Source organism: Chiloscyllium punctatum, chromosome 46, assembly GCF_047496795.1.
Source record: "Chiloscyllium punctatum isolate Juve2018m chromosome 46, sChiPun1.3, whole genome shotgun sequence".
In the NCBI taxonomy this organism is placed as follows: Eukaryota; Metazoa; Chordata; class Chondrichthyes; order Orectolobiformes; family Hemiscylliidae; genus Chiloscyllium; species Chiloscyllium punctatum.
The window spans coordinates 45000757-45119151 of record NC_092784.1 but is presented as its reverse complement, the minus strand read 5'-3'; the positions used below and the strand labels follow the sequence as shown (position 1 = coordinate 45119151).

Here is a 118395-nt window from a genome sequence, read left to right as displayed (position 1 = left end):
AAGGAGGCGAGAGAGGGAATAGCTGGGGCCCTGACAGGTATCTTTGTGGCATCTTTAAACACAGGTGAGGTGCCAGAGGACTGGAAGGTTGCTCATGTTATCCCCCTGTACAAGAAGGGTGGTAGGGTATTCCTGGTAACTATAGACCAGTGAGCCTGATGTCAGTGGTGGGAAAGTTGCCGGTCAAGGTACTGAAGGATAGGATCTATTTATATTTGGAAAAGAATGGGCTTATCAGTGATGGGCAACATGGTTTTGTGTGGGGGAGATCGTACCTTACCAACTTAATAGAGTTCTTCGAGGAAGTGACCAAGTTGATAGATGAAGGAAGGGCTGTAGATGTCATATACATGGACTTTAGTAAGGTGTTTGATAAGGTTCCCCATGGTAAACTAATGGAGAAAGTGAAGTCACATGGTGTGCAGGGTGTTCTAGCTAGGTGGATAAAGAACTGGTTGAGTAACAGGAGACAGAGAGTAGTAATTGAAGGGAGTTTCTCGAAATGAAGAAAGGTGACCAGTGGTGTTCCACAGGGATCAGTGCTGGGGCCAATGTTGTTTGTAATATACATAAATGATCTGGAAGAGGGCACTGTTGGTATGATCAGCAAGTTTGTAGATGACACAAAGATTGGTGGGGTAGCAGAAAGCATAAGAGACTGTCAGAGAATACAGGAGAGTTGGGCGGAGAAGTGGCAGGTGGAATTCAATCTGGGCAAATGTGAGGTGATGCATTTTGGAAGGTCAAATTCTATTGTCAACTATATTGTAAATGGAAGAGCCTTGGGAAAAGTTGATGGGCAGAGAGATCTGGGAGTGCAGGTCCATTGTACCCTGAAGGTTGCTGCACAGGTGGATAGAGTGGTCAAGAAGGCATATGGTATGCTTGCCTCCATCGGACGGGGTATTGAGTATATGGGCTGGCAGGCCATGTTAAAATCGCCCAAGACATTGGTTCAGCCGCATTTAGAATACTGTGTATGGTTCTGGTCGCCACATTACCAAAAAGAACGCAGACGCTTTGGAGAAGGTGCAGAGAAGGTTTACGAGGATGTTGCCTGATATGGAAGGTGCTAGCTATGAAGAGAGGTTGAGTACGTTTTCATTAGAAAAAAGGAGATTGAGGGGGGACCTGACTGAGGTCTACAAAATCTTGAAGGGTATAGACAGGGTGGATAGAGATAAGCTTCATCCCAGGGCGAGGGATTCAATAACGAGAGGTCACGTGTTCATGGTGAGAGGTGAAAGTTTAAAGGGAATACACGCAGCAAGTACTTCACACAGAGGGTGGTAGGTGCCTAGAACGCGTTGCCAGCAGAGGTGGTAGAGGCAGGCATGGTAGATTCATTTAAGGTGCATCTGGACAGATGCATGAGTAGGTGGGGAGCAGAGGGAATTGGGCGATAGGTTTAGACAGTGGATTTGGATCGGCTCAGGCTTGGAGGGCCGAAGGGCCTGTTCCCGGGCTGTACATTTTCTTTTCTCTTTGTTATTTAATGGGATTATGTCTCTTATCGTGTGTTTCGAATTGTTTCAGCATATGTTACGTGCAAGCGATTTGATCTGTTTTATCGCAACTTTATGCAATAACCTTCTGTTTGATTCTGTGGGGAAAAGATCTGCTACCCTTTCCCCCACAGCATGGCCACATTAAAAAAAAACACACAGAAGCAGGTCTGCGGAACCGCAGAGATCAAGGCTGCCAACATACAGAGAACACACCCACAATGCCTCAGTCTTGGCCAAACAGGCTAACAGAGAAGCGAGACATGGCCAAGCTACTCCCAGACCAGAGAATACACTTCCCAACAGCCTTCACAGTGAGCTCCCCGCCCAGCTTAGCACCGTGGTCCCAGTAGCCTTCAGGCAGGTTCCTTTCCCACTGAAACCGATAGCGCGTAAACAAAGAGGCAGACCGAGAGATCCTGGAAAACTTCGCTCCCAGGAGGAATATAATGGACACACCTGAAAGCCAAGAGAAGGAATATTTACACATATTCACGCGGACGGGAAATCCAGTGAAGAATCCTCTGGAAGACACTCTCACACACTCACGGAGACACTTGGAATCTCCTGTATCATTTGGATACAGAACTGGCTCAAAGGTAGAAGACAGAGGGTGGTGGTGGAGGGTTGTTTTTCAGACTGGAGGCCTGTGACCAGTGGAGCGCCATAAGGATCGGTGCTGGGCCCTCTACTTTTTGTCATCTATGGAGATGATTTGGATGTGAGCATAAGAGGTACAGTTAGTAAGTTTGCAGATGACGCCAAAATTGGAGGTGTAGTGGACAGAGAAGAGGGTTACCTCAGATTATAACAGGATCTGGACCAGATGGGCCAATGAGCTGAGGAGTGGCAGATGGAGTTTAATTTAGATAAATGCGAGATGCTGCATTTTGGGAAAGCAAATCTTAGCAGTACTTAATGGTAAGGTCCTGGGGAGTGTTGCTGAACAAAGAGACCTTTGAGTACAGGGTCATGACTCCTTGAAAGTGGAGTTTCAGGTAGATAGTTGCAGGTAGTAGTTGGTGGAAAGTGAAGAAGGCGTTGGGAGGTCATGTTGCGCCTGTACAGGACATTGGTTAGGCCATTGTTGGGATATTGTATGCAATTCTGGTTTCCTTCCTATCGGAAAGATGTTGTGAAACTTGAAAGGGTTCAGAAAACATTTACAAGAACGTTGCCAGCGTTGGCGGTTTTGAGCTATAGAGAGAGGCTGAACAGGCTGGGGCTGTTTTCTCTGGAGCGTCGGGGGCTGAGGGGTGACCTTATAGAGGTTTATATAATCATGAGGGGCATGGACAAAGTCTTTTCCCTGGGGTCGGGGAGTCCAGAACTAGAGGGCATAGGTTTAGGATGAGAGGGGAATGGTATAAAAGATACCTATGGGACAACTTTTTCACACAGAGAGTGGTGCGTGTATGGAAGGAGCTGCCAGAGGAAGTGGTGGAGGCTGGTACAATTGCAGCATTTAAAAGGCATCTGGATGGGTATATGAATAAGAAGGGTTTGGAGGGATATGGTGTTTGCAGGTGTGAGGAGATTGGTTTGGGATATCTGGTTGGCATGGGCGAGTTGGACCAAAGGGTCAGTTTCCATGCTGTATATCTCTATGACTCTAATTACAAAGGAATTGTTACTGCCAGACACTTGATTAACTTCCATTCAGTTGGTTCTTGTTTTAATCCCTTTCCAATTGTCACCATTGTAATGTCACTGCTTTACAATGGTCACTGTTGTGTTGTCCCCCTATAAAACATGTCTGCACCTTCAGTTCTGGGAAGGCCATTCTGGCCATCTGTGCAGAGAGTCAGTTCTGTGTCAGCCGGGTCAATTTCTCTTCCACAATATCATCACCTCAGCTTAAAATTACTACCTGATCTGATTTGTTCAGGACAAATGGAAAAATAAGAAACAGTGGCCATGCTATAATAAAGAACATTTCAGGCCAAAGTCCTCTTCATTTATTTCTTTTATTTACAAAGAACCCTGGCAGTATGATGAAACCATAATGTGAAAAGAGTTACGACCGAGTGCAAAATGCAGCAGTTAAAACAAAATACACCTGTCACCGGGAAGCGATGGCTAAAACGCTCCTTCGTACACAGTTAATCCCTCGCTCATCACTCGACTCTGGGGGTGGGGGGGTGTCATGTGCACAAGACAAAAATACGGCCAGCCTTTTGGCAGCAAAGTCTTCCTGAAAAGTAAACATTTGAAACAACACCAAGGAAATGAGGCTACAGCTCCCCAAAAGGAATGTTCGCTTCTCAGGACTGGCGACGGCAGGAGGGAGGGGGCTGGGGAATGGGATGGGGCGCGTGTTGGGCTGGTCCAGTCCACTCAGGGTGGCACGCCCACGATTGGCTCAGTGGACAACCATCCTCCATTGGATGACACTCGCCCGATGTCGATTGGTAGAATGAGTGTCGCCCCCCCCTTTCCCTCATGATCAGCAGTGCGCCAAACGCCTTGAATGGCCAATCCGCGTTCCTCCTCTCGACTTCAGAAGCAGTTACTCTTTTTTATTCTCCACGGGATAGCTAATTTCTAAACTGCAGGAAGTAAAACGCTGTGAAACATTCCCTGTTCCTGCCTGGTTGTGGGCGACGAAGTTTAACTGACCCATTCCGTGAGGCAAAGTTCAAAGTGGTGAACATTTCTAAACATTTAGAAACTTCAGAATATAAATATCAATCAGTAACAGAACAGTGTTTGGGTTTGTCTTCATAAATAGCATTGTCGTTTCTAAAAATATTCATAATTTTTCCCTACAGCTCTGCCGCAAACTCCCTGAGCAATCCCACCATGAAATCAGCACACAGCTCTTCCCCCTCTTAACCTCTTGCCATGGTTTTAACTCCAGAACTCAGTCTCGCACAGCGCCACTTTTCAATCACTGAAGCTCCCTCCAAACTGAACACACAGCAGGAATAGACCATTCAGCCCCTCGAGTCTAACCCGCTGCTCAATAAGATCGTGGCTAATCGGATTGGAACCGCGAATCCTGACTTCATAAGAATCTTTTCTCCAGAGGAACCTTGATTATCGAAACGGCACGGGTGGGGAGGATTTTGTTCGGATAATCGAACGCTCGGATAATACAGTTTACCCAATCATCGGGACCTTGAGATCTTGGTTGGATAATCTGAAATTCAGATAATCGAACGTTCGGATAATCGAGGGTCCTCTGTCTGTCTGATCCCATTGCCAGGCACTAGGATAAATCCTGGCATTGCCAGTGACCTGCTGAGGATGGAGAATCGGATTGACCAATGGAGCCAAATTATTAAAATAAGGAGAACGCGCCTCCCTTGGTGCCTGGACCAATCTGAATGTGCTGTGGTTGGGTTAACATTCCCAGTCGTTCTGGCACTGAAACAGCCACAATAATGATGGACTAGGACAAGGAGTGGTCTTTTGCCACTTGGGTCTCTCTCTGTCTCTGAACAATGCAGAGAGGCGGCACGGTGGCACAGTGGTTAGCACTGCTGCCTCACAGCGCCAGAGACCCGGGTTCATTTCCCGACTCAGGCGACTGACTGTGTGGAGTTTGCACGTTCTCCCCGTGTCTGCGTGGGTTTCCTCCGGGTGCTCCGGTTTCCTCCCACAGTCCAAAGATGTGCAGGTCAGGTGAATTGGCCATGCTAAATTGCCCGTAGTGTTAGGTAAGGGGTAGATGTAGGGGTATGGGTGGGTTGCGCTTCGGCGGGTCGGTGTGGACTTGTTGGGCCGAAGGGCCTGTTTCCACACTGTAAGTAATCTAATCTAATCTAAGAAGGTTCCAAGGCCTAATGGTAGCCCCGTCTGCTCACTCTGGCTCATTGCAGCTCCTGAAAGGAATTGCGGTCACCACACTCCAGAGTGACGGAGAATGTCTACTGGAGTGGGCCATTCTTTATCCAAGGGTTGGGTTATGGACTTCGACTGGATTGGTCCATAATTATGGGTGAAATGACCTGCTATCGCCCTCTGCAGGATTGATGACCAAGTGACCCTCCCGCACTCAATGCCTACCACAGGCCCTTGGAAAGATCTAAAGGCTGGAGTTCAACCTCTTTGGCCAAATACACACTCACGTTCCACAGCTAACAACTCCGGGCATGGGACTTGAACCCAGATCTTTGGGCCTGCAGTAGGGTGCTCCCACTGCACCTCAACAATCTCCAGTTGATCTCCACGTCCATGTCATACATCGACCAACAAACTCCCCTCAGCAGTCCCAGCTCTGTCTCAAACTCCACTCTGCACGTACCCCACCTTATTTCACACATTAGTGATCTTTTCCCCATAACACCCACTGAAACGACCTACCCTCAACAGTTTCTACTATCGACTCCACACCCCAACACCTCCATATCACTCCTACTGCAAAATCACATGTTCAAGATTCCCAGAGCCTCACTCGACCAACACCCGCCATGGATTGTCTCAAGCCTCTTCGTCAGTATGTAGAGAGTTCCCAGACTGAGTGACAGTGTGGGACTCTTCCTGTATTACTGTATAACGGTGCTGTACTCCCTCAGTACTGACCATCTGACAGTGCGGCACTTCCTCAGTAGTGACCATCGAACAATGCCGCACACCCTCAGCACTGACCCTCTGACAGTGCACACCCCCTCAGCACTGACCCTCTGACAGTGCACACCCCCTCAGCACTGACCCTCTGACAGTGTGGCACTCCCTCAGCAATGACCCTCTGACAGTGCATCACTCCCTCAGCACTGACCCTCTGACAGTGGACCACTCCCTCAGTACTGACAATCCAACAGTGCAGCATTCCCTCAGCACTGACCCTCTGACAGTGCCGCACTCCCTCAGCACTGACCCCCTGACAGTGCCGCACTCCCTCAGCACTGACCCCCTGACAGTGGACCACTCCCTCAGCACTGACCCTCTGACAGTGCCGCACTCCCTCAGCACTGACCCTCTGACAGTGCCGCACTCCCTCAGCACTGACCCTCTGACAGTGCCGCTTTCCCTCAGTACTGACCCTCTGACAGTGCTGCACTCCCTCAGCACTGACCCTCTGACAGTGCCACACTCCCTCAGCACTGACCCTCTGACAGTGCCGCACTCCCTCAGCACTGACCCTCTGACAGTGCCGCACTCCCTCAGCACTGACCCTCTGACAGTGCCGCACTCCCTCAGCACTGACCCTCTGACAGTGCCGCACTCTCTCAGCACTGACCCTCTGACAGTGCTGCACTCCCTCAGCACTGACCCTCTGACAGTGCGGCACTCCCTCAGCACTGACCCTCTGACAATCTTCGATGACTTGTACTGTAACAACACAGAGATTGTTGAACACAATCTCGCTGTAGATTCCTGAGCTGTTCAAGCATTACTCCATTCTGGAGGCTGGCCCGTGAAGTTCAGAGGAATGAGGGGATTCTCATCGAAACCTAGAACATTCTGACAGGACCAGACAGGGTAGATGCAGGAAGGATGTTCCCCACGAGCAAGGAGTCCAGTACCTGGAGGCTCTAAGGATAGCAGTGGGCCATTGTGGACTGAGATGAGGAGAAATGTCTTCACACAGAGTGGGGAGCTTGTGGATCTCACAACCACAGCAAGCAATGGAGACCAAAGCATGGAATGTTTCTGAGAAGTTAGATACAGTTCATTGGGCTAAAGGGATCAGAGGGGATGCGAGGAGAAAGTGGGAAGAGGGGATGAGCCATGATCATATAGAGTGGTGTAGCAGGCTGGAAGGGCTGAGTGGCCTCCTCCTCCCCCTGGTTTTCCATGTTTCTATGTGGGAATACTGAGGGATGCCAATCGCTCGTGTTGAATTCCCGTAATGGCTGAGGTTACCATGAAGAGTCTGCTTTCAGAACCTTCCCTGTGAGCTGATGGCCCTCAGGGTGAACACACCCCACCAGCTGTCTCTTTCTGACTGAGAGGAGCCGACGGGCACTCTGGGGAGATGCACGATTGGAACAGTAAGATTATTACACACTCGCACACTCAGACTCGCGCACACACACACACACACACACACACACACACTCAGACTCGCACACTCAGACACACACACACACTCAGACTCACGCACACTCACTTTATTGTAACAGGGCCATGAGTGGTAAAGCCAGGATAGATGGGTATCCTGGCCAAGGGATGGTGCTGTCTCCATTCCCTCCCCACCCCACCCCATGCCACGTGGTTCAAGTGTCACTTTGCTAACCTCCAGCTTGGGTTGTCAACCTGCCAATGCATTACTGAAGGTACCTGTGCCCGGGTTTGAACAGGCGATACAGAAGGGCCAAGCCCTGTGCTAACCACCTTGTCACACCATCCAATGGTGCCAATGACTGTAGACGGTGAACTCTAAGTTGGTGCCCATCCACCCCCCCCCCCCCCCCCCCACTCACATGTCAAATGATCAGAATGCACATTGTACAGAGCTAGTCCGAAAGCCAAACAAAAAGAAGAGCTTTATGGAAAACATATACACCTGAAGGCACTTCCTCAGCTAATATCGAAAAGCTCACGACGCAAATGAAAGGGTTTGATTGGGTTTGAAAACCTCAGGCTATACCCTGCCTGGCCCTGGCACCAGACTCAGCTGGTACAGGATTTGCCAAGCTTCCAGCAAGCTGGGTTGGCACTGATTCCGTGATTCCCCAGCTGACTTCAGGCTCAATTCCAAAGGTGCACTGCAACGAAATCGGAAAACTGAAGAGACTTGGCTTGAGTCGAAACCAGGGTATGCTTTTTCCTCTCAGTGTGGGGCCCCGTCTGATTTCATAGCCTGCACCCACAATCGTGCCCAGGATCAGACAGAGCTCTGCTTTTGGCAAAACTTCCTTCACCCAGCGATGCTCCTGAAATCCATGGTGTGACGGATCAGTGGGACAATTATCGTTGGGGCAATTGGAGTGCGAACGAGATTGAAAATACCCCCACCAGGCACATTTCGCACGCGACCTTTAACACAGCAGCCCAGGGGGCAAAAGCCCTTTCACTACCTGGGAGATCCATTTGATCCCAGGTACTCGAGGGGAGAAGATGGTGTATAATCCACCACAGCATCGTTATTGTGCAGTGATGCCCAAATCCTCAGAGTTGTACAAGCCCATTGCGAAAGATGCTCATGGAAGCAAATGCACCCAAGTGGGTGAGAACATTTTGGAATTTAGGAATTTCAACCCCCCCCCCCCCATCCCAAGCTCTATTGCACTCTCTTCCATTGAAAGTTCGTACCGCGTTGAAACAGAGAGGCTGTGGGAAAACTGGGGCAGCAGGAGTGGGACAAGTCAGACGCTGTCAGTTCTAGGCAGAGTCAGTCAGTGCAATGTCTCTCTCACTGTCTCTCGATTGCACCAAAATAAGCAGCTCTCCTGCTAGCTCAGTGTGCGACCACGTGTTCTCCCCTTCACATTCCTGTTTCGTTTGTGCTTTTCAAACCCTGGAAGAGAAGGGAGTGAGTTACCTCAAGCTGCTGAGCCATTTTTGAATCCATTTGCCTGAAAGCAGAAGGGAAATAGTGATACAGTCATAATGTCACAGAGTGAGGCATCCCTGGCTAACGGTCCAGGGTCAGAGGTTCAAGTCCCCTTGCGATTTATAAACAATTAAAAACATCGAGAATTGAAAACTACTTTCAGTAATGGTGACCAGGTCAACTTCCTTCCGTTCACCCACAGGATGTGGTGTCACTGGCTAGGCCCTGCATTTATTACCCGTCCCTAGTAGCCCCTTGAGAAGGTGGTCGCGGTGAGCTTCGTTCTTGAACCGCTGCAGTCCATTTTGTGGAGTTAGACCTATATCAATGTGGGTGACTCTTTAATAGCCCAGCCAGACTTTTTAACCTCATGCTGGGTGAGGACAGAGTGGAAACTTCACACATTCAGTATCTCCAACAGTGCAGCACTCAATCAACACTGCACTGAGAGTGTCCCTTCAAGCCGTATCCACGGGGACAAGATTATGGCCAGGAGTACGGCCCGGTCAGTATGCAGAGACGTGCTGTCTGGTGGACAGCGTATCAGCCGATGTGGGTCCCTCCTCCCTGACCTGTCGGGTCTGATATCAAACATATACCTACCTGGGTGGAAAAGGTTGAAAACTCAGAGTATTTAGATGCTTTCTTCATTTGGCAAACTCTGATGAAGGCCTTGCTGTATTCATCCCTCACCTGCAAGACAGCAGGAACATGGAGTTTGTACTGGAGATAGAGAGAGCAGAGATAGAGAGAGCAGAGAGAGAGAGAGAGAGAGAGAGAGAGAGAGAGAGAGAGAGAGAGAGAGAGAGCAGTGGAGAGAGCAAGTACAATGGAGGGAGTGAGCACTCTATCCAGGGCCATCCTCCAACAGCCCAGTGACTATCCCAGGATGGTCCAGGGCATGTCTGGGACAGGAAGAGACAGTGTGTGTCTCCTCTATATCCTCTTCACAGAATTCGGCGGGGACTCCGGCAGGTTATTGAAAAGGGGCGGGCACTATTTTGTGTTCGGTCATTTGGATGTGAAGGGTTAATTCCACACTGGGAGAAGATAACAGTCCGAGTGGGGGTAACGTGTCCCTCCAGTGGGTTCGGCCTCATACCTGCTTGTTGAAGAGACAGTGCAGGATGAAGATGAATGCTCCTTGCAGGCTGTTGATGACGGTGAAGATGTAGGCCATGACAATGGTGTTCTCCTGGAAATGCAGCATTCCGAATATCCAGGTACATCCCAGGAGGCAGAGCTGAGCGATGGCCGTGAATGTGAAGGCCCTGAGGAGAAACAGGGGAATATGGAATGAGTCGGTCACGGATATTCTCTCTCACCCACATGTTGGGAACACGTTCGGAACACTCCTGCTGGGAATCAATGTCCTGGAACTCTGTCTCAAATAAATGTTGATGTCGCCGTCTGGGCACCTTCTCTGCAGCCGTAACATTGTATTCCTCTCTCTGTTCTATTACCCGAATACACTTTATTTGGTACGATCTGCCTGTTACTGCACGCAAAACAAAACTTTTCATTGTCCCTCGGTACATGTGGCAACAATAAATCAAATCAAATCAAAAATGTAATGATGGGACGTGTGTGTTGCTGAGAAATCCCACATTGATTGACCATCCCTAACTGCCCTACGAGGAGAGGGAGCCACCCTCTAGAAAACCCAATCACTCGGTCGGCCGGTTCAGAGGGTCGTTACAAATGATCCACTCGAGGCTGAGACTGGAGTCACTTGTAGGCCAGACCGTGTACAGACAGCAGGTATTCTTCCCAAATGGATAACGATGAACAAACCTGCCTTTTATTTCAAACCGACAGTTACGTTCCTCATAAACCTCCTTTTCTTCTTCAAAAAAATATGTCGGCTTTACTTCCTGAGCTGAGTTTAAAATCCTGAGGCAATGGCAGGATTTGAACTCATGCCACTGCTCATTACAACAGCCTATCGCTGAATAGTCAGTGCTCTTCCATAACTGCTCGTGTTGCAGGCGTAGGAGCACGGCTGACAAACAGAGTCCAGCACTTCAAGACAGAGACCCATCGCTACCTCTAACGGTAAGCGTCGGTGGGGAAGGCAGGTATGTCATTGTTCCTTCACTGTCTGTGGGTCATAAACCTGCAGCTCCCTCTCGAACAGCACTGTGCATCCATTGACAATTAAAGGACAGCAGCAGTCATCGAGTCATAGAGAGGTACAGCACGGAAACAAACCCCTTCGGACTCGTCCATGCCAACCAGAAATCCTAACCTAATTTAGTCGCATTTGCCAGTACTTGGCCCATATCCCTTTAAACCCTTCAGTTTTCTGTATCTTTCAAATAGATCCCCCCTCATCCTTCTAAACTCTATCAAGTAGAGACCCAGCATCCTCAAGCATTCCGCATGTTTAAGCTATTCATTCTTGGGTCCATTCTCGTGAACCTCCTCTGAACACACTCCAGGGCGAGGACAGCCTTCCTGAGATATGGGGCCCAAAACTGCGCGCAATACTCCAAATGTGGTCTGACCAGAGCCTTATACAGCCTTAGAGATACATCCCTGCTTTTATATTCAAGTCCTCTCAAAATAAATGCCATCGTTGTATTGGCCTTCCTCACTACTGACTCAACCTGCAACTTTACCTTGAGAGAATCCTGGACGAGAACTCCCAAGTCTCTTTGCACTTCAGACTTCTGAATTATCTGAAAATAGCCCATGCCTCTATTCTTCCTACATGATCTCACACTTTCCTACAATGCCCTCCATCTGCCAGTTCTTTGCCCATTCTGCTGACCTGCCCAAATCCTTCTGCAGCCTTCCCCCCCCCCCCCCCCTCAGTACTACCTGTCCCTCTACCCAGCTTTGTATCATGTGCAAACTGCAAAATGTTGGCCATAACACAACTAATATCATTGACACATTCATAACGATGGACCGAGTCACATTGTTAATGTTTAACCTGCTATTATTTGTTGAAATGTGAACCTCTCTCTGACCAGATACAGACAGTGGGTGACCCATTCTCTGAGGCCTAGTAGTTAGGCCTTACAGGCAAAAGCCAAAGACTCATTTCTTACCTTTATTATCAATTTTATTCTCAGCAGGAAGTGATGCTGCACCTCTGCAAATCATGGGTTAGGCCATATTTGGAGATTTGTGTTCAGTTCTGAGCACCTTATTTAAGGAAGAATTTTGAAGCCCTGGTGAGAATCCACAGAAGATTTCCCAGAAGGATAGCAGGAATGAGGGATTTTAGATACAAGGAAAGATGAGAGAAATTGGGCTTATTCTCCTTGGAGTGAAGAAGAGGAGGAGATGACCGTATTGAGGTGTTCGATGTTATGAACAATCGCGACAGGGTAAAGAAGGATATCCTGTTTCCAGGAGTTGGTGTGTCAGTGACTAGGGCCCACAATTTCAGGACTGTCTGCAAGGGAGCTAGGAGTGAGCTGAGGAGAAACCTCTTTACTCAGAGAGTTGTTAGGATTTGGGATGCACCTGCCTGGGGAGAGTGGAGGAAGGGGATTCCACAGGAGCTCTCCACAGAGAGTGGGATCGATATTTGAAAGGGATTAATTTAGAGGGTTACGGAGATAGGGCTGGAGAATGGGACTAGCCAGTATCGACATGATGTGTCGAATGGTCTCTTTCTATCCTGCAAAACTCTCTGATTCTCGTTTGGCTTATTAAGGAAAACCTTTGAAATGATTACAGTGTTTCAAGGAAAAGATATGATTGTCCTGGAGGTGGTGCAGAGGTGATCCACCGGGACATTCCCTGGGATGGAGCATTTCAGCGACGGAGAGAGGCTGGATAAGCTGGGGTTGTTGCCTTTGGAGCAGAGAAGGTTGAGGGAGACCTGATCGGGGTGTGTAAGATTATGGAGGGGAATGGACGGGGGTCAGGAAGCAGCTGTTCCCCTGAGGAGAAGGGTCAGTAATAAGGATGTTGTTAAACTGGAAAGAGTGCAGGAAGAGATTTCCAAAGATGTTACCAAGACTGGAGGGTTTGAGTTATAAAGGTTGGAGAGGCTGGGATTCTTTTCCTTGGAGTATTGGAAGCTGAGGGGTGACTTTATAGAAATTCATAAAATCACGAGGGGCATGGATAGGGTAAATTGACAAGATCTTTTCCCCAGGATTGGGGAGTCCAAAACAAGAGAGCATAGGTTTAAGTTGGGAGGGGAAAGATTTAAAAAGGACCTTTTTCACACAGAGGGTGGTGTGTGTATGGAATGAGCTTCCAGGAGGCTGGTAATATTACATTTAAAAGGCATCTGGATGGGTACATGAAAGGAAGGGTTCAGAGGGATATGTACTAAATGTTGGCAAATGGGACTGGTTCAGTTTTGGAAACCTGGTCACTATGGACTGTTTGAACAAAGGGCCTGTTTCCATCCTGTATAACTCTATGACTGGAGGTATAGAAGGGATTTGAGAAGAATGTTTTCCACCCAGATGGGGGTGGGTGTGAAGCTGGAATGCACTCTCTGGGAGGTGGGAACATTAAAAAAATTCTTGGATGAGCACTTGAAGTGTCGTAGCAGACAAGGCTATGGGCCTAGGGTGGGGACGACGGACTTGGTGAAGGTAGTAGTGTAGTTTTTGGCAGCACAGACTTGATGGGTCGAAGGGCCTCTGTACCATATGATTCGATAATAACAGCAAGATCCATAATGGTCAGTATGTGTGACAGATTCATGGACTGATCATTTCAAGAGATTTAAACTGGAAATGTAGCCCGCTGTGCTCCAGGTGAAGACAATGAATATGAAGACAAAAGCCTGGATCCATTTTCCATTCATTAAACAAGGAAACCAGCGCCAATCTCCTCACCTGACTTTCTTCAACTCGCTCATATCGGGATTAAGGCTGGAAAACTTATTGACGAGCCGCATTACAGTAAGGATAAAGAATCCTGCGTTAACCTGCGTGGAAAAGGGAGAACACTTTGATCAAGATAAACACGTTGGATACAGGAGCAGGTCAGAGGCCGGGAACCCTGTATCGAGTAACTCACCTCCTGAAACAAACTTCTCCTCAATAAGAAATAGGAACAGGAGGAGACCATGCGGCCCCTCGAGCCTGCTCCACCATTCAATAGGATCATGGCTGATCTGACATTCCTCACATCCACTTTCCTGCCCTTTCCCCTTCATCCTTGATCCCCCTGACTGATTGAGAAATGGAAAGCTCCCCACTTGCCTGGATGGGTGCAGCTCCAACAACACTTGCGATGATGCTGCTACTTTACATTGTCCTTGTGTTTTTGTTCACCGGGGCCATAACTGCAGATTTACCGCGACGCCTGGCTCCGATGGGTGTTAGGGCCAATTTGATTATAGCTAACAGATACTGCCTCAGGAACAAGGCTTTCAAGTTTAAAAAAAACACTTGTACAATGAAAGTGGAGTGGCCAGTTCTCCACTCCAGCTCAACTTTTCTCTGGTTTGTTTTGGTTTTAGCAAACAGTCAGTTTTGAGGCTGCTGGACCAAGAAACAGCTCCATGGAAGAAGATGTTCCACGCTGAATCGCTCTGCCATCTCACTCTCCCCTGTTTTACCTGTTTTTACCGAGCGGTGTTTATGGTGATTGTTTCAGGAATTTGTAACAGAATCATTCCAATGGGATAATCTATTGGGTTTGTGGATAGGTTCAGTTATTCTATAATCTTTTCTCTTTTGTATGTATTTTATTCGGTAATCCTCTAAATAAATTCTGTTTTGTTTAAAACTAGGTGGTTTGAGCAGCTTCATCCCTCCTGGGGTATCCGCATCAGACCCTGCTCAGAGCAATTCGCAAAGTTGAGATCTGGTTTACTATCTTGCAATACTTTGAGGGGGTCTGGCCTGGTCCATAACACACTCAAGGAGCTCAATACCATCCAGGACAAAGCCGTCTGTTTGATTGAAAACACATCACAAATGCTCACTCGCTCCACCACGAACCATCTGTAGCAGCAGAGTGCACTATCTACAAGGTGCACTGCAGAAATTTACCAAAGATCCTCAGACAGCACCTTCCAAACCCACAACCACTTCCATCCAAAAGGACAAGGGCAGCAGATACATGGGAACACCACCCCCTGCAAGTTCCCCTCCAAGCCACTCCCCATCCCAATTTGGAAATATATCGTTGTTGCATCAGTGTCTCTGGGTCAAAATTCTGGAATTCCCTCCTACAGGGTATTGTGGGTCTTCAGGGTGGGCATTGCTTGAAGAGACATGACAATTCTCACATTCCAGTCACTGTACCTGCACTCTCGGCAAGTTCACTCCTGATAAGGCTCACTCCTGTTGAAGGTTTTAAGCTCGAAACGTCCACTCTCCTGCTCCTCGGATGCTGCCTGACTGGCTGTGCTTTTCCAGCACCACACTCTTTGACTTTGACTCTCCAGCATCTGCAGTGCTCACTTCCTCCTGCACTCTCAGCTCCCTTTCTCTCCCAGCACTCCACCCCTATTGCATAAATGCTGCCCCCTTCACACTTCCCTTCAGCTCTGATGAAGATTCATCGAGACTCAAAACATTAGCTTGCTCTCTCTCTCTCTCTCTCTCTCTCTCTCTCTCTCCCATTGGCTGCTGCCTGACCTGCTGTGACCTCCAGCATTTTTTGTTGTTAGTTTGTCTCAACTTGGGTGGAAGTGAAAGCATCAGATCGGGGCATTGATCATAGACTTGGAGGAGGAACCTTACTCTGAGGATACTCTCTGCTGTCCTTATTGGGTGAGGAGAGCATCTTAGTGTGGCTCTGTGAACTATCTTTCTCCCTTGGGATCCATTTGAAATTTGTTTAAGGTGTCGGATGTTTGCTAACACAGTCGGGTCTGCTCCCTGGATAATTTGGAGCTCATCATGTTGACCATTGCAGCTCCCACGGTGCCACAAGGAAGGGATTTTGGTAGTGAGGTGGGGAACAGTGAGGGAACAACTGATATAGACCACCGGTCAGATGGTGAATATCTTGGAGGGAGATGTGAGGTGTTGGCTTGCCCTTCGAGGTGATAGAGGCGGCAGGGTTTGGGATAGAGGTGTCAAGAAGAACCATGAATCCAGACGGAAACTTTTAACGGAAGACTTACCAGAATAATGACACAGACCGGAGCGATGAAAGCCCACAAAAAGCCTGTCTCCAGGCTCAACCAGCAACTGGAAGAGAAAATTGTGAAGTGTTTCATTACTGACATTCCCACTCTCTGCTACCAAGCACGCAGGGCCCCCAGTCTGTAGATGTTAGCCCATTCCCCAGTTACTCTACTCAAATGGCCGTCCCTCCTCATATTCTCCCATGGGGTGCATCGTTGACTGCCCAGCTCGATTCTGCCCTCAACGTGGGGACCCATCATTTTGCCTGATAATTTGTCTCGGGCCCCTCTGGGTTGGAAATGCAGGAGTGATTTGGAGTCAGTCTCCCCTCTCCCTGTCCATTCACCATTCATTAGGATAACGCGTATTGTGAACTTTTTACGTAAGGAAAGGCTCAAGGGGCCGAATGGCCTGTTCCAGTTCACATGTTCCTCATCAGTGGTGAGGTAAAGGTGGAAATCAGTAAAGGCTAATCCCATCTCCAGAGTAAACTCAACTGTAAGAGTTCCGACAGTGAGAATTCAAAGTGTTGTTCAGTCAGTGTAAAGTCCATACTTACTATTTGTCTGTCCCGTATCCTTCAGAGTACACAGCGGCTGAGATGGTGACCACCAGCAGGGGAAAGCCGTAGCCAAACAGGCACATGTACCTCAGGCGCATGCTGTTTGCATTGAACACCTTCACCACCATGAGGTAGAGCTGGATACCTTCCAGGAGCATCCAAGAGAAACAGGCCAGGAACAGGTAATGCAGGAGTCCAGCGATGACAGCACAACTGGTCTGAAAGGGACACAGAGGGCTCACTCACTTTGTGAATACATTGGGAGCAAGGGGGGTGGTGTGGTTTGTGTTGGAGGGTTCAAGGGACAAAGTAAACTGAAGCCAACTAGAATGGAGGTCAGTCCAGATAAATGCCAGGTCCAACAATTAGGGATACGACTTACATTATTAATGGTCAAGCCTCAGGTAGTGTTGGAGAGCAGGGGGGTGCCTAGGGGTGCAGGTACATAACTCTTTGAAGTTTGTGTCACATGTAGACAGGCTGGTTAAAAAAGCATTTGGCACATTTGCCTTCCTTGGTCAGTCCTTTGACTATTGGGGGAAAGTGAGGATTGCAGATGCTGGAGAGTCAGAGTCGAAGAGTGTGGTGCTGGAAAAGCACAGCAGATCAGGCAGCATCCGAGGAGCAGGAGAATCGATGTTTCGGGCATAAGCTCTTAATCAGGATGACAGGAGTTGAGACGTTATGTTGAGATTGTACAGGATGTTAGTGAGGCCTCTGCTGCAGTACTGTGTCCAGTTCTGTTCTCTCTGTTGTAGGAAGGGTTGGCGAGGGTTCCGAAGAGATTTACCAGGATGTTGCTGGGTATGGAAGGTTTCAGTTAGAAAGAAAGGCTGGATAGGCTGGGACCTTTTTTTCAGTGAAGTGTAGGAGGGTGAGAGGTGTGACCTGATTGAAGTTTATAAAATAATGAGGGAGTAGAGCTAGGGTTAATGGGAATTGTATTTTCCCTAAGATGGGGGAGTTCGAGCAGAGGGACCACATGTTTAAGGTGAGAGAAGAGAGATTTTTAAAAAAGCATGAGAGGGAAATGTTTTACACAGAGGCTGGTTGGCGTGTGTGGAATGAACTTTCTGAGGAAGGGTTGTATCGAAGGGTTTGTTTCTGTGCTGGATAACTGTATGATTCTGTAGGAAGAGAACCTAGCGAGTGTGTCAAGAAGTTCCTCATGTGTACGGACGCTGGGTGCAGAAATGTCTTGAGGTAAAAACAATGACTGCAGATGCTGGAAACCAGATTCTGGATTAGTGGTGCTGGAAGAGCACAGCAGTTCAGGCAGCATCCAAGGAGCAGTAAAATCGACGTTTCGGGCAAAAGCCCTTCATCAGGAATAAAGGCAGTGAGCCTGAAGCGTGGAGAGATAAGCTAGAGGAGGGTGGGGGTGGGGAGAAAGTAGCATAGAGTACAATGGGTGAGTGGGGGAGGGGATGAAGGTGATAGGTCAAGGAGGAGAGGGTGGAGTGGATAGGTGGAAAAGGAGATAGGCAGGTAGGATAAGTCCGGACAGGTCATGGGGACAGTTACTGAGCTGGAATGTCTTGGTCAGGGTTTCTGCTCCTATTCCCTGGATAAAGAATAATCCAAATAGGGCTCCTGATCACACCAGCCTGCACTGGATATATGAGGGCCTGGTTAAAGCCAAACGGATTAGATTGGGTAGCAGAATGCAAGAAAAGTTAGTGATGAGATCAGGGACCAAGTTCAGAAATGGGATTAGGAGTGGACCAGACCTCTCCTTCAACTACCTGATTATTCAATATGGCCACTATTTCTATCTTCACACACACTTTCCCACACTGCCCCGAATCCCTGCATTACTTTCATATCCATAAATACATTGTGCTATCGCTTGAACATATCCAGAAGTCGAGCGTTTCTTTGAGGTTCAGGATTCCAAGGGTTTGTAACCCTGAAGGAAGAAATTTCTCCTCCTCTGAACTCAAAATGGGGGACCCTTTACTCTGAGAGAGTGACTCTTTAATCGAGCTTCCTCAGCCAAGGGAGATACTTTCCTTCACATCTATCCCATCAGGTCCATTAAGAGTTTTATGTGTTTCAATGAGATTAATTCTTGTTCTGCTGCACTCCTGGCAATACAGCTGTAGTCTTCTCAATCTTTGTGACAGGAACAAGTCTAGGAAATGTCTGTTGAACTCATTCCAGGGCAACCATTCCCTTCCCAGGTAAGTTAGCATTGCTGCCTCACATCACCAGGAACCTGGTTCAATTCCAACCTCAGGTGAGTGTCTGTGTAGAGTTTGCACATTCTCCCTGTATCTGTGTGGGTTTCCTTTGGGTGCTGTGGTTTCCTTCCACAGTCCAAAGCTGTCCAGGGTAGGTGGGTTAGCCATGTTATATGTGAGGTTATTGAGTAGGGGAGTGGGATGCTCTTCTGAAGGTTGGCTGAATGGCCTGCTTCCACACTGTAGGGTTTCTATGATTCTGTAGCCCTATGTAATTGTAATATCATCTACTTTTATCATTCTTATGAAATATATTTTGGACTCACGGAGAATCAATGTTAGAAACGTAACACATAGGAGCAGGAGTAGGCCATTCAACCCTTCAAACCTGTGCTGCCATTCGATATGACCATGGCTGATCATCCAACTCATTCCACTGTTCCCACTTTTTCCACTTTGATCCCTTTAACCTTAAGACCCATATCTAACCCCTTCTTGAAAACATTCAATGTTTTGGCCTCAATTGCTTTTTGTGACAGTGAATACCCCAGACTCCCCACTCTCTGGGTGAAGACATTTCTCCTCATCTCAGTCCGAAATGTCCGACCCCATTTCCTTAAACTGTGACCCCTGGTTCTGGATTCCTCAGGTGTTAGGAACATCCTTCCTGTGTTTACCCTGTCTGGTCCAGTTTGAATGTTGTAGGTTTCTATGACATTCCCCCTCATTCCTCTAAACCCCAGAGAATATAATCCTAACTGAACCAATCTCTCCTCATACTTCAGTCCTGCCATCCCAGGAATCAGTCTGGTAAACTTTTGTTACCCTTCCTCCGTAACCAGAACATCCTTCCTCAGATACAGGGACCAAACCTGCCCACAATGCACCAGGTGTGGTCTCACCAAGACCCTGTACAATTGCAGCAAGACATCCCTGCTCCTGTACTCGAATTCTCTCACTGGGATGACCAAAATACCATTTCCCTCCTTCACCTCCTGCTGCCCCTGCAATGCTCCCTTTCAGTGACTGGTGTACAAGGACACCCAGCTCTCACTGCCCCTCCCCCTTTCCCAATCTATTGCTATTCAGGTCATTCAGTTCTCCACTTCACCTGATGAAAGAGGAGCGCTCCAAAAGCTTGTTATTTTAAATAAACCTGTTGGACTAGAATTGTGTGAATTCTGACTTTGTTTGCCCCAGTGCAACACCAGCACCTCCACACCACAGATAACAATCTACCTTCCTGTTTATGTGGATAATCTCACGTTTATTCACATTATACTCGAACTGCCATATATTTGCCCAGTCCTCAATTTGTCCACATCACATTGAAGCACCTGTGCACAGCTCATCTCAGATCACCCACCTACCCAGCTTTGGGTCATCTGCAGACTCGGAGATATTACATTTAGTTACTAATCTCAATCATGAATGAATAAGTCATTGATAAGCTGGTTTGGAGAGGTTGGGCTGAATGGCCTGTTTCTTACTGTCCTTCAGACAACGAGAGATGAGCATTCACGTTCTCTGACCTTGTTTTCAGTCCGAGATATCCCAACGAGGAACAGTAACTCTGCCAGGAACAGGCTCACACAGAGGTGGGTGTGAATCGTGGTCCTCACGCTCTTGATGGAACGACACAAGATGAACGTGAGGATCGAAATGAAGAGGCACACGAGTGATAAGATGATGCCGACTGTGGTGATCACGTGTAGATTGAAATTGTGAATCTCCTGAAGAAGGGAAAACCGAAAAGGACAGATTATGAAATGGATCGACATGTCAACCTGAAGATGGCTATTTTCCCTGGAGCATCATCAGAGGCTGAGTGGTGACCTTATAAAATCTATGAAGGGCATGGATAGGATGAATAGACAAGGTCTTTTGAAGGGAATGATGTAAATGGGATCTAATGGGTGCGTGTGGAATGAGCTGCCAGAGGAAGTGGTGGAGGCTGGTACAATTACAGCATTTAAAAGGCATCTGGATGGGGACATGAATAGGAAGGATTTAGAGGGATATGGGCCAGGTGCTGGCCAATGGGAGTAGATTAATTTCGGATTTCTGGTCAGCATGGACGAGCTGGACCGACACGTCTGTTTCCGTGCTGTGCAAGTCCATGACTCGATCTTCTTTTGAGGGGCACCCTGCAGAGAGGTAGCAATAATGCCCACCTTCACTTTAAACATCAGTGTATTTGATGGAGAAAGGAAGGCTGAGGGAGATGCAAGGACAGACATCGAGAACGCTGGAGAAACTCAGCAGGTCTGGCAACCTCTGTGGAGAGAGAAAGAAGAGTGAAATGGTTCGAGTCTTCTTCAGAACTGGAATTCTGAACTGAACTGTGCCCAGTGGGGTTTTTAGATTAGATTACTTACAGTGTGGAAACAGGCCCTTCGGCCCAACAAGTCCACACTGACCCGCCAAAGCGCAACTCACCCATAACCCTACATTTACCCCTTACCTAACACCATAGGCAATTTAGCATGGCCAATTCACCTGACCTGCACATCTTTGGACTGTGGGAGGAAACCGGAGCACCCGGAGGAAACCCACGCAGACACGGGGAGAATGTGCAAACTCCACACAGTCAGTCGCCTGAGGCGGGAATTGAACCCAGGTCTCTGGCGCTGTGAGGCAGCAGTGCTAACCACTGTGCCACCGTGCCGCCCTCAGCTCTGAACTGAACTGTGCCCAGGGGGGTTCTGAACCGAACTGTGCCCAGTGGGGCTCTGAACTGAACTGTGCCCAGTGGGGCTCTGAACTGAACTGTGCCCAGTGGGGTTCTGAACAAGACCCAGCTCAAAATGTTAACTCTGTTCCCCCTTGCACAGACGTTGCGAGACTTGCTGAGTTTCTAGCGCCTTCTCGGATTCTTTCAGTGTTGCACAATTTGGGTTTTGTCACAGAGCTGTGAGTTATTGGAGCCAATGGTGAACTGCAATGCTGGTGTCCAGCACTGTCACTAAGTTAGTGACACAAAGCTCAGTCTAATCTCCTGGGGACATGGAATTAAATACCTCCATAGCTGATGGGGACATTAAATCCAGCATTGACTCTACTCTCAGGAACTATGGTTATTGTCAAACTCTCATTTACAAAGAGAAATCTGTGGCCATTACCTGGGTCTGGCCTATATGTGAGGTGGTTGACATCGGTCTGGCCTTCACAATGGCGTGGTGACTCAGTGGTTAGCACCACTGCCTCACAGCACCAGGGACCTGCCTTCAATCCCACACTCGGATGACTGCCCACGTGGAGTTTGCACGTTCGCCCCGTGTCTGGGTGGGCTTTCTCTGGGTGCTCTGGTTTTATCCCACAGTCCAAAGGTGAGTAGGTTAGCTGGACTGGCCATGCTAAATTGCCCCTAATATCCAGGGATGTGCAGGCTAGATGGGGATAGCCATGGGAAATGCAGGCTTTACAGGGATGGGGCAGGGGACTCAGATTGGGTGGGATGCTCTTTAGAGGGTTGGTGCTGACTCGATGGGCTGAATGGCCTCTTTCTGCCCTGAAGGGAATCTAAAATGGCTGAGCAAGCAAGGGCAATGAGGGATGGGCACCCAAATCCCACACTAGAGAAGAAATTAATCTCCTGCACTTCAAAACTCTGCAATGGGTACTGGCCGTTTGTTCCGAAGACAGGCTCTTTGAGCATTGGCCCATTTCAGAAGAGGAACACAGCCTGTAGTAACTCAGAGCAGGTCACCACCCCCCCAACCCCGCTGCCCCTACCCCCCCTCCCCGAGTGACACCCATTCCCTTCCCGCGAGGACATACCCCAATATCGTGCAGGGCCATGAGCACAGCAAAGCTTGACAGATGTGTACAGCTGCAGACGGTGACCGTGACGTTGGAATCCCTCAATCTGCAGCCCTGGACGGACCAGGCAGCCACTGAGCTGTCCCAGTAGACGCACTTCACCTTCTTGTTCGAGTACTGGGGAAGGAGCAAAAGATTCAGGGTGATGTCAATCGGTCGCCTCGGGAAAATCCACACGTTCGCCTGTCAGTTAGCCTGATCCCACCTCCTGACTGACATCCCTCACCATCACTGCCCCCACAACCCTCCCATCAACGGTGGAAGAGCAGTTACAGAGAAATATTTATGCTTCCCTCCAATCGCTTGGCATTCCCACTGTGGTCAAACTCAATAATCAGCTCACATCCCCATCTAAACCTCTTTCATCTATGTCTCCAGTCATCGATCCCCCACCAAGGGGAAAAGTTCCTTCCTGTCTCCCCTTTCGATGACCCACATAATGTTATACATCTCAGTCGTATCCCCTCTGAGAGATCTCAGTTCCTTCCTGAAGGCTCCTCACTTCGAAGCACTCTAGTATAAACAACGTGGAAACTGTGGGTCTAAAACCGAACAAACCTTCTTGTTTTCAAAGGTCAGGATGACTGGATCACTGGGGTTCTCCTTGACCTTATTGGTTACTGCCGCAGTGACAACTTCGGAGATCAGCTCGAGCTTCTCGCCACTGTCCAACAGGTTGTCTTTCATCAGGGAGTCCAGCTCTTTGTATGAAATAAGGGCAGCGGCAGCAACATCTGGGTGGGAGGAGATGACAAACATTAAATGAAGGTGACACCCACCAGCAACACATGATTGTTCGGGTGGGAGTCAAGCCGTGAGCACTCTGCTTGGATTAGTGTTCTCAGCCTTCCTGGATTCACCGTGAAACCTCCAAGAATTCAAGGCGTGATCGTGTAAACTTTGCAACTTTAATAGCTGCTCATGGCTTGAAAGATGAACTGTTACACACATAGAGAAGCAGTATTAACTGTGTCTGTAACAAGCTATTAAAGAACAAAGACTAACTTATACAGGAGTTGGAAGCAATCAGCCATGTCTGCGAAAAGAAGGAGCTCCACATACATGAACAAAACTGTTTTAACATCTGCTTAACAACTGACTGCTTTCTGTCATACAGATACATGATTGGCCTGCAGAAGAATTTAAGGTGTTGATTATCTTCAAACAGACAGTCAGCACCAAATGGAGCAAGGAACAGAGAAGCTATTTCTAATAAGAAAGCAAATTACAGATCGGTGGTTCCGGGAGAGTAATCAATGTTTCACATGAAAGAATCTCAAAGATTGTCAGTAATGTCACTCCATCTACCTGAAGGATGGAAAAAACTGGGTTGGAATCCAGCAGCAGAACAATGAACAGCAGAATTTTGAAGGAGAATACCACTCAAGGACTGAACCCTGGACATCAGAGACAGATGTTATTGGCTTGAGTTGGAGCCACACCAGGTTATGGTCCTACAGTTTCATTTGCAATCACAAGCTTTCGAGCGCTGCCCCTTCATCATCTGACAAATAAACTTGTCGGACTATAACCTGGTGTCATGTGACCCCTGACCTTGTCCATTCCAGTCCAACACCGGCACCTCATCATCGTCAGAGAGTAGCCAAGTTGGGTTGTGAGGTTTCCCCTGAACACTTGAGGGGTCTGAGTTTGGTTGCAACATCCCATAAAGTTTAACTCCTTTTTTCAGTCCTTGATTGTCTGTTAGATTTCTGAATAAGTGTTCGAATTAAAGCTGTCTTGTGGTGATTTACCCACAACAACGGCTAATTCTGCTGCCAGCGTGTTGGGAAGTAATTCTGTGGGGAACTGGGGCAAAGATCCAGACTGGAGCATAGCGCTAGGGATCTGGGTTCGATTCCATTTTCAGGCAACTTTCTGCGTGGAATTTGCATGTTCTTGCTGTGTCTGTGTGGGGTTTCCTCTGGGTGCTCTGGTTTCCTCCCACAGTCCAAAGGTGTGCAGTTTAGGTGAACTCGCCATGCTCAATGTCCCACAGTGTCCAGGGATGAGTAGGTTATGGCATTGGTCATGGAAAATGCAGGGTTATAGGATAGAGGGGGGTGGGATACTCTTCAGAGGGGGGGGGGGGGGGGGGGTGTGCACTTGTTGGGCCGAAGGGCCTGCTTCCACACTGTCGGGATTCTACGATCACGCACCAAGACTCACCGAACATCTCCTTCCCTGCCACATTGTTCCAGCTAATATCCATGCTGTTCTTGGGAGTGGATAACTTTGTCCGTCCGCCCTTCGGGATTGTGTTGTTCCGGATAGCTTGCATGTTGACATCTGCGAGAGACGGCAGATACAGGAAGGTCAGAGTCAAAACATCAACGGGAAGGCAAGGCATGACTCGGAACATCGACCCTCCTGCTCCTCGGATGCTGCCTGACTGGCTGTGCTTTTCCAGCACCACACTCTCGACTCTGATCTCCGTCATCTGCAGACCTGACTTTCTCCCATTACTGACAACACCCCCCCCCCCCCCACCCCCAACCCCACCACCCACTCGCTGAATCTGTTTTCAGGCATGAGTCCGCCAATCCCAGTGACCTTTGCCTCTCCCCACAAATGCTTCACATTTTCATCAAGTGGCTCCCCAAGGCCAACAAAGTATGAGTTTCAGATTGGGATGAGGAGGAATTTCTTCTCACAAGGGGGTTATAGGTCTTTGGGATGTCCTTTTGCCATTTAGAGCTGTGTGGGGGGGTAGACTCCTTGTGTGTATTTAAGGCTGAGATAGATTCGGGTAAGAGGGGGTCAACTTTGATTTGTGACAGAACCCCTTTCCGGAGCAGCTAGGGTGTGGTTACCAAAACGTCTTGTCCCGAGACTCATAACCCTGAGCCCTGAGCCCTGAGCTAATGTCCTGGATGTGTGGGTTCAAATCCTACCATGGCAGATCTGTCTTTTTTAAAGATCGGGAATTAAAGCTCGCATAATTATGGCCACGTAACCAATCTCGATTATCATAAACATGACTGACCTTTAGGGAAGGAAATCTGCCGTCCTTACCTGGTCTGGCCTACATGTGACTCCAGACCCGCAGCCATGACAGCGACTCTGAACTGACCTCTGAAGTGATCCGGGAAAACCACTGAGTTCCAGTCCCATTAGGGATGGACAATAAGTTTGCAATTTTTGAGAAGATTTGTAGCTCAGCTTGATGGTAAATATGTAAGTTAGCTCGCTGAGCTGGAAGGTTTGGTTTCAGATGTTTCGTCACCATGACTAGGTAACAGCATCAGTGTGACCAGTGCTTCACCGGAGACTCTCATGGATGAGTCTCAGCGAACTAACTTACAGACTGATGGACAATATGTGCTGACCCAGCCAACAATGACCACATCCAGTGCATAACAAAACCTGGAGCTGTAGGCCAATGCTGCATTCAATTTTCACACAACAAAATCCCACAAGCATCACCAATGTGTGCAGATAGATGGCTCTGGGGGGGGCGGGGGTGTTCGCCTGGCAAAAGAACATTCTCAGGAAACTAGAGTTCGCTACATGCTATCCATGTGTATCATTACATCCTAAATGATATATTGAGGATGAGGTAGTTGGGAATTTACAACTAAAACAGAAATGATTTGGTACACAGCCTGGAACAAGTGACTGTCAGAGTCATAGAGGTACACAGCACAGAAACAGACCTTTCAGTCCAACCTGTCCACGCCAACCAGATATCCTAACCTAACCTCGTCCCATTTGCTAGTACTCAGCCTGTATCCCTCTAACCCCTTCCTATTCATATCCCCATCCAGATGCCTTTTAATTGTTGCAATTGTACCAGCCTCCACCACTTCCTCTGGCAGCTCAGTCCATACACGCACCCCCCTCTATGTGAAAGCGTTGCCCCTTAGGTCCCTTTTATATCTTTCCCCTTTCATTCTAAACTTATGCCCTCTAGTTCTGATCTTCCTACCCCAGGGAAAAGACCTTGTCTATTTACCCTATCCATGCCCCTCATGATTTTATAAACCTGAATAAGGTCACCCCTCAGCCTCCAATGTGCCAGGGAAAGTAACCCCAGTCTATTCAGCCTCTCCCTGTAGCTCAAAGCCTCCACACCTGGCAATACCCTTGTAAATCTTTTCTGAACCCTTTCAAGTTTCACAACATCCTTCCAACGGGAAGGAGACCAGACGATGACATTACCGAACCCATTAGTTGAGAAGTTCTTCATCTCTTCATGACCTAAAGTGTTGGCAAGTGCGAGGGTGTGTTTCTCCATCTGCTCAAGGAAGTTGGAAACCAGTTCGTGGAACGTTTTTGAATGTCTGTCCTCTATCTTCGAAAGGCTTGAGAGATACTGATTGGTAAACAAATCGATATCCTATGGGAACAGGAGAGGGAAAACACCAATTGAGGAAGATGCTACACATTGTAGAGAGGTACTTGCCCTGATCTCACATCATGTCAACACAATGAGATTCGCTCAATGAGTTTGTGAAGGAAGGAGAGTTTTATATTGAAGCCAAAGATTTGTCATTTGAACTGGGGCAAAGGCAGATGTTGGTGGGTGAGGGAGGGGGTGGGGAATGTGAATAGTTTTGGATTGTGCAAGCAGGGAGTCAAACATAATGGGCAGAAAGGTCTCCCCTGTTACAAACCTCTACGGTTTTATCAATTTCGGGAGAACGTTCTGAGCTTAGCTCAGGTATCCATGGGTGACGGGGAGAGACAAGTGTGGTTGAGATGCAGGGCTCATGGATTTCAGCCCGCTCATTAGAGAAGGTCAAGGTTTATATTTTTCATAGTTATGAGTGAAATTCAGGGGGCGGGGGCAATGACGGACAGTCAGTTTGGGACATTTAGAATTAGAACCACAGAATTTTACCTGGATACAAGGACCACGAGGTTCATGTTGCTATGGAGAATGGCTCTGAAGTGATTAAGAGTCACAGCCCACCACTACAGTTTTAGGTTAAAGGGGTTTTCTAAAGACATTAGATGCTTACTTATCTCCAGGCAGACTCCCTCTGCTGGTACATGTGGGTATGGAAGCTGCAAGTGAACAAAATGTCCACTGCAATTTTCAAATCACGACACCGGTTAATGATGTGTTGTGGCCATTGAGTCAGGGCAAAAGTCGGCTTTGTGTTCTGAAGAAGGGTCACTGGACTCGAGATGTTAACAGCGTTTTATCTCCACAGATGCTGTCAGACCCTCCTGAGTTTTTCCAGCAATTTCTGTTTTGTGTGTTGTCCTGTTTGAGCACCCATAATCCTGTTAGTGGTACAGCAAGAAATAGATGGGACCAATGGCCGAGTAACCTCCACTCCTAGAAATGTTATTTGCAGGGGCTCAGGGTACTACAGGGGGATGTTGGAAAAACAGAGAGAGAGAATTGGATCAAATTCTGTCACTATGAATGCATTGACAAACCGAGTCAACAATGGACTGGGAAATAATGGTCTATTGAATGTATATTCTTGATAAATATAAGTGATGTGGTCAAGAAGACATATGGCATGCTTTCCTCCATTGGACGGGGTATTGAATACAAGAGTTGGCAAGTCATGTTACACTGATATAGGACTTTGGTTTGGCCACATTTGAAATACTGCGTACAGTTCTGGTCGCCACGTTACCAAAAGGATGTGGATGCTTTGGAGAGGGTGCAGAGGAGGTTCACCAGGATGGTGCCTGGTATGGAGGGCGCTAGCTATGAAGAGAGGTTGAACAGATTAGGATTATTTTCATTAGAAAGACGGAGGTTGGGGGAGGGGGGGGGGGGGAAGGCGGGATCTGGTTGAGGTCAACAAAATCATGAGGGGTATAGACAGGGAGGACAGCAAGAAGCTTTTTCCCGAGTGAGGAACTCAGCTACTAGGGGTCACAAGCTCAAAGTGAGAGGGGAAGGGTTTAGGGGAGATATGTGTGGGACGTTCTTTACACAGAGGGTGGTGGGGGTCTGGAACACGATGCCAGCGGAGGTGGGAGAGACTGGAATGATAGTGCCAATTAAGATGTATCTGGACAAATACATGAATGGGCAGGGAGCAAAGGGATACAGATCCTTAGAAAATAGCCAGCAGGTTTAGACAGAGGATCTGGATCAGCGCAGGCTTGGAGGGCCGAAGGGCCTGTTCCTTGGCTGTAATTTTCTTTGTTCTTTGATCGCTTACCTGGAGAGATGAAGATCTCGGCCGAAGTAACTTCAGGTCTGCAAAAAGAAAATGAGGTGATCAATTTGGAATCAAGCTCACAACTCAACAGGGAATGAATTCCAAAATGCTGACACTCCCAGGGGAGTGCTGAAGGATTGCTGCATTCCCAAAGGTGATGGTTTTAACACGGAATCATCAACCAAATGCCTGTTGATACAAATATTAGGTTTGTAGGACTGTCATGTTTTGTGAGGGTCTCTTCCATTTCCAGTAAAATAGAGGAATGGGGGAGAGTTCATATTATCTGTTATGAATTGTGCTTGACAAGTTTATCTTGTGAAAGACTCCCACGTTGTCTTATTTGGAAGAAGATACAAAATATTCTAATTTGTAAACAATGACTGGGGAAGAACTGCTGAAGGTGGATATATTATTAGTCTCTAAGTCACAAAGAATTGATATGAAGGTCATGATTTGTAAAGGGTCAGACTTTAAATTGCCTTTTTAATTTCAAAATCGACTTGTCTAGGGTGTCTAAAGTTCATTATAGATGTTTTACTTGGATACAAGGCCCATGAGATTCATATTTGATTTGATTTGATTTGTACCTAAGTACAGTGAAAAGCTTTGGTTTGCAAGCAGTACAGGCAGATCATAGAAAACAAGGACCTACTGATCATAGAGTGCTGGGACAGAGTGAGGCATGCAGGGTTACAGCTGTACAGGAGGGTGCACAAAGCAAGATCAACATTAGCATGATCAACGTTATTTAAAGTTAGAGGTGACCATAATGTTGATCTTGCTTCACACACCTTCTGTGCAGGTGTAACCTTGTCTGCCTTACTCTGCCTAAGCACCCAATTGCTATGGAGGTGGGATTAAGAGTGATTAACATTCATAGTATTAGGTTAAAGGGTTCTATGAAAGATATTACCAAATGCCACAGACAGTTTAAGGTGAAGGAGTTGTCAAGACATAGAGAAAGAGATAGCAACAAGGGAGCTAACCCTTGAGATTTTGGAGATGTTTTGTAGCTCAGGTTGTGGATCAGGTTGTAAGTTTGCTCACTGAGGCGGTAATTTTGTTCTCAGACGTTTCGTCACCAGCTCAGTGACATCATCAGTGAGCCCCCGGTGTAGGGCTGGTGTTCTGTCCCACTTGCTACTTATGTGTCTTGGTCTGTTGTGGTGGGTGATATCACTTCCTGTCCTGCTTCTGAGAGGTTGGTAAATGGGGTCCAAATCGATATGTTTGTTAATGGAGTTCCGGTTTGAATGCCAGGCCTCTAGGAATTCCCGTGTGTGCCTTTGTTTAGCCTGTCCCAGGATGGACGTATTGTCCCAGTCGTACTGATGTCCCTCTTCATCTGTGTGTATGGATACTAGTGATAGTTGGTCATGTCTGTTGGTGCTCATGTATCCTGGTGGCTACTTTCCTGGCCGTCTGTCCAATGGAATGTTTGTTTCAGTCCTTGCAGGGTAGTTTGTGTCTGCTGTTTGTTCTGCTGGTTGTTGGTGTGGAGTTCAGGTTGTGATTATTCTTTACAACTGAGAGATTCTTCCAAACTTCTCCCCATGGAGTTAGGTTTTAGTGGAGTGGAGAAGTTGGCAATGTTTACAAATTTGTTAGATAGCTGACTTCCTCTCATTTCAAACTTTTTGTTTGCATTATCACTCAAAGTGTCAGTAAATGTCAGATGTCAGAGGTAGGTTCTTTACTCAGAGGGTAGTAAGGGCGTGGACCGCCCTGCCTGTAGCAGAAGTGCCAGCATTAAGGGCATTTAAATCGTTATTGGATAAACATTGGATAATGGGATAGTCTTGGTTAGATGGGCTTTAGATTGTTGCACCAACCTGTGAAACCATCGAGGGCCGAAGGGCCTGTACTGTGCTGTAATGTTCTATGTTCTAGATATCAGCGAGGAGAGGGTAACGGTGTATCTAGGACCTCAGGGAATGAGAGGTCACCTCCTAAACTAGTGAGAATCCACACTTACATTTTGGAAGAGCAAATAAGAGCAAATAAGAATGCAGAATACAGGGTTAATGGTAGGGTTCTTAGTCAGGTGGAGGAACAGAGGGATCTTGGGGTCTATGTACATAGATCTTTGAAAGTTGCCACTCAGGTGGATAGAGTTTGTAAGAAGGCCTATGGAGTATTATCGTTCATTAGCAGAGGGATTGAATTCAAGAGTCATGAAGTGATGTTGCAGCTGTACAGGACCTTGGTTAGGCCACATTTGGAGTACTGTGTGCAGTTCTGGTCGCCTCACTTTAGGAAAGATGTGGAAGCTTTGGAGAGGGTGCAGAGAAGATTTACCAGGATGTTGCCTGGAATGGAGAATAGGTCGTACGAGGAGAGGTTGAGAGTTCTCGGCCTTTTCTCGTTGGAACGGCGAAGGATGAGGGGTGACTTGATAGAGGTTTATAAGATGATCAGAGGAATAGATAGAGTAGACAGTCAGAAACTTTTCCCCTGGGTACAACAGAGTGTTACAAGGGGACATAAATTTAAGGTGAAGGGTGGAAGGTATAGGGGAAATGTCAGGGGTGGGTTCTTTACCCAGAGAGTGGTGGGGGCATGGAATGCGCTGCCCATGGGAGTGGTAGAGTCAGAATAATTGGCGACCTTTAAGTGGCATTTGGATAGGTACATGGATGGGTGCTTAATCTAGGATAGAAGTTCGGCACAACATCGTGGGCCGAAGGGCCTGTTCTGTGCTGTATTGTTCTATGTTCTATGTTCTATGAGGAAGAAATAGGAGAAAGACAGAATGGGAAAGTGGAGTCAAATCAGTTATGGAATGAAAAATCCAGGGCAGAAGACATTGGGTTGGGAGAGAATAAAGACAGTCACTTGGTATTTGGCAACTTGAGTATTGTAGAAATAAATCTTGCAAAGATCAGGACAGAAACACAAGAATGCCAAATCCCAAAAGCAAAAAACAGTTTAGATAGTGCATGAGATTAAAAAAAAGTGCTTATCATTTGGCTAATCAGTCAAGACATTTGTACAGAGAATGTATCAGAGAAATATTCCTCTCATCTGATTTAAGAAAGGATGTACTGGATCTGGAGGGGGTGCAGACGAGGTTCAATAGGTTGATTCTGGAGTTGAGAGGCTTGGGTTATGAGGAGAGATTGAATGGACTGGGACTACACTCATTGGGATTAAGAAGAATTGGGAGAATCTGACAGAAACATCTAAAGTTATGAAGGGAACAGATAAGATGGAAGCGGGGAGGTTGGTTCCACTGGTGGGTAAAACTAGAACAAGGGGGCATCGCCTCCAAATAACGGGGAGCAGGTTTAGGATGGAGTTGAGGAGGAACCTCTTCACCCAGGGGGTTGTGAATCTGTGGACGTCCCTGCCCAGTGAAGCAGTTTGAGGCTACCTCGTTGGATGGTTTTAAGGCAAAGATAGATTTTGAACTGTAACGGAATTAAGGGTGAGGGTGAGAGGGTGGGTAAGTGGAGCTGAGTCCAGTCATGAGCATATTGAATGTCAGAGTGGGCTCAGTGGGACCAGATGGTCTACTCCTGCTCCTGGTTCTTACGTTCTTATGTCCCTCCCATTTCATTATAAAAATTACAAATCCTGCATACATGTCATTTTTATTCTGGACATGATTAATCTCAGCAGATGAATATCTGCGTTTTCTAATCAGTGTTGCAATCTGTTTGTCACCCTTGCATTTTGTCCTGATGACTGCAAGATGCAAGGTTCCAACGGGAATGTTGTTTCTCTCTCGGTGACCTTCAGCTCTCCACAATCTGCAGCAGTTTGCTCTTCTTTCACTGAGCCCCTTTAGAAATTTAAGAGCCCAATCGATGTATAAGATCCAGCAAGGTTTTAGACACAGGAAAGATGTCGTGAAAGGTGAAAGGGTTCGGATAGGATTTACAAGGCTGTTGCCAGGGTCAGAGGGTTTGAGCTACAGGGAGGGGGCTGCATAGCCTGGGGCTGTTTCCCTTGGGGCTTTGCAGGCTGAGTGGCGATCTTGTAGAGGTTTATGAAGTAATGAGGGGCATGGATCAGGTGGAGAGTCAAGGTCTTTTCCTCAGAATAGGAGAGTCCAAAACTAGAGGGCATTGGTTTAGGGTGAGAGGGGAAAGATTTAAAAGGGACCTCAGGGGCAACTTTTTCACGCAGAGGGTGGTACGTGTATGGAATGAGCTGCCAGAGGAAGTGATGTAGGCTGATACAATTGCAGCATTTAAAAGGCATTTGGATGGATATGTGTCGAGGGAGGGGTTAGAGGGATATTGGCCAGATGCTGGCAAATAGGACTAGATTAAGGTAGAACATCTGGTCGGCATGGACAAGTTGGACCGAAGGGTTCTGTTTCTGTGCTGTACATCTCTGTGACTCTCAATAATGGGAAGGGTGAAGACTTCTAAAATCCCCTGTCTGTAGATGCTGGAATCGCTACTGGAGACAACAAATACAGGAGGTCACAGCGGGTCAGTCCGCTTCCATGGCGATAGAGCCATCTCCACCCGAAACGTTAGCTTGCTTTCTCTCCATGGCTGCTGCCTGACCCACGGTGACTTCCTGCCTTTGTTGCTCCCTTGAATTTAGTGGCAGGAATGTACGTCATGTACTGTTATCTTGCTGACAACAGTTCAGAAACACAGCAAGGCATCTACAGCCATCTGGCTCAGTACCACATGCACAGAAAGTGATGGGACAAACATACTCGAGAAAGGAAAAGGGAAGAGAAGGTGAGGGAGCACTGAGACTTTACCTTGACAGTTAATCGCTCTGTTAGATCCTTCGATGGATGAGGCAAAGCCTGCATCACAGGTACAATTGAAACCTCCCATTGTGTTGTTACAGCTGGCGTTATGCCCACAAGCCGCCACCGTGTCCTGGCACTCGTCTTTATCTGTAAGGGACATGAACACGGCTTAACACCTTGGAGGCGAGTGACGGGAGTGTTTATCTTTCAAAAGAAAAGGTTGCTCCTGGGTAAGGGGAGTGAAAGACTCTTTTGCCAAGCGGTGTGGAGGGAATTAGCATCGAGGGGCAGTGGCTAAAGCGACTCACCAAGGTAGCTCCCACATCTCCCAAAACTGGTCTAGGTCTATCAGATCCCTCACAGCAACAGCCTGTTTCACAGAGAGATGCTATTATCACTGGAGTGCTAATCCTGAGACTCAGGGAATATTCTGGGGTCCCAGCTTGGAATCCTGCCATGGTAGATGGTCCCATTATAAATCTGGAATGAAGAGTCTGATGGTGACTATGATCTGATCATTTGAAATCCTCACCTGGTTCACTAATGCCCTTTCGGGAGGTAAACTGTCATCCTTACCTGTTTCTTTTAGACTAACGATCGTTGACTCATAACTGCCCTCTCGGCAATTGGGGATGGGTAATAAATCCGGGCCTAGCCAGCGATGCCCTCATCCCGTGAATGAATTCAAAAAACACACAAAGGCTCATGGGTACTGACCCCCACAAACTGCAAACAGACAACATTCAAGAGACAAAGGAGGTGAAGATGTTCTCTGGATGGTAAAAATGGAAGACATTGCATTCAAGTAGGTGTGGGCTAGGTTGGTAAAACCAGCTCAGACTGTCCTTTGAGCTGATAGACTTGCTAAGGCCATTTCAGAGGACAGTTAAGGAGTTAACACATTGATAGGAGTCTGGAGTTACATGTACACCAGATCATGGTGGCTCAGTGCTTAGCACTGCTGTTTCACAGAGCCAGGGACCTGGGTTCAATTCCACCCTCGGGTGACTGTGTGGAATTTGCACATTCTTCCTGTGTCTGTGTGGGTTTCCTCCAGGTGCTCCAGTTTCCTCCCACAATCCAAATATGTGCAGGTTAGGTGGATTGGCCATGCTAAATTGTCCCTTGGTATCCAGGGATGTGTAGGTTAGGTGCATTAATCAGGGATAACTGTAGAATAATAGGGCAGAGGAATGCATCTGGGTGGGGTTAGTCTTCGAAGGGTTGGTGTAGAGTGTTGGGCCGAAGGGCCAGTTTCCACACTATAGGGATTCTATGATTCCTTCCTAAGTGAACCCGATGCATTTTTTACAACAATTATTGATAGTCACCAGGTCACCATTATTGAGACCAGCTTTAGATTCTAGATTCATTGACTCAACTTAAACTCCACCAACTGACATGGGGAGATTTCAGCTCATGTCCTCAGGCCATTAACTGAAGGCGTAGGATTACTGATCCACTGACATGACCACTACATCATTGTGCTCACTCACTGATTGACCCAAGGCTGTTCTGAAATGTCCCAAGTCTACCTCAAATTACCCTGGAGGTGAAAGGTGGCTCAACATTTGAGCAAAAAGGTGAAACTCACCATTTCATGCGAAGCAGTTGTGAATTGAGTGATATGATCTGAGAGGTTTGCAATGTCGCTGATATACACCTGTGAGAAGCTACGACTAACTCTACGGATCAATATTTGTGCTCATCATCAGTGAGACTTTTTTAGCCTTTGTTCCTGTTCAGAAAATCCTGAGGGTCAGAAGGAAGACGCCTCCCAACCTTGTGGTTAAAAATAGAGTCGATCTCTCCCTGTCTTGGATAAAGTTTCCACATCAATATTTGATACATATCGCACAGTTTGGATGAGCTCACAAATCCTGTGGAGCTGAAGTGTGATCACTTTGCAAAGCCTTGGAAACGGCCTGACCTTCATCTGAACCAAAGCTTACTTGGATGATCTTCCATCAGGCTTTTCGATTTCATCAATAAAAAAACCTCATTCACAAAATATATACTTATATTTTTCAGATCAGGGCTTTTCTTTTTGTTTCGCTTTTTCAAATTCTCATATCGGCAAATGCTTTGCGAGAAAAAGAGGACTATGGATGCTGGAAATCTGAAACAGAAACAGAAATTGCTGGGAAAGCCTCACCAAATGGGACAAAGGTCAGATTGGGATATCTGGTCGGCATGTACTGTATGATTGTATGACTGTAACATCAGAGCTTTAGGATCTGAGTTTTGCAAGCATGTGTTAGCTGAGTCCACTCAGTACTCTGTGTCTTGTGATGGGATGTGCTGTTTTTTATCATCAGTCACTGGGAAATGTCGAAACATACAGTGTTTTGGCCGGGATGGGATAAATATGCTATTAATCAGGCCCCACTGCTCCACAAGTCATATCATTAGTGCAAATACTTTGATTCAATCACCAAATTTCTATCCAGAACAGGACAGTCTTTCACTAAGGTTTTCTTAATGAACTCACAAATTGACGATAAACTAACATTTTTGAAAACAAGGGGTGAAAATGGTGAACATTCCCAACTGTACTCTGGAATTAGAAATAAGTTTCCTTGGGATACCAACACAAACATGTTCACCCAACACTAAGGCATCAAAACAGAACAAAAACGGAAATGGCTGGGAAATCTCAGCAGGTCTGGCAGCATCTGTGGAGAGAAATCAGAGTTACCCAGTTCTGAAGAAGGGTCACTGGTCCCGAAACACTAACTCTGATTTCTCTCCACAGATGCTGCCAGACCTGCTGAGATTTCCCAGCCATTTCCGTTTTTGTTCTGTTTTGATGCCTTAGTGTTGGGTGAACATGTTTGTGTTGGTATCCCGAGGAAACTTATTTCTAATTCCAGAGTACAGTTGGGAATGTTCACCATTTTCACCCCTTGTTTTTAAAAATGTTAGTTTATCGTCAATTTGTGAGTTCATTAAGAAAACCTTTGTGAAAGACTGTCCTGTTCTGGATAGAAATTTGGTGATTGCATCAAAGTATTTACACTAATGATGTGACTTGTGGAGCAGTGGGGCCTGATTAATAGCATATTTATCCCATCCCAGCCAAAACACTCTATGTTTCTACATTTCCCAGTGACTGATGATAAAAAACAGCACATCCCATCACAAGACACAGAGTACTGAGTGGACTCAGCTAACACATGCTTGCAAAACTCAGATCCTAAAGCTCTGATGTTACAGTCGTACAATCATACAGTACATGCCGACCAGATATCCCAATCTGACCTTGTCCCATTTGCCAGCACCTGGCCCATATCCCTCTAAACCCTTCATATTCATATCCCCATCCAGATACCTTTTAAATGCTGTAATTGTACCAGCCTCCACCACTTCCTCTGGCATCTTATTCCATACACGCACCACCCTCTGTGTGAAAAAGTTCCTCCTTAGCCATCTTTTAAACCTTTCCCCTCTCACCCTAAGCCTGTGCCTTCTATTCTGGACTCTCCGACCCCAGGGGGAAAAGACCTTGTCTATTTATCCTATCCATGCCCCTCATGATTTTATAAACCTCTATAAGGTCACCCCTCAGCCTCCGACGCTCCAGGGAAAACAGCCCCAAGCCTATTCAGCCTCTCCCTGTAGCTCAAATCCTCCAACCCTGACAATGTACTTGTGAATTGTTTCTTAGCCCTTTCAAATTTCACAACATCCTTCCTGTAGCAGTGAGACCAGAACTGTATGCAGAATTCCAAAAGTACCTTCACCAATGTCCTCTACAGATGCAATATGACCTCCCAACTCCGATACTCAGTTGGATGAGATTCCGTGATAAGGGTGTGCTGATGCCTGCCTTTTTCAGGAAAGCGGAGCGGATATTGTGCCCCTTTCTCTGGGGAATTCAATGAAAGGGCAATAATTCCCTGATGCATTTTTCCTGGCAGTTATGGCTGACTGACCTTGACCAGTCATGGTTGTCATGCCAACCTTCTCAGCATACAATGCCAGTAGCTGCTCCCTCTGGAATTAGGCATTCTTGCTATTGGTCCTGATGAGTGCAAGACAAAATCTTTTGACTGCTTATTCTTTTTCTTTCCCCAGCAACCTACAGGCTGTTCCTTAGGACAGAGATGTTAATGAACTGCTTTTTCCCAGAGAGTAGTGAATCTATGGAATCCTCTGCCCAAGGAAGTAATAGAGGCAGCTTCATTAACTATATTCAGGACAGAGTTGGATGGGTTTTTACACGGTCAGGGGATTTTGATCATGGGGATAATGCAGGGAGGAGGAGCTGAGACAATGGATAGCTCAGCCCTGATCTTAATGAATGGTGGAGCTGAGACAATGGGCCAAATGGCAGACTGCTGCTTCTCTTATAACGAATCAGCCTATTAATGATCTGATGTCATCCATTCTAGGAATCAAGCCCCATGAACTCTCGGCCAAGAACACGTTCCCACTGAGGGCTCAGAAATAAAAAGTACCGGTTCGAAAATTTCTCCAAAATAATCTCCTGTGTCTCCTTCTGATCGAGGACACACAATTACTCCACGTTAAACTTGCTCTGTCCCCTTCAGCAGTGACAGTGGCCAGTGTTCAACGCTCCACATTGAGAATATTGCCCCTTGGTGTGGTGGAGGCCGTAGTGCTGTGCTGAGTGGGACATGTTCAGAAGAGGTGGAGCAGTTCGAAAGCGTTAAAGTGTTGTGGGCCATCAGCAGCGATGGTGTTGTTTAAGAGCGTGATCCATAGCATCGTGGTCCAGCGCATTCTTTACTGCTCCCTGCCGAAATCTTACCAATGCAGGGTGCCCTCAAAGTCACCCTAGTGCGCCCAGTGGGTGAGGAAAATCCTTCCAGACACTCACAGGAGAAGCGGCCAGCTTTATGACGACACACAGTATTGGCTCCACAGATACGAGACAGACACAGATCGGCTGCAATGGATGTCAGACAAACACACACAGGTTCAAGACACACACAGAGCAGAGAGAGAGAAATTAAAGAACGACCAGTGTTAAGGCACTTTCTCGGGACGTCCCTAAAGAGCCGACAGCCTTCCTGCCTTGGCTTCGAGGGTAGCCCTGTCACCTCGTAGTCAGGCCGTTGTGGGTTCATGCCCTACTGGGACACCCCCACAACGTCTGGGCTTTGGGAGGATCAAGAGAAAAATCGTAATGCCTCCATTCCGGGTTTTGTGCTCAGGAACAATAAAGTCTTTACCTTTGCACTGCGTCTTTGCTTTATCGGTAAAGGTAGATTCCCCTGTGGTTGACGTAAAGCCTATTTTGCAGCGACAAATGGCCTGTCCCGTTGTCATTGAACAGATTGCATTGGGGCCACATGCGCCCACTGCATCCTTACACATATCTGTAAAGAAGAAACATATGATTTAGCTCATTTTACCCAGCATTTGAGCGATTTCTTTCTCTATTCATTGGAACGGGCAACTGGGACACCTTGTACAGAGACCCAAGGGAAGTCATAGCTTCAGGAACTGTGCTTGAGTTAGTTTACATCTAGAACTGCTGCTTCCCTGGTATCCTCGTGATAACACCTTCTAAACATTAGCCATCTCCCGAGATTTACCCACTGACAATTTCTCACCTTCACCCCAAATTGTTAGCACTCCCATGTGACAGAAAAAGCCAGCGTCATAATCTCAGTTAATAGTATTACCAGACAAGTCCGTTTCCAGTCAGGAATCAGGCGACTGTCTGTGTGGAGTTTGCACATTCTCCCCGTGTCTGCGTGGGTTTCCTCCGGGTGCTCTGGTTTCCTCCCACAGTCCAAAAATGTGCAGGTCAGGTGAATTGGCCATGCTAAATTGCCCGTAGTGTTAGGTGAAGGGGTAAATGTAAGGGGAATGGGTCTGGGGGAGTTGCTCTTTGGAGGGTTTTAGATTAGATTAGATTACTTACAGGGTCGGTGTGGACTTGTTGGGCCAAAGGGCCTGTTTCCACACTGTAAGTAATCTAATTTAATCTATCTAATCGATAGGCCATATGTCCATTTGTTTAGATGTTAAGAAGTGGTCTCTCGCTGAAACATAAGCATGAAGTGTGCTATTTGTTTCAACACCAGAACAGGAAGTTATTACAAAGGAAACAGTCATAATATCGAATATTTCACAGTATTCTGTCTACTTATAGCACAAATTCAAAACATATAGTCAAGGTATCATTGCATTACATCTAAAACACTCCTTTATAAGTTTAAAACAAATACATCAGCTTCTATAAAGTATCCATTTCATACCCCACTACAGTTCCCAAACACTAGTGTAATCCTGATACGAGAGTCCTGTATCAAATACCTTGCTGGGTTGAAGTCACTGGAAATGTCACCTTTCAGACTGGATCTGTGATAGCTTCTTCCTGGAACTAACTACACAGCTGAGCTTCAATGTCCTCAGCCTTTAGGGACTGGGGTTAGATTGTGTGGGCAGTTTTGGTCTCCTAGTCTGAGGAGGGAGGGAGTCCAGCGAAGGTTCACCAGACGAATTCCCGGGATGGCAGGACTGACATATGAAGAAGGACTGGACCGACTCGGCATGTACTCACTGGAATTTCGAAGAATGAGGGGAGGTCTCAGAAACGTAAAAAATCCTGATGGGACGGGACGGGCTGGATGCGGGAAGAATGTTCTCGATGTTGGGGAAGTGCAGAACTAGGATCTAAGAATAAGGGGGTAAGCCGTTCAGGACTGAGCTGGGGAAGAATTTCATCACGCAAAGAGTTGTGAAGCTGTGGAATTCTCTCCCACAGGAAGCTGTTGGGACCAGTTCCTTAGATATATCCAAGAGGGAGCTGGACGTGGTCCTTGTGGCTGAAGGAGCTGGAGAGAAAGCAGGAATGGGATACTGAGATTGCATGGTCAGCCATGATGGTACTGAATGGTGGTGCAGGCTCGATGGGCCGAATGGCCTGTTCCTGCACCTATTTTCTATGTCCCTATGGAACCCAACACACCCAGTCTGGGGTTCACACGAACTCCACAACCCAAGGGAATCTCATTCACCATATCTCTGATTGTCTTCTCAGGAGCACAGTTCTCTAAAGCTAACCTGCTCTGAGGGCTTTACAGCACAGCCCCACTTAAAGTTTCAGAAGTCTGGGACAAACATTTGAAATTCCTGCTGGGTCACAAATAATGAAAATCAACAAAACCCAATCCTACTCCAGCTAGTTGGATTCTGTTGTTGGAGATGGGCGTTGCCTGGCATTTGTATGGTACGAGCATTACTTGCCACTTGTCAGCCCAAGGTTAGACATTAATCCAGACCTTGTTACACTTGGACGTGGACTGGTTCAGTATCTGAGGAGTCGCAAATGGTGCTGAACATTGTGCAATTAAATCGGTGAACATCCCCACTCTTCTGACCTTATGTTGGATGGAGCATTTTAATTGCATGATAAATTTCTGTTTACCTTATAAAGAATTTTGACAGCCTCATATGAATGTGTTCAGTAACTGAACCCGCAGTATCTGAACTGCCCAGTATTAACATTGGTACCACAACATATTATTGGAAAAGTTCACTCTTCCATTCAATCTTTGAGAGTGATCTTTGAAAGAATATAATCAAGAAATAGATCTTTACCTGCAATGCAGCGCTGTGTGACAGTTTTATTCCCAAAGGTACGTTCTCCAGGGCTTGAGACAAATCCTTCATTACAGGTGCAACTGAAATTTCCAATCGTGTTGGTGCATGTTGCATTTGAACCACACAAGTCTGTCTCACACTCATCAATATCTGGAATACAAGATAACCATCAATCTCCCTGACCACCCTCATGCACTGATCATCCCCCAGTCCGTGTTTTTGACTATAAAAAGGTCCCAGACACCGCTACCTCACTGGGTCATGGCTCAACTCCTGGAGAGGTCCAATTTGAGCATTCCACAGAGCAAGAGGAGACACCAATAAATACCGAGAGAATTAACTTCCTTTTTGAGCCTTGTCTCTCCCTGTCTGAAAGGGACAATGTGCAATGAGTTGGTAACAGCTTGGAGAAACCATCAGTGATAACTGAATGAAGTGAGACTTCGTTATTTGTTGAGCACACCGAATCCAGGTATTCTGATATCATTGGTTGTTGGGATCAGGGGCACAGCATAGTAACAGCTCTCCAATTGGCCAGATTGTACTTTCTGTGAGGGAAATGAGAATAGTGAGATAATTGGCTACAGGAATATTTCTCTCTCTCCCTTTCTTTCATTAAATTGCTGTCACCAATTTTCTGTCTACGATCTACATGTGGATACGGTGGAAGAAATAATTGTAGAAACAAAAGACAACCAGGAAGACCTGTGGGTCCAACCGAGCAACCAATCAGCTACAGTGTGATCATCGCCGTGTGGGTAATATTCAGGCATCTTCAAAGAATCGAACAGATTGAATAACAATCACATGTTGGTTTGCGATTTGAACTGGAGCGAGAGGATTGCTAGCGATTGTTGCCAAGAATTGAGCTGTTCTGGCAATTATTCACCTCCAGTGTGTGTATATATGTGTGTGTGTATGTATATATGTGTATGTGTGAGTGTGTATGTGTATGTGTGAGTGTGTATGTGTATGTGTATGTGTATGTGTGTGTGAGAGTGTGAGTGTGTGAGTGTGTGTGTATATATGTGTGTGTATATATGTGTGAGTGTGTGTGTGTGTGTGTGAGTGAGAGTATGTGTGTGTGTGAGAGTATGTGTGTGTGAGAGTATGTGTGTGTGTGAGAGTGTGTGTGTGTGTGTGAGTGTGTGAGTGTGTGTGTGTGTGTGTGTATGTGTGTGTGAGTCTGTGTGTGTGTGTATATATGTGTGTGAGTCTGTGTGTGTGTGTGTGTATGTGTGTGAGTCTGTGTGTGTGTGTATGTGTGAGTCTGTGTGTGTGTGTATATATGTGTGTGTGTATATATGTGTGTGTGTATATATGTGTGTGTGTATATATGTGTGTGTATATATGTGTGAGTCTGTGTGTGTGTGTATATATATGTGTGAGTCTGTGTGTGTGTGTATATGTGTGTGTGCATGTGTGTGTGTGTGTATGTGTGAGTCTGTGTGTGTGTATGTGAGTCTGTGTGTGTGTGTGTTTGTGGTCACCCAAACCGATGATGGTGCATTGTAGTTTTGTCTCAGTGCCATTTTCCTACATTGTTTGGTGCATCTCAAAGTACTGAAGGATCACTTCTCGGCCTTTTTGGCTAAGATCAAAGTGCTTGTCCTTATCAGAACAGGCGACGAGGGGCGAGTTGTCAAAGCTAGTTGAGATTGTTGCTGGATCGTGATTGGACGTTGGAGGGTCGATTGGTTGTGCTGACCTGCTCTTGGTGGATCTTCATGCTGGCTTCGGCCTAGTGCTAATTCAGGTACCAGCCAACCTCAGCAGCCGCTCTCAGCCCTGGCCAGGGCATTCGCAACACAGTCAGGGTGACTGTGAAGAAGGTGGAGGAGCACACACCGGTCGATCGCACAGTGTTCGTGAAGAAGATTTTGCTGGAGTGCTGCGGGTTCGAAGCAGTGGATGTGTACTGCCTGCAGGATTTCCCTGGGGCAGGCTATTTCAATGTGACCTTCAGGAGCGTGAAGAATTGCGAGCAGCTCCTGAAGTGTCTTCAAAGGAGAAGGAAGGGGAACCTCTGTTCTCCACCTTGTTGGCGGTCCCGTTGTGTGTGCTTCCTGCGCAGAGGAGTCGGGTTGTAACAATCCAGATGTACAACCCCCATGTCCCAGCAGCAGATGTCCTGACCTTCTTGAGAAGATACGTCCAGGTCGAGGGAGAGAGTAACGATGTGGTCAATCCTTTTGGGATCTGGACCAGCAAATGACAGGTCAGAGTAACCCTGAGGGTCGATGCCAGTGGGAACATCCTCCACCCAGCCTCCAGCTTTGCCATCGGAGGGAGCAGAGGGCAGCCAAAAGTGTGCCGAACCTGCGGGAGGTCAGGCCACATGGCGGCGGATTGTAAGGTGACCATCTGCCGAAACTGCAAGCAGGAAGGCCACCCGACCAAGGAATGTCAGGAGGCCAAGAACTGTAATCTGTGCGGAGAGGCGGGCCACATGTACAAGGCCTGCCCAAGACGAGGAGCCGCCACCTACACACAGATGGCCAGAGGTGGCAACACGAGCCGTGGACCACCTAAGACCAGCAAGGTACCACAAAACAGCACGGGAACGGTGTCTGGAGGCACCCAGAAGGAAGGGCAGGCTGTAGAGGAGCAGACTGCAGACAGCGGGGAGATGCAGCAGCTGATCCAAGCTCCTTCAAGACAGACGGAGGAAATGGAAGAGGAGGGAACAAAGGAGGCAGAGGATTGGATTACTGTCAAAAGCAGGAAGAGGAAACCTCCCAAAGCCACCCAGCGAAGGGGGAAGCGACACCTACACGACGAGGATACAGGCAGCTCTTCCGACGGTGAGGATGGGCGCAAGGAGGGTCATCACCAGAGGAAGAGACAGAGCGCCGTGGGGAAAAAGGAGGGCAGCACCGCCCAAACAGGAAAAGACTATCCCTCTGAGGGGAAGGGTAAAGGCCTCCCCCCACCCGGTGAGAACCAAGAGGTACCCACCGGCCCACAGCTCCAGGTAACTGGGAGCAGCGGTCCTGTGACTATCCCGCTGTCAGATGGAGAACTGGACTATGCCCGACCCGAAGACCCCAGAGTGGGGAAATGGCCCCAGCGTGGAGCCGGACAGCTACCTCAGCCCTGGGAGGGTCCAGCAGTTTGCCATCACCACAGGGATGTGCACAGCTACCCCAGAGGGGCAAGACCAGCAGCAAATGGACAGTGTCAACCTCGTAAACTGTTAAAATGGGGTTAAAAATTGCCAGCATCAATGTGCGTAGCATCAAATTGGCTACGCGATGTGTTTCTATGGTGGCCTTCCTGGCCAACGTTAAAGCCAATGTCTTGTTTCTGCAGAAATGTGGGATACTGCACCTCAGCAGCTCCAGGAGATGGTTGAGCTTGTGGGCCCATGGACCGTCAGTTCAGTCGGGGGGGCAACGATAGCTGCGCCTCCGGCCTAGGTATCCTGAGGTTAAGGAGGTGGTGGTCGGGCGCATCCTCGTCGCCGACGTCATGTACAGGAATGCTCCCCTGAGACTGATTAATGTGTACGCCCCAGTGGGTAAGAGTGAACGGTTGGCCGTCCTGCAGCAGCTTCCATTGTTGCTGGCTACGTCCAGGCCGGTCATTCTGGCCGGAGACTTCAACTGTATCATTGATGCAGATGGACAATCCAGCGGGTGGGGGGGACAGTAAACTGGACGCTACGTCCAGAGCCCTGATGGACATGGTAAAAGGTGCCAAGCTGCACGACGTCTTCAGCGCCCCTGCAGATGGAGCGCAGCGTAGATACACCTGGTCACGGGCAGACGGGTCTATCCGCTCAAGGATAGGTTACCTGTTTGTGTCCCGAATGCTCTCGGTCAGATGTCAAGCCGGTGTTCTTCTCTGACCACTGCCTCCTGCTGGCCGACTGTCACCTACAGGACGAGCAGGGGGCTGGTAAGGGAACGTGGAAGCTGAACACAAAAAGTTGTTGACCCTGGGAAATATTGAGGAGCTCAGGAGGGATTATGCAGGTTGGAGAACCGTGAAGCCCCTCTTTGAGTCCCCAGCGGACTGGTGGGACACAGTAAAAGGGAACATCAAGAGGTTCTTCATCCTCAAAGGTGTCCAGGAGGCGAGAGAGAGGTGGGGAAAACTGTCCCAGCTCCAGGAAAGTATGCAGAACCTGCTCCTGCTGCAGACGATGGGGGTCGATGTCACGGAGGACCTCAAGGAGGTGAAGGGCCAGCAAGCCTCGCTCTTTGCCTCGGAGGCCTCCAGGATAATCTTCCGGTCCAGGGTCCGCTCCGTGGAGCAGGACGAGACGTGCTCACGTTTCTTCTTCCAGAAGGTGCACAAAGAGAGCTCCGTGCTCAGCAGCCTGAAGGAAGAAGATGGCTCGGTAACGTCATCTCAGGCTGATGTCATGAGGATCAGCAAATCCTTCTACGCCAGCCTGTATGACTCGAAGCCAACCGACAGCGCGGCCTCCCAGTCGTTCCTGTCCTCTATCACGGAGGTCCTAGATGACGGAGCACGAGAGAGGCTGGACCAGCCGCTATCTCTGGATGAGCTGACCAAGGCCCTCGAGTCCTTTGAAAAGAATAAAACTCCCGGAAGCGACGGCTTATCGGTCGAGCTCTATTCTGCTCTGTGGGACTTGATCGGCCAGGACCTGCTGGAGGTGTATGTCAGTATGCTTCGGGCAGGTACCATGAGCGAATCCATGAGGAAAGGCATCATCACCCTCATCTACAAGCGGAAGGGGGAGAGGGAGGAACTCAAAAATTGGAGACCAATCTCACTGTTGAATGCGGATTACAAAATTCTGTCAAAGGTCATCGCCAACCGGGTCAGGTCTGCTCTGGGGTTAGTGATCCACCCGGACCAAACCTGTGCTGTACTGGGCAGGAAGATCGCTGAGAGTCTCGCACTCCTCAGGGATATGATCGCCTACGTGCAGGACAGAGGGTTGGACACCTGCCTGATCAGCCTGGACCAGGAGAAAGCCTTTGACAGGATATCACACACGTATATGTTCTCTCCAAAATGGGCTTTGGGGAGGGAATCTGCAATTAGATCAGATTGCTCTACACCAACATTGTCAGTGCAGTCTCAATCAATGGGTGGGAATCAGACAGCTTCCCAGTCAGATCTGGGGTCAGGCAGGGCTGCCCTCTCTCTCCTGCCTTGTTTGTGTGCTGCATAGAGCCATTTGCCGAGTCCATCAGGAAGGATGCGAGCCTGAGAGGGGTGACTATTCCTGGCAGTGGGGGCCTGCAGGTTAAGGCCTCCCTGGGTATTTGGTTCAGGGGGGCTGGGGCATGCGCCAAGTCTTGGGAGGAGCGTATCAGCAAAGTGAGGCAGAAACTGGGCAGATGGAAGCTACGGTCGCTCTCCATCGCGGGAAAAAACCTGGTCATCAGGTGTGAGGCACTTTCATTGCTATTATACGTGGCACAGGTCTGGCCTATTCCCAGAACCTGTGCCGCTGCAGTCACCCCGGCCATCTTCCAGTTTATATGGAGGTCAAAGATGGACTGGGTCCGAAGGGACTCGCTGTACAAAGATCTGGGCAACGGGGGGAAAAATACACCCAATGCCACCCTCACCCTGATGGCCACCTTTGTGTGTGGCTGCATCAAGCTGTGCGTGGATCCCCGGTACGCAAACACCAAGTGTCACTACGTACTGAGGTTCTACCTGTCCCCGGTGTTGTGAAGGATGGGCCTGGCCTCGCTGCCGCGGAACGCTCCAAGTAGTTGGACCGTTCCGTATCACCTGTCCTTCGTGGAGAAATTTATGAAGAAAAATACCTTTGACCATGAGTCCATCAGGAAGTGGTCAGCACGTAGTGTCCTTGAGACCCTTCGGGAAAAGGAGAGGGTGGATCCTGTCGAGCGGTTCCCTGAGCAGACTGTCAAAGCCATTTGGCAGAATGCCTCATCGCCAGAACTTTCCAACAAGCACCAAGACATGGCTTGGCTGGTGGTGAGAAGGGCTCTGCCTGTGAGATCCTTCATGCACACCCGGACTCTCTGCCTCACCGCACGCTGCCCTCGAAGCGGCTGCGGGGGGGGGAACGAGACTGTCACACACCTCCTTCTGGAATGTGCCTATGCAGAGGAAGTCTGGAGAGGAATGCAGTGGTGCTTGTCGAGGTTCGTCCTGAGCAGCGCCGTGACGCGGGACTCCGTGCTCTACGGCCTGTTCCCCGGGACTCACACCGAGACGAACATTAACTGTGCCTGGAGGATCATCAACTCAGTGAAGGACGCTCTCTGGGCGGTCCGAAACCTGTTGATCTTCCAGCTGAAGGAGTTGACCCCGACCGAGTGTTGCAGACTGGCACATTCCAAGGTCCAAGACTACGTGTTGAGGGACGCGCTGAAGCTTGGGGCAGCTGCCGCCAAGGCGCGGTGGGGAAAGACCACCGTGTAAGATCGGCCTGCCGAAAGAAGAACAGGGGGCCCATACAGACGTTTTTTTGGGCTCTGCTGATGCCTCAGCCAAATATATGTATATATACAAGATTGAAAAATGCACAGGATTGTAAAGGACAAGGATAAAGTCGAATCTGTGTTTGTAAATAAGAAGAACAGGGGGCCAATGCAGTCATTTGGGCTTCGCTGACACCTCAGCTAAATATATGGACATATGATTGATAAACGTACAGAGCTGTATATACAAATGATAAATGTTCATCTCTGTATGCAAAGAAATGGAATGTTTCCGCATGTATGGCATAACCAACTGTACAGGCCATCAAAATATTTTATGAATAAAGAATATTTTTGAAATAAAATAATCTCAAAGTACTGAAGGAGGCCATTCAGACCATCATTCAGGTTGCTGACAGAGTGATCCAATTTCCCTACATCGTCGCTCCAATAGCCCTACAGCTCTTCCCATCAATTCAGAGCCCAATCTTGGTCAGGAATTCTCCCTTCTGGGTGCTTGATGTCACTGAGTATTTGCAGAAAACAGACAAATATTTTAGATGTTGGTTCCCAAGCAGCGTAGTCTTTACCTTGGCACTGCGTGACTGTTTTATCAGTAAAGGTGTGTTCTCCAGTGGTTGAGACAAATCCTTTCTTACAGGTACACTCAAAATCACCAACGCTGTTGGTGCATGCTGCATTTGAACCACACTGGTCTGTTTCACATTCATCGATATCTGGAATACAAAATAACCATGAATCTCCCTGACCACCCTCATGCACTGGTCATCCCCCAGTCCAAGTTTCTAACTGTAAGAAGGTTCCAGACACCTCTACCTCACTGGGTCATGGCGCAACTCCTTGGAGAGGTCACAGTCAGGGAATTTGAGCATTGCACAGAGCAAGAGGAGACACCAATAAATACCGAGGGAATTAACTTCCCTTTTGAGCCACATCTCTCCCTGTCTGAAAAGGAGGATGTACAAAGTGTTGGTAACTGCTTGAAAAACCCAGCAATGTTAACTAAGGCATTTATTTATGGGGCACACTGATTCCAGACGTTCTGATAGCATTGCCTGTTGGATTAGGATGGAATAGCATAGTAACAACTCTCCAGTTGGTCAGATTGTAGTGTCTGTGAGGGAAATGCGAGGGAAGATTTCCAGCAGTTGGCTGCAGGAAAACCTCCTTCTCTCCCCTTTTTCAGTAAAGTTGCTGTCTCCGGTACTCTGTCAATACACCCAAAAAAATCTACACGCAGATACGGTGGAAGAAATAACCATAAAACCAAAAGGCCTGTGGGTCCAACCAAGCAACCAATCAGCAACAGTGTGATCATCGCTGTATGGGTAATATTGAGGAATCTGCAAAGAATCAAACAGATTGAGAAACACGTGCATATAGAGAGAATAGTGCTGTTCTGATGAGTATTCACCGCCACTGTATGTGTATGTGCATGTGATTTGGGGAATGAATGTGGGAAAGCTTGTGTGTGCATGTGCATGTGATTGTGAGTGTGTATGTGTATGTGCGCGTGTGATTGTGATTGCAAGTGTGAGTGTGTGCGCGCACGTATCTAACTGTAGGTATGTGTACATATGTGTGGCGAAAAAATGTGAGCATGTGTGTATTTACCTGTGGATCTGTGTGTCTCTGTATATGCGAGCTTGTGTGTTTGCGTGTGTGAGAGAAAGAAAGAGAATGTGTGTGAGTGTGTGTGTGTCTGTGTGAGTCTGTGTATGTGAGAGACAGTAGGAGAGAATGGAGGTGTGTGTGTGAGAGAGTGTGAGAGAGAGAGAGAGAGAGAGAGAGAGAGAGAGAGAGAGAGAGAGAGAGAGAGAGAGAGAGAGAGAGAGAGAGAGAGAGAGAGAGAGAGAGAGTGCACGTGTGTCTGTGTGTATACTTATGTGTATGTCTGTGTTTGATGGGGTGATTATGAATTTTTAAACAGAATAAAGTTGCAGTTATATGAATTAGAAATCCTGTTCTTTTTCTGTTCTTGTTAAAGGTCAGTGTATGGCCCTAAGCAGATTATTTGTTAACTATTACTGAAGGTATCTATTACTCTGGGTAACAGTCAGTCGGTCAGTCAGAGACAAATTGGAGTTTCTTTGATTATGCCATTAAATCTTCCCATGAGTGATGTCATTGGGAACAGTCTCTCATCGCAGTGTCCTTTTTTCCTGGTGAAGGCAGACAGTGACAATGGGTGGAGTTTGGGGGTGAGTCAGACCATTACGTGTAAAACTAAACTCATCCCATTTGCCAGCATTTGGCGTATCTTTCTCTAAATCTTTCCTACCCACGTTCTTGTTCAAATGTCTTTTGTACAAGCCTCTACCACTTCCTCTGGCAGCTTGTTCCATACATGCACCACCCTTTGTGTGAAAAAGTTACCGCTCAGGTCCCTTTGAAATCTTTCCCTCTCACTTTAAACCTCTCATTTTGGACTCCTCTACCCTGGGAGAAAGCTTTTGGCTCTTCACCCTATCCATGCCCCTCATGATTTTATAAACCTCTATCAGGTCACCCCTCAGCCTCCGACACTCCAGGCAAAAAAATGTTCAAGCCTGTCCTGCCTCTTTTTCTAACTCAAACCTTCCAGTCTCAGTAACATCCTTGTAAATCTCTTTCACGCTCTTTCCAGTTGAACAACATCCTTCCTCCAGCAGGGAAATCAGAATGGGATACGTTGTGCCCAATGTGACCTTACCAACATCCTGTACATCTGTAACATGACAACCCAACTCCTGTACTCAATGCTCAGAGTGATGTGGGGAAGTGCACCAAACACCTTCCTCACCACCCTGCCTACCTGTGACACCACTTTCAGGGGAAATATGTACCTGAAACCAGAGGCAACACTCCCCAGGCCCTACTGTTAGCGAAATATGCCCTTCCTTGGATTGTCTTACTAAAATGCAATACCTCACATTTATCCAAATTAAACTCCATCTGCCACTCCTCGGCCACTGGCCCAGTTGATCAAGATCCTGTTGTTGTCTTAGATAATGTTCCTCACTGTCCACTATACCACCATTTCTCGTGTTATCCACAAACGTACTCATCTTGCGTCCAATATTCTCATCTAAATCGTTCGAATGAATGATGAACAACAATAGCTGGAGCAACAGTGGTCCTTGCGGCACACCACTGGCCATAGCCTCCAGTCTGAACAACAGTCCTCTACAGTCACCTTCTGTCTCCTACTATCAAGCCAACTTTGGATCCAATTGGCTGGATCTCCCCGGGTTTGTCCCAGTGCCATTTTTCTCCCCAGGTTCATCGATTGCAGCATCTTAAAGGACTGAAGGAGGTCATTCAGGCCATCATTCCCATTCGTCCCATGTCATCACTCCGATGTCCCTGTCGGTTTTTCTGTCAATTGAGAGCCCAGTCTTGATTTAGAGTTCTCCTTTCTGAGTGCCCTGTGTCACTGGGTATTTTTGCAGGAAGACAGCTTCATGCAAGTACAATAACTTTTACCTCGGCACTGCGTGACTGTTTTATCGGTGAAGGTACGTTCTCCAGTGGTTGTGATAAATCCTTCATTACAGGTACACTCAAAATCTCCAAACTTGTTGGTGCAAATTGCGTTTGAGCCACACGGGACTGTCTCACACTCGTCGATATCTGGAACAAGAATTGGTTTTGTCATCCTGCGCACCATTAAATCTAATTATCTCCCAGCCCTGTTCCACCTTATAGCCGAAAGGGAGACTCCTGTCACATTAACTTCCTTGTATCATTGTAGAGAAACCGTTCTTGGGAGCCAGCAATGTACTAAGGGGAGATACCAAAAACTACAACAGTACCATCTCTAATGTCACAAGAACATCCCATTCTCCCTGTAGGAGGATTAGCAGACATTATTTGACACCTTGGTGTGATGCTCACATGAATGTATTTTGTGCCTAACATGGACATCAAGTTAAAATAAACCAGGAACATGTTCAGATGTTTCACCTGCAGTCTTTAGTTCCAGTGTTTTTGATTTAACTTTTAGATTCTTTGAGCAAAATACCTTCCCGCAGGTGCAGCTGAAGGCTGGTGCATCCTGTGTGGGATTGCCTTCTGATATCAGAAACTAATTTTAAAAAAACCATGCTGACAATCTGCACTGAGCACATCAGCTTATTGAGCCCCTCTCAGCCCAGCTCCAGCACTGAATCTCAAAAAAACACAACAACTCTCCAACACAAAAGGCCATGCAGCTGTCTTCAACGCTTCCAACTTCCACACAGACAGCAGCAGTCCCCACTTTCTCCTGGACAGCACAAGGGAACTGGTTCAGGGCACGGATTTGAGACTGTTTCCGAACATTATGTCATTCAATCAACGAGGGAAGAGAATCATTTAGATCCTGTTTTGGCAGAGTTAGCTTTTCATCTCAGGGATAGTCTCAGAAACACTGATCATAACATGATATTGTACAGAATAACCTCAATTATCCAAATGAGATGGGTGGGGATATTATGTTCAGATAAAGGATTGTTTGGATAATGGATAGCGTTTTTACGGGACCTAAAGATCTTGTTCAGATAATCTGAAATTCGGATAACTGATGTTCAGAAAATCATTGTTGTTCTGTATTTAAGAAATAGTGATCACAACATAATGTTCCATTGAAGAAATAGTGATCATAACATGATATTGTATTGAAAAGCGATGATTACAAATCCAATTCTGTACATATGAGGGATGGCCTGGTGCCAGAAGATGGGAAAATTGATTAAATCATGTGACAGCAAATAAGCAATAATGCACATGGAAAATATATTTCACAACTCTCCACAAATTTACATTGCGTGGAGAAACTAAAGCTTTGGAGGAAAAGAGATTCATTTGAAACTTGCTAAAAAAAAAAAGGTGAAAGGCAGGATTAGTTTAAAATAAAATAGGGATAATATTGCTAAGGTGAATGGGATGAGAATGAGGGCTGTGGAATTATTGGATACCAGCAAAAGATGATCAAAACTCATGAATAGTGAGAATGTAGATCATAAGCTTAGGTTCATCAGAAATACTAAAAAAAAGGAAGCCTCACAGAAACCAGTGCAACACATTCCCCATTTTTGAATGCTCCTGCTCCAACTTAACATACTTGCAGAGATTAAGCATTCAGCTGTGACATGACTAATTTAGATGAGAGTTGAATACCAACACAATGATGCCTTTAGGGAGAGTTGGGCACCTTTGGAGCTGGAGGGTGTTATTTCCCCCACTTCAACTTCATTTTAATTTAGTCCCCCCTGTTTCTCCTACACTCCTTTATTTATATTATCATTACATTGCCATGGGGTTTATAAATTGGTCTGTTAATGGCGATTAAAGACCACAAGAGGTAGCCCCCCACCAACCCCCCAATTCAATTGAATCATGGCTGATTTGTTGGTGGTGTCCATTTTTAAAAATCAACATGTCGAGGTATTGAACTTAACCGATGTCCCCATTCGAAAACTCTCTGCCAAAATGAAACGTCCAAGCGTTTGAGCTGATCAAGGAATGTCTTCCACTTTTGAACACTATGGTGCAATCAATGACCATCTGCCTATCAGGCTATAAGCAACATTTGTGATTGATGACATTGCACGTTTCGGAGCACACGTCAGACTAAATCCGTCTCACTCACCCTTGGAATCGTTCCAACTTGAAGTAACACGTACAACTACAAACATATTATTTCTTCAATTGAACAGCAGGCCTCTTCATCTTCGGTTAAGCAGCTGATACAACACCATATACCATTCAGCACAGACACAAGTCAACCTGACCCAGCAGCTCATTCAAGAGCTCCCACCATTCCAGCTTCCTGCCGAATGATACCCAACTGTGGCACAGATTAGAAGCAGGTTAGAAGCAAATTTTGGCAAACTAACATCCAAGCCCTCGACTGTCATCTGTTAAATCCTCAAATTGGAGTACACTCTGTCAATGTAAGTTTGCATGTGTTCAGTGAGGAGTTAGTGAGGACTGCAGATGCTGGATTCTGCATTTGTTCAGTTGACAAGGCGCTTGGTTTTCGAGCTGAAAATTGATTTGTGATCCAATTGTTCGTGCACCTACAACAAAAGTTGATGAGGCCGAACCATGGAACACTGGTTACCATGGAAACTAGCCAAATGGCAGCTTCATCCAACACAGAGAAAATGGAATGAATCATCCATTCCTTTCTCCTTCACAACCTGTTGACAACCAGGAATAGTTTCAGATTTGCGACGATGTGTCAAGATGACGAACTATACTCTTTCAGGGCATTCATCACAAACCTGCTAAAAATCGATAGGAATATCAAAGGGTCATGAAAGAGAGGCAAAGGCAGAGCTGCAGAATTGATCAATTATTTTTAATCACAGATTTATTACCGAACCAGTGAGAGGTGGTGAGAGTGACAGGAACAAATAATCGATATCCCCATGTTTTTATGGCCCTGCAAGTGACATTACAACTTACCCACTAAGCAGGTGGGGCACCACATTCAAGGAACTTGGTGCTGACCAGCAGAAAGGACCCTACTTAGTTCACAACTAGAAATTCACTCAGTCCACCACCGACGCTCCGTGGTTGGAGTGTGTACCACCTACATGATGCACCAAGACTCCTTAGGCTGCACCTTCCCACCCCATGGCCTCTACCACCTAGAAGGACAAGGGCAGCAGATACTTGGGAACACCACCCTCTGCACGTTCCCCTCCAAGTTGCTCACCATCCTGATTTGGAAATCTATCGCTGTTCCTTCACTGTCTGTGTGTCAATCCCGGAAATCTACCCCAAGGGCATTGTGGGTCAACCTGCAATACATGGACTGCAGCCATTCAAGAAGGCAGCTCAGCCTCACCTTCTGAAGTGGCAATTAGAGATGGGCAATAAGCACTGATCTTGCCAGCAATGCAGACATTCTGAAAGTAAACACTTAAGTAGTGCCTCTTGCTTTCATCTCTGTAGCTGTTGTTCTATTCCCACGCCCTTTTGCTCATATTTTCGATCTTCGTTTTCAGGGATAACGTATATTTTGACAACAGACCTGGGTTTCACCAGTTTCCTCATTTCCCCTCCTCCCAACTTACCCCAGTCCCAAACCTCCAACTCGGTACCGCCCTCTTGACCTGTCTATTGTCTTTCCCATCTATCCACTCCATCCTCCTCTCCAATCTATCACCTTCTGCTCCATCTATCACATTCCCAGCTACCTTACCCCCAGCCCCACCTCCCCCCCATAAATTTATTTCTCAGCACCCTCAGCCGACAAGCGTCATTCCTGATGAAGAGCTTATGCTCGAAATGTCGATTCGCCTGCTCCACGGATATTGCCTGGCCTGCTGTGTTTTTCCAGCACCACACTCTCAACATCAGACCTATGTTGGCTGACACAATTTGCATCACCCTCCACCTCATCGATGGTCATGTCATTGACCTCTTACTGACAAATGCCAATGGCAAGACCATTTAATTAGCATCTATGCCTGGTGGTTAGCTCCTGGTGCCCAAAGCAGGAAAAGCAATTCTGCCCCCTTTTATGAAGGGTCCCACCATATTGAGTAGAATTGACACGCACCCATTGACTTAATGCCCCTCAGATTTCACAAGAGGGTGTCACACCTTCAAAGGTCCCCGTTCTTACCGAAACACCCTCCATAACCAGCTGTAAAGTTAGTTAGTCCTGAAGACGTGATGAATCCTTTCTTGCACAGACAGTAGAAACTTCCCACTGTGTTATAACATATTGTATTGGGGCCACACACTGGTGGCATTTGGTAACATTCATTTTGTTCTGTAACAGACATGAAACGGACATGTGAATATCACCCATTATCGACGTTGAGTTACAGTCCCCTTCCTCCCTCCTCTCTCACTCTCTGCAGAGTCTCGTCCCATTGGACAATCTGCCTTGTGATCAATCCATACGTCTATGAGCCGGTTAGTGGCTAGAATGTAGATTGGGGAATGAGAGGGGTTCGAAATTTGCAACAATCTGGAAAGGAATTTATCAATCAAACATTTGATATTTCTCTAACGGCCAACACTGATACAACAGAACATTTCTCAACTGCTGGAACCTTTGATGCTCATCAATACTCTCTTGAGAACTAGCTTCACGTGAAGTCTTGGTTGAACATGCACACCAGGAGAGATCCGAAGATTCTGGAGTTTAAAAGATCAAGGTCCAACCTGATTGAGATATGGAAGGGTCTTCAGGGTTAAAGTTCATGCTGCATTGGCTCCACCCATTCTGCTGATGTCTGTAAGAGTGGAAAGCATTTCTACTCCATTTTTGGAGAGAGCAGAGGTATCTGTATCAACTCCCTAATAATTAACATAGACCATAGAACAGTACAGGCCCTTCGGCCCACGATGATGTGTCAAGTATATATCTTTATCTCAGATCAACCTCACCTACACACCCTTCAATTTACCGTCGTCCTTGTGCTTGTCCAGCAGTCGCTTAAACATCCCTAATGTCTCCTACCACCGCTGGCAGTGCATTCCACACACCCACCACTCTGTGTAAAAAATCTACCTCTGACCTCTCCCCACATACCTTAACATTATAACCCCTCATGGCAGCCATTTCAGCCCTGGGGAAAAGTCCCTGGCTATCCACTCTATCGATGCCTCTCATTACCTTGTACACGCTATCAAGTCACCTCTCGTCCTTCTCACTCAACCTCTCTTCAGAAGACAAGCCCTCCAATCCAGGCAGCCTGAACAAATGCAGTTGTACTTCGTAATCAAGCAATAGACCTTGCTGCCTAAGAACAGCTTATTCAGTGGATACTCTACGGTGATGTATCCTCTCCCACGAATCACTAGATAGACCCAGGACAAAGGCAAAATGGCCGCAATGAATGATCTCAAACAATCCTTCCTCAGTCCCACCCCAAACGTGGACATATTTTTGGAATTCATTCACAGGACTTGGGCACCGCTGGCAAGGCCAGCATTTATTGCCCCATCCCTAACTGCCCAGATGGCAGTTCAGGGTCAACCACATTTGCAGTGGGTCTGGAGTCACATGTAGGCCGGACCAGGTAAGGGCAGAGAGAACATTTCCTAATCTGAACCAGAGCGATGTAGATAACCTCTCCCTGCACAGCCAGACAGAGACCGGGATCGATCTCGGTTAAAAATCACACAACACCAGGTTAGAGTCCAACAGGTTTATTTGGAAGCACTAGCTTTCAAGGCACTGCCTCATCATCAGGTGATTGTGAAACATGACCATACGACACAGAATTTATAGCAAAAGGGTTACAGTGTCATGGAGTTGTAATGATATATTAAACAACTCGATTAGATTATGTTCCCTACAGTGTGGAAACAGGCCATTTGGCCCAACGAGTCAACACCGACCCTCTGAACAGTAATCCCTCCCAGACCCATTCCCCTGCCCTATATTTACCGCTGACTAATGCACCTAACACAATGGAAAATTTTAGCATGGCCAAAGCCTGTACATCTTTGGATTGTGGGAAGAAACCAGAGCACAGAGGAAACCCACGCAGACATAGGGAGAATGTGCAAACTCCACACAGCCAGTCACCCAAGACAGGAATCGAACCTAGGTCCCTGACACTGTGAGGCAGCAATGCTGACCACTGAGCCATCATGCTGCCCTATCGCAACACCTTGGGAGTGTAAGGGAGGGACTGGAGGAAATCTGCTGAGTCTCGCTCATCAAACTGTAGACAAGGCAATCGAGAGAAAATGGGGAAATCCACACAGTGGCTTTCCAAACTCCCACACGGCCAGACCTGCAGTGGGATGACCCAGGAGCAAATCAGGACGTTTGTGGCCTACATCAGCCTGACAAAGACAGTCCAGACAGTAGGAGCTGAGGAAAGAATGGGACGGGAACAAATATAAAGAGACAAATGGAAGGGAATGAGAGTAAAGAAGGACAAACAAGAATGGGCCGATGAGTACCCTAGACCCCAGCATTAATCTGTAATGATCCTATCTGTGGTATTACTGAACTCTCATTATGGGTTCCCCTCCAATCCACTCACCAACCTCATTTGGAAATATATCGCTGTTCCTTCAGTGTCGCTGGGTCAGAATCCTGGAATTCCCTCCCTAACAACCGACACCATGCGGACTGTAGCAGTTCAAGAAGGCAGCTCACCCCCACCTTCTCAAGGGGCAATTAGGGACTGGACAATAAATGCTGGGCCCAGCCGGTGATGCCCATGTCCCACTAACCAATACATTAAAACAAAGCAGCATGACCTCAATGTCAGCATCAGTGAGGGAGACATCCAGTTGGGAGAGAGGAGAGGCAGGTAAGTTGTCGTGATGTGGCGGACTGTTGACACAGGGGTTTCTGAAGAGCGTCCTGTATTATTGGGTGTGTAAACCCAACACAATGATAAGTCTGATCACATTTCAGAGCTGAACAGAACCAATTCATACAATGAGCACCCAGCAACCTTGCTTCCTATGATCTAGTCTCTATATTGTCCTTATACAGGCAGTTGAGAATGAGCTCCATCACATCAGAATGGCATTTTAGGAAATATCACTGAATGATTACTGTGATAAGCAGTGAGCAAGAAATGATATGTCAACGTGAGGACAACCAAGAAATGGATGATATTGTTAATCAATTACTATGGTCCAGAATGTATCATTGTCAAAATGTCCAGATCGCAAGACAGCAAAACACAAAGTCTCTGATATCGCCAGGCATCTGGATATCACAGTTAGGCATCAGATCCTGTGAGGAGACACTGCATTCCCACTGAAACACCCAATATTTCCCTGCAACTAGCTTTCAGTTGAGATTGTGCACGTCAGCTTATCTCTCACAGTTGCACACACCTTCCCTTCACTTCGTACAAACTCTACCCGATACAAAGACTGGACTGCAGATAGGGAGGAGGGTTGCCAGACCACATAGACAGGCCAGAGGTTTGAGCAGAGAAATGGCAGATGGAGTTTAATCCGGACAAATGTGAGGTGGTACGTTTATGGGAGATCTCATGCAGGAGCGAAGTATACAGCAAATGGCAGGACCTTTAGTAGCATCAACATACAGAGGGATCTGGGCATACAGGTCTACAGTTCCCTGAGAGTGGCAACACAAGTGGATAAGGTGGTCAGGAAGGTGGATGGCACACTTGCCATCGTTGGTCAGTGCATAGAGTATAAAAATTGGCAAGTCATATTGCAGCTGATTTGAACTTTAGGTCAGCCACATTTGGTTCTGGTCGGCACATTCCCAGAAGGATGTGGAGGCTTTGGAGAGGGTGCTGATGTCACCTGGTTTAGAGTTATTAGTGATGAAGAGGGATTATACACTTGATTTGTTTTTTATTGAAGGATGAGGGGGCGACCTGATAGAAGACATGGAGAGAATGGATAATTAGGGTCTTTTTCCCCAGGGGAGAAATGTCAATTACTAGAGAACGGAGGTTTCAGGTAAAAATGGGTAAAGGAGATGTGACAGGCAGGGTTCTAACACTGAGGGTGGTAAGGGCCTGGAATATGCTGCCAGAGGGGTTGGTGGAGGTGGATACAATGGCAATGTTTAATTTGCATCTTACCAGATGCATGAATAAGCAGGAATAGAGAGATATGGACCACACTGGGGCAAAAAGGGATTTAGTTTTAGAAAGGCATTGTATTGGCATGGTCTTGGTGGGCCGAAGGGCCTGTTCCTGTTCTGTATTGCTCTTTCGATTAGATTACTTACAGTGTGGAAACAGGCCTTTCAGCCCAACAAGTCCACACTGACCCACCGAAGAGCAACCCACCCAGACCCATTCCCCTACATTTACCCCTTCACCTAACACCATGGGCAATTTAGCGTGGCCAATTCACCTGACCTGCACAACGTTGGACTGTGGGAGGAAACCGGAGCACCCGGAGGAAAAACCACGCACACACGGGGAGAACGTGCAAACTCCACACAGTCAGTCGCCTGAGGCAGGAATTGAACCCAGTCTCTGGCGCTGTGAGGCAGCAGTGCTAACCACTGTGCCACCATGCCACCCCTTTGTTCTTTATTTCTTTGTATAATTCACCATATGATGGTGGGAGGGGGAACAGGGTGATGGCACACACATTGGCCAATGGATTCTGAGGGTGGATGTTGCTTTAACCATTTTAGAGGCAAGTGTTTATGAATAAGAATAATATTCCAAGTGAGTTTCAGGTGAACGTTTCTCGGTTATTAAAAGAAGGTGATTTCTGTACATCTTAATTGGAACGACGAGGAGATGGAGTTGTGAAAGTGGATAAGAGTCACGTTTACTTTATCATTTGGAAGATTACTCCAGACAGCCAAGGTTTACTCTCGAATACAAACTGTTACCGGTGTGATGTCTCCTCGAAAATCTTTGTTATGCTGTGGTGAACATTCCAATATTAAGGAGAATGGAGATCTTTGAGAACTGGCGCAGCGAGATTCGGGTCAGAACTATCCAACTGCGAGAGATAGCGAGGCGTAGCCTTTTACATTCAAACTCATTAACAGAAATCTTTCCCACCTCAGGGAGCTCCAAACGGAGTTTTCAACACAACAACAATACAAAATGCCCGGGAGGACTCGTGTGGAAGTAATCAAGATTCAGTAAATATCATGCTCAAGTACATGTGCCAACAGTAGATATCATGCCACCTACAAATACAGACTACTGCACCCACCCAGTCAGTGGGTGATTCCTTTGTCGGCCATGCATCTCAATTAACTGTGTGCCAACCCTGCCACTCCCCCAGGCTCCAGCACACAACCTCTTAGGATTTTCGGATTCCAACATTGCCCACCATGCCATGCCAACTGAACCGACTGCACCGAGACACGCTTGTTAACGCATTGCCAATAGGTTGCGCAGCCCCAGTGCCCTTCATGCAACACAAGCCATTCCACAACACATGCCATCTACATCACCACATGCCAGCCCATACCAAGCAGCTCACCAAGACCAGGCCATTGTGCCAAGGGTAGGACTAAAACAGGCTTCACCAAATGTTCCCAGGTACATTAGTGTGGAACCCCCTTGTGGGAAGGATTTCTACATTGGAAGCCAACCCCAGCAATAGGGGTGGGGGAAGATTCCAGGCAGAAAGAGGAAGCAAACATTTGCTCAACTTGTAAAAGTTACTTAATCCTTGATGATCGCTCTGGATGTGGAATGTCTTTATCATTTCTCAGTGATATACACTCGACCCAACACACTCCAACTCCTCACCAAAGATCGCCCAATCAGATTTGAGTTTCTGGGGTAGGGAGCAAGGACAGTTCTCCAGGAGATAGCCTATTGGAAGGCCTAACCTTGCATGACCTCAGAGAGGGACTATGATCCAGATTATTAAAATGGAGTATTTAGGAATCGTCAATCGAATGGAGTGGCACTGTGAAAGTTCAGAGGCTCCTTTCTGACCGAGCGAGAGAGAAGTGTGACAATTTATATCACTCCAACACCGATGTGAGGGGTTGGGATTCTATTGGTTGCTACTGAACAAACAGGGCTGAGCATTGGTGGGCCATTTCAGAGATGGACCCTGTGCTATCCCCCAAAGTGAATTTCTGTCTCGGTGTGCTGAATGGCCTCATGAATCTATCATGGTTGCCCAACCATCTATCAGTTGGTGATGCTGGATGGCAGTGGGGTGCAAGGAGATTGGCCAACTGTGCTGCCCAGTCTGCCACTGGCTAAGGAAGGTGGAGAGCTCTGTATGTACCTGGGGGGGGTGGGGGCGACATCAGCAACAATCAGTTAACTTGGGCTTGAGGTGGGGTGATTGATGGGTATGAGGAGGAAGGGGGTTTACCCTTCTCCTGATTGATCATTGAACATTTGGTGGTTGAGCCATTGGCCAGGATCAAATAAACATGGCAACACTCGCTGCTTTGGGTCAACCATGAGGACTGGTCACTTGAGATGGGTCCAACAATGGCCAGCAGAATTATTTCCATGTGCCCAGATCCTGAGAGATTTATGTTTCACTTTTTCTTAAAGGGGCTACTCTCTCCTGAACAAAATATCCATTGATGGATGTCTCATGATGTCACTGGGGAAAAGCAGAGCCTAAGGTATCACTAGGCCACATTGTGTGACATCTTCCAGCCAATGTGCGATATACCTTTAAGGGGCACCCTCACGATATCATCACTTCACATGACCTAATGGGATAACAGGCTCGGTCTCCATCGTACTGAGCTCTGACCTCTGGCAGCATGACATGCTGAGGGAACTGTGCGTGTGAATTGCTCAGCTTGGGCCCAGGTACATAAGTGCAGTGTCCATTATGTAGAGAGCAGGGCATTGAATTCTTCATTGTTCCATGGCTCCCAGCATATTGTTATTCTGTGGGAGCTAACATGGGCCAGGGGCAGGCAGGTGGGACTAGTTTAGTTTGGGGTTGTGGTTGGCATGGACTGGTTGGACTGAAGGGTCTGTTTCCGTGCGGAATGATTCTATGACTCTGTGTGTATCACAGTGTGATGTCACCAGATCATTAAACCATGTCATGTCACAGATGGGTGACAATGAGATCACGCCAATCAGACCCTTCCTCAGAGGTTAAAGATTGTTAAACACTTTATATTTTACAGATAAATTTCATGTTCTATTAATAGCAATTGGCTCTTTCTATCCCAAAGGTGATTAGATGGAGGAACATTGTACATGAGGAAGATGTGTCTATTGAATATATTAAGTCTCTGGAAGGTGAGTTATAATCCATGGGACCTATGACCTCTTACTCCTTGAGCTATGCCAAGAGCACTGACATGAATGATCTCTCCCATCATGCCACAAAGTGAAGCAACAATATATCAGAGGGTTCTCACCTCGGCAGTGTGTCATGGTGGTAAAGTTAGTTTCTCCTGATTCGCTGGCGTATCCTTTCTTACAGGTACAGTAGAAACTCCCGAAGGTATTGTGACATTCTGTGTTGGTACCGCACAGGGCCGATGATTCAGTTTCGGTTTCGCCGCACTCATTGTCATCTGGAAATGAATGGAAATGCATTTTAAAAAACACAAGAGTAGCGACAGCCAGTCAATATTAATTGTCTTCGAGCGGACATTAAGAGGAGCAGCAGTGATGCTGAGTGCAAGATGAGAGCAGTAAAGACTAAGTAAGTCATTAGACTCGCTCCGCAAAGATGAGAGCTGGTAGGAGTAGGGCTCCTTCAACCTGTTCTCCATGATCTATAAGGAGCATGGGTCACCTTCTGTCTCTGTGCTGTATGACTCTGTGACACTCCACTTGCCTTCCCAATTGCAATATATCTCTTGTTGTTAGCCGTGACTAAACCCACCAGCTCAGACTTCACAGGGGAGACTGAGGATTGACCACTTTCCAAGTGAAGATCTTTCCCTCATGTTAGTCCAAAATGGCATTGAACTTATCCTGTGACAATGGCACCCAATCCTTGGACTCCTCAACCAGGTAGAGGGACCCTCCTAGATTTTACTCTGTCAGGAATGTAGTTCAGGAGTTGTGTATTGTTCTTAGGAATCAATGAGAGAACAGGGGCCTGAGTTGGATGATCAGCCATGATCAGATTGAACAGCACAGCAGGCTCGATAGGCTGAATGGCCTCCTCCTGCTCCTGTATTCTGTGTCTTTATGTTTCTATTAGCCCCTCATTCTTCAAAACTCCAGATTTTCCTTACTCAATTTACATAATTCCTCCTTGTGATCAATCTGATTAAGCCGATCTTTGACTGACTTGAAACAAAATCTACTGCTGAGATTCACTTTTTGTGTGCGTGCGTGTGTGCTTGTGCTTGTGTGTGCTTGTGTGTGCGGTGTGTGCGCGAGTGTGGGGGGCGGGTCTGTGTGTGTGGGGGTGTCTGTGTGAACTGTCCATAATGAAAGGGTCCAGTCGTGTCCACTGGGAAGGAATGGGCCCATTTCCAAGATTTCCTCTCTCGGAGTCTGTATGAATCCTACAGTGCCATGGTGTTCACTTGTCAAGCCCAGAGGAGCTGAGTGCTCATGTCTGGTCAATAATATTGCTAATTTTGTTAATGTCTGTGTCAAGGTTAAGAGAGACAGGCAGTCAGAGTCATACAACACAGAAACAGACCCTTTGGCCCAACTCATCGATACCAACCAAGTTTCATGGAATCATAGAATCCAATGTGGAAACAGGCCATTTGGCCCAACAAGTCCACACTGACCCTCTGAGCAGTAACCCACCCAGACATATTCCAATAAAAATATTATTATATTAATAATATTAATATATATTAATTAATTAATATTAATTATATTAATACAATATTAATAATAATAATAATAATAATAATAAATAATAATAATATTAGAACCCATGGTGTTAGGGGTGAGGTACTGGTATGGATAGAGGATTGGCTGACTGGCAGAAGGTAGAGAGTGGGGATAAATGGGTCTTTTTCAAATTGCAGTCGATGACTAGTGGAGTTTCACAGAGGTCAGTGCTGAGCCCACAACTATTCACGTTATACATTCATGATCTGGACAAAGGACCTGAGGGCCTTGTTGCAAAGTTTGCAGATGACATAAAGATAGGTGGAGGGACAGGTAGTGTTGAGGAAGCAGGGAGGCTGCAGAAGGATTTGAACAGGCTCGGAGACTGGGCAAAAACAAGTGGTAGATGGAATACAATGTGGGAACACGTGAGGTGATACACTTTGCTCAGAACAATCCAGGCGTAGACTATTTTTGAAGCGGGGAAAGGATTCAGAAATCTGAAGCACAAAAGGACTTCTGACTCCTAATTCAGGATTTCTCTTCAGGTTAACATGCAGGTTCGAGGTGGGGGGGTGGGGGGTGGGATTCAAGATGGCGGCAACCCAGTCAGTCCAGGTTTGCTGAGCTCTGCCCAGGACCCAGGCAAAGTGGCATATCTACACTCCCTGCACTTCTTAAACTACTAAAAATAGCTTTTTCCAGACTGCTATAGCCAATTTTCACCAAACCTTAGCAGTTTGGTATATTTTTAAATGACCAAAGGTAAAGGAGATTGGAGTTCACAACAGGCAGGGACCCCTCTCCCCACCCCCATCACCCCCACAGAAACAGATGCATCTGCGGCCACCCCAGAGGACTGACCGGCAGAGGAGAGCCTGATCTCAGAGTTTGTCAAGCTCTGAGAGAAGATTGACGCTTCGATTGAGGAGACCCGGTCTAGGTGGGATTCAATCTCAGTCGTGTTTCTGCAGGATGTCCGGGGGAAATCGAGAAACTCGGGCAGTGTGTTGGAGGGGAGGTGCAATGAGGCCGCTGCTGAATCTTCCGTGGGTGAGGTCCGGGCTCTGGAACATCGAGTCCAGGCCTTAGAAGAACAGATTGACGACCTCGATTTTCAAGGTCGTCGGAAGAATATTCGGTTGCTGGGCCTTCCCGAACGGGAGAAAGTAGGCCAGCTTGTTGACTTTTTGGAGCAATGGCTCCCACAACCGCTGAGGCTGGAGTGTGAGGTAGGCCAGGCGTGGGTTGGGCGGGCCCACCGTATAACTATGCGTAGGCCCAGGTTGGACCAGCGCCCCCTCCCAGTCCTAGTGCGACTCCAGCACTACAGAGACAAACAAATGTTGTTGGAGGCCTCCAGAGCTGTGGGGAAGGATCCCCAAGCTATGGTATACAAGGGATCCAAAATAATGCAGTTCCAGGACTTCTGTCCAGTTGTGATATGCAAGAGCAAGGCGTTTGACGAGGTAAAGAAGTGTCTTGAGGGATTTAAATATTCGGTATTCCATGAGATACCTAGCAACACTGCACTTCAGTCACAGAGGGTTTGTGTGTAACCTTGGATCGCCAGAAAAAGCAAAATAATTTTTGGATGCTCTTTAATAGACTGATTGACTCACTCCCTCCAACACACTGCCCGAGTTTCTCATTCCCCCGGACATCCTGCAGAAACACGACTGAGGTTGAATCCCACCTAGACCGGGTCTCCTCAATCGAAGCGTCAATCTTCTCTCAGAGCTTGACAAACTCTGAGATCAGGCTCTCCTCTGCCGGTCAGATTGACCCGAATTATATGGACATTATTTGGTTGTTGGTGCAGGGGGGGTGGATTTTGATTTCGGAGTTTTCCTCTAATATGTCACGATTGTAATTTTATATATCTTATTTCATGTTGCTACTTTGTTAAGAAGGCCTAGGGTAATAATATGGAAGGGACGGGTTGGATGCCACTTTTAAATTTCCTTGTTATAAGATATGGCATTTGTTTATCTTACTTTGTGATGTCTGGGGAGAGGGCATGGAAGGAGTCAGGGTGGGATTATGGGATGGTGGAAGTGCACCCTGTGGACAAATGGGAAAATCTCCTTTTCGTTATGTTTTATGTTGCTATTTCTTAGGAGTAGTTTTTAGCAGTTTTGTTTTAGTAGTTTCAAAGGTTGCATTTTTAAATTTGTTGTGAATTGTTTGTGGTCTGTACTCAATGCTTTTCGAGTGGGGTTCTTCCTCCTGGCGGGGGGGTTCCCTGAATGATCATGGCTAGTCATTTGTTTAAATGGTGCACCTGGAATGTCAAAGGGAGTCACTCACCAATTAAAAGGAAAAAGAGATACTATCAAGTCTTAAAAAACAAAGCAGGTCGATGTCGCCCTTTTACAGGAGACACACCGAACAGATAAGGAACATTTGAAGCTGCAGCATGGAGGATTTGGCCAGGTATTCTTCTCATCTTCCAACTCAAAAAGTAGGGGAGTGGCCATTCTTTTCTGGAAGTATCTTCCTTTCCAAATGTTAAGCCAGATAAAAGGTGAGTCTGGGCGGTTTATAATACTTAAGGGTCCAATATACGGAGAGGTGTACGGGATTTTGAATGTATACTGCCCCCCGGCACATCCTTTTACATTTGTAACAGATGCATTCTCCAGGTTGACGGCCCTCGGGGTGCATCACATAATTATAGGGGGAGGTTTCAATTGGATGACTGACCCTGAGGTGGACAGGATACCTAGGAGCTCTGCGGGCAGATCTCTGTGATCTGGGCAGTTGGCTGGTCTGAATAGGGAGCTGGGCCTGGTAGATGTGTGGACGGGTCTTCACCCTGAGGTTAGAGACTTTCCTTTTTATTCTAACCCACACAAGTGCCGTACCAGGACCGATATGTTTTTTGTCCCCTCGACCTTTCTGAATTCAATACTGTCCTGTAAAATAGGGGGAATATAGCTGTTCCCGACCATGCAGCAGTGTATATGGAGGTCAAGATTAACAGTGATAAGATGGACTCTTGGCACTGGTGTGTGAACCCTTTCCGACTGAAGGATAGGAAGTTTATAGAATACTTTTCACAGAAGTTTAAAGCTTTCTGGGGTATTAATTTAGGTACGGCCAGCAACTCATCTGTGATGTGGGAGACTGCAATGGCCTACACGTAGGGCTTGATGATCTCATATTCCACAACCCAGAAGCGACACAAGGGAGAACAACAGCGGCTGCTGAAGGCAGCTGAATCTGCGTACGTTGAGAGGCCATCCATAACTAAGTTACAGTGGATTACAGCCCTCAGGGCTACTTTGAATGTTGCACTTACTCAAACAGCAAAGAGGGAGATACTGTTTGCGAAGCAGAGACTATTGGAGTGTAGTGATAAGCCGGGCAGGTATCTAGCATAACTTGCCAGAAAGAAAAAAGCTCCCCGATCCATCCCGAGAGGATGCCGGTTCTTTGACTTGTGATCCTAAGAAGATCAATGCAGCATTTAGAAAGTTCTATTTTGGGCTTTATCAGTCAGAGGGCTGTGAGGACAGAGCGAGGAGGATAGAGTCCCCTTTTTTTAAGAACCTGGACCTCTCGGGTGTAACCTCGCAGCAGGTGTCTTTTTTGACAACTCAGGAGGTGGTGAGGCAGCTCCAGAGCGTCAACACGCCCGGGACAGATGGATTTCAGGCTGAGTTTATAGATGAATTGGCCGGACCACTTATAAACACGTACAACGACTCATTTAGTTGGGGCTGTCTCCCCCCCTCCCTGAGTAAAGCAAATATCTCTCCCATCCTTAAGAACAGGAAAGCCCCAGACGATTGTACCTTGTACAGGCATACCTTCATTAAATAAAACTGGACTTTAAAATTCTCTCCAAAGTGCTGGCATTACGCCTGGAGAGGGCTTCGCCATTTATTATAAAAGAGGATCAGACAGGGTCTATTAAGGGTTGCAGATCTACTATTAAACATCAGAAGAGAGTTAAATAGGGTACAAGGCTGCCAGCAAACTGCGATACTGGGATTAGTTGTCTCCCTAGATGCAGACAAAGCATTCGATTGGGTGGCATGGCTGTACCTTTTTTATACCATGGAGCGGTTTGGTATCGGAGAGGTTTTTAACTAAATGAGTCAGTGTTATATAATGACCCGACAGCAGTAGTGATTACGAATGGCATAAGATCGGATCGTTTTAGAGATGGCAGAGGTTGTTGTCAGGGCACTCTCTTTCACCATGATTATTTACACGAGTAATCAAACCGCTGATTGAACCTATCCAAAAGGACCCTTGTGTAACGGCCCCGGAGGTAGGATCAGGCAAGCGTAAAATGACTCTATGTGGATTATGCTCTTTTCTTAAATAACCCATTGACATCTTTGCCCTGCTGAATTCAAGTGGTTAATTTATTTGGTATGTTTTCAGGGTACAAAATTAATTTCATGAAATTAGAGGTCATGCCGGTAGGGGGTCTTACCAGCACATCCAACTTTGCGGATGGATCCCACTTCCCCTTTCGGTGGTCACTGGAAGGATTTTTTTCTATTTAGGTATTTTTATTACCTTGGTCAGCTACATAAAGTTAAGTATACATATGTATTAGAGAAAATAAGGCAGGACCTCCAACGTTGAGAAGATCTCCCGAAATCCGATAGGAAAAATAGCTTTGGTTAAGATGAATATTCTCCCTCGTCTATCATACTCCATGAGAGTGCTTCCATTGATGTTGCTGAGACAGGTGCTGCGTAAGCTTTATGGTTGACTGTTCCTTTGTTGGGAATCATAGATGGCCCCTTATTAAATTAGATAAATTGCAGCTCCCATAAGAAAGGGGGGGGGAGGGGGGTCTAGATTTCCCGGATTTTAGGAAGGACCAACTGAGCTCTCTGCAATCATATGTGGCTGACTGGATCTCTTGCGATTCACAATCAATTTGGCTCAATGTTGAGGCTTCCCGATCAAAATGCCCCCCTCATCAATCTGTTGTTTATGGATAAGATGAGAATTGTCACAGATCATTGTAAAAGCCTGATTGTCCTAAATACAATCAAAGCTTGGAGGATAATACGACAGGGTGAGGGTAATTTACAAAAAACACTTCCCCCTATACTCCTATAGTGGGAATGCTGGGATTTCAGCCAAGGCTTGACATAAACTGGGTTTAAACTCTGAGTACGGAGGAATCTCCTGCGTGGGAGATTTGTTTGATGAGGAGGCCATGATGTCCTTTGAACAATTACGTCAGAAGTTCGGTTTTCCGAGCAAGGATCTCTTTCGATATTTTCAAGTATGAGACTTCATACAAAAAAAGACCACATTGATGACTAATCCCTAGAAACTGGATATGGAAATGAGTGTGCTCCGGCCAATGGGTGCACCCTCGGTCAGTACTCCCTATCACTCGCGAGGTAATAAGGTATCAAAGAATATGGACCGGCAATATAAAACCTGGACTCAAAAATTAGGGGTGGAAATCTCCTTAGAGATGTGGGAGGACATCTGGGAAAATGCCAGGAAGATCTCTATCTGTAATAGGACTCAAGCCATTCAATTGCAGATACTTCATAGGGCCCATATAGCACCAGAGAGACTTGCAAACTTTAAGGCAGGAGCATTCTCAATGTGCCCTAAATGTAAAATAGAAGTTGGTACTCTCATTTGTTGTTCGTGGACATGTCATACGATTCATAGATATTGGGTCAGTCTAGCGAATGCCTTGGTAAAGATTTTAGGAACAGAGATTGGGTTGGACTCGGTGTCTCTCCTTTTGGGCTTTCCAAACATTCCTTCTCGAGATGCACATGGGAAGAAACTGTTTAACATCCTCCCCTTTTGTGCGAGGAAAAACATTTTAGCAAGTTGGGTATCAGTAAGTCCCCAGGACTTGAGAATTAGCATAGGATAATTATGGAACACATTCCCCTGGAGTTCCTTACGAATATGATGCACCAAAAAAATGGAAGTGTTCTATAGAACTGGCAGTGTTTCTTGAGCTACACCGATGCAGATGTATCGGCCATATTGTCTAGTGCCTTTGCTTAGCTGTGAGGGTGATGTTTGCTGGTTCAGGGGCCCCTGGGAGGAAGAATCCCATATAAATATGGGTCGTGTTATGACTTGATATAACGTTATTTTGAAGGTTCATTTATTTATTTATCCTCTTTTTTTTGTTAGTTACGCACCATGTTGTAGTTTTTAAATAGAATTTTTTTTCTTATATCTTACTTTGTATTTTGGTAGTCTATAGAGTAGATTAATAGTTTGTTATCTTTATTTATATTGATGTTGCTTTATATTGTAAAGTGGTTACAGTATTTTGTATTAGTTTTGTAATTTTGTTTTAAAAAATCCCAAAAAGGATTCTATAGAACACTTCCCAGGGTGGCACGGTGGCACAGTGGTTAGCACTGCTGCCTCACAGCACCAGAGACCCGGGTTCAATTCCCACCTCAGGTGACTGACTGTGTGGAGTTTGCATGTTCTCCCCGTGTCTGCGTGGGTTTCCTCCGGGTGCTCCGGTTTCCTCCCACACTCCAAAGATGTGCAGGTCAGGTGAATTGGCCATGCTAAATTGCCCGTAGTGTTAGGGTAGGGGTATGGGTGGGTTGCGCTTCGGCGGGTCGGTGTGGACTTGTTGGGCCGAAGGGCCTGTTTCCACACTAAGTAATCTAATCTAAAAAAACTTTTTCTTTTAAAAAATATTTAAAAAGCATGCAGGTTCAGGTGAGGGTTAGGAAGGCAAATGCAACGTTGGCATTCATTTCGAGAGGGCACGAATACAAGAGCAGGGGGTGTCCTGCTGAGGCTGGAGAAGGCTCTGGGCAGACCACATTGAGAACATTGTCAGCAGGTTTGGACCCCGTATCTGAGGAGGTGTATGCTGGTGTTGGAGGGGATCCAGGGGAGGTTTACTGGAATGATCCTGGGGGCAAAGGGCTTGTCATATGAGGAGTAACTGAGGATTCTGGGTCTGTACTCGATGGAGTTTAAAAAGACAATGGAGGGGATCTGATCGAAACGTACAGCATCCTGAGAGGCCTAACAGAGTGGGTGTAGAAAAGATGTTCCCAAGAGTAGGAGAGACCAGGACCCAAGGTCACAGTGAAGGGACAATCCTTTCAAACTGAGATAAGGAAGAATTCCTTCAGCTCGAGGGTGGGGAATCTGTGGAGCTCATTGCTGCAGAGGGCTGTGGAGGCAAAGTCATTGAGAGTAATTAAGATTCTGGAGTTGGAGTTGAATTGTGGGTTCAATGATGCCTAGCCCCTGAGCCCCCCCCCCCCCCCCCTGAATGGGACCTAAAGGGGTAACTAATTTGTCTGGCTCAATGGCTTCAGTCAACTCCTCTGCATTACTTGGAGTAACTGGGCTGACCATTCACCGAAGAAAGAAACAAGTATCGCCATCGAGTGAAGCTCTGGGCACTGACTCACCGACACAGATTCTGTTTGCTCCAAGGTAAAATCCTTTCCCACAATTTGTTGCCTCTCCTCCATGTTGTATCACCACGTTGTTGAAGTAAATCACTATAAGACAAAAACCAACCCCACTAATTTAGCCGATGGGAGAAGTCCACTTGAGTGCAATGATAATGACATTCCCACAGCACTGGAGGTGGAAGCAGTAAAGTTCCTGTCAGTGTTACCGGTCTCCCTACACCGTGTGGAGTCCCAGGAGGGAGAGTCAGTGACCTACGATGCAAAGGAAGCCAGGGTGAAGCAACACAGAGTCAGAGAGTCACAGAGATGGGCAGCACAGAAACAGACCCTTCACTCCAACTCGTCCATGCCAACCAGATAACCTAAATTAATCTAGTCCTATTTGGCAGCACTTGACCCATATCCCTCTAAACCCTTTCTAGTCATAGACCCATCCAAATGCCTCCTAAATGCTGTAATTGTAGCAGCCTCTACCACTTCCTCATTCCATACACGCACCACCCTCTGCGTGAAAAAGTTGCCAGTTACGTCTCTTTTAACTCTTTACCCTCTCAACCAAAAGCTATGCCCTCTAGTTCTGGACTCCCCCACCCCAGGGAAATGACTTTGCCTATTTCTCCTATCCACGCCCCTCATGATTTTATAAACCTCGATAAGGTCACCCCTCAGCCTCCGACGTTCCTGGGAAAACAGCCCTTGCCTATTCAAACCCTTCAAATCCTCTAACCCTGGCACCATCCTTGTCAATATTTTCTGAACTCTGTCAAGTTTCAGAACATCCTTCCAATAAGAAGGAGACCAGAATTGCATGCAATATTCCAAAAGTGCCCTAACCAATGTCCGGTACAGCTGCAACATGACCTCCCAACTCCTGTACTTAATACTCTGACCAATAAAGGAAAGCATACCAAACACCTTCTTCACTATCCTATCTACCGGTGACTCCACTTTCAAGGAGCTATAATACTGCACTCCATGGTCTCTTTGTTCAGCAACACTCCCCAGGAGCTTACCATTAAGTGTATAAGCCCCTCTACGATTTGCTTTTCCAAAATGCAACAGCTCACATTTATCTAAATTAAACTCCATCTGCCAGTCCTCAGCCCATTGGCCCATCTGATCAAGATCCCATTGTAATCTGAGGTAACCTTCTTCACTGTCCACTACACCTCCAATGTTGATGGTATTTGCAAAGGGGTTAGTAAATTTGCGGATGACACTAGGTTCGGTGAAGTTGTGGACAGTGCCGAATGTTGCAGGTTACAGAGAGACATAGATAAGCTGCAGAGCTGGACTCAGAGGAGGCAAATGGAGTTTAATGGGGACAAGTGTCAGGTGATTCACTTTGGAAGTAGCAACAGGAATGCAGAGTATTGGGCTCATGGTAAGAGTCTTGGCAGTGTAGATGAGCAAAGAGATCTCAGTGTCCATGTATATAGATCCCTGAAAGTTGCCACCTGGGTTGATAGGGATTGTTAAGAAGGCATAAGGTATGTTGGCTTTAATTGGTAGAAGGTTTAAGTTTCAGAGCCACAAGGTCATGCTGCAGCTGTGCAAAACTCTGGTGTGCCTGCAGTTGGAGTATTGTGTACAGTTCTGGTCACCGCATTATAGGAAGGATGTGGAAGCTTTGGAAAGGGTTCAGAGGAGATTTACCAGGATGTTGCCTGGTATGGAGGGAAGGTCTGATGAGGAAAGGCTGAGGGCCTTGAGACTATTTTCGTTGGAGAGAAGAAGGTTAAGAGGTGACTTAATTGAGACATATTAGATAATCAGAGGGTTAGATAGGGTGGACAGGGAGAGCCTTTTTCCTCTGATGGTGATGGCTAACACGAGGGGATGTAGCTTTAAATTGAGGGGTGATAGATATAGGACAGATGTCAGAGGTAGTTTCTTTACTCAGAGTAGCAGGGGCATGGGACACACTGTCTGCAACAGGAATAGACTCGTCAACGTTAATGGCATTTAAATGGTCATTGGATAGACATATGGATGAGAATGGAATAGTGTAGGATAGATGGGCTTCAGATTGGTTCCACAGGTTGCCATATGGCCTGTGCTGCGCTGTAATGCTCTATGTTCTGTGTTTAAATGAAGCCCCTGTTTTTTGAGGAGAAAAGGAGGCAGAAACGCAATGAGAAAGGTCTTCCTTGCAGCTTTGCTCCTCCTGCCTCTCTCCCTCTGGTGGAGCTGCTGTCCCACTCACTCCACCAGGGGGCAGCCTATCCCATTGGTTCCCAGCTTGGAGAGAGAGAGAGAGAGAGAGAGATGGTGCAATTCTCCATCCCATGCTGAATCTCTCACATCACCTTCCAGCAGGAGTCTCAGCAATGGGTCACAGCTCTGTGCAGATTGCTGTAAGTATCAGTCATGTCTAAGGCCTGAGGGATGGGGCATTCAACAGCAACTTGCCACTGCGGAGTTCGCACATGACACTGTTGAGATCAAGCCCAGCATCCTGCATTTAAATATCCTCTTGGGTTTCCCAGCATTAATCACTCCATCACTGAGGGCTGTATCTTACATTTCCAGCTTCTACATTGACAAGCCCATTTCACCTTGTAAGGCTGTTCTGCTATGATTATACACACATACAACTAACATATGAATAACATGCAAACAACATACAAACTCATTAACAACTTGGAAATAGCATATGAAATCCCGAGCAGCAGCATACACGATATGAATAACATATAAATAACATGCACAGCATGCAAATACATGAACATACAAATAACATGCAAATAACAAATTATAAATATGTGATAAAAACAACATTTAAAAAACATAAATGAGATGCCAACACATTCAGACACATGGACAGCAGAGAAATAATGCATGAACAACATGCAAATAACATACAAATGTGAAAAAAAAGCAACATGCAAACATACAAACATAGGAACAACAAAGGAGTATACAAACAATGCACAAGAATAGGCCACTTGGCCCTTCGATTCTGCTATCCCATCCTATAAGATCATGGCTGCTCTGATTTTAACCTCAACTCTACATTCCTACATATCCCCTGATAATCTTACCTCCCCTTCGTCATCAAGAGCCCATCTCCCTCCACCTTAAAAATATTCAAAGGCTGCATCCAGTGCCTTTTGAGGAAGGGAATTCTAAAACCTCACCATCCTCTGAGAGAAAATGGTTCCACATTTCTGTTTTATGTTGGTGCTGCCTTATTTTTAAGCCATGACCCCTAGTCCTTTCCACATCCACCTGGACAAGTCCCCCCAGGGTTTCATCTGTTTGGATTAAGTCACCTAATCCTAGAATCCCTACAGTGTGGAAACAGGCCATTTGGCCCAACAAATCCATACTGACCCTCCGAAGAGTAACCCACCCAGATTCATTCCCCTACCCTGTTACTCGACATTTCCCCTGACTAATGCACCTAACCTACACATCCCTGAACACTATGGGCAATTTAGCACAGTTAATTCAGCTGACCTGCACACCTTTGAACTGTGGGAGGAAACCCACGCGGACATGGGGAGAATGTGCAAACTCTACACAGACAGAAAATGCCAGCTTTTCTAATCATTCCTTTCTGGTGCTACCATGGAGATTCTCTGATTTATTTAATTTAGATTTATGATGTGTTATTGATACTAACTATAAAAGGTATTACATTCACTGAACTGTTGTATCTTCACTAGAAATGACAAGTGGTCAACATTGATTGTCGTTTAACATGACACAGGGAGAACGTGCAAGCTCCCTGCAGACAGTCAGTCAGCTGAGGGTGGAATTGAACTCAGATCCCTGGCACTGTGAGGCAGCAGTGCCAACCACTGAGTCACTCTGCCACCACTGACACTTCTAACCTCCAGAGGAGACAGGTCAAACCTGTCCTCATAAGGTGATCTCATCAAATGTGTAAAGATCACAGCATTCGATTAAGCAACAGGGAACTGTGGCTGGTTGCAAGTCCGGTTTCTCCCAGAGAAAGGGTGAGCTGAACGTTGACTGTAAAACAGTCGCCAGGGTTACCCAGGCAATGGCTAGAACCGAGAATAGAGAGAGGGACTGTGAGATTCCTCACACGCTCCAATGAATAGCTCCGCCATGTTGCGTTATCGTGGTCCTGTGACTCTCCTGAGGAAGGGGTTTGCAGGATTTGGGACATATCCCAGTGATAAGGATAATGGTTCAAAGGCAAAACAACCATAAGGAATAGGCATTGGAATATGCCCTGTGATCCTGCCCCACCATTCAATGAGGTCACGTAGGACGGAGAGACCTCGGGGCGCAGGGACATAATTCTGTTTAGTTTGTGTCACATGTAGACAGGGGGGTTAGGAAGGTGGTTAGCACGCTTGCCTTCATTGGTCAGGCCTTCAAGTATAGGAACTGGGACGTGGTGGTGAGCTTGTACAGGGCCTTGGTGAGGCCTCTTCTGGAGGACTGTGTCCAGTTCTGCTCCCCCTGTTATAGGAAGGATATTATTAAGCTGGAAAGGGGACAGAGAGATTGACCAGGATATTGATGGGAATGGGGGGGGGGTTTGAGTTAAGGAGAGGCTGGGATTTTTTCACTGGTGCGTAGGTGTTTGAGGGGCGACCTGAGAGAAGTTTATAAAACCATGAGGGGTGTAGATAATGTGAAAGGCAGGTGTGTTTTCCCCAGGATTGGGGGGGATTTCAAGACTGAGGGCATATTTTTAAGGAGAGAGGAGAAAGATTGAAAAAAAAAACACGAGGGGCAACGTTTTTACACAGAGTGTGGTTTGTGTGTGGAGTAAACTTCCTGAGGAAGTGATGGACATGGGGACAATTACAATGTTTAAAAGGCAGTTGGATAAGTCCATGAAAAGGAAAAGTTTGAAGGGATATGGGTCAAATGCAGGCAGGTTTAGGGGCTAGTTTAGTTTGGGATTATGTTCAGCATGGGCTGGTTGGACCGAGGGGTCTGTTCCAGCGCTGGATGACTCTATGACTGATGAGGGGCTTATGCCTGAAACATCAACTCTCCTGCTCCTCAGATGTTGCCTGACCTGCTGTGCTTTCCCAGCACCACACTCTCGACTCTGATCTCCAGCATCCTCACTTTCTCCTCGATGACCGATTCCTCAATTCCCCTGCCCTTTCCCCGTAACCCTTGATTCCTCGGATGACCAAGAATCACTCGATCTCAGCCATAAATAGACAGAAAGACTGTTCAGTCTGACCTCACACATTTCATTTTGTCACGTACATTTGCGATCATTATCACAAAATTCACAGAACCCAGGAAGTTGGTACTGTAGATCTCCGATGATCTGTCGTGTCCAACAGATCGCGGGGTAATTGCTTTGAAGCGGTTTAACACCTCAGTTCCCGGGTTCTGTTCAAACGCCGTCAGCCCCACTTCGAGAAAATGGGTTGCCACTCGACGCAGCTGGATGATGAGAGACAGGCAAGTGGGAAACAAAACTGTGGGCCATCAGAGAGTCTATGGGACAGACTCAACCGTGGCATTGAATTCCTTGTGCACTCCCCTGGCACGTTAATGATGCCCAGATGCCCATTCTGGTGTCTGCCCAGTGCTTGATGCCGACTAGAACAATCACGAGGCTTTTCCTATTGATTAATGGCCAAGCTGCTGGCTCTCCCGGTAATGGAGGTGTTGTGGAGATTTGAGAAAGTTGGTTGGAGCCAGTGCCAAGATGCCAAACCCCGGGAAGTTGGCACGAGTTCCCCAGACTCAGTTGGGTCAAGCAGACAGGGAGAGCGCAGGAAGTTCAACCCCCTTGATATATAAATGCGAAACTGTGGGTTGGGCAAGAATCTACCCAGTCGGTGAATTAATCCTCCAAAGGGCCTCGGGGGCAGAGGGTTTGGGATAATTGCAAGTATAGTCCGTCCAAACATTTCCAACTCTCTCTAACAATGAAGGGAATACTTGCAGTGGTCAATGAAGGGTTGTTCGTTTGACTCCTGGGATGAAAGGGTTTGTCTGATGGGGAAAGCGATGAAATCCATTGGTGTTTTGAAGGACTATCATGGAATCACAGACCCCTTACAGTGTGGAAACAGGCCCTTCGGCCCAACAAGTCCACACCGACCCTCTGAAGAGTAACCCACCCAAACCCATTCCCTATCACTCCACATAGAAGGTGGTGCAGAAACTGTGGAAATACTGGAGCCAGACCACTCCGGAGAGATGTTAGGAAGCATTTCTGCACAAAGTGGGAGAGAGGATTGGAACGCTCTTCCACAAGTGGAGTTGGGTGCTGGATCGGTTATTCATTTTAAATCTGAGGCAGATAAATAGTTTCCAGCAAAGTTATTCAGGGATATGGGCCAAAGGCAGGTCCATGGGGTCAGGCCACAGATCGGCCGTGATCCCACTGAATGGTGGAACAGACTTGAGGGGCTGAATGGCCTCTTCCTGTTCCGACGTTCCTGATCTGTTTTCTTTCATGGGGCATTGCCCCTCCCTAATTGCCCTGGAACTGAGCAACTTGCTCGCACCGAGGGGCAGTTAAGAGTCAGCCATGTTGTTGTGTGGGTCTGGAGTCGCATGGAGGCCAGGTCAGGTAAAGGTCAACAGTCTCCTTCACTAAAAGACACGAGTGCACCAGACAGGGCTTTGTACGGAGATCGATGACAGTTTCATGGTCAATGTCACTGGGACGCCTTCTGGAATTCCAGATTTCCGAATCAAGTTTAAATTCTGCCAGAGTCTGGTTTCTGGATTAGAAACACAGTGATGTTAGCCCTACATCGCCATCTCCCCATCTTAATGAAATGTGTTGGATTCTGTGAGGTCTTTGCAGAGGAGGTGCTCAGAGGATTTTGCCTCCTAAGGGTGTACCTTTACCGAGGCAGAGTTTAATTGGGGGAAGTGATAATGGCGAGCTGGGCTCCACCTGAGGCCCGGAGTGAAACATTGCAGGCACTTTGGCGTATGGCAGGAAGGCACTGGGTACAAGAGATTTCTGCACGCAGATTGCCATTTGAAGTGGAGTCGCAATTGAAATAGTCCCTGGGTTTGAGACGACTGGAGTTACTCAGTCAGGCTGGACACTGACCTTTGACCTGGGAGGTCAGAGTTCAGAATCAGACAGTACCCTTCGTCTCTCACCGCCTCGTGAGACTAAGCCCCGGTTTACTGAACGTGTGTTAGAGTTCACTCAGTCAGAGTTGCTATGGAAACAGTGTGCTTGCTGCTGGAGAGGGTCAGTGAAGGCTCCAAGATTTCCCCTATCACTCCGGCAGGACTGAAAAATCTCTCACGCTCTGACTGTCAGACGCTGGGAGGATTTGCAGGTCCCCACTCTCGCCATGTTTGATGACATCGTGAGGACATCTTTCCTGGACAATGGAGCCCATCCATGGGTTCCTGGCTCAGAGGTACGCCCCACTGGGTCACATGACCTCCCATAGCAACATGCTTTCCCCTGTTCACAGTGTCAACCTACTCCACAGCCAGCACTACACAACAACCACACTTACGTTTACTCTGTCTCTAACCTCGTACTGTCCCTATTCCGGGTGTGTTTAATAGGGATAGTGTAGAGGGAGCTTCCCTCTGTCTCTAACTCCATGCTGTCCCTGCCCTGGGAGTGTTTGATGTGGACAGTGTAGAGAGAGCTTTCCTCTGTTGCTAACCCCTGTATTGTTCCTGTCCTGGGTGTGCTTGATGTGGACAGGGTAGAGGAGCTTTATTCTCTAACCCTGTGCTGTCCCTTTCCTGGGGGTGTTTAATATGAACAGTACAGAGGAGCTTAACTTTGTATCTAACCCCGTGCTGTCTCTCTCCCAGGAGTGTTTGATGGGGATAGTGTAGAAAGAGCTTTACTCTGTATCTATCTCCATGCTGTCCCTGTCCTGGGAGTGTTTGATGGGGACAGTATAGAGGGAGCTTTACTCTGTATCTAACCCTATGCTGTAACACAGATAACATGTAGTCAGTGCCACTCAATGAGGGGGACAGCCCTGAGTGTGTGAACCCTGTCCTGCCAATGTACAGTGTTCATGAGACATGGCCAGTTCACCGACGTTGTCCTGTTCTTGGATTTTTGTGCAACTTGCCACGTCTTGGTGTTTTGGTCTGAAGGTTCCACATTGGGATGACCCCCTGCAGATCTCTCCTGGTGGGTGGGCTATAGATTCCCCAGTGCGTTTGCTTGTGTGAGTGCGCTGACCTCAGCGGGGGGAGTCTGAGCTGGTTTCCATGTGTTGGCGAGTGGAGGGGGTTAAGATCAGTGCTGACCCCCTGATCATTCCTCATCAGGTGCCATGATGGATTGGACTGGCCAAGTCCATGTGCTCTGGTTCCATGAGGGAAGGGATTCAGGGGAACTCACATTTGGAGTTGTTCTGGAGTCAGTGCCTCGATGGGAGGGGGCGAGGTGAGAGGGCACCTTGAGGGGAGGGGGAGGGTGCCACACGTCAACCCTTGGATTAGGCAGCATGGCACGCCCTCCTGAACAACGGGCCAACCCCAATATACAGAAACCGGAACTGGGCGGCCCGTTGCCCCCTATTGTAAGAGATTGTCCCTTTACATCAACTATTTGTCCATTAGCCACAGCTTTCAACTTTTATTCAGAGGGAAGTGTGTGGGGTACTGAGGCTGGGAGATCCCAGGATATGACACTCAAATATGGCCACATATTTTGCCATATTCGTATTATCGCCGGAATGTTAATCCAGAGACCCAGGTAATGTTCTGGGGACCCTGGTTTGGACTCACACCACAGTAGATAGCAGAATTTGAACTTAATAATAAAAAGAATCTGGAATTAAGAGTCTAACGCTGGCCATGGATCCATGATCAAACCCAGCTGGGTCACTGATGTCCTTCAGGGAAGGAAACTGCCATCCTTACCTGGTCTGGCCTACATGTGACTCCAGACCCACAGCTATGTGATTGCTCTCTGGGCAATAAATGCTGGCCTGGCCAGTGACACTCATCCCATGAGTGAATTGAGAAAAAGGAGCAGAATTAGACCACTCGGCCCATCGAGTCTGCTCCACCGTCTTGATTATGGTGGTTGTGTTCCTCAGCTCCACTATCCTGCCTTCCCCTCCCTCAATCCCCTTGATGGGCAAGAACTGATCTATCTCCATCTTAAATACACTCAATGACTTGGCCTCACCTGGCCTCTGAGTTCCACAGATTCACTCCCCTCCACCCCCTCCTAAGAGTGTCCATTCTGCTTGGGTGTCCACTGCTGAACCAGACGCCCCGAGTTCAAGTCCCACTTTGGGACTTAACAGCCATCGCTCAATGAGTTGACTATCGATTTGAAATTTCTCACAGAGAAGTTGACGGTAAAGTGCTCAAGGTGGGAGAGTTCCCGGATTCGTACCATCAAATCCAATGTGTTAGTTACAGCAGCAACAGCCTTCCCATTTTGGAGGGGTTCACAGTAAGCAAGGGGCTCTCACATTCTGAAAATGGACACACAGACAGACACACACACACACAGGTACACACACACAGATGTACACACACACACAGATGTACACACACACACACAGATGTACACACACACACACAGATGTACACACACACACACAGATATACACACACACACACAGATATACACACACACACACAGATATACACACACACACAGATAGATATACACACACACACACAGATAGATATACACACACACACACAGATAGATATACACACACACACACAGATAGATATACACACACACACACACAGATATACACACACACACAGATATACACACACACACAGATATACACACACACACGCAAACACATGCAGAAATACACACACATGCAAACAGATAACAGAGATACGTATACAGAGATATACACACGCACACCAATATGCATGCACAGATGCACACAGACACAGACATAAATATGCACATATTTATACACACAGGTATATATCCATTTAGACAGCCCCATATAGTCACACATATACAGGCAAAAATACACACATATAGATATACAAAGGCACATGCTCACATATCCACACAGATAAACACCCACAGATACAAACATATCACTGAACAGAAACTTATGCACACGTACACAACTACACACACATATACACAGATAGACACACATAAATACAGAGAGACACATCCACAGACATACACACACAGACCTGACTTCTTGCACCACACACACACACACAGACAGATGTGTGACTAACACTGAATGTGCGCGTATCATACAAACACACATCGGGTGAATTAATACTGACTCTGCGCACACACACACACACACAAAGTGACTTGACTGTTCTCTCTCACACACATATACACACACACACACACACACACACACACACACAGTGACACATACACAGACACACTCCCCCTCAGTTGCCGTTCAGGAGTAACTAAAGCCCTGATGGAGCCTGATCCTAATTGAGACAAGCAGCATCACAGGGACACATTCCCCAGAAAACCGTATGGAATACTCTCACAAATCTTCACACATGCAGCTCAGGAACAATTCCAATGAAAAGTCTGCTGAGTTTTGAATTACTGTTTTCCGATTTCTACAGAAGCTGTAATCCAACACCTCTGCCCGTGTTTCACCCAGTCCAGAGGATCATCGTTCTGACGGGTGGTTTAACTGACTCAGTGCGGACGGTCACAAACCCCACACCTCCTGCAATCCGAGCCTTCACAAAAAACTCCACGCTAACTCGACACTCACTCTTCCCCTTTCCAGACATTGACTTGGGATCAACATTCATTCTTCCCCGTGGGTCAGCTCCACAGATACTTTTTAATCGTCATGGTTGTTTCAGTTTGACTGGAAAACACTTTCACAACTGAGACAGAGTGGCAGGGACCAGAGGGAGAGAGAGAGAGAGACAGAAAGGAAAGGATGGGATTTGTCGAGTGGTGGCTTCTGAAGGCAGGAAGGAAAGAAGGTGACAGGGGTGAAACGAGAGAAACAGAGTCATGGGATGTACAGCGGGTTGATACATAAATTAAGGAAATAACCTGCATTCAGGGAAGCAAAAACAGAAAGGGCAATGGCAAACCCTCCATAATCCTATCAGGGTGTTAGGGCAGCTCTCTCTCAATAGCGAGGGGAGGAATGAGGCTGGTTTAATTTGAGGGTCCCCATGCCTCAGGGAGAGTAGTAAAGGAGAGAGAAAGCATAAAGAGAGACATTACACTTTACTGTAATAATGTGTTCTTGGAGAAGCGTTATTGTCTTGTTCAAGTAACAGATGGCTTTAGTTTATTTGGATAGAATCAAAACTCCTGTGTTTTGTCTGTTTCCTTGAATTGCGACTGTACAGAACCAAAGTGCGTTTGTGACTATGTAAATATACAAAAATAATTTCAAGAATAACGCATATTTTTGAAATTTTAAAGAAAAGCAAATGCATCCAGACGCAGGAAGAACCTTGACAGAGGGAGAGAATGAAAATATCGGATAAACTGTTCAGAAAAGAGTGAGAAATAGTCTTTTCTCGTGTTGAGAGAGAGATTGTACATGTGCATCAGAGAGAGAGAGAGAGAGAGAGAGAAGTAATATTACAATAGAGTAATAATACAACAGAGGGAACCCAGCAGTATAAAGCTTCAATAAGTCAGTACATACCGAGTAATAGCTGGATGATCATGGTTCCTTAAAGAGGGTTTCCCAGTTAGTCTCGTCGTTCTCTCAGCCTCGCAACTGCACTCTCTCCTCCAGCACTGAGACCATCTGGCAGCACTTCAACACTTGTAGTCACAGACCCACCCGAAAAGGGGGAGGAGAGTCTGTTGTTCATTGGGTCAGACGCTGAGGCTGCTTGGTTTGTTAAAGGTGCAGTGTTTTATTTCGATGTTCCTCAGGCCATCTCCTGTGTGGCCTGTTTTCTGTTCTCCCCCTCCAGCCTTTGGGCCTCAACACCTCCAAGGAGAGTCGCACCCTTGAACTGGGGGGAGTCTCCGTTCAATGTTTATGTTTCTCTTCATTCTCCCATGGGATGTCCAGGCTAACCTTTCTTGCCCGTCTCTAATAGATTTTGATGGGAATGGTTTGCGAGAGGCATTTCAGTGGCCAGTTGAGACTCAATCTCATTGCCGTGGGCCTGGAGTCACATGTAGGCCAGACCAGGTAAGGATGGCAGTTTCCTTCCCTAAAGGACATCAGTGAGGTAGATGATCTTGGAAAAGAATAATTGATAATCATTTTGTGGTTGCCATTACAGAGAGCAGGTGTCCTCTTGGCCTGACTCTAGGGTAAGTGCAAACTGAAGATACAGAGAATACTCATAACCTCATAAGGAAGTGCAATCTGTAAAAGGGCAGGTGTGGACACCAAACAGCCAGGGGAACCAAGAGATGGCAGAACCCATGAAGGGTCAAGGATGTTTGGTGCTGGAAAAGCACGGCCGGTCAGGCAGCATCTGAGGAGCAGGAGAGTCCACGTTTCAAGCATAAGCCCTTGGACCTTCCTGATGAAGAGCTTATACTCAAAACATCGACTCTCCTGCTCCTCGGATGCTGCCTGACCGGCCGTGCTTTTCCAGCAACACACTTTTTGACTCCGGTTTCCAGCATCTGCCGTCCTCACTTTCTCCTGGGATCCACAAAGGGACAGCCAGGCCGAAGTGACTCCTTGGGTAAAGCGTAACTCATTGGCATTGCTGCAGTGGGCACTGTCAGACCATGGAGTGACCAGCACCAAGCAAGACAAAGCAGATGAGGGAACCTCGGCATCATGGAACTGTATCATGGAATGATGGTGGCACAAAAGGAGGCCATTCGACCTGTCAAGTCTGCGCTGGCTATCTGCAAGAACAACTCACCTCAAGCTAACCCCTTACCCTTGACTGTCCATCAGAAATTTTCTCATCGTAGTGCAATTGTCTGATGCAGGCCTCGATGGAACCCATTCTCTGACTTTAATCCTCTTTAGGATGTGAGTGTTGATGGGAAGGCAACTATTTATTACCCCTCCCTCAAACTGGGTGACCTACTCGGTCATTTCTGAATGCAGCTTAGGGTCAACCGCATGGGTTGTGGGTCTGGAGTCATGTGTAGGCCAGACCAAGGAAGGATGGCAGATTTCCCCCTCGAAAGGACATTAATGAACCATATCGAATTGCAAACAATAATTGATGGCGAACATTACAGAGACCACACAAACAAGGAACGAGGATAGGCCATTCAGCCCTTCGAGCCTGCTCCACCATTCAGTAAGATCGTGGCCAATCTGATTCTCACCTCAACTCTACATTCCCAATAATCTTTCATCGCCTTGGTCATCAAGAATCCATCTACCTCAGCCTTACAAACCCTTAAGGCCCAATCAAATGTTCGGACTGGCTTTAAACTGCAAATTCAGAGTTGTGAACTGGAGTGAAATTCCGTGAGATGCCATTTGAGTGAACATTCAGTCGGAGCCTCTGGATTAGGAACCAGTGACATCACCAGGATGTCACTGTCTCCCTTTCTCCTCGAGCTCAGTCAATCCGTGGGCAAATTGTCGATCGTTCCTCCTGTGGGAATCAGAGAATGAATCATACTGACAGAGAGTTCTGGAGGGAACCACTCTCAGGTTGACCTTAACTTTGGGTGCCATGTTGTTCCCGTTTTTTTTTTTGGCAGTTGTTATGACTAAGATGAGACTTGGATTCAACAACAGTGGGAAAGCAAACTGAACAAATCCCAAAATACTTCTCTAAGTGCTTCTCTGACTGGGAACCGGGATGTTGCAGTCTGCCGTCTTCCTCCTGCACCATCTCATCTGACTGCTGTCTGTGTTTTAGTCACTGATAGCAAAGGGGTATCACTGGCTGGGCCTAGCATTTATTTCCCATGGCTAATTGCCCCGAGAGAAGGTGTTGGGTGATTTACCTTCTTGAACCGCTGCACTCCATGTGCTGTGGGTTGACCCATTAGGGAAGAAATTCCAAGATTTTTGTCCCAGCAACCCTGAAGGAATGGCGATATATTTCCAAGCTGGGATGGTGAGTGGCTTGGAGGGGAACTTGCAGGGGGTGGTGTTCCCCATGTATCTGCTGCCCTTGTCCTTCTAGGTGGAAGTGGTCATGGGTTTGGAAGGTGCTGTTTGATGAATTTCTGCAGTGCATCTTGTAGATAGTACACACTGCTGCTACTGAGCATCGGTGGGGGGGGGGGGGGGGGGAGTGGAGGGTGGGGATCCTTGTGGATGTGATGCCAACCAAGTGGGGGCTGCTTTGTCCTGGATGGTGTCAGGTTGTTGGAGCTGCATTCATCCAGGCAAGAGGGGAATATTCTGTTCCAGTCCTGACTTGTGTCTTGTAGATGGTGGACAGGCTTTGGGGAGTCAGGGGGTAAGTTACTTGCAGCATTATTCCTAGCCTCTGACTGGAGTGAGGAGATAGTTCAGGGCAAGGGGGAGATCTGGAGGTGGGTGACTGTGAGGGGAGAGTGTGGAGGAGTTTGAGGGTGAGGGGAGAGTGTGGAGATGTTTGAGGGTGAGGGGGAGAGTGTGGAGGTGTTTGAGGGTGAGGGGAGAGTGTGGAGGAGTTTGAGGGTGAGGGGAGAGTGTGGAGATGTTTGAGGGTGAGGGGGTGAGTGTGGAGGTGTCTGAGGATGAGGGGGAGAGTGTGGAGGTGTTTGAGGGTGAGGGGAGAGTGTGGAGATGTTTGAGGGTGAGGGGGAGAGTGTGGAGATTTGGAGGGTGAGGGAGTGAGTGTGGAGGTGTCTGAGGGTGAGGGGGTGAGTGTTTAGGTGTTGAGGGTGAGGGGGGTGAGTGTGGATGTGTCTGAGGGTGAGGGGGTGAGTGTTTAGGTGTTGAGGGTGAGGGGAGGGTGAGTGTGGAGGTGTTTGAGGGTGAGGGGGGTGAGTGTGGAGGTGTTTGAGGGTGAGGGGGGTGAGTGTGGAGGTGTTTGAGGGTGAGGGGGGTGAGTGTGGAGATATTGAGGGTGAGGGGGGTGAGTGTGGAGGTGTTTGAGGGTGAGGGGGGTGAGTGTGGAGGTGTTTGAGGGTGAAGGGGGTGAGTGTGTAGGTGTTGAGGGTGAGGGGGGTGAGTGTGGAGGTGTTTGAGGGTGAGGGGGGTGAGTGTGGAGGTGTTTGAGGGTGAGGGGGGTGAGTGTGGAGGTGTTTGAGGGTGGGGGGGGTGGGTGTAGAGGTGTTTGAGGGTGAGGGGGGTGAGTGTGTAGGTGTTGAGGGTGAGGGGGGTGAGTGTGGAGGTGTTTGAGGGTGAGGGGGGTGAGTGTGGAGGTGTTTGAGGGTGAGGGGGTGAGTGTGTAGGTGTTGAGGGTGAGGGGGGGTGAGTGTGTAGGTGTTGAGGGTGAGGGGGGTGAGTGTGGAGGTGTTTGAGGGTGAGGGGGGTGAGTGTGGAGGTGTTTGAGGGTGAGGGGGGTGAGTGTGGAGGTGTTTGAGGGTGGGGGGGTGGGTGTAGAGGTGTTTGAGGGTGAGGGGGGTGAGTGTGTAGGTGTTGAGGGTGAGGGGGGTGAGTGTGGAGGTGTTTGAGGGTGAGGGGGGTGAGTGTGGAGGTGTTTGAGGGTGAGGGGGTGAGTGTGTAGGTGTTGAGGGTGAGGGGGGGTGAGTGTGTAGGTGTTGAGGGTGAGGGGGGTGAGTGTGGAGGTGTTTGAGGGTGAGGTGGGTGAGTGTGGAGGTGTTTGAGGGTGAGGGGGGTGAGTGTGGAGGTGTTTGAGGGTGAGGGGGGTGAGTGTGGAGGTGTTTGAGGGTGAGGGGGGTGAGTGTGGAGGTGTTTGAGGGTGAGGGGGGTGAGTGTGGAGGTGTTTGAGGGTGAGGGGGGTGAGTGTGGAGGTGTTTGAGGGTGAGGGGGGTGAGTGTGGAGGTGTTTGAGGGTGAGGGGGGGTGAGTGTGGAGGTGTTGAGGGTGAGGGGGGTGAGTGTGGAGGTGTTTGAGGGTGAGGGGGGTGAGTGTGGAGGTGTTTGAGGGTGAGGGGGGTGAGTGTGGAGGTGTTTGAGGGTGAGGGGGGGTGAGTGTGGAGGTGTTTGAGGGTGAGGGGGGTGAGTGTGTAGATGTTGAGGGTGAGGGGGGTGAGTGTGGAGGTGTTTGAGGGTGAGGGGGGTGAGTGTGTAGATGTTGAGGGTGAGGGGGGTGAGTGTGTAGATGTTGAGGGTGAGGGGGGTGAGTGTGGAGGTGTTTGAGGGTGAGGGGGGTGAGTGTGTAGATGTTGAGGGTGAGGGGGGTGAGTGTGTAGGTGTTGAGGGTGAGGGGGGTGAGTGTGGAGGTGTTTGAGGGTGAGGGGGGTGAGTGTGGAGGTGTTGAGGGTGAGGGGGGTGAGTGTGTAGGTGTTTGAGGGTGAGGGGGGTGAGTGTGGAGGTGTTTGAGGGTGAGGGGGTGAGTGTGTAGGTGTTGAGGGTGAGGGGGGTGAGTGTGGAGGTGTTTGAGGGTGAGGGGGGTGAGTGTGTAGGTGTTTGAGGGTGAGGGGGGGTGAGTGTGTAGATGTTGAGGGTGAGGGGGGTGAGTGTGTAGGTGTTTGAGGGTGGGGGGGTGAGTGTGGAGGTGTGAGGGTGAGGGGGGTGAGTGTGGAGGTGTTTGAGGGTGAGGGGGGTGAGTGTGTAGATGTTGAGGGTGAGGGGGGTGAGTGTGTAGGTGTTGAGGGTGAGGGGGGTGAGTGTGGAGGTGTTTGAGGGTGAGGGGGGTGAGTGTGGAGGTGTTGAGGGTGAGGGGGGTGAGTGTGTAGGTGTTTGAGGGTGAGGGGGGTGAGTGTGGAGGTGTTTGAGGGTGAGGGGGTGAGTGTGTAGGTGTTGAGGGTGAGGGGGGTGAGTGTGGAGGTGTTTGAGGGTGAGGGGGGTGAGTGTGTAGGTGTTTGAGGGTGAGGGGGGGTGAGTGTGTAGATGTTGAGGGTGAGGGGGGTGAGTGTGTAGGTGTTTGAGGGTGGGGGGGTGAGTGTGGAGGTGTTGAGGGTGAGGGGGGTGAGTGTGGAGGTGTTTGAGGGTGAGGGGGGTGAGTGTGGAGGTGTTTGAGGGTGAGGGGGTGAGTGTGTAGGTGTTGAGGGTGAGGGGGGTGAGTGTGGAGGTGTTTGAGGGTGAGGGGGGGTGAGTGTGGAGGTGTTTGAGGGTGAGGGGGGTGAGTGTGGAGGTGTTTGAGGGTGAGGGGGGTGAGTGTGGAGGTGTTTGAGGGTGAGGGGGGTGAGTGTGTAGGTGTTTGAGGGTGAGGGGGGTGAGTGTGTAGATGTTGAGGGTGAGGGGGGTGAGTGTGGAGGTGTTGAGGGTGAGGGGGGTGAGTGTGGAGGTGTTTGAGGGTGAGGGGGGTGAGTGTGGAGGTGTTTGAGGGTGAGGGGGGTGAGTGTGGAGGTGTTTGAGGGTGAGGGGGGTGAGTGTGTAGGTGTTGAGGGTGAGGGGGGTGAGTGTGGAGGTGTTTGAGGGTGATGGGGGGTGAGTGTGTAGGTGTTGAGGGTGAGGGGGGTGAGTGTGGAGGTGTTTGAGGGTGGGGGGGGGTGAGTGTGGAGGTGTTTGAGGGTGGGGGGGTGAGTGTGGAGGTGTTTGAGGGTGAGGGGGGGTGAGTGTGGAGGTGTTTGAGGGTGGGGGGGTGAGTATGGAGGTGTTTGAGGGTGAGGGGGGGTGAGTGTGGAGGTGTTTGAGGGTGAGGGGGGTGAGTGTGGAGGTGTTTGAGGGTGAGGGGGGTGAGTGTGTAGGTGTTGAGGGTGAGGGGGGTGAGTGTGGAGGTGTTTGAGGGTGAGGGGGGGGTGAGTGTGTAGGTGTTTGAGGGTGAGGGGGGTGAGTGTGTAGGTGTTGAGGGTGGGGGGGTGAGTGTGGAGGTGTTTGAGGGTGAGGGGGGTGAGTGTGGAGGTGTTTGAGGGTGAGGGGTTGAGTGTGTAGTTGTTGAGGGTGAGGGGGGTGAGTGTGGAGGTGTTTGAGGGTGAGGGGGGGTGAGTGTGGAGGTGTTTGAGGGTGAGGGGGGTGAGTGTGGAGGTGTTGAGGGTGAGGGGGGTGAGTGTGTAGGTGTTGAGGGTGAGGGGGGTGAGTGTGTAGGTGTTGAGGGTGAGGGGGGTGAGTGTGGAGGTGTTTGAGGGTGAGGGGGGTGAGTGTGTAGGTGTTGAGGGTGGGGGGGGTGAGTGTGTAGGTGTTGAGGGTGGGGGGGTGAGTGTGGAGGTGTTGAGGGTGAGGGGGGTGAGTGTGTAGGTGTTGAGGGTGGGGGGGGTGAGTGTGTAGGTGTTGAGGGTGGGGGGGGTGAGTGTGGAGGTGTTTGAGGGTGAGGGGGGTGAGTGTGTAGGTGTTGAGGGTGGGGGGGGTGAGTGTGTAGGTGTTGAGGGTGGGGGGGTGAGTGTGGAGGTGTTTGAGGGTGAGGGGGGTGAGTGTGTAGATGTTGAGGGTGGGGGGGGTGAGTGTGGAGGTGTTGAGGGTGGGGGGGGTGAGTGTGGAGGTGTTGAGGGTGGGGGGGGTGAGTGTGTAGGTGTTGAGGGTGAGGGGGGTGAGTGTGGAGGTGTTGAGGGTGAGGGGGGTGAGTGTGTAGGTGTTGAGGGTGAGGGGGGTGAGTGTGTAGGTGTTGAGGGTGAGGGGGGTGAGTGTGTAGGTGTTGAGGGTGAGGGGGGTGAGTGTGTAGTTGTTGAGGGTGAGGGGGGTGAGTGTGTAGGTGTTGAGGGTGAGGGGGGTGAGTGTGTAGGTGTTGAGGGTGAGGGGGGTGAGTGTGGAGGTGTTGAGGGTGGGGGGGTGAGTGTGGAGGTGTTTGAGGGTGAGGGGGGTGAGTGTGTAGGTGTTTGAGGGTGAGGGGGGTGAGTGTGTAGGTGTTGAGGGTGAGGGGGGTGAGTGTGTAGTTGTTGAGGGTGAGGGGGGTGAGTGTGTAGGTGTTGAGGGTGAGGGGGGTGAGTGTGTAGGTGTTTGAGGGTGAGGGGGGGTGAGTGTGGAGGTGTTTGAGGGTGGAGGGGGGTGAGTGTGGAGGTGTTTGAGGGTGAGGGGGGTGAGTGTGGAGGTGTTTGAGGGTGAGGGGGGTGAGTGTGTAGGTGTTGAGGGTGAGGGGGGTGAGTGTGTAGGTGTTGAGGGTGAGGGGGGTGAGTGTGTAGGTGTTGAGGGTGAGGGGGGTGAGTGTGGAGGTGTTTGAGGGCGATGAGTGGAAGTGATGGTGTACTTTCTCCCTGTGAAATGGATGGGAATATTAACAACCCTGTCCTTAATAAACACACTTCCACGTTGATCCCATTCAGTTTTCCTTTCCGTAAGCTTCCTTCCCTCAGTATTCTGCTGGCCTTTGTGGGTTTTGTTTCTGATCATTTACTGGCCCGAATCACTGGCGACATCACTCAGTTTGTGTGTCCTGGTTTGATCATTGTGTCATACCATTGTTTGTACAAGCTGTGACGGCTAACTTTCACTTTTAACCTCTTGTGGCCCTCACAGAGAGAGTGAGAGAGAGAGAGAGAGAGAGAGACAGATGAAGAACTCCTGTCAGTTCAGGTTGTGATTTCTGCCCCTGAGCACCCACCACTCCGACATTGTTCAGCACTGGGACCTCCATGAATTATAACTGGCATAAGTGACTTGGACAGAGTGTTTGGCGCCTAGCTTCACAATGCCGCAGTATACATTGTCAGGAGGATATATGTTACAAATGGATTTCGACAGGTTAAGTGAGTCGAAAAGACCGTGGCAGGAATATAATGTGGGAGAATGTGAACTTTCCCACTTTAACAGGAAGAACACAGCAACTGCACACTATTTGAATGGGAGAGAGATTGCAGAACCGGATGTTACAGAAGGATCTGTGTGTCCTGTTACATGAATCATGTAAACTTAGTCTGCTGATTCAAGCAATAGATTAGGAAAGCAAATTAAAGCATTCTTGCTTATTGTGTGGGTAAGAGGAACTTTCCAACCAACCTGCTCAGACACACCTCTAGTGCTGGTGGGATTTCATAGAATCCCCACAGCATGGAAGCAGGCCATTCAGCCCATCAAGTCCACACCAACCCTCTGAAGAGCATCCCACCCCACTCCTGTAACCCTGAATTCCCCAAGGCTAACCCACCTAGCCTCCACATCCCTTTACACTGCTAGGTAATTTCCCATGGCCAATCCACCCTAACCTGCATATCTTTGGACTGTGGGAAGAAACCCACGCAGACACGAGGAGAATGTGCAAACCCCCACACTGACTGTCGCCCGAGGCTGGAATCGAACCCGGGTCCCTGGCACAGTGAGGCAGCAGTGCCAACCACTGAGCCGCTGTACTACTGAGTTCAGGATTTGAACCTGCACCTCCTGGTTCAGAGACAGGAACTCTACCACAGGACCACAATGAGTGGAATGGTATACAAAAGTAAGGAGGATTCAGTGCACCTACACGCAATGTTATTGAGACCACATCTAAGATCACAGGATATAGGAGCAGAATTAGCCCATTCAGCCCATTGAGTCTGTTCCACCATTCAATCATGGCTGATGAGTTTCTCAACCCCATTCTCCTGCTTTCTCCCCCACATCACCCTTGATTCCCTTACCAATCAAAAACCTATCTATTTCTGTCTTACATACACTCAATGACCTGGCTTCCACAGCCCTCTGAAGCAATGAGTTTCACAGATTCATGCTGTGACTGGAGAATTCCCTCCACATCTGCAGGACGGTGTAACAGATGTATGGCCTTATTTGAGAAAAAAAAGAGAAATAATTGCTTGAGGAAAAATTCACAGAAGCTTTGTTCAAGTTATTGCTGAGATAAAAAAAATACTTGCCTTATGTGGGAAGGTGGGACATGTTAATTGCCTGGTATATTATCACAGGACTGTTAATCATAGAATCCCTACAGTGGGGAAACAGGCCATTTGGCCCAATGAGCCCATTCTGACCCTACCCTATTACTCTGCATTTGCCCTTTACTATTTGCACATCCCTAAACACTATGGGCAATTTAGCGCGGCCAATTCACCTAACCTGCACATCTTTGGACTGTGGGAGGAAACCGGAGCACCCAGAGGAAACCTGCACACAATGTGCAAACTCCACACAGACAGTCACCTGAGGCTGGAATCAAACCCAGGTCCCATCCGCTGTGAGGCAGCAGTGCTAACCACTGTGCTGCCCCGTATTCCTGCCCTTAACTCCTCATTTACTATCTGGAAGGACAAGGGCAGCAGCTACATAGGAACATTTACGCAAGTTCCCCTCTAAGCCACCCACCATCCTGACTTGGAAATGTGTCACTGTTCCTTCATTATCGCTGGAGCAAAATCCTGGAATTCCCTCCCTAAGGGCATTGTGGGTCTACCTACAGAAGGTGGACTGCAGCGGTTCAAAAAGGCAGCTCACCCCCACCCCCCTTTACAAGGGGGCAACTAGGGACAGGCAATAGATGCTGGTCATGCTGGCAATAGGCACATCACACGAACGAGTAATAAAAAACCTTACATTCCAATATTACAATTCCACAGAGCCCTGTCATGTAAACATCTTTGCAATATCAAAATCAGTTGCAGAATTCATCGCATGTCTGTTATTATTTTTGCTTTAATGTGAAATTTCGATCATTGCGTTAAAGTGCTGGAACTGAGAATTACCAGACCTGGTGGAAAAGCCCATTTTATCTTTGCTGTGTTGGTTTAGTCAGGTTCACATGTGGTAGACATATGGTACGCAATGTATAGTGACTGGGGATACTCTCTGAGTTAACAGCTCAGCAAAAAAAAAAGCAACTCACCCACTCACCACTCAACAGCCCTCAGTAAGTTCTAATGCCAGAATCGCGCAGGGAATGACATGTATCTGAAGCGCTGCAGAACTCAAAGTGAGAGAAGTTTGCAAAGTTGGAGAGTCATAGAGTTATACAGCATGGAAACAAATATCTCAATCCAACCAGTTCCTGCCGGCCATGTTCCCAAACTAAGCCAGTCTCACCTGCCTGCACTTTGCCCATATCCCTCCAAAACCTTTCCTATTCATGAACTTATCCAAATGTCTGTTAAATCTTGTAGTTGTGTCGCATCCAACACTTTCTCTGGCAGTTAATTCCACGCACAAACTACACACTGTGGAAAAAGCGTTTTTCCCTCATGTCCTGTTCAAATCTATCTCCTCTCACCTGAAAAATAAGCCCTCTAGTTTTGGACTCTCCCACCCTACGGAAAAGACCCTTGTCATTCACCTCATGATTTTATAAAGGTCACTCCTCAAACCCGCCCCGAGGCTCCAGTGAAAAAAGTTCCAGCCTGTCCAGTTTATTTTTCTAACTCAAACCCTCTATGCCTGGCAACATCCTGGTAAATCTCTTCGGAACCCTCTCCAGCTTAATGATATTTTTCCTATAACAGCGCGACCAGAACTGAACACCGTCCTCCAACTGAGGCCTCACCAACATCCTGCATACAGTATAACGTCTCAACACCCATACTCAAGGGTCTGAAGGCAAGTGTGATAAACACCTTCTGAACCACCGCGTCTTACCTGTGATGCAAATTTCAAAGAATTATGCACCAGAACTCTGAGGTCTCTCTGTTCTATATCACCCGCTGTCCTGCCATTAGCTGTATAAGTCCTACCTTTGTTTGTTTTCCCAAAATGAAGTAGTTCATGTTTACCCAAATTAAGCTCAGCCTGTAGACCCAATTAATCAAGATGGTGTCATCTGCAAACTTACTAACCCTGCCTTCTGTGTTCACATCCAAACCATTCATATAAATGACAAACATAAGCGGACACAGCACTGATTCCCCGTGGAACACCTCTGGTCCGAAAAACAATCCTCCACCACCACCACCCTCTACCTCCTGGTATAAAACCTGACAAGGTTTACACATTGCCCAGTACAGTCTGTTCTACTGTAACACAGTAGTTGTGTTCTCATGTGCACTGGTGATGTAGGAAAGTGAGCAATAGAAATAATGGCCATCCATGAGAAAAACAGGGTTGGGGCAAACCTCGAAAAGTATCACTAAAAATTGAAACAAGTTAACCCAACTCAAAAGGTAGCGCAGTCAAAGTAAATGTTAAAATCGTATATTTGAATGAAATAATACAATAAGTTTAACTCTTTAAGGTTTTCTGAGTTTGCTGAGTTATAATACAGATCGTACCAGTCTGCACCCAACTTCGCTGGTTTTACAATCCTCTGAGTGAGTCTGTAGAGAACAACAGAAATCGTGAAACTTGACTGCACGGCTCAGGGCTACGGATAAAGGTTTCATGCTCCCCACTTGGAAACCAATTCCTGCATCTCACAAAGCTGCCACTTAAAAATAACGAGGCTTCAGTAATTGTGAGGGTTCATGTTGATGAAGGAGGTTACAGAAGTCAGGAGGATTGTAGGGACTCGAAGAGGTTTCACAGTTTAGGAGTGCACTAGGGACCGGAGGAGGTTACCAAGAGAGGGAGGATAGGGATTAGGTAGGGATACCCACAGGAGGATGGTGCAGAAATAGGGAGGTTTACAACAGCAGGAAAGAGTTTCAGGAAGCTGGAGAGGAGGGGGGTGAAGGATATGACACAGGCAGGAAGGGTTGTTGGGAGTAGAGGAGGTTACAGGGAGAGCAGTGATCTGATCTGGAGCAGTTGTGGGGACTGGAGGTGGTTTCACAATGGGAGAGAGTATAGAGCCGCAGGAGGTTATGGAAATAAACACCTAGAGTGGACTTCAGGTAACCAGGGATGGAATCGTGTAATAGCCAATGGGGGTTCACATTTTAACAAGTGAATTCCCGGGTTCACCAGTTGAGTTACAGCTAAATCACGTTGACGAAACGACAAGAGTTCAGGAAATGGGGCTGCTTACCAAGAGAGGCTTGTCAGGTTACACCAAGCAGCATTCTGGAGTGGGACCGTGGAATAGGAGCTGAACATGCAGCCAGACAGAGTCGACACCCTCCACCCTCAACCATCCCCTCACCCCACCCTCCACCCTCAAACATCCCCTCACCCCACCCTCCACCCTCAACCATCCCCTCTCACCACCCTCCACCCTCAACCATCCCCTCACCCCACCCTCAACCATCTCCTCACCCCACCCTCCACCCTCAACCATCCCCTCACCCCACCCTCAACCATCCCCTCACCCCACCCTCAACCATCTCCTCACCCCACCCTCCACCCTCAACCATCCCCTCACCCCACCCTCAACCATCCCCTCACCCCACCCTCAACCATCCCCTCACCCCACCCTCAACCATCCCCTCACCCCACCCTCCACCCTCAACCATCCCCTCACCCCACCCTCCACCCTCAAACATCCCCTCACCCCACCCTCCACCCTCAAACATCCCCTCTCCCCACCCTCCACCCTCAACATCCCCTCACCCCACCCTCAACCATCTCCTCACCCCACCCTCCACCTTCAAACATCCCCTCTCCCCACCCTCAACCATCCCCTCACCCCACCCTCAACCATCTCCTCACCCCACCCTCCACCTTCAAACATCCCCTCTCCCCACCCTCAACCATCCCCTCTCCCCACCCTCAACCATCCCCTTAACCCACCATTGACCCTCAACCATCTCCTCTCTTCACCCTGCACCTGCAACGATCTCCTCAGCCTGCCCTATGCCACAACCATTTCCTCATCCCACCCTCACCTATCTCCTCCCCCACTCTCCCCCACTCCCCCACCCTCACCTATCTCCTCCCCCACTCTCCCCCACTCCCCCACTCCCCCACCCTCCACCCTCAACCATCCCCTCACTCCAGTGTTTTCCTCCTTCCAAATTCTACCACTGTATCACTCTAGGGTGGCACGCTGGCTCAGTGGTTAGCATTGTTGCCTCACAGTGCTAGGGACCCAGGTTCGATTCCACCCTCGGTTGACTGTCTCGGTGGAGTTTGCACGTTCTCCCCGTGTCTGCGTGGGTTTCCTCCGGGTGCTCCGGTTTCCTCCCACAGTCCAAAGATGTGCAGGTCAGGGTGAATTGGCCATGCTAAATTGCCCGTAGTGTTCAGAGATGTGTAGGTTAGGTGCAGTAGTCAGGGGAGATGTAGAATAATTGGACAGGGGAATGGGTCTGGGTGGAATACTCAGGATAACTGGGCTGCGAGGGTTTTGTAAAATTATGGGGGGAGTGTTGAGGGGTTGAAAAAAATAACTGTTTGTTCACACTCCACTGCAGGCAATTCAAGGCCAAACAGTAGGCCTGTTGTACTGACCACTGTACCAGGACCTGCTCAGCCTGTTTGGTAAGCGGTGCACAACAGTTACCCCCCACGTTAAAAGAATTTTTGCACAGGCACCTTCCACGCCTTCAGGATTGGATCCCTTCGATGCAGAAACAGGCCATTTGGCCCAATAAGTCCACACTGACTAACCGAACAGCATCCTACTCACACTCACTGCCCCTGCCCCATTCCCATAACTCTGCATTCCCCGTGGCTAATGCACCCTCACCTACACATCCCTAAACACCATGGACAATTTATGGCCAATCCACCTGACCTGCACATCGCTGGATTGTGGGAGGAAACTGGAGCACCCGGAGGAACCCACACAGACACGGGGAGAACGTGCAAACTCCAAAGAGGCAGCTGTCTGTGGCTGATGCTATGAGGCACCAGTGTGAGCCACGGTGCCACATTAATACCCCATCTCCCCCTTCCTGTGACCATCACCTTCTGCCTCAAGGGTAACAGAGCCCATGGTCGCTGTATTGGTCTGTATGGCCACCTATGGACTTACCCTTATCTGTGAGGGACGGCCCGTGGTCAGGATTTTCATAAAATCATAGAATCCTTACAGTATGCAAACAGGCCATGTGGCCCAACAAGTCCACACTGACCCTCCGAGAGTGTCCTGTCCAGATCCATTCCCCTCCCCTATTACTCTACATCTCCCCCTGACTCATGCATCTGAACACGATGGGCAATTTAGCATGGCCAATCCACCCAACCTGCACATTTTTGAACTTCTAATTTTTTTTGGATGGGCTAGAATCTTATTCTGCAGGAGAATCGATGTTTTGGGCATAAAGCCTTCATTAGGACTTTTGGGCTCATGCCCGAACCATCGATTCTCCTGCTCCTCGGATGCTGCCTGACTGGCTGTGCTTTTCCAGCACCACACTCTCGACTCTGACTTTCCAGCATCTGCAGACCTCACTTTCTCCCTGAAGTCTTATTTTGCCCAACAATGCCATATAAAGTGGGTGAGGCTCAGTGCCTAACCTCCAATGGATACTAACCACTCTCCGTGGTGTGTACCACACGGGCACAGCCAGCCTCACCCGGAGCTGTTTCTCCCCTTGCAGTGCCCCCTAAACTCCGATTGTGCCTGAGTTCAGTTAGGCCCAGGCTTGTCCTAGTTCCTGAACTCACGCTTACTTCCTTCAGTGAGTCTCTCTCTCTCTCTCTCTCTCTCTCTCACTGCAACCCCAGGTCATCTCCTCTGCCCTGGTGGATTTCACCAGTTACCTAATTTCCCCTCCCCCCCCACCTTACCCCAATTCCAACCTTCCAGCTCAGCACCATCCTCGTGACCTGTCCTACCTGCCTATCTCCCTTCCCACCTATCCACTCCACCCTCCTCTCTGACCTATCACCTCCATCCCCACCCCCATTCACCTATTGTACTCTGTGCTACCTTCTCCCACCCTCCTCTCTGACCTATCACCTTCATCTCCACCCCTTTCCACCCATTGTACTCTTTGCTACCTTCACCCCGGCCCCACCCCCGTCCCATTTACCTCTCCACCTCAGAGGCTCCCCCTTCATTCCTGATGAAGGGCTTTTGCCCGAAACGTCGATTTTTCTGCTCCTCGGATGCTGCCTGACCTGCCGTGCTTTTCCAGCACTGCTCTGATCTGGACCCTTACTTCCTTCACAGCACCTCTCAAACAGCTGTAGTTCGAAATGGCGTGGGTCACTGGCAATAGATGGAAGTGGAGCCGTTCGTGTGTTCAAAAGTCTTTCTTTTCAAACATTTGCCTTTATTCCCAGCCCACGAGTCAAAGCTGCACAGAATTGGGAACAGCTCACCAGAAGAGATCGAACTGTAGTCATGACAATTAAATGAGTTATGTTCTCACCACCAGACAACTTTGCTCTGTGTTGGGTTATTTGTACAGTCATTCAGCACTGAAACAGACCCTTCGGTCCAACCAGTCCATGCTGACCATGTTCCCAAACTAAACTAGTCCCACCTGGCCCATGACCCTCCAAACATTTTTATTCATGTACTTACCCAAAAGTCTTTTAAATGTTGTAGCTGAAACCACATCCACCACTTCCTCAGGAAGTTCATTCCACGCACGAACCACCCTCTGTGTAAAAAGTTGTCCCTCATGCCTTCTTAAAATCTCTCTCCTTTCACCTTACAAATATGCCCCCTAATCTTGAAATCCCCCCAACCTAGGGAAAAGACACCTGCCATTCACCTTACCTATACCCCTCATGGCTTTATAAACCTCTATCAGGTCACCCCTCAACCTCCTACGCTCCAGCAAAAGAAGTCCCAGCCTAACCAGCCTCTCCTTATTACTCAAACTTTCTATTCCTGGTGACATCCCGGTAAATCTTTTCTGAACCCTCTCCAGCTTAATAATATCCTTCCTATAACAGGGGGACCAGAACTGGACACAGCACTGCAGGAGAGGCCTCCCCAAGATCCTGAACACTTCGATATGATGTCCCAACTCTTGTCCTCAAAGCAGAAACAGAAACAGTTGGAAAAGCTCAGCAGGTCTGGCAGCACCTGTGGAGAGAAATCAGAGTTAACGTTTCAGGTCAAGTGACCCTTCGTCAGAACGGTGGAGGAACGGTCTGAGGAGGGGCCAACAGACCCGAAACATTAACAATGATTTCTCTCCATAGATGCTGCCAGAACTTTTCCAGCAAGTTCTGATTTTAATTTTGATTTACAGCTTCCCCAGCTCTTTGGTTTTTATTTCTATACTCAAAGATCTGAGTAATGAAGGACGCGTGCTAAATACCTTCTTTAACCACCCTACCTACATGTGATAATTTTGAGCGTTACCTCCTGAGTTGCTTATCAAACGCTCGTTCCTGATGAAGGGCTCATGCCCGAAACGTCGATTCTCCTGCTCCTCGGATGCTCCCTGACCTGCTGGGCTTTTCCAGCACCACACTCTCAACTCTGACCTTTAACAACTGCAGTTCTCAGTTTCTCCTATCTATATATAGTGCAAACTTCAAAGAATTCAGTACCTGAGCCCCTGGGTCCCTCTGTTCTGCAACACTACCCAAGGCCCGACTTTTAATTGTATAATTCCTGCCCTTGTTTGTTTAACCTCACATTTATTCAAATGAAAATCCACCTGCTATTCCTCAGGCCCACTTAACCAATTGATCAAGATCCCTTTGTAATCTTAGATAACCTTTTTCACTGTCCACAATACCATCAATTTTGGTGTCTCCACAAACTTACATGCCTTCTCTATTCTCATCTAAACCATTTACATAAATGACAAACAAAAGTGGACCCAGTACCAATCCCTAGGCCCACCGCTGGTCACAGGCCTCTGAAAAACCCCCAACCCTCCGCCATTACCCTCTGTCTCCTGCCATTAAGCCAATATTGTGTCCAATTCACAAGCTGACCCTGAATTCCCTGTGATTAAACATTACTAATTAGTCTACCATGCAGAACCTGGTCAAAGGCTTTACTAAAACCCAAGTAAACAATATCTATCACACTATCAATCTTCTCAGTTACTTCCTCAAAAAACTCAAGAAAGAGTATGAGACATGATTTCCTTCATTTAACTACTTCCTTCTGCTTGTTCTTTAATACTTTTCCAAACACATGACCACTACCATTTTGAAGGACAGCAGATATATGGGAAAACCAACCCCTGCAAATTCCCTTCTGAGCCATTCACCATCCTGACTTGGAAATACATTGCCGTTACTTCAATGTCTCTGGGTTAAACTCCAGGAACTCCCTCCCTAAGAGCATTGTGGGTCAACCCACAGTAGGTGGACTGCAGTGGTTCAAGAAGGCAGCTCACCCCCACCTTGTCAAGGGGCAACTAGGGACGGGCAATAAATGCTGGGCCCAGCCAGCGACACCCAGGCCCTATGAATGAAAACAAAAGTAAATGGGGACATGATCAATGCATTCCTTTGTTACTCTCTTGGAGACCCTAATTCACAAAGAGAGAAGGAAGCGTTTAACATTTAAAGACGTGTTTTCCTGCACTCTCCTTCCAAATGCTGCAATGCTGTATTTTGAATCATAGAATCTGTACAGTGTGGAAACAGGCCATTTGGCCCAACAAGTCCACACCGACCCTCCGAAGAGTAACCCACCCAGACCCATTCTCCTACCCTATTACTCTACATTTCCCCTGACGAATGCACCTAACTTACACATCCCTGAACACTACGGGCACATTAGCATGACCAATCCACCTGACCTACTCAGCTTTGAACTGTGGGAGGAAACCGGAGCACCCGGAGGAAACCCACGCAGACACGGGGAGAACGTGCAAACTCCACACAGACAGTCACCCAAAGGTGGAATCAAACCCAGGCCCCTGGCGCTGTAAGGCAGCAGTGCTGACTACTGAGCCACCGTGCTGCCCCAGGAACGGAATGTCCCTGGGAATCCTACATTAGAAGTTTAGAATTTTGTGTTTGAGAAATACGTTCAGCTTCTGTGTGGATAATTCACAAGGCCTGTATCCAACGTTAAGATGTTGTGGAGCGATGCCAGTGAGGGGGTGGCTGCAGATATTGGCCTTGGGTTGGTCTGGAGGTGGTTGGGTGCACTCATCCCTTTTGTCTACCAGGGTCACCCACACCAGTTCAGCCTGCCTTCACTACCTAACCGTGCCTGGAATACATTGTGCTCAAGCGCTTGCCTCTCAAATTAGTTCCAAGCGCTCAAATTAGTTCTGAAAGGATGGGTGTGGGCCTCTTGCCTCACTTGAATGGCTTCCCTTGGTGAGGTTAAGGCCCCTTCGCCATGCCAACAGAGCCATGTAATTGAGGAAAAGGGGCAGGAAGGAAATCTGGGCCGGCCTTATTCTTGCTAATGCCACACAGGGAAGGGAGGCATTATGTTCTTCTCAGTGTAACGGCTTGGCACTTGTATCACTGCCAAGTATTGGGAGTGAAGCTTCCTCTTTACTTCTCCTTCTGACCATCCCTCAACCGCAAGATGAGGATGTTCCTGTGTGACGCCACCCTGACATCTTTTGTTCTCACTAGCCCCATTGCAACATGTCCTATTCCTCAACCCATTGAATCACGTAAGCTCTCCCACTTTCCTCCCATCCCCCCACCCCATGATCTTCACAGACATTGCCAAACTGGATATTTCCAGTTGCAGTTAGTTGCTCTGCGGACAGAGTTGGACCCTCACCTTGTCCAGCGTTCCCTTCATTTCCAGTCCGGGCTTCTCCTTCCTTCATCAGTTTTGGATGTTGAGGTTTCAGCATGGAAACAGACCCTTCGGTCCAACTCGTCCATGCCAGCCAGGTATCCTCAATTAATCTAGTCCCCAGCATTTGGCCCACATCCCTCCAAACTTTCCCTATTCATATACCCATCCAGATGCCTTTTAATTGTTGTAATTGTACCAGCCCTCTCCATTTGGGCGGCACAGTGGCTCAGTGGTTAGCACTGCTGCCTCACAGCGCCAGGGACCCGGTTTCAATTCCAGCCTCAGGCAACTGTCTGTGTGGAGTTTGTACCCTCTCCCCGTGTCTGTGTGGGTTTCCTCCAGGTGCTCCAGTTTCCCCCCCACAGTCCAAAGCTGTGCAGGTTAGATGAATTGGCCATGCTAAATTGCCCCATAGTGTTCAGGGATGTGTAGGTTAGGTGCATTAGTCAGGGTTAAATATAGGGGAGAGGAATTGGTCTGGGTAGATTACTCTTTAGAGGGTCAGTTTGGGCTGAAGGGCCTCTTTCGACACTGTAGGGACTCTTTGACTTCCTCTGGCAGCTCATTCCACACACGTGCCAGCCTCTGCATAAAATAGTTGCCTCTTAGGTCTGTTTTGTATCTTTCCCGTTTCACCCTAAACCTATGCCCTCTAGTTCTGGACTCCCCCATCTCAGAGAAAAGACCTCAGCTATTCACTCTATCCATGCCCCCTCATGATTTTATAAACCTCTGTAAGGTCACCCCTCAGCCTCCAGGGAAAACAGTCCCAGCCTGTTCAGCCTCTCCCTATAGCTCAGATCCTCCAATTGTTTGCGGTGAACATGTGATGTCACACTCCAGCAGGACTTGACCCCTGACATTCAGGAAGGAACATGGTGCATCGCTAATGGAATGGCAGTCTCAGAGGCCCAGGATGAGATCGAGGAGATGCGGGTTCGAATCCCACCAGAGCAGAAGCTGAATTCAGAACAAATCTAGAATACAAAGGCTAGTTTAATGGTGACCACGCGGACACCACTGACTGTGGTCCAGACCCACTTGTGGGAACAAATCTAGCCTGCTCTTGCTAAATTGGCATTCTCGACCAGCTTCAGATTAATGGAAGGTGTTCACCCTCAAACCTGACTGGGGAATGTATTGAATTGGGAGCAGGGGACAAAGAAAAGAGGTTTGAGGAAAGAGGATCTTCCAACTGGGTCCGATGGTAAATAGCTTAGTGGGGAAGAGGCTTGTGGTGGCTCAGAGTTACTCCTCAATTCCATGGAGCACTATAATTAAATGACGCTCCCCATCATGAATGGAGCCTCCCGTATGATCTACAGTGGCCTGGGCAGCTTATGGTGGGACGGGAGAGGGCCAGTTACTCTGGGACTGATCGCCGTCTTGTCCAAACCTCTAATGCATTCCCCTGTTCATGCCATTGGAATGCAACGGAAAGGTGCATTTACATAGCGTATTCAGCAACCCTGTGCACTCACCCCCCCACCAAAACCAATTTAAAGCCGTTGAGGTGTTTTCGAAGGGTGGTCGCAGTCGTGTGATGTAGTCGTTTGGCGGTGTTGGCAGAAGGCCGACTGGCCCATGGGCAGGGAAGGATTCCTCTATTTCCTTTCTTTGACAACATTCCGTATGATCTTCCAGGCCAGCTGACATAGCGCCTCTGAGAGTCGACAGCACCTCCAGCGGCAGTCCCTCAGCGCTGGACTGGAATTGTCCAACTTGATGTTGTCTTTGACTCCCCTGGGCTGGGATTTGAACCAACGGCAAGACTGACAGTCACTGAGCCAGAGCTGAAACAGTACCTTCAGCCCAGTCACCTGTCCTGTATTTTGGAAAAATGTCAAAACCACGTAAACCTGGTCTGATTGCTCAGCCCGAGTCAGCCGTTAGGAGGAAGCTGAATAATTAGAGCACAGTCAGTTGTCCAGATAATTCTGCAGCTTTATTGGGTATTACTGAGAACACAGTTATAAGACACTTTTTCATAACCACAGTGTGTGAACTCATTCAGTTCCCGTTCCACAACCTCACTGACTGATTGACATTCTTGGTTTTGATGAGGTCACAGAGTCCAACAGCACAGAAACAGACCTTTCGGTCCAACCTGTCCATTATCCCAAACTTAACTCGCCCCACCTGCCTGTGCTTGGCCCATATCCCTCCAAACTTTTGCGATTCATGTACAAATCCAACTGCCTTTTAAACGTTGTAACTGCACCCGCACCCATCACTTCCTCAGGAAGTTCATTCCACACACAAACCACTCACTGTGTTTAAAAGAAACCCCTTGTGTCATTTTTAAAACTTTCTCCTCTCACCTTAAATGTGCCTTCTAGTTTTGAAATTCCCCACATTGTGGGGAAAAGACACCTGCTGTTCACCTTACCTATGCTCCTCATGGTTTTGTGAACTTCAATAAGGTCACCCCTCAGCCTCCTGCACTCCAGTGAAAAAGTCAATAGACAATAGACAATTCCTGTCCTGAAGAAGAGTTTATGCCCGAAATGTCAATTCTCCTGCTCCTTGGATGCTGCCTGACCTGCTGCGCTTTTCCAGCAAACCATTTTCCAGCTCTGATCTCCAGCATCTGCAGTCCTCACTTTCTCCTAATAGACAATAGGTGCAGGAGTAGGCCATTCTGCCCTTCGATCCTGCAGCACCATTCAATATGATCATGGCTGATCATCCTCAATCAGTATCCTGTTCCTGCCTTATCTCCATAACCCTTGATTCCACTATCCTCGAGAGCTCTATCCAACTCTTTCTTAAATGAATCCAGAGACTGGGCCCCTACTGCCCCCTGGGGCAGAGCATTCCACACACCCACCACTCTCTGGGTGAAGAAGTTTCTCCTTATCTCTGTCCTAAATGGTCTACCCCGTATTTTTAAGCTGTGTCCTCTGGTTCGGCACTCACCCATCAGCGGAAACATGTTTCCTGCCTCCAGAGTGTCCAATCCTTTAATAATCTTATACGACTCAATCAGATCCCCTCTCAGTCTTCTAAACTCAAGGGTATACAAGCCCAGTCGCTCCAGTCTTTTGGTGTAAAGTTATCCCGCCATTCCAGGAATTGAGCACGTGAACCTACGCTGCACTCCCTCAATAGCCAGAACTCCTATTTCACTCAACCTTACAGCATGATCCCTTTCTGAGTTTTCTGCCTCATTGGTACAGTTGTCTTTCTTGACTTCCCAGCCAAACCAGCCTCGCCTTCTAACTCAAACCTGGCAATATCCTAGTAAATATTTTTTGAACTCCCCAATTTAATAATATCCGTCCTATAGCAGGGTGACCAGAACTGGAAACAGTCCTCCAGAAGAGGCCTCACCAAGGCCCTGTACAACTTCAACATAACGTCCCAACTCCGAAACTGAAAGGTCTGACCAGTGAAGGCAAGTGTGCTAAACACCTTCTTAACCACCCTGTCTACATGTGATGCAAACTTCAAGCGATTATGTACCTGAACCCCTCAGTCTCTCTGTTCTACAACACTACCCAGGGCCCTATCATTAATTGTATAAATCCTACCCTTGTTTGCTTTACCGCAAAGCAATATCTTGCACTTATCCAAATTAAACTCCATCTGCCAGTCTTCGGCCCGTTGACCCAGTTTTTCAAGACTGACAGATTCTCCATGTTTGTTCTTGCACCAGAGAGGCTTCACTTTAGATATCTCCAGACTAATTATACCACAAACCGGCCATTCGGGCCTTCCAATCCATTCTGGCCCTTCATGCTCCTCATCAGTTTTCTCCCATTAACGCCCATCAGCAAGCCCTTGCTTTCACCCACTTTATTGCAGAGACTATTTACCTCAGGTTTCCTTCCTCAATCCAGGCCCTCACTTTCCTCGCTTGCTTTATTGATTGTTGTGGTGATCATTTTATGTTTATGATCCTAATTTAGGCATCAAGAATGAGTTGACAGATCTCCCTGCTGAACCTCACCGACCACAGGATCACTTGAAAAACTGCGATGATGTCACCTGCCTCGGCCTTCCATCTCCTGGACTGGTGATGGCCTGGTGATTTCATGGGTGGATTATTATTATTAATCCAGAGACCCAGGTAATGGTCTGGGGATGTGGGTTCAAATCCCACTGATGGCAGATGGTGGAATTTGCATTTAATTAAAAATCTGAAAGCAAGTGCTAAATGAAGACCAAGAATTGAATTGAACTGAATTTATTGTCGTGTGTACCGAGTCACAGTGAAAAGCTTTATCTTGCGAGCAATACAGGCAGATCACAGAGTTAAATAATAGGTAAACAGTGGCAAAAACAAAAACACAGGTACAGGTGAATGTTAAGAGTTTGTGGGTCCATTCAGTATCAAACAACAGTTGGGTAGGAACTATTTTGAAACCGGCTGGTGCGTGTGTTCAGGCTTCTGTACCTTCTACAGATGGTAGAGGTTGTCGAAAAAACATTGCCAGGGTGGGATGGATCTTTGAGAATGCTAGCGGCCTTTCCCTGACAGCGGGCCTGGTAGATGGATACTATAGATGGGAGGTTGGCCTTTGTGATTGTCTGGGCCGAGTTCCCCACTCTCTGTAACTGCCTCCGATCTTGAACGGTACAGTTGCCACACCAGGTAGTGATACATCCAGACAGAATGGCCTCGATGGCGCACCTATAAAAGTTGGTAAGGGTATTCACCATCATGCCAAATTTCCTCAGCAGCCTGAGGAAGAAGAGACGTTGTTGGGCCTTTGTAACCAGTGCGTCCACATGAAGGGTCCAAGAAAGCTGGTTGTGGATGACCACTCCCAGGAGCTTGACACACTCCACTCGATTGTCATACAAACCATTCTGAGTCACTAATGCCCTTTAGCGGAGGAATCTGCCACCCTTATCTAGAATGGCCAACATGTGACTCCAGACCCACAGCAATGGGATTGACTCTTAACTGCCCTCAGGGGCAATTAGGGTTGGGCAATAAATGCTGGCCTAGTCAGCGATGCCTACAACCTGTGAATAATTCATTAAAAACAGGCCTGTTCAACCCTTCATGCCTTGACAGTTTAGACTAGTCCATTGTATTTCCATTTGTCCCAGGGTGCGGGTAAGGATCTAGATCTTTCTAGATGGCTGGTTTGCAATATAAAGGGTGGCAGTGTGGGTGCAAATCCCGCAATGACTGAGGCTACTATGAAGGATTCTCCATCTCAACCTCTCCCCTCTCCTGAGCCCTGTGGACCCTCAAGCTAAACCACCACCAGTCATTCATGCTCTCTCACTCTCTCTCTCTCTCTCTAAGGAGGACTACAGCGGCTTTACCATGACAATTATCCCCAAGTTATCCCATGGATGTGAGGATGACAGTGCTGATACATCTAGTTCCGCAAGAGACTAGTTTGAAGAGAGTGTGGGAATCTTCCGCACCAAAGAATGCAGGTGGAGCAAGGAAGAGAATTCAGACCTTTATCATCATGTCCACTTTTACATGAAAAATACAGTGAAAGGTTTTATGATCCTTGACAACAAGAGGGTTGCCAGGGTTGGAGGATTTGAGCGACAGGGAGAGGGTGAGTACGTTGGGGTTGTTTTCCCTGGAGCATTGGAGGTTGTAGGGTGACCTTATCGAGGTTCATAAAATCAGGGCAGAGCTCCAAGGATGGTGGTGGGAGAGGGGTCAGGGGTCAAGGTTCAAAGGAAAGCAGACTTCATTGTGATCTCAGAGAAGGCCTCATGTGAACTCCACGTGGGTTTATTGTCAAAGGCAGGATTTTCCTTTTGCAGGGATGGAGGTAAATGGAGAAGGTAAATAGACAAGGTCTTTTCCCTGGGGTGGGGGAAGTTCAGAACTAGAGGGCATAGGTTTAGGGTGAGAGGGGAAAGAGTTAAAAGAGACCTAAGAGTCAAATTTTTCGCACAGAGGGTGGTGCATGTGTGGAATGAGCTGCCAGAGGATGTGATGGAGGCTGGTACAATGACAACATTTAAAAGGCATCTGGATGGGTATCTGAACAGGAAGAGCTTGGAGGGATATGGTCCAAGTGCTGGCAAATGGGACTAAATTGGGTTGGGATATCTGGTCGGCATGGACAAGTTGGACCGAAGGGTCTGTTTCCGTGCTGTACATCTCTATGACTCTAACTCGCTCCAACTCCATCAACGACAGAAGTCAGACATAATAAAAAAGTAAGACAAAATTCATCATGGAGGAGAAAGTGAGGACTGCAGATGCTGGAGATCAGAGCTGAAAATGTGTTGCTGGAAAAGCGCAGCAGGTCAGGCAGCATCCGAGGAGCAGGAGAATCGACGTTTCGGGCATGAGCCCTTCTTCAGAAAATTCATCACGGTTCAGTTAGCGGTTCCTGGACTCAGGGAAAGCCGATTAAGAAATGATGGAATACCTGGAAGACACAACAGGAAGGAGACCCCCCCCATTGGGAGATTTCCAGGCCAGACCACTGGAATACTGGGCTTTGTCAAGGAAAACTGCCGATCTGGGCAAAGACCACCTCTTTCTGGACTTGACCACCTGCTAGACTAGCTGGACATTAAAGTAGAGCTCCAGGTGGGGAAGAGACCTCCACACCACGCCGAGATCCACCGCCTCGCCTCCTTCAGGTGCCTGGGCCTAGCCGCAAACCCACAGCCTGGGCTGGCCTGATAATCCAGGCCTGGGGGGGGGGATGTCAGCCCAGGACCTGCACCTCAGTTGCTGGGAGAACCCTGAGCTGGGTTGCAGCCACGTTAGGCCCGCTCCGGTGTTACTGCCCACTGCCGGGGGCCTCCACCAGATCCGAAAGAAAAGGAAACAAAGAAGAAAAGAGAAAAGAGAGAGGGAAGGAAAAAAGACAAAAAAAAACAAAATGAAAACAAAAGCAAAAACAAAGAGTAGGAGAAAACAGGGAAGAAAAAGGATAAGAAAAAGCAAAAATAAGAAAAAGTAGAAAAAGAAAAAAAGCAGAAAGAGAAGTTAAACAAAGAAAATAAAGGGAAAGAAAACTGACAAGTCCAAGGCTCAGTCTGCCTTCTCCACCGCCACCTTGACCTCAAGATTCCTCCAGGGATCGAGGTGGGAAAGTTATAGGAGGGCTTCCATGATGCCCAGTGTTGGCTTGATTTGGGATGAGTACTGCTTTGAAGAGGGATCTTAGAAAATAGACACTCGGTAACCGTCTCGGTAACAGAGCGAGAGCTCCAAGGGTGGTGGTGGGAGAGGGGTCAGGGGTCAAGGTTCAAAAGAAAACCGACTTCATCGCGACCTCAGTCTGAAATCCCAGAGACGGCCGCATTTGAAGTCCATGAGAACCCATTTGACAAAGGCAGGACTTTCGTTCTGCAGGTTGGTCTGAAAGCAGAACGTTCCGGAGGATCCTGGCAAGTCTGGCAGCAACAGTAGGCAGGCAGGAGGCTGGAAGAGCACAGCAGGCCAGGCAGCATCAGGAGGTGGAGAAGTCGATGTTTCGGGTGTAGCCCTTCTTCCTGATGCTGCCTGGTTTGCTGTGCTCTTCCAGCCTCCTGCTTGACTGCCTTGGATTCCAGCATCTGCAGGTTTGCAACAGCAGAGAGAGCAACAGCTGAGGTAACATCTGACAAGGAGCAGTTGCACTGGGACTTGAAACATTAACTCAGTTGCTCTCTGCTGCCAGACCCGCTAGGTTTCCCCTGGTCCTTTCTGTTTGTATTCCCCATCTCCAGCGTCTGCGGTATTTCTGCTTTCGGTTGTTGGGACATGGTGATTAGCTTTCAAAAGCTACTAACCTGCAAAAGACAAGCAGGGAAATGTCACGGTTAAAGTGAAAAGCAAAACACGTATTACTGCAATTAGGTTACTAACGCAGAATGAAGAGAAGGGAAAGGGCTTGCTTAACTTTGTCAGATGTATCTCTGAAAGTTGCCACCCAGGTAAATAGTGCTGTGAAGAAGGCATATGGCGTACTGGGCTTTATTGGTAGAGGAATTGAGTTCCGGAGTCCTGAGATCATGTTGCAGTTGTATAAGACTCTGGTGCGGCCTTATCTGGAGTATTGTGTACAGTTTTGGTCACCATACTATAGGAAGGATGTGGAGGCACTGGAACGGGTGCAGAGGAGGTTTACCAGGATGTTGCCTGGTATGGTAGGAAGATCCTATGGGGAAAGGCTGAGGCACTTGGGGCTGTTTTCATTGGAGAAAAGAAGGTTTAGGGGTGACTTGATAGAGGTGTACAAGATGATTAGGGGTTTAGATAGGGTTGACCGTGAGAACCTTTTCCCACGTATGGAGTCAGCTATTACGAGGGGGCATAGCTTTAAATTAACGGGTGGTAGGTATAGGACAGATGTTAGGGGTAGATTCTTTACTCAGCGAGTTGTGAGTTCATGGAATGCCCTGCCAGTAGCAGTGGTGGACTCTCCCTCTTTATGGGCATTTAAACGGGCATTGGATAGGCATATGGTGGATAGTGGGCTAGTGTAGGTTAGGTGGGCTTGGATCGGCACAACATCGAGGGCCAAAGGCCCTGTACTGCGCTGTATTGTTCTATGTTCTATGTTCTATGAAAGCATGGAAGTTATGTCCATCTGTTCAGAACTAGAGGGCATAGGTTTAGGGTGAGAGGGGAAAGAGTTAAAAGAGACCTAAGAGTCCAGTTTCTCACACAGAGGGTGGTGCATGTGGTAGGGCCTGGCATTATCCCATTGTTCTTCAAATTCAGACAGTGTGGAAGCAGCCCATTCAGCCCTCGCCCATCCTCCTAGACTCCCCATCTAACCCTGTAGCTCTGCCTTCCCTATGGCTAACCCACCCAGCCTGCACACTGTGGGAAAATTAGCATGGCCAATTCACCCAACCTGCACATCTTTGAACTGTAGGAGGAAACTGGGGCACCTGGAGGAAACCCACATGTACACAGGGAGAACATGCCAACTCCACTCAGTCAGCCAATGCTGGAATTGAACCCAGGTCCCTGGCACTATGAGGCAGCAGTGTTAACCACTGGGGCACTGTGTCACCCCATGTCCGTGGAACGATTTTTTCTTGTCCTGATTGGCTGCCGAAACAGGAACCATGACCACATTTCAGAGTTGGCTGCACAGTTGTGAGATTGCAAAAGAAATGCTTTTGTCCCTTAAAGATGTTCCAACTGCAATCTGCATGTTTCTTTCACAGCAAGTTGAGCTTTTGCATGTGATTTGGTTTCGGAACACCCGGCCGTGCTTACGTCACCTTTCCTGGCTCTCAAAATAGAGCGTATATAAAGCAACTCGAAGCAGGAAGGTTCAGAGTATGCACAAACCCCAAACACGAGGCAGCACCGAAAACCACGGCAAGGGCCTGTGGCTAAGGGTAGGAGAGAAAACAGTACCACATTTGAGCAGTTTGACCACATGCAGAACATAATCATCTTGCAAAACTAGGTCTTTCAGACACCTGAATCCACCCCAATTCACCTCCCTGGGCCTTAGGCATTTTCCGAGCTAATCTGTTTGAAGATATTGCAACACACTTCGGGAGTAGGTGGGATTTGAACCTGGGCCGATACACTACCACGGCACAGCAGCCCTCCTGGGTGTAATAACGCTGTCTTAATATCCTGCATCGTTACTACTGCTTGTATTAATCAGATTCATGTTCTGCTCCTCTCAGTGGACAAGGGCTTCTGGGTCAGAGGCTCCTCCACTGAGTCTTTTCAATTCTTTTCTTCTTTTCTCTCCATTTTCTCTCCTTTTTTACTTTGCTTGTCCCTTGGTGAAGATCTAAGGCATGTCAATGCTATTGGCGATGGAGAGTGGGCCCAGCAGTGTGGACAGGAGTGGGCCCAGCAGCACAGTCTGGAGTGGGCCCAGCAGCATGGTCTGGAGTGGGCCCAGCAGCACGGTCTGGAGTGGGCTCAGCAGCGCAGTCTGGAGTGGGCCCAGCAGCACAGATTGGAGTGGGCCCAGCAGCACAGATTGGAGTGGGCCCAGCAGCGCAGTCTGGAGTGGGCCCAGCAGCACGGTCTGGAGTGGGCCCAGCAGCACAGATTGGCATGGGCCCAGCAGCGCAGTCTGGGGTAGGCCCAGCAGCGCAGTCTGGAGTGGGCCCAGCAGCACGGTCTGGAGTGGGCCCAGCAGCGCAGTCTGGAGTGGGCCCAGCAGCGCAGTCTGGAGTGGGCCCAGCAGCGCAGTCTGGAGTGGGCTCAGCAGCGCAGTCTGGAGTGGGCCCAGCAGCACGGTCTGGAGTGGGCCCAGCAGCACAGATTGGAGTGGGCCCAGCAGCACGGTCTGGAGTGGGCCCAGCAGCGCGGTCTGGAGTGGGCCCAGCAGCGCAGTCTGGAGTGGGCCCAGCAGCGCGGTCTGGAGTGGGCCCAGCAGCACGGTCTGGAGTGGGCCCAGCAGCGCAGTCTGGAGTGGGCCCAGCAGCACGGTCTGGAGTGGGCCCAGCAGCGCGGTCTGGAGTGGGCTCAGCAGCACGGTCTGGAGTGGGCCCAGCAGCGCAGTCTGGAGTGGGCCCAGCAGCATGGTCTGGAGTGGGCCCAGCAGCACGTTCTGGAGTGGGCCCAGCAGCGCAGTCTGGAGTGGGCCCAGCAGCACGGTCTGGAGTGGGCTCAGTAGCGCAGTCTGGAGTGGGCTCAGCAGCACGGTCTGGAGTGGGCCCAGCAGCACGGTCTGGAGTGGGCCCAGCAGCACGGTCTGGAGTGGGCCCAGCAGCACAGATTGGCATGGGCCCAGCAGCACTGTCTGGGGTAGGCCCAGCAGCGCAGTCTGGAGTGGGCTCAGCAGCACAGATTGGAGTGGGCCCAGCAGCACGGTCTGGGGTAGGCCCAGCAGCGCAGTCTGGAGTGGGCCCAGCAGCGCAGTCTGGAGTGGGCCCAGTAGCACGGTCTGGAGTGGGCCCAGCAGCGCAGTCTGGAGTGGGCCCAGCAGCACAGATTGGAGTGGGCCCAGCAGTGCAGTCTGGAGTGGGCCCAGCAGCACGGTCTGGAGTGGGCTCAGCAGCGCAGTCTGGAGCGGGCCCAGCAGCGCAGTCTGGAGTGGGCCCAGCAGCACGGTCTGGAGTGGGCCCAGCAGCACGGTCTGGAGTGGGCCCAGCAGCACGGTCTGGAGTGGGCCCAGCAGCGCAGTCTGGAGTGGGCCCAGCAGCACAGATTGGAGTGGGCCCAGCAGCACGGTCTGGAGTGGGCCCAGCAGCGCAGTCTGGAGTGGGCCCAGCAGCGCAGTCTGGAGTGGGCCCAGCAGCGCAGTCTGGAGTGGGCCCAGCAGCACGGTCTGGAGTGGGCCCAGCAGCGCAGTCTGGAGTGGGCCCAGCAGCACGGTCTGGAGTGGGCCCAGCAGCGCAGTCTGGAGTGGGCCCAGCAGCACGGTCTGGAGTGGGCCCAGCAGCACGGTCTGGAGTGGGCCCAGCAGCATGGTCTGGAGTGGGCCCAGCAGCATGGTCTGGAGTGGGCCCAGCAGCGTAGTCTGGAGTGGGCCCAGCAGCACAGATTGGCGTGGGCCCAGCAGCACAGACTGCAGTGGGCCCAGCAAAATAGAGTGGAGTGAGCCCAGCAGCGCAGACTAGAGTGGGTCCCGCAGCACGGAGTGTACTGGGCCCAGCAGCACAGTTTGGAGTGGGCCCAGCAGGGCAGACCTCAGTGGCGGTATCAGAGGTGGGTTTGAGCCCTCAGCCGCACCTGTATCTTCGGGGTGGTTCTAGTGTGGAAACATGGAGAGAGGTTGGGTTCCTGTTGGCATCTATATCCAGGGCAGATTCTTGGAGGCGGCGATGGAGGTGAGTTTGGGTTCTGTATGTGACCCTGTGGGATCAGCATTGGCCAGGTGGGCCTGAAGTGGCCCCAAGGTGGCGGGAGTGGAGTCGGTTTTGGGCCAGTTGCGGTACCAGGTGGTATTCTTGGCGACTGCATTTGTGAGGTCTATCGAGGACTCGTAGTGACGAGGTTGTCGGAGGAGGAGAGACGGCACCCAAAATGGCGACTGTCAATCCAGTGTGGCGATGGGGACCTGTACCTGGCCACCAAGCCCGTGACAGAACAACTAACACAAACGACTATAAAGTTGAACATGTTTTATTAATCTCTATATTCTTGTGCCTTTAGATTCTTTGCTTTGGTTGATTTTTCTGTGTTTTAAGACAGTGCTGGAAAGTGGCGATCCTATATGACATCTATAACTGTGTTTTGTAACAAAATACATGCGAAATAAATAAATCAAATCAAATCTCAGGAGTTTCTCCTCAATTCCGTCTAATTTCATTTCATCACAGTTTTGGACGTACTTGTGAAAGGGTCTGGAGTTCAGATATGAAGGTGAGCTGCTAATGTTGTACAGGGTTTTGGTGAGACCCTCATCAGGCATATTAAGCATGCAGGTACAGCAGGCAGTGAAGAAGGCTAATAGCATGCTGGCCTTCATAACAAGAGGGATTGAGTATAGAAGCAAAGAGGCCCTTCTGCAGCTGTACGGAGCCCTGGTGAGACCACACCTGGAGTACTGTGTGCAGTTCTGGTCTCCAAATTTGAGGAAGAAACATTCTGGCTATTGAGGGAGTGCAGCGTAGGTTCACGTGCTCAATTCCTGGAATGGCGGGATTACTTTACACCAAAAGACTGGAGCGACTGGGCTTGTATACCCGTGAGTTTAGAAGACTGAGAGGGGATCTGATTGAGACGTATAAGATTATTAAAGGATTGGACACTCTGGAGGCAGGAAACATGTTTCCGCTGATGGGTGAGTCACGAACCAGAGGACACAGCTTAAAATTACGGGATAGACCATTTAGGACAGAGATGAGGAGAAACTTCTTCACCCAGAGAGTGGTGGTGGTGTGGAATGCTCTGCCCCAGAGGGCAGTGAAGGCCCAGTCTCTGGATTCATTTAAGAAAGAGTGGGATAGACCTCTCAAGGATAGTGGAATCAAGGGTTATGGAGATAAGGCAGGAACAGGATACTGATTGAGGATGATTAGCCATGATCATATTGAATGGTGGTGCAGGCTCGAAGGGCAGAATGGCCTACTCCTGCACCTATTGTCTCTTGTCTATTTATTTGGGTCTGTGCACCAAGGGTGGCTATTGATTTATTGAAGGTAGTACATTGAGGACTCACTGAATCAGCTCAAGAATGAAGGAGTTTGAGCTGTGATGGAAGACTGAGTAAATTGAGTCTTTTAGATGATGACAGACAATTTCTTTGAGATGTACAAGATTCTGCAGAGGTTTGGCAGTGTGGTGGCCCAGTGGTTAGCACTGCTGCCTCACGGCGCCAGTGACCCGGGTTCAATTTAGCCTCAGGTGACTATCTGCATGGGGTTTGCACATTCTCCCCACGTCTACATGGGTTTCCTCTGGGTGGTCCGGCTTCCTCCCACAATCCAAAGATGTGCAGGTGAGGGTATATTGGCCATGCTAAATTGCCCATAGTGTTCAGCAGTGTGTAGGTTAGGTGCATTGGTTAGGGGGAATGGGTCTGGGTGGGTTAATCACTGGAGGGTCAATATGGACTTGTTGGGCTGAAGGGCATGTTTCCACACTGTAGGGATTCTATGGTTGAGCAATTCTCTCCACTGGGTGGAGAATTTAAAATACTGGGTGTGGGAGCTTGTGCACTGCACAGACTCAGGATAAAGGCTTAACCCTTTAGGATGGAAATGGAGACAAGTGTCTACATACAAAGGGCTGTGAATCTTTGGAATTCTTCACCACAGACGCTTGTGGATGTTCCATTATTAAATACATTCAAGGCTGGAATAGACTGACTTTTGATCTCTTTGGGAATCATGGAATATTGGGATTAGGACCCTGTTACACACCGACCTCGGGCGACTGTCTGTGTGGAGTTTACACATTCTCCCCGTGTCTGTGTGGGTCTCCTCCGAGTGCTCTGGTTTCCTCCCACAGTCCAAAAATGTACAGGTTAGGGTGGAATGGCCATGCTAAATTGCCCATAGCGTTCAGGCATGTGCAGGCTAGGTGGGTTAACCATGGGCAATGCAGGGTCACAGGAATAGGGTAGGGGAGGTGGGTCTGGGTGGGATGCTCTTGGGAGGGTCGGTGTAGACCCATTGGGCTGAAGGGCCAGTTTCTACGCTGTTGTGATTCTAAGGACTGCCTGAGGTTTTCCATTGTAGCTCAGTGACCGTCTCTTGCTCTCACACACAAGCTCTGTCAGAGGATACACTGCTCGCTTCCAGCTTTGGTAGCTTGGTTTTGTTGTTGGAATGAAATATTTTTAGAAATAAAAGCACACACATTAAAAATCTCTCGGACATTTCCTTGTCAGATGCCATTCAAAGAATTCACTCTGTGAAAAAATGGACAATTACCAAATATTTCTCACTGCTGCCTGCCTCTTGCAATGGGACTTTCTCTTCATGGTTTTCAAATGCATAGGCTTTCCAGGAACTGTATGCTGCTAGGATCATTGGCAAGTGTGTATTTTCAGACATAAGCTGTGCCAGGTATGGTATCTGAAAAATGTGTTGCTGGAAAAGTGCAGCAGGTCAGGCAGCATCCAAGGAGCAGGAGAATCGACGTTTCGGGCTTAAGCCCTTCTTCAGGAATGAAGAAGGGTTTATACCCGAAACGTCGATTCTCCTGCTCCTTGGATGCTGCCTGACCTGCTGCGCTTTTCCAGCAACACATTTTTCAGCCTCTGATCTCCAGCATCTGCAGTCCTCACTTTCTCAGGTATGGTATCTGTTGTGCTACGTGCACCAGTACCATCTGACATGTCTTGTAGAGATGTCTTGTAGTCAGATTCTCTGACTAATCTTTCCAATTGATATTAATCTGACTCCAACTGGGGACCAATATACAGTTGTATAAGACTCTGGTGCGGCCGCATCTGGAATATTGTGTGCAGTTTTGGTCGCCTTACTATAGGAAGGATGTGGAGGCACTGGAACGGGTGCAGAGGAAGTTTACCTGGATGTTGCCTGGTATGGTAGGAAGATCCTATGAAGAAAGGCTGAGGCACTTGGGGTTGTTTTCATTGGAGAAAAGAAGGTTTAGGGGTGATTTGATAGAGGTGTACAAGATGATTAGGGGGTTAGATAGGGTTGACAGTGAGAACCTTTTTCCACGTATGGAGTCAGCTATGACAAGGGGGCATAGCTTTAAATTAAGGGGGGGTAGATATAGGACTGATGTTAGGGGTAGGTTCTTCACTCAGCGAGTCGTAAGTTCATGGAATGCCCTGCCAGTAGCAGTCGTGGACTCTCCCTCTTTATGGGTATTTAAGCGGGCATTGGATAGGTATATGGAGGACAGTGGGTTAGTGTAGGTTAGGTGGGCTTTGATCGGCGCAACATCGAGGGCCGAAGGGCCTGTACTGCGCTGTATTCTTCTATGTTCTATACACATAAAATCTTCAGAACACATGAGGCTCAGTCAAGATAAGCAGAATCATTTTTCTATTCATTTAATCTATTTTTCGAACCGACCTGTTCAGAGATGTTATTACACAGCTCTGGAGCAAGTGGGACTTGAACCCAAGCCACCTGGTCCTGGCATAGGGACACTAACACGGTGCCATCAGAGAATTGGCTTGTTACACAGTACTGAGATACTAGTTACATTGTAACTGAGACACATGAGAGTCCTTTGTAAGACCTCTTTGTGGGCAAGGGTCAAAGAATCAGTCTTCTATAATGTTAGCTGCAGAGACTTAGCACTGGACTGGTGACTCAAACAGATACACACACACACACACACACAGACACACACACACATTCTGTGTCTCTCTCTATCTCACACACACACACTCTCTCTCACACACAATCACCTACACTCTCTCACACACATGGATACACACCCGCTCTCTTGCACACGCACCCAGTCTCTCTCACATGTATGGTGGCACGGTGGCTTGGTGGTTAGCCCAGCTGCCTCACAGCGCCAGGGACCCAGGTTCAATTCCAGTCTCGGGCGACTGTCGGTGTAGAGTTTGCACATTCTCCCTATTTCTGTGTGGGTTTCCTCTGGGTGCTCTGGTTTTCTTCCACAATCCAAAGATGTGCAGGTCAGGTGAATTGGCCGTGCTAAATTGCCCGTAGTGTTAGGTGCATTAGTCAGAGGGGAGTGGGTTTGTGTGGGTAACTCTTCGGAGGGTCGGTGTGGACTTGTTGGACCAAGTGACCTGTTTTTACACTGTAGGGAATCTAATCTAATCACTCACACACATACACATTCTCCTCTCTCTCACATACACATACTCACAAACGCACACTATCTCTCGCTCAAGCATGCACACTTGTATATACATGCACACTATCTCACACACACACTCACATATCACACATATGCACACATACATGCTCTCTCACACGCATACTTGTATACACACAGACATAGACATATAAATTGACATATATATATACAAACTGTCACATACACACACTCCTATATTATATGCATATACATACATGTGCACTCATTTGTGCACACACTCTCTCTCATGCATACACTCCTATACACACACATGTATATGCGCAAACACACATTCTCTCTCACACACACACACATTCCTGTACACATGTGGTCTTAGAGTAGGATAAAAGGCAGACACAACATCTAGGGCTGAAGGGCCTGTACTATGGAAGGATTCAGAGGGATATGGGCCAAATGCTGGCAAATGGGACTAGATTAATTTAGGATATCTGATCGTCATGAGCGAGTTGGACTGAAGGGTCTGTTTCCATACATCGCCATGGAAACCTATTTTTGTCCCATTTTCCAGCACTTGGCCCATATCCCTCCAAACCTTTCCTAGTCATGTAACCATCTAGATGCCTTTTAAATACTATAATTGTACCAGCCTCCACCACTTCCTCTGGCAGCTCATTCGATACACACACCACCCTCTGTGTGAAAAAATTGCCCCTTAGTTCCCTTTTGTATCTTTCCCCTCTCACCCTAAACCTATGCCCTCTAGTTCTGGATTCCCCCACCCCAGGGAAAAGGCTTTATCTATTTATCCTATCCATGCCCCTCCTGATTTTATAAACCTCTATACGGTCACCCCTCAGCCTCTGACGCTCCAGGGAAAACAGCATCAGCCTGTTCAGCCTCTCCCTGTAGCTCAAACCCTCCAACCCTGGGAACATCCTTTCTGCACTCTTTCAAGTTTCACAACATCCTTCCGATAGAAGGGAGACCAGAAATGCACACAATATTCCAAAAGTGACCTCGCCAATGTTCTGTACATCTTTCTGTTTTTCTCTTCTGAGAAGCTTACCAGAAATATCGATAATTTAACTGCTAACTAGCAACTGTTCCGAGATAGCATCATCCCATAAACACACCCTTAGCAAAGGCAA

The 118395-nt window shown here is 48.1% G+C and overlaps 1 protein-coding gene across 7 annotated transcripts; it reads right to left on the bottom strand.

Annotated features, from left to right (window-relative positions):
* Positions 1 to 3458: 3458 nt before the first annotated feature.
* LOC140467985 (adhesion G protein-coupled receptor E3-like) lies at positions 3459 to 82715 on the bottom strand. 7 transcript variants are annotated; one of them, XM_072564099.1, is made up of 22 exons: positions 82559 to 82710; positions 70992 to 71084; positions 62196 to 62354; positions 55023 to 55172; positions 50888 to 51034; positions 47992 to 48138; positions 41016 to 41168; positions 38636 to 38782; positions 38212 to 38349; positions 33444 to 33584; positions 28715 to 28752; positions 26742 to 26919; positions 24750 to 24869; positions 23139 to 23314; positions 22539 to 22697; positions 20291 to 20491; positions 16573 to 16793; positions 16010 to 16076; positions 13764 to 13855; positions 10052 to 10220; positions 9553 to 9642; positions 3459 to 8913 (listed from the first exon to the last, which is right to left on the bottom strand). In XM_072564099.1, the coding sequence occupies exons 1-22, from the start codon at positions 82578 to 82580 to the stop codon at positions 8881 to 8883; spliced, it is 2841 nt and encodes a 946-aa protein (XP_072420200.1). In that variant the 5' UTR covers positions 82581 to 82710; the 3' UTR covers positions 3459 to 8880. The 7 variants fall into 7 exon arrangements, with proteins under 7 accessions (XP_072420200.1, XP_072420201.1, XP_072420202.1 ...); XM_072564100.1 differs by lacking the exon at positions 9553 to 9642 and having other exon boundaries at positions 82559 to 82715; XM_072564101.1 differs by lacking the exon at positions 70992 to 71084 and having other exon boundaries at positions 82559 to 82714.
* Positions 82716 to 118395: the final 35680 nt, after the last annotated feature.

Bases quoted from the DNA above. Each gene is read 5' to 3' on its own strand.
- LOC140467985 (XM_072564099.1), bottom strand. From the start codon at position 82,580: ATGATCATCCAGCTATTACTCG. The intron at 23,315-24,749 runs GTGAGTCTTGGT...CCTCCCACCCAG, and splicing joins GGCAGGGAAGGAGATGTTCG to ATGTTGCTGCCGCTGCCCTT. The intron at 10,221-13,763 runs GTGAGGAGATTG...GTTTCTCCTCAG, and splicing joins AGCGAGTTGAAGAAAGTCAG to GGCCTTCACATTCACGGCCA.